Below are 144,179 nucleotides of genomic sequence, written 5' to 3'. Positions count from 1 at the left end.
GGGAAATGTAAGAATAATTGTGATCATAATTATCATACATCTGCTTCCAATAAAGAAATGCTTTGCTCTGCTCTCGATAACGTGGCAGCCTCCTAGCAGGAGATAGCAAGAACAAAAACGTCTAATCATCAGAACTGTTAGAACTGCTACCTATTAAAGAAATGATGACCACACATGTATTCAGCAATCTTCCACACATGCACACGCACATGAACAAACATGTACACCTTGTTTCCAACTGTTTTGCTTGCCGTCTCCTTTTTGTAACATCCATGTAAATAAGGGGCGTCTTAAAACTAAATAAATAGAGGTGCTGAGGAGAGGATAATCAGAGTGCAGTGGTGAATTGTACCAGACAGTTCCTCTCCTCTCTCCTTGCGAGACTTGAACTGGTGTCTTTGCTTCCTTTTTTGTCCTGTTTAATGAATGTCTGATTGGTGAACCTGACATATACATTACAGATGACTCATCCACTAGCAGAGGTGGCGCATTCGACACAGCATGGACCGACCGGTCAGAATCGCCCAGTCATCATCATGTGGAAGAAGAAACACAAATTTGGGCACCTTACAAATGTGACCCACCAAGTTGGCTTGATGGCAAATTAAACAAATATAAATTGAAATATTTGAAACGGACCAACAAAAAGCTGAGGCCACAAAGAAAATGCTGGGTCTGCCTGCGCCATTGCAAGGGTAATGGAGACCACAACTTATTGAAGTGCATGTATTGTGCCCTTGCACAAGAGCACCTGTTTAATTGTATACCACATGAAAAAAAAAAATTGTACACACACCCACGCACACGTGCGCACACCCACACGCACACACTCAACACTTCCAATGCACTGTTCAGTTCCTATTGCAAATTTCAACTCCAAATGTGAAAATGGTACATAGCTTGTGATTTTGCATTTGTAAATCATTTGTTATTTTTATGTCAAAACACCCTTTTTGTGTCATTTATATTGTGGTAAAGTTGTCTAGATGTTTGAACTGTCACAAAAAAAAAAATTAGTGTCAAAGTTATACTTAAAATGCATCTTCACAAAAAGCTAATTTTCTCTGTTTTCGTGTTGCCAGGGATAGATTTTAATCAGATTTACCTATATTCTACCACCAATTATTCCAGAATGGAAAAATGTAGAAATAAACCTTTCCTTTTTGGGAATGCTGGAACTCTAATGTTTCATTTGTTGGGTGCCATGTCTTTTATAGCCATAGAACACAATATTCTGTGTGCCTTGAAACATCAGTCAAAATTGTTGAAAGTGACTGGGAGTGAATTTTCTTTCGAAAAATGCATGGGATTAAAACAAATTGATATAACAACTGTAAACATGACCCTGTCCTACCTTTTGAGGAATATATTGCAGCCTAAAATTCCAAGTTGATGTTTATCACTTTGAGCATTAAATGTCTTTCTACTGTATTCAAATAATATTGGTTGAATGTGATGTGCAAATCATTGTATTGTTAACAATATTCCAACTTCATTGGAATTTGGTTTATGCAAATGATTTCTTAAAGGAGTTGTAATAATACAGGATAACGAAACTAATAAAATATCTAACTTAATGAACGGCATCATGAATGTTTGGGGCTAGTACAGGTTCTGACAGGACCACCACAACTTTGCTCATCAGGCCACCACCTAAAAAGACTAGTACAGACCTCTTAGAAGCATCGGACCCTGTATCTGCCAGACATTCAGGACATATTTTTCTGTCTTTTAAGATCCCAGAAATTCTGATGACTTTATTTTCCTGATTTTTTTAGCTCCTCATCAGGCTGACATTACAATTATGATGACACATGATCCAATGGTCATACAGGGTAAACAATATTCAACTAAAGAAGTAGAAGGCTTAAACACCATGTTCAGTCATCGAGTCCACTGAGCTAGGTGGAGGTGACTTCATGACATAAAGGCAGCAGTGTCTGCATGTACCATAAGCTACAAGATATGACATCACTGTCTGTAGTACAGTGTGGATGACCATTTTTCAATATGATGTAAATGTCAATATGTAGTGTCAAGAAGGCAGGTTAGCCTTTAAAATTATTGGTATCTGAAATTCTTGTACTTTTGAAGTTTTGCCACATGTTAAACATCAAACAAATGTAAATGGACCAAATATAACCCGAGTAAAGCGTTAAATTATTTTATTTATTAAAGGAAAAACCTTCAAAAGTTACTTTGCCTTGTGTAAAAAAATAAAGTCCTCGCTTGCCTCAGCTAAGGTCAGTGTTCAATACACAACAATAAGGAAGAGACTGGGCAAAAATGGCATCCATGGCAGAGTTCCAAGGTCAAAACCACTGCTGACAAAAAGCAAAGCCTTGTCTTAATTTTGGGGGAAAACAAAAACAAAACATCCGATTCTCATTTTTGGGGGAATATTATACAGACTGAGAAGGTGAAAGTTGAGCTTTTAGAAAAGGTGTGTGTCTCAGTACATCTCACCTACAATCACCAGGCCGTGATGTGAATGTCAGCACTAAAAGCAGAAAGTAAATCGGACTGATGCACTCTGCTTAAAATGGGCAGGCTACATTAGCATTTAAATTATTCATGTCTTGAACATGAAACAAGATGACGTTTTGATTACTGAACTTTCGAATAGCAGTTCTACATTTCTACCTATTTTTTCAACCAGAGATGTTGCTAAAAAATGCTTATTATTCCTTTAATGCCATCATTACATTGTGGAAAAAGCTGTGTAACAGCCGACCGCAATGATTGTTTTCACTATAAGGAGGGAGAAGTGAGGTTCAGGTGTTAAAACTTTACACTTTTACGCACGAGCGCTGACCTGACAAACTTATCCAAATCCTCAAACCCACTCATACACAACCTGTCTACGGAGTTTATTGTAAAATAGTTTAATATTGAACTATACCTGACTGTGACTATTTGCTGTTCTATTATGTAAACGTGGGACCTATACAGTAGCTGACCTAAGACTTTTTGTATTCCACAGCGCCTTTACTACCGTACACTTTTTGACTGGCATTACACCTTATATAATCACTGGTAAACAGGCAGTCGGGTGTCAAATGCTGCTTGTTGTCTTAATAGGCTGATCATTCACTACCTGCATATAAACCTGCCGGCTGACGACATGCCGCGCTGCTATCAGCCACTCCAGACAGACGAGACAATTGCGCAGCATCCATTGTTTCAAATACTCATTGTCAAAAGTGACTACTGGTTTTACTACCTACAATGGCCTCGAATGAAATTACATGCTAAAAATGAAAATATAACAGAGACAAGGAGGAGAAAGCTCATGTGAAAGGAGTTCCTGATGGCATTGCTGGTGATAGGGTTCAAGTTGCACAAGAAGCAATCTCGCTGGACTTTGTTGCTAGGCAGAAGACAATACGATAGCTCAGCTCTTCACAATGGCTTCACCTGGATGCCACACCCACACAGTTAAAGCCCCATTTTATTTGCTCAGTAGGTAATCAAAGCATAAACTAGGGCTGTAATCATACACCAAAGTCAATCTTCAATTTGAGCGTCCGTCTCACAGTTCTAGGGACTGGTGTTCAAATCTCAGCCCCGACTGTGTGGAGTTTGCATGTTTTCCCCATGACTGCGTGGGTTTTCTCCAGGCACTCTGGCTTCCTCCTAGATCCCAAAGACATGCATTAACTGGAGACTCTAAATTGCCCCTGGTGTGACTGTGAGTGTGAATGGTTAACTGTCTTTATGTGCACTGCAATTGGCTGTTCAAGGTGTACCCTGCCTCCTGCCCGAAGATAACTGGGATAGGCTCCAGCCTTTCTCTAGTGAGGTTAGGCAGCTCAGAAAATGGATGGATGTGAGTCATTGTCTGATACTCTTGGCCCATTTTTTTATAAATAAAATAACTCACAAATACAAAGCGTGGACACTCATTTAGCCTCCACAAATAAGATTGTGTCACATTTTCCTAAAGGAAGCGGACTAAAAAGTGATGCAGAACTCCTGTCCATCCTTGACTTAAACCCTGAACAATAATGATCTTCCCCTGCCAGGGTGACTGATTTAGCATCTGACTTGACTATATGCAGCTGTGATTGGTCAAACAGCTCATGTGTTATACTTGTCTAAGCAGACACACACACCACTTGCTCCAGTCAAAAAGCACATTGGCATTTTGACACTATGGCTGGCTGTCAGCAGCATGGGGCAGGCTACGATGGACAAGCCCAGTTCGGGCCATGTCTAAGGGGAGCAGACTGCAAGTGTGCTATTATTCGGACACTTCAACTCAGCATAGACAATTCTTCATGTAAACACTGCAGTGAAAAGTCTTATTTTTAAAGAGGTACATCTCAAATAAGAAGAGTCAAAAGCTTTATTTTGTTAGGCAGTAGAAAAAGATAAACATACAGTCGGTGCGATAAGTATTTAACGTCACCATTTTTTTCCACACTAATTATCTTTCCAAACCTGCTACTGACATGAAATCACCAAAATTTGGGGGAAAAAAATAGTAATCCATACAAACAGAGTAGAACAAATGAGATCAGAAAATAATAAAGCTGTGTTATAAAGTGAAATGACGGAAAAAGTATAGAACATGAAGAGATGTGCGAAAAGGCATGGAGAGCCAAGACAACACCTAAAATCTATCAATAATCAAACAGCAATCCAGCCCCTTGTCAGAGCAAATAAATATCTGCTACTTCAGTTTTAAGTGACGGACTACAAAAATGTCTCATTGCCAGTAAGACACATAATGGGTCAGAGAGCTGTCTTAAAACCATCGCAAACTAATTGTTGCACCACACAATGGCATTGGTTACAGGTGCATGTCAACGCTTCTGTTCCAGTGAGCACAAATGGGGCCATAATTTATATGTGGAAAGCCAACCATACCACCATATGTTTGCCTCGATCAGGCGATTCTCACAATAATTCTGACAGAAGAGTGCAGAGAATAATCAGAAGAGTTGTCAAGGAGCCAAGGACTACCATGGAGAGCTTAAAAAAGACCTAACCCTGCTTTGTGGCACTCTCAGTGCCAGCAGTGACGCAAAGCATGCTTGGAGGAGGTAAATAACATTTAAAGTGCGTGTTTTGTGTCAATTATTTTCTGACTCATTCTTTTATTTTATTATTTGCTAGTTATGCTAATCTGTTTTCTGTGGCGTGATAATCTTAGTTTCGATGTGACATCGTGAGTGTGTACAACATCTTCAGTAATGACCTGCCAACACAGGTGGTGTGGAGGGCAATGTAAGCTTCTTCTGCTTAGATATGAAATGCAATTGTTCTTCACTGGCTCGTGAACACCACCAAAACGTGCTGGCATGCATGTTGACAGTGTAACCAGTGTGTATTAATACTGCATCCATAATTCGCAGATTTTCGTTATTTGCGGGGGGTGTAACGAACGTAACCCCCGCGAATAACAGGGCAACACTGTATTTTACTTCTAATGAGGCAGATTTTGTGACACTCATTTAAGATGAAGGCAGGCAATTTACAAAGGACCAAAATCCACAAAAATAACTTAGAGGCACCTAATGTTTTTAAAATAATGCAGGAAACGTCAAGAAAAAAAATTGATTTACAAATATCTCAAAATTTTGTGATTTCCATGCATTGTCTGATAAAGGAAGATGAAGATTTTTTGGAGAAAAGTCCTAGTATCCAAACCCATCTCTATAATCATCAAAATACTTAAAACCTTTTGTCGGGAAAAAATGTTTTGAATAAAATATGAATTTAGCTTGATGATGATAATTTATTCAAAGGAAAAAAAAACACCTTTGGATTTAAAGGAACTATATGATCCAGTGTCACATGACAGAAGACTTGGATGTGACTAATGAGGAAATTATTGAAATACACAAAGTTAGAGCACAGGTATTCAAGTCCCAGGGCCCAGATCCAACACACAGTATCTTTTTATGTGGCCTGCTAAGGGAATTCATGTGCATGAACTTCTATGATTCCTGCTAAAATCCTTACCAAAACTTAAATTTATCATATGTAATAAATGATATGGTTGAGAAAAATCACATTTTAACACTAACTTCAAAAATATTTGAACTATTATCCTTGATTTCTAATTTCAAAATATTTAACCATTAATTTGTTTTTTCTATGTAACGCGCCAAATATGAGGAGGCAATTAAACATTTAGCGTTTCACAGTCAAACTGCCCTCTGAGGGAAACCATAACGACAATGAGCCCTGCAGCACAAATGAGTTCAACACCCCTGCACAATAGACTGCTACATATCCCAGGAACCGGAAGTAAAAAATTAAATGGTATGTGACCGTTGCTATGCCAATTGAGAAAAACGGTATGCAAATTTAAAAGTAAACCAATATATTAAATATTCAGAGTATAAGATAACCTTTATTAGTCCAGCAATGGGGAATTTCCACCATTCTAGCAGCTTATTGGATACAGGAAATACAAAAGCAGCATGTGAAACATTTGGATACAAATGAATCTGCCATGACAATGTTGATGCCTTATTTACACTAAAATAAACATTGAATTCATAATTTAACAATTACAATAATAATCATCTTGTGGAACTGAATAGTATGCAAAGCTAATTTTATCGTACTAAATAACATACTGCAATAACTGTCCCACAATAATGCTCTTGACCAGGGGTGGCACCGTTGCTTGAGTCAGGTGAGCCCAATACATCGATCACGTCATGTCGATTGACTGACAGTCAGTTTGAACAATCCTGGCTTTTTCTGAGATGTATCACTGGACATGTGCAGATCGCGCCACTATAGCAAACTAGCAGGTTGGCCTCCAATTTTTGTCTTCTAAACTTAAGAGTATAAAAATAAGTGGGGGGAGCTAGACCAAGTAAAAAGACTAAAAGGTACCACTTCCAAACAGAATGGAAAACTCAGGTAAACGACAAAAAAAATTTACACTGTTACTGTAATTTCTCGAAAATAATGCACACATTTTTCCAAAAAGTTAATAGAACACATTATATTTAGGTATGGATAAAAATAAAAAAAATACAATCACATTGTATAGTTGAATACAGTTCCATAGAGTGTTAAAAAAGGTATACATATACATTTCGATATGGTATTTGATGTCTAACGTTACACTCGTGCCGATGAGGCCAACAACCGGGAAGTAGTGCGGCAGTCCAAAACAATGATAGCTCGCCTCGATGGCTTCAGGTGGGTATCAAAAAAACGTTGAGCTTAAACTAGGTAATACGAGCGTCATGGGCACATTTAAAAAAAAAAAAAAAAGGGAGACCGCACACAATTGAAATGGTTGTTTTTTTTTTTTTTTTAAATGTGCCCATTACGTTACTACAAAGTTTGAGCTCACGTTGTTTTGATAGCCACCTGAAGCCATAGGAAAGCTGCTACAGATTTTAGCCAAATGGAGGGAGAGAGGCTACGCTGTGGAACCAAAACTCTTGGGATTCAAAAAATGTTTCCTCACAAACGCCATGGATGGCACAGAGGATGGCATGCTGAGGGAGCGAAATAGGATAACTTTTCATGATTCAAGGAACCACCGGGAACTGTACCAAGTCATTGATGAGTTCGACACTGATGCACCAAAGACAGTTTCGATGGCTATTTTTCAGATTGGAGATGAGTAAGATGTTTCTTTTGAAGTCTTGGCCAAATATGTGTAATGTAGAGGATAAACTGCACTATGCACAAATATGTAATGCAAAATGTTTAAGTCAAACAGTTTTAATTTGTTTATGTATTTAAGACTGTAATATGTGTTATCAACAGTATTAATAAAATGTTATGCCATCATTGAGCATTTATTTTAGTTAGTTGAGGGATTCTGTTCTGACAAGTGCAGGAACCAGGACAAGCGTGTCCTGTGGCCTGTCCCGAGATTATAATCCCACTATTTCAGAACATGCACAATGATTATTAATGATTGTTGTACGGACATCTTTTTGAAAAATAATACAAGTACAAACCTAACAAAATATAAATACAGTTAATTCCTAATGTTTTGAGCATATGGATAGCAGCAAATTGATGGTGCACATTGTACTTTGGTAGAAGGGTTTTCTATTTTTAGGTCAACTTTCGGGGTGTACATTATACTTCAGGACCCATTATACTTTAGAAATTACGGTAATTATGCAGTGTTGTTTAAGATTGGCTCATTACAAACTTTTTAGATACGTACAATTTAAAACCATTGAATTCTCATCTCTGTGCTTGACAAACTCCTATTAGCATGTAAACAGCTGGGAAAAGCACGACTGAGCCATACAAAGCATAGAATATAAATTACCCCCCCTCCCCCCAAAAAATAAAAAAATAGATTGCAGGACGTTGGCTGCTTGAAAAAAATTATCTTGGGGCAAAAAAAGTTTGGGCTCTTGACAATTTGAAAAATATGGAGATTCAGACAGATTGTTCTAGTTCACAGCTCTTCCCTCATAAAATAAATGCAATTGTACTAATGATTGTCATAGTTTAATAATTAATAATTGGCAGGTTTCATTCATTTTTAGACAGTAAGTGCTTTGTGTTGCTTTTTTTGTATGAAAACCTCTTACAATTTCAGTTTGAGTGCTAGTTTCTCTGTTTTGGTTTTGGTCAAGAATTTCCACTTCGATCATCAATCACTTTTGTAAAAGTGGCCTCTTAGAAAAGGACTCGCAAAAGGCTACCATTCCATGCATTTTTTTTTTAAAAATGACAATGTAAACACTCATTTAAAAACATAATAAAATGGCTCTTACAAAAGTAGTACTGTAATTGTATTTTTTCTGACCGTTGAACAAGATACATACACACCAACTTTCTCCCATTTGGGGTGCATTTTCTTCTGAAACCCCCAAAAAATCTGTAAGCAAAATATTATTACTGTTAATCTTGTGAAATGAGTTTGTAATTACATTGTTGGGGGGCAGTAAGCGCGAAGAAAGATCACCAGGTGTATACAGGAAATTATCCAGTTTCACGTAAATGCAAAAAACTAGACCAAGCTGTTGAAGAGCTTGTGTGCTTTTCTGAAATTCATTCCTGCCGTGAGTATATTGGCTGTGTGTTCACCAAACGTGTCCATTTCACTCACATCAAGGAAATTTCTTAGTAAACTGAGGCGAGATCATCATTATTTCTATTAAAACAAACTGTGCATTGAAGTAAGTAAAATATATGCCTTGCTTCAATTAACGGGGTATATTTTGGGTTTGAACTATGAACATAAGCAAGTACAAACAATTTTAGGGCTCACGTTTTTTTAAACATTTGCTTCAGTATGAGGTATATTCAGACCAAGATCATCGAAAGGTGTGTTAAATGTGTTGTGTTAAAGTGATTAAAATACACCATATTTTAGTTTGATCGCAAAATTGTTCATATATATATATATATATATATATATATATATATATACGCACACACACACACAATAGCACAGGTAAAACACATGGCCTAGAACTGATCTCATGAACACTGTTAATCCAGTATTTTCAATATCATTGACTTTTCTACAATAAAGTCACCAAAATACTCCAAAGATTGTGTAAAAGAATAAGCGCATTCTAGCGCCAATTAATTTATGTGTGACGTAATCAGACTGCGTTCAATTTACCGGTAACTATATGAAGGACCAACATGCTTGAAAGACGTAACAAAGATGTAAAAAAATATACTAAGTGGAATTTAAATGGACTCGAAAGTAATTTTCTATCAATAAGAGCGTTAAAACCGCGAAAGGCACGTTCGATTCACAAGTAGTTTATATAGATACAGCGTCACGTGACAGCAGACCTGCGTCAAAAAGCAAACGACTCCTCATAGGTCACCCGTTAATATAAATCAATATTATCGCCTTTTCACTTTGTTTTATTTATTTGTTTTGTTTGGGGGAGACCTAATACATCAATTTAACACAAAATACAAGTTATTAAGTGAAGAAGCCGGGGGAACTAAGTGCGACTTAAGCTTTTCATTAAATAAATGTCGAGACCGGTAAAGGCCGGGTAATAGCTTATTGTTTTAGCCACAATCAGACAAAGCACCCCCAACCATTTACAATCGGTTGGCATTCAGAATTGAGCACCCTGCACGTTGTTTAGTGTACATTTGTTTCCAAATGGGCTGTGTGCTAGCCAGCTAAGGTGGCTAACTACCGGGCACAGTGTTGGGAAGCTTTGTTGACTGACAGCTGGTTGGTTAGCCGTGGCTGAGGCTAACTTAGCCGAAAATGGGGCGACATTTAGAAGTGACAAATAGCAGACGTTGTGGACCGAATATCGGATTGTAGACGTTGAATCCGAGTGACAGTTCCCTGGGCGCCGGTTGCCTGGAGGGTCAAGGTTCGGAGCTAACAACGAAAGGCTAACTTACCGTAAAGCTGCGAGACAATTAAAATGGCGTACTGATTTGAGCCCGGGGGCCCCGGCTAATAGGTAAAACAAAAGCCACCGTCCACGATGTCAGACTCACCGAGATGATAACGGTGTCTTCCCCCTGGAATTTGGGAATGTATCGGTCTCCTCTGGTCACCTCGGAGCTGTTGAGAGGCCTAAAACGGCACATCACTTTGATGGTGCACTCCGCCGGATCGGCCATCTTCCACCACCGCGGTGCTTGCCTTCAAACGTCGGGGGGGAGTTGAACACTCAAATTTCGACAAATAATTAAAAAAAAAACAAAAAAAATCTATATTGGGCGAGCAAGCCCCCCCTCCTTGGTTCAGCGGGAAAAGGGTTATAGCGCGTCAGGGCCTTGGAGACAAGCGGGCTTGTTTTTCGCTCTCATTCAGTCCCCCACGACTATTAGGAAGCCATGACGCCGGTGGATGAGTCCTTAGCTGATGGAGTGCTGGCTGCTGCTTGGCCACCACCTCGCCTCCGCCCCCGCCCCACCCTGGTGCGTGGAGCTGGCTATGACATCACACCCTCCTGGCGATGCTTTTACGATTGTTGCTGTTGTCTGCTTGGTTGAATATATTGAACATAATTGTAAGTAAGCTTTGACATATTGTTAAATGAAGATTGTTTAGGGAGAAAGAAATGGGAAAAAATGTTTTTATTAGTCGAAATAAAAAATGTTACAATTGTTATGAATTCATCCATTCATTTTCTTAGCCGCTTATCCTCGCAACGGTCGCTGGGACTGCTGAAGCCTATCCCAGCTGTCAACAGGATAACAACACCCTGAAGTGATTGCTAGCCAATCACAGGGCACATGGAAACAAACAGCCGCACTCACAATCACACCTAGGGGTAAATTAGAGTGTCCAATTAATGTTCCATGTTTTTGGGATGTGGGAGGAAACCAGAGTGCCCGGATGAAACCCACGCAGGCACAAGGAGAACATGCAAACTCCACACAGTAAGGCCAGGGATTGAACCCCGGACCTCAGAACTGTGAGGCCAACGCTTTACGTGCTTACCCACCATGCCACCACAATTGTTATGAATTAAATGCCAAAAATGTTGTAAACACAAACAATTGACCCTTTACGGCATTAACTCATCAGTTTAATTTAAAAAATGTTACAATGACATTATAAATTAAATGGAAAAAAGTATAAAATTATATTAAAATAAATAAACAAATACCAAAACAGGCTGAGGAACAATTAGAAAGCTGGAGGTGTGCACTGGAAAGGAGAGGAATGAAGATTAGCCGAAGTAAAACAGAATATATGTGCGTGAATGAGAGGGTAGGAGGAGGAGGAGTGAAGCTCCAGGGAGAAGAGATAGCGAGGGTGGGCGACTTCAAATATTTAGGGTCAACAATACAGAGCAATGGTGAGTGTGGTAAGGAAGTGAAGAAACGGGTCCAAGCAGGTTGGAACAACTGCTGGAAGGTGTCTGGTGTTCTATGTGACAGAAGAGTCCCTGCTAGGATGAAGGGCAAAGTTTGTAAAACAGTGGTGAGGCCGGCCATGATGTACGGATTAGAGACAGTGGCACTGAAGAAACAACAGGAAGCAGAAATGGAGGTGGCAGAAATTAAGATGTTGAGGTTCTCGCTCGGAGTGACCAGGTTGGATAGGATTAGAAATGAGCTCATTAGAGGGACAGTCAAAGTTGGATGTTTTGGAGACAAGGTTAGAGAGAGCAGACTTTGATGGTTTGGGCATGTTCAGAGGTGAGGGAGTGAATATATTGTTAGAAGGGTGCTGAGAATGAAGCTGCCAGGCAAAAGAGCGAGAGGAAGACCAAAGAAAAGGTTGATGGATGTTGTGAGGGAGGACATGAGGACAGTGGGTGTTACAGAGAAAGATGCACGAGGTAGGCATAGATGGAAAAAGATGACACGCTGTGGTGATCCCTAACGGGACAAGCCGAAAGGAAAAGAAGAAGAAAATAAATGTACAAATAACATTAGTGACAAACAATAAGCACGAAATAATAATAATTTCAAACAAGATGGCATGGAGGCGTGACTGTTTAGAGTGCCAGCCTCACGGTTCTCAGGACCGGGGTTCAAATCCCAGCCCCACCTGTGTGGAGTTTGCATGTTCTCTTTGTTCCCGCATGGATTTTCTCAAAGTATACCAGTTTCCTCCCATCTCCCCAAAAGAACCATTAATTGGAGACTCTAAATAGACCTTAGGTATGATTGTGATTGCAACTGGTTGTATCTATGTGCCTTGTAATTGGCTGGCAACCAGTCCAGGGTGTACCCTGCCTCCTGGCCCTGGATGGCTGGGATAAGCTCCAGCACTCCCGCGACCCTCGTGAGGATGAGCGGCTCAGAAAATGAATTAATATACATATACATATATATACAGTAATAGCCATTATCTGGGCTGCTTATCCTCAAGTGCCTATCCCAGTTGTCTTCAGGCAGGATCTGTGTTTCGCCCTGGTCTGGTTGCCAGCCAACCGCAGGGCACATAGAAACAAATGATCATACATATTCACAATCACACCTAGGGGCAATTTAGAGTCTCTAACTAACCGCATGTTTTTGGAATGTGAGTGGAAACTGGAGTGCCTGGAGAAAACCCACGCAGCCACGGGGGGAACATGCAAACTCCACACAGGCAGTGCCGGGAATTAAACCCGTCCTCAAAACTGTGAGGTAGATCCTTTTACCAGTCTTTCTCTGTGCTCCCTATTATGTTGTCTATTAATATTTATTAAATATTAACATTTTAAAAGAAAGTAATCCAAAATGTACACAGTAAATACATCTCACCTCAGTTATTTCTTAAATTAAACTATATGAGGCTTGTTTGTATCTCTTAAAAACCAATGTTAAATTGTACTACAGATTACAAAAGTGTGTGTGTTCCTTTTGGCTTGTCCCTTTCAGGGTGGCCACAGCACATATATATGTTTGGCACAATTTTTACTCTGGATGCCCTTCCTGACGCAACCCTTCTCAGGGAGTGGAGGCCCAAGTGGGATACAAACCCACAACCTCTGGTTTACCAAATCAGTGATCTAACCACTGAGCTACAGGGCCTGCTACAGATTACAAAAGTGTCAGACACAAAACTGAACCTGACTGATACTTATTTTAGGTAGGAAAAGAAAGAGAATTACCAGGAAAACTAGTGCTATTGTTAAAGAGGACAAGCAGGTCTTTTCCATGTGCTGTGACTCAGCTGTCTTTGGGAGCCACGGCCCAAAAAATGCCAGCGGACGACAGAGCGAGAGAGGCCTCTGAGCAATTTTTTTTTCAAACCACTCCCCGAGAGATCATTTTCCTCTTGGGAAAGACCAGTTCTACCGGGCCTGCTTGTGTGCTTGTTTCAAGGGTGTGTCTGATGCGGCTCCATATGCGTCAGTTGCCAACTTGCAAACACAACCATTGTCGTTGCCGAGTTAAGCAGTTATGCCACCAAATACGAAGTTATTCACTTTAACTCAATTTACTCATGTCTTTTTCAATACTTTTGCTCACTTGAAACATATGTGGCTTTAAACAAAAGGTGCTCTCTCCTGAGTTGTTTAACATATCGAGATGTAAATTCCATGAAATGAAAGATGGAATTCTGAAGTTTTGTCTCATATTCATCTTTTGATCTGAACCCCAAATGTCTTCAGTTTACAACAAAAAAATTAAGAAAATGTTGACAAAGGGGAATTCCAGTGCTATGCATGAACAGTGTACCCAATAGGTCATGTAATATGTACCCTATTTTGACAATGTGACGTTAAATCCTCTCTCAATTAAGTGATTTGAGAAGATTTTTATCGACAATTTATTGAATTTTCAGGGGTGCTGCCATTTTCGCGAGTCACGTGATCTACGTGGGCGTATGTGACGTGTACCGTGCCGTTCCAAATGCTGGTTTACATGGGACATCATTATGCCCAGCGCTGATTTCTTGGATTTATCCTCATCTGATGAAGAAATAGCAGTATCGGATGATCAGGAAGACAGAGGAATACTTCCATACAGATTTTAATCTGTGGCTGTAATTAATGTTGAACATTCGGATGGTTCTTCGGGTAGAATGACGCGGAGTCTGACTACTCCTTGGCCTACGCGACATAAGTACGTAAACAAACGCCCCCTGGAGCTCCGGGCAGGCAGCCGTGGATGGTTCTTCGGACGGGAATGACGCGGAGTCTGACGAGCGAACTCCAGCGGCCGACCGCGAGCCGAGCTTCCAGGCGCCGTCGATAAAAATCTTCTCAAAACACTATTAAATGAGAGAGGATTTAACATCACATTGTCAAAATAGGTACATGTTACATGACCTATTGAATACACTGTTCATGCAAAGCACTTGATTTTCCCATCAACAATTGTAGTTTGGGGGAATCCTTATATATAAACTAAAAATATCCATCCATCCATTTTCTTTGCGGCTTATCCTCACGAGGGTCGTGGAGAGTGCTGGAGCCTATCCCAGTTGTCAACGGGCAGGAGGTGGGGTACACCCTGAACTGGTTGGCTGCCAATTGCAAGTCACATCGAGACAAACAGCCGCACTCACAAACACACCTAGGGGCAATTTCGAGTGTCCAATTAATGTTGCATATTTTTGGAATGTGGGAGGAAACCGGAGTGGCTGGAGGAAACCCACACAGGCACAGGGAAAACATGCAAACTCCACACGGGGGGATCCGGGATTGATCCGGGGACCTCAGAACTGTGAGGTCAACACTTAACAAGCTGCGCCACCGTGCCACCAACTAGAAATATTCTGTCATTAATTGAAATGATTTAATTTTGAAATAATGTAAATTATCAGTGCAAGCAACCTATAAAATGCATTGAACATCAGTACAAATGTTTAAAATTTTCATGAATGTTTATTGACTTTCATCAGTTTTTTTGAAATCACATCTTCTGCAGAGTAATTCCATCATGTCCATCACTTCCTGTGGAAAAATCCCATAATGGAAGCTTGTTTCGTCGCTTTGTTCTCTGTCGTTTTCTTCTGAATCTTCTTATCATTGCTCACCGAGGCTTTCGCTCCGGCGTGATTTTTCACTGCCACTTGCACGGCGGCGGGAGCGGTGCTTTCGTCTTCAGAGTAAGACTCACTCTCATAGCATTTCTCCGTCACTGCAACCACAGAACAGGGTCAAAACCACGAGCAGGATAAAGATGACATTCATGCATTTCTTACCAATGCAACCTTCGTCATCGACGAAAGTTCGAGACTTAAGCACACGTCTGCGCTTGCGTATTTTAGTATTCTCGGAGAGTCCGGGCTATAAAGAGACATACTTTCTTCTTTATCATGATCAGTACATGATATGGGATAAATCTGGTTATATTTACATGTGAAATGGGTTCCTCAGAAGGCGCTGGCGAAAGTTCTTTCCTTGCCGTCAATTGTGGAGAATCTGGAATGACTGCAGACAGTGCAAATAATTAATATTTTTACTGGAATATTTATGGATTTTTAAAGAGAAATATACCTGCCAACAAAGTGAAAAATACCGACAATAGAACCTTATGGAGATCCTCCACAGTGGTTCATTATACAAAAGACGGTTCACATCAGGGTATGTACAAAATTCACAAGTTCAGTAATTACTATCTTACAATTATGAATACAGTGGACTCCCACATTTTTTGGACAAAGTCTTTCATGTATTTTTGCAGAAATCCCTGCTTACATTTTTTTCCTCTATTACACAGGAAAATTAATTACTCACAGATTTTCTTGATTTGAAGTCGGGCTAAGTACCCAACTTGTCCCCGGCACCATGTCATAAAAAAAGCACGCTGAATTTTTAATTCTTATGAATTTTACTAAATGATATTTCATTGTTACATTTAATAAAGCCGAGTAGTATAGCACAGTACGGTCAATAGTCAGGAAACATTTTGGTTTTAATATAAATCATAAAAATAATTTCAACACTACATTTCAACATCTAATGGCCTTTTCATCTATCATGTTTTAATGAAATAATACAGAAATCCATCCATTATCCAAGCTGCTTATCCTCACAAGGGTCATGGGAAAGCCAGAGCCTATCCCAGCAAGCTTCGGGTGAAAGGCGGACTACACCCTGAACTGGTCGACAATACAGAAATTTAATCTGAAAAGAAATTGTCATTTGAAAGTAAATCTCAAAGTCTATTATCCAGTTACAGCGGACGAGTACAGCCCAACCGGACTATCCAGGATAAAAGCACCAAACCCAGAAATCAACAATAAAACAAGCTCTAGAAAGACAAGAAAATCAATTGCAAAAATCCTCAAAACATTTATGAAGCAGCCATCCAATTCTAATACAGATACAGATAAAAGGTACGGAGCCACAGACATGATGACGTGAAAAAAAAAAATAGTTTGTGAGCACGAAGAAGTAGTTTCAGTTGCATGACCTACTAAGTTGTGCGCACAAACAACTAATTCATATGCAAACTACTACGCGTACTGTGTGCACACAATAGTTACAACGTGCACATTATGTAATTTTTTGTGCACATGGAGTAGCTAATGCATGCGCACGAAGAAGCCGTGGCTCCGTACGGGACTGCAGCGCAACCAAATCGAGTGCACCTTTTGTGGACTGTCTGCGAACGATGCATCCAAAACTGCAACAACCTGAGATGCTTTCACGGTCAGTTTATTTTCTCATCAATATCCCACAGTCTCCATTGTGTAGCTTATGAGCTCATTCTTTAGCCTCACCTCGACCTTCAACTTCGAGGTGCGCTTGATTTGCCTATCCTCCTGTCCAATATGGAGCCGTTACTACTTCATGCACACCCTATTTCATAAGCACAAACAACTAATTTGTACATACAAAATAACTATTTCGTGCGGACAAAGAAGCACAGTAGTTTGTGCGCACAATATAATAGTTTGTGGGCAAGAAGTAATGCATTGCAGTAGTTTGTGCACACCAAATAGCAGTTCGTGGGCACAAAGTAGCATTTTGTGTGTACAAAGTACCCCCCCATGTCAATTCTGGGGGTCCATTAAACGACATTTTTAAAGATCTTACAGTCTGCATGCATTGAAGCCGAATTGGGGAAGTGACCTATCAAATCTCATAAAACGAGCTGTGTGGTTTTTGGCATCAAATTTTGTTTAATGCGCATGATGGTTACCTCCAGGACTACAGTGGACCAATACAGCACAACTGGACATATGCGGCAAATATAAAAACTGTAGAGGTCTTTTCACATTGTGCATGCAAAGCCACAAGTAAATGGGGATCAAGCCCAAATTTGCGAGTTCTGACGTCACTGCCAGCCCATACTAATTTCATGACATGATCCATTCATCCATTTTCTTCACCGGTTATCCTCACGAGGGTCGCGGGAAGTGCTGGAGCCTATCCCAGCTGTCAATGGGCGGCAGGCAGGGTACACCCTGAACTAGTTGTCAGTCAATCGCAGGGCACATCGAGACAAACAGTCGCACTCACAATCACACCTAGGGGCAAATTAGAGTCTCTAATTAATGTTGCATGTTTTTAGAATCTGGGAGGAAACTGGAGTGCCCGCAGGAAACCCACAAAGGCGGGTCTGGGATTGAACCCAGGACCTCAGAACTGTGAGGCCAACGCTTTACCGCCTTCATGACATGGTATGATATCGTAGTTTATTTGGTGTAAATGGTAGCTGTAACGTTATTTGGCTGTGTGCACTGGAGCATTCGTTGTGCATTCGAGCACAACAGTTGCAGGCCCAAACAGGAAGTGATGTGGAGAAATGAGGCATGGCGATGTAAACAAATCTATTTTACTCATCATTGTGAATATACTATTCATGCGACTCATCTAAAAATATATATATATTTAATTCTTCTACAATATTTGCTTTAACGTTTCAGTATGTATGTATTCAGTATGACTCAGCCAACTGGGTGGACAGCGACCCCGCTAATGGGTAAGACATTATTTTTACCGTCTTCTTCTTCGCTGCTGTCAGACGCTGGCTTCTTGATCCTTCGACGCTTCTTCTTCTCCATCTTCTCCTCCTCACTGTCAGAACTCTCTTGACGTTTGGTTTTGCTTCAGGAATAACAAAAATAAATAAATAAAACAAAAGCTCATCACCATAAAATAAACCCCATTGGCAGTCGCTTGACTATGTAGACTAATTATTATTGACAGCAGTCACTGTGATTTGACGGGTGGGTACATCCCCGCGCGCCATAACACTCTAATATGCAGTTGAGCATTAAAAATCACGCGCGTAAAATTTGTTCCGAGTACAAATACGTAGATATTGATTGATAGAGATATTGCTTATTTTGTGTAGTCTTGACCAATGTTCCCTCTATGCTGCCACATTGCACAATTTTGCACTTGTCGCACACTCTCAGCGCAGAACCACAGCCTGATGTCTTTTTTTTTTTTTTTTTGTAAACGTAGAAGCGCATGGTCTTTAACAAGAGCTGCTGCTCAGCCTACTTCTACTTCCTAGTTTTCCTGACACTGCCCCCCTCTGCTCTTAAAGGGGTACACTCATAATTACAAACAGAACACACACCTGCAACTTTATATCTGCGGTCATGACTAACAACACCCGTACTTTTTTCAAATGTGGGTAACTGTGACAGTCCTCAAGTCTCCAAAGTGAGACCCCCACAAACCAGTAAACGCATGGACAACATTTTCCCTGTTCTGTACGTCGTACCATGACAACACTGACTGCTGGAGAAAAATTCCTCGTGTGTTTGACACACTTTGCCATTAAAGCTGATTCTGGTGAATGCGTAACTTCATCCCAAAGCCATCACCTCACACCTGTATCTGGCTCTGCATATGCGACTCATGCAGCAAATAAACAAATCTTACAATTGCCAAATAAAAATATCCCCAACAAAAATTTGACTAATGCCCATCGCATGAAAGTGGCTATTAATCTTCACCAAACCTTCGCTGCAAATTTATAGGCAGAGACAGTGCATGAGGGCAGTTATTACCACAAATGCAAAACACAATGTCAGAATTTTTGTGTTGGATCTCATGGATTCATGGAGATGATATACCTAATGTATTATCTAATCATTGTAAAGTGTCACCAACCTAGAGTCTTTCTTGTTGTTCTTTGGTGGTTCCGGCGTGACCTTTTCTTCTTGCTTTTTTTCCGGCTGTTGCAGCTGCGACGAGGAAGACTGCATTGTCTCGTCTTCCGTCTTCTTCACAGGCTTCTCTTGTTTCTCTGATAGAGAATTTGCTTTGTTTCACTAATAATTTCACATTAGCATGTGTGTGTATTGTCCATCACTCCTGCACTTGAGCGTTGGGGTTTTTTTTTGTAAAGAATTTATTATTCACTTACTTGTTTTTTTATTGCCAAAAAAGTTCATCAGGTGATTGGATTTTGCTGATGCTTTACCTTTGGGGACATCCACCTTAAAAAAATAAAATATGTATATGACACACCTGCTGTTTTCTTTTAATAAGATACTCCCAAAAAACAATTTGACTTGGTTAGTCTGAAAATATTTTTTTTTTTTACTAAAAATAACATACTGTATATTTGCTCATCTGTACAGTGTTTCAGAGACATATTTTGACAGGTAGAATAACAGCATGCACTTCCATCTGATGGCACAAGGTACATAATTGACCTGTGCGTCCACCTGTTGTCATTCAAAAAACTGAATAGCCATGCCAGGCACACATTGAGTGATACCCGATGCACACAAAGACAATTGGCTGTTTTTGTGTCAATTTTGTCTTATCAAATGCCAGACAGTCTCATGTTTTCTAAGATTGTTGTATAAGATTATACTTACTATTTTAGGTGTTGTGAATGGTTTTATCACAATTTTAGGATGCGAAACCACTTGACAATCTTAAATAATGAACATGTTCAACATTTCATGTTTTTGGGGAATGCCAGCAGCTCCTGAGTTATAAATCCGTGAACTATGATGTGGGACAGAATACAGCCAATCAAGAAGCGTCCTGACAAAGCAAAAGGAAAACACCTCCCCAATGTCTTTTTTTTTTTTTTTTTTAAATAAAAGTGGGTCGCTGGGTCCCCTTCTCGTGAGATGTGCCTGGAACACTTCACCAGGAAGGCGTCCAGGAGGCATCCGAATCAGAAGCCACCTAATCACCCATTTTCTCAATTCGGAGAAGGGGCTCCACTCTGACACCCTCCGGGATGACAGAGCTTCTCATCGTATGTTCAAATGATAGCCCAGACACCCTGTGGACGAAACTCATTTTGGCCACTTGTATCCAGGATCTTGTTCTTTCAGTCATGCCCCACAGCTCGTGACCAGAGGTGAGAGTAGGAACATAGCTCAACCGGTATATAAAGAGCTTTGCCTTTTGACTTAGCTCCTTCTTTATTACAACGGACTAATACAATTCACCTCCTTCACTTGGGGCAGGATCTCGTCCCCGACCCGGAGAGGGCACACCACCCTTTTCCGACTGAGGACCATGGTCTCAGATTTGGAGATGCTGATTCTCATCCCAGCTGCTTCACACTCAACTGCGAACCACTCCAGTGATAGTTGGAGATCATGGCATGACGAAGCCAACAGAACCATATCATCTGCAAAAAGCAGAGATGCAATTCTGAGACCACCCCCTCTACGCCTTATCTGTGCCAGAAATTCTGTCCATAAAAGTTATGGATAGAATCATTAACAAAGGGCAGCCTTGGTAGAGTCCGACCTTCACTGGAAATGAGATGTGAACAATTCAGGAAGAACTGCATTGTTAGGCCGGGTTCCAATTGGTTCTCAGTTCTCAATGCTCAACTCCATTGGGGAGTTAGTGAGAGTACCGATTTTGATCTCCAAAGCTGGTGGTGGAGTCCAAACTATTTTGTAAGTGTAACAATTATCATTTTTTTGTGTGAATTTAATTAGCAACTGAACATGATTTTTGGGTGGTGTTGTGTTAATGTTGGTGTGCAGTGGTATTTGATCGGAATTCAAGGTATAGTAGCAGCTTAAAATATGTAGTGCGGTGTTTGGGAATGCTGAATAAGATGATGGTTTTTTTTTTATTTCCTGAAAAATAAGCATTTTGAATACGTGAATATCCCACTCAACCATGACATTACTGGCGTCGCCTCAGTAGAGGTTGTATGGTGACAAACCTCGGCTGCTGTTTCCTGAGGATCTGCCTTCACCTCTTTACCACCGTCTTGGCTCTTAACCGCTAGGACTTTACCGGCGAACATTCCCATGATGCCTTTGGTCGGCACGGATTCGGAACCGGCGTCACCATTAATGGAAGGCTTCTTGCTCTGTTGCGGCTCCGGAACAGGAAGAGCCGGAGCTTGCCGAGAGTTGCTTTCCAGTGAGGACATGGGAACGGCACCGGGGCAGTGGATGGCGCTGTACCTGCCATGGATAAATGCGGTCATCACATATGCTGGGGAAAATGTGGAACTTTCAAAGTACCATTGTGTTTGGGCCATGTGAACTGCTGTCAAAATGTAGTTCTGAAAACAAAAACTGATTTAGCGAGAGCAAAAAGTCTGATATTTTATACTTTTTTTCTCAGTTTAAAGGGTTAATAGAGTTACATTCCAGTCAAAAGAAGTTTAAAATTTTAATCCAAAAAGAATGTATTTTTTTTTCTAATTTGTGCCCCCTAGGCAAGTTTATTTGTGTCCCCTTGGCAAGTTTTCAATCCCTCAACTTTCTACACCGCTTATTTTGTTTTCAATAATCTATGAAACATTTTTAATTTTTTTACTTTTTTGGGGGGCAGAACGAGACAGAACTCTACACTGAAACTAACTGTTTGCTTATTTGCCCAAATTTTTGGATTCGTACAGGTGGACAAGTGTCCAGTCATTTGAGGAAGAAAAAAAAACTTGGAGGGCGGACACACGATGGGTTTCCATTGTGGTTTCTAAGCCAATCATAAATAATGAAGAGTCGGTACCTTCTGTCTGTTTGAATCTGTGCGCGTGCGTCAGTTTGGGCTCCCGGGTACACATAGCTAAGTTTTGTGGCAGCAAGCCAATAGCTGCACAATTAATGGAATTACAGTGAAGAAAGTAAGTATTTGAACACCCTGCTATATTGCAATTTCTCCCACTTAGAAATCATGGAGGCGTATAAAATTTTCATCGTAGGTGCATGTCCACTGTGAGAGAGATAATCTAAAAACAAAATCCAGAAATCACAATGTATGATTTTTTTTGTGCGATACAGCTGCAAATAAGTATTTGAACACCTGAGAAAACCAATGTTAATATTTGGTACAGTAGTCTTTCTTTGGAATTACAGAGGTCAAACGTTTCCTGTAGTTGTTCACCAGGTTTGGACACACTGCAGGAGGGATTTTGGCCCACTCCTCCACACAGATCTTCTCTAGATCACACAGTTTCTAGGCTGTCGCTGAGAAACACAGAGTTTCAGCTCCCTCCAAAGATTTTCTATTGGGTTTAGGTCTGGAGACGGGCTAGGCCACGCCAGAATCTTGATGTGCTTCTTACAGAGCCACTACTTGGTTTTCCTGGCTGTGTGCTTCTGGTCGTTGTCATGTTGAAAGACCCAGCCACGACCCATCTTCAATGCTCTGACTGAAGGAAAGAGGTTGTTCCCCAAAATCTCACAATACATGGCCGCGGTCATCCTCTCCTTAATACAGGGCAGTCGTCCTGTCCCATGTGCAGTAAAACACCCCCAAAGCATGATACTACCACCCCCATGCTTCACAGTAAGGATGATGTTCTTGGGATGGAACTCATCATTCTTCTTCCTCCTCCAAACACGGTTAGTGGAATTATGATATTAGCCATGTTACAAGTTTGAGTCTTCCTGATTGTATGGGGTGGACAGGTGTCTTTATGCAGCAAACAACCTCACACAGGCGCATCTGATTCAGGATAATATATGGAGAGGAGGAGGACTTTTAAAGGCGGACTAACAGGTCATTGAGGGTCAGAATTCTAGCGGATAGACAGGTGTTCAAATACTTATTTGCAGTTGTATCACACAAATAAATCATTAAAAAAAATTATATAATGTGATTTCTGGATTTTTCTTTTTAGATTATCTCTCTCACAGTGGACATGCACCTACGATGATAATTTCAGACCCCTCCATGATTTCTTAGTGGAAGAACTTGTAATATACAGTCAGCAGGGTGTTCAAATACTTATTTTCTTCACAGTAGTTCCAAAGCTGAACCCCACTGCAACAATGTGGGAACATTTGGGATTCAAGGCCGATGAACGCAGCCATCTCACTAAGACCAATTACTTGGTCAGTCGAATTTGTATGAAGTCATAACAGAGACAACACAACGTAAATCCTCAACATTGCAAAATTGATTTGAAACACAACCTTCCCGCCCATTTTTTTTTTTTTTAGCTGGGAACAAAAAAACACGGTGGGAGATTTCCCGTCAGCTTGAAATAAAGGAACACATTGCCCAACAATACAAATACAAACAAGACAGCGCATATGGTGCACGTATACTCCCATTATATACAGTATTGCGTTACTATTGTCAGAGACCATGTTGACAAAGCAGTGTTTAAAGAAAGGCCAAAGAGATTTAAAATGTAGTATAAATCTTATGTTACGTTCATCTTGCCACTTAGCACTTTCTTAACCAACTGCAAACATAATAAACAGTAAATTGCCTGTTCATGTTTATATCTTTGTGCCAAATTTGAGTATTTGTAGAATTGGAAGACCGAGTGTTTTATTTATTCATTCTCAATACCGCTTATCCTGATCAGGGTCGCACTCGCATTCACACAGTCACTGAGTGGAAACTGAACCAACTTGCACCAAAGTCAGGTCAGTGGACCACTACACCATCAGTGACTTATTTATTTTATTTTACTAACTGTTCTACATTACAATGTCAGTGTTCATGATTTTTGGAATTTTAATTAAAAGTGAGTTCTTCTGACAAAGGATGTATTTGATTTTTTATGCATTATATCAGTGCCATAAAAGGCATTAATTTTATCGACAGTGTAAAAAAATACAGTAACTTCTGTTATACATATGTGCAATATAGTGGAGCGAAAAGAGAATCCTGATATAGTGGAGGGTTCCTGTATCTCTCTCGTAAAAATACATTGTTGTGACTCAACTGTTTCCATGACGTGTGCCTGGGGACTCACATAGTCTCAAGTGTAAAATGATCTATGATACAGTCATTTTAAAAATTATTTTCATGAGGAAAGACTCTAAAGTGTATAAATGATCTAGGAAACAGTCATTTTTTAAAAAGTTTTGAATGAAGTAATAGCTTAATCAAGAATAACAGGAACTTATTTTCAAAAGATTCCTATCAGATTCGTTCAGTGCTGGGGACACTGTCCCAAATGTTCCTTGACCTTTTAAAGTATTACAACTGTTTCCGAACAGGGTTTTGGCACCTCTATATTCTCCTCGAACGGAATTTAGACAATAGTTCCCTCTTTTCAAAAACACAGTAATTTCTCTTTAAGTCCTAGTTCCAGGAGGATAATGGTCCAGCAGTCAAAATACATTATCAGCGTGTAATCGGATTATTCCCCAAACAACTGACAAATTACTTTTCAAATATCTGGGCATTGCTCAGATATCCACAGAACATGTTGCTTAATGTGGCATTTTATAAACACTTAACAAGGAATTACTTCAGATTAATCGCCAGTTTAAATCTAAATCTAACTTCTTCATTGAATCACATTTTATTCTCTACTGGTACATGTACAATGTATATGTCATACTTGCTACAGTTGAGTAGGTTGTCTTTGACAATATCATAGTCAACGGTGTATAGCGGCCCGCTATCCCTTAGTAGAGCTTTCTGGACGCTGTAAACGTGCATGCTCACAATCAAACTCATCTTGGATTTTAAATCTGCAAAAATGAAACAAACAAACAACAAACAAACAAACACACACACACACACACACAAAATTAGAATGACAGAATATGTAAATGTGGGATAAATAATGAAATGGGGATGAATTCCCACACCTTCCAGTTGTTCCTCGCGCACCAATGACACTTTATGAGTCTGGAAAAGAAACAATACTTTAAATAATTATAAATAATCCAATGTAATCCCCACCCAAAATATGTAACAAGTTTTTTTAAGCACACCGTTTGGCCATTGTCCACAAACTTTCCTGACACCAAGTATGTTGCATGGAGCCTAGCTGAGCTCTCCTTCCTTTTGTGATCCAGGTAGTGATACAGCATTCTGGATAAAAATAAATAAAATATTGAATTTCGTCATTTTTTTGTGTTAATTACTCCTATATGTTTTCATTGAAATGAAACAAAACGACTCACTGTTTAGCTGTGTTGACATGGACTCCTAGTGTGAGGCTCAGCCATTTATATGTCACCTGTTCAATGTTGAACAAATTATTGTTAATAAATATTATCCTCCATGGGAATCTCAGACCGAGTCTCGTTGGCGTTGAGGTCACATTTGAAACTAAAATTATCAACAATCTAAAGCCTACTTCGCATAATTCGGAGTAGTTGTGTCTTTGCGTTTAAAAACAGATGATTGTTGGCGTTTAGAGTCGTTTTGGATTTATTTGACACACTATTTCAGAGATGAAATCAACGCAGAATTAGTCCTAAAAGCATTTCAAACAATATGACGCTGAACATCATACTGTATGTGAGATATAATTGAAAAAGGCTTTGGTCAATACATATGACTTGGAAGTTACAATACAGTGGACGTCGTCATTCGTTTTTTAAACGCCTTTTCCGAAATGAAACTGATGCCGAAGTAATCCAAATAGCATTTAAAACCAATTTTAACTTTTATTTGCCTTGTTATCGGCCCTCAATGTTTAGATTTATTTTAATTCGTCCGTTGTGTCAATAGACATTCGGCAACTACAAACGCCGATGCTGTCGTGGTTGAAAAGTGCACTCAAAAAAGCTAACTGCTAACGTGACAAAAAAGACACAAAATTACTTACTATCCTGTTGTGGTCGTTGACGTACTCGTCGATATTATCCAGGTAAAGCTCGTCCATTTTGTAAAATAATTGCATTTAAGAATCGTTTGAAAAAAACGAAACCGCGCGGGAATACGGCTTATTTACTTCCTGCAAGGCAATTACGTGTGCACGCATGCGCTCATTTCATTTCCAGTAGGTGCTGCCCCCTAAAGGATTTTGCCTGTAGCGAAACATGTCGAGGAAATATCTTCTAAAGTTCAAAGTATACTGTGTATGATAAAAAAAATAATATCCATCCATCCATTTACTGAGCCGCTGATACTCACAAGAGTCGCGTGAGTGCTGGAGCCTATCCCAGCAATCATCGGGCTGGAGGTGGGGTACACTCTGAACCGGTCGCCAGCCAATCCAGATATAACAGTCGCACTCACAATCACAAGGGCAATTTAGAGTCTCCAATTTATGGAGGTCTTTGGAATGTGGGAGGAAACCGGAGGAAGCACGGGGAAAACAAGCAAAGTCCACACAGGCGGGGCCGGGATTTGAACCCCCGTCCTCAGGAATGTGAGGCCAATGCTTTCACTAGTTGCTCCACAATTCCACCATGATTTATTTAAAAAAAAAAAAAAAAAAAAAAAAACTTATAATTGGTATGCATACTAGTAATTATCCGGAAATAGTTGTATATTGGTTGAAAAGGATTTGCAAATATTGTTTTCTGTTTTCATTTACCCAATACACATTTACACAACAACTACAGAGAGATTCAATTCAGTATCTTGAAAAATACTCAAACAAATATCCAAATTTGAACCCACATAAAATAACAAAGGACATTGACAGTTGCTTTGCTTACATTATTAAATATTCACATGGCATCTTTCCTTTTTCCTCATTACTCAATTTGCTCAAAATGTCCACACCGCAAATGAAGCTAATATACTTGGCTAGTAAAAAAAAAAAAAAAAAGATGATAAATCGTTGCTGTTTCCAAATTTTAAAAGCTCACCGAGCAGCTGCTGGCGTCGTTTACAAGATTAACTCTGCCTGTTCATCATTTTCTGCATATGTCTCATGCGTTTAACAAGAAGCTCAACATTTTCTGGACCGTTTGCTCTTTCTATGCTGCTGCATGCAAAAAAGACTTTTCATTCTCATCATCAGCTTATTGCGGAGTTAAACTCAACCCAATTTAAACCACCTAAACTGTTACGACAGGCTTTCAAAGTTAGTACAATCCGATTGGACATTGGAATTTCCCCTGCACTGAAAAAGTTTTTAATTTTGGATTAAAATGTGGTAAAATGTGAAAATAATCAAATGTATTTTAATACAGTTATCACTCTTTATCACGTGCAACCAATCCACATATTTAAATTAAGTAAATTCAAAGGATTTTGGGGGGAGCTAAGAACTTTTGGATGACCAAACCTCTCTTGGAACAGGAGAGGGTCACAGGGATAGTAAAACAGACCAAAATATAAATTCCGGGGAGGGGAGGTAAGGCAAGACTAGTTGCATACAAGGTCTAAATTAACCAAATCCAAGTGTACAAATACGTACAGTATGTCTTAAGTGGAGATTTAAATCTTTCTGCAGTGGGTAGGGCATTCTCTAGTACTGGTACCTGAATAGAGATTGAGCTAGAACCTGCTGACTTTCATTTCAGCACACAGCCACCAAAAGACCAGCATGTTGTGAGCATAAGCCCCAGCATGAAATATATATTTATCCCAGAACTGCAAACTGTGGGAGGACTGTTATATGCTTGGACCTTTGTTACTATTGTCAAAATTTAGTTCCTGTGTAAGTCAATTCAAAACTTTGAATCTCATCATTAGGTTATTCTGGAATTACTGTGGGACAATTTCTTTCTTTAATATTTAACAGAGGCTTTCAGAGAGGTAATTTCATTCTGTGTGATTGTAAATTGCATATGCTAGTGATTACTTCCACGTCACCGCAGTCAGCCGGGCAAAAAAACATGACGGCGGGAAATTAACAAGGCGCGTGAACCTTGAAATGATTCTGTCCCCTACCTCCCCCTGCAAAAAAAAAAAAAAAAAAAAAAAACGATGGGAGCGTGGGGGCTCTTGGTTGTGTTTTTAATTGCAATTTCCATAGCCACTCGTGAATGTACATGACTTACTACTTCGTTTTTCAACAATATTATTGGATGCAAGGAGGAAAATGGCATGAAAGAAGGATGAGGAGATGATTGGATTGCATGGAACAGGAAATGAGGAGCCACCATGGCGGTAATAAAGTCCAGAAAAGCGAAAAAGATCATTGCTGGATAGTGATAGTCATATTAGAAGAGTTGCAATTTAATGAGCCACCCATGCACATTTATTCGTCATTAATCACACCCATGTTTTTCTACATTAGATAAAATTCATTATAACTGAAAATGGAACCTCATTACCAATTATCACAGTTTTTTTCCCACCCAAAATATTAGCACAGATACCTGTTCATTCATTTTCCGAGCCGCTTACCCTCACAAGGGTCGAGGGAGTGCTGGAGCCTATCCCAGCTGTCAACGGGCAGGAGGCGGGGTACACTCTGAACTGGTTGTCAGCCAATCGCAGGGCACATGGAGACAGACAACAGTCGCAGTCACAATCACACCTATGGACAATTTAGAGTCTCCGATTGATGCGTGTAGGTACAAATTCAGATAATGCGGGTCAAAGACAAAAAAGAGGAGCAAAGCAACTTAGTCGGCAGAAGAAGAAGAGGCATGCACAGACCCTACAATTGTGTGTAGGGACTTTGAATGTTGGGACTATGACAGGAAAAGCTCAGGAGTTAGTTGGCATGATAATTAGGAGAAATGTTGATATATTGTAGATCCAAGAGAGCAAATGGAAAGGGACTAAGGCTAGAAGTTTAGGACCAGGGTTTAAATTATTTTACCATGGAGTAGATGGGAAGAGAAATGGAGTAGGGGTTATTTTAAAGGAAGAGCTGGCTAAGAATGTCTTGGAGGTGAAAAGAGTATCAGATCGAGTGATGAGGCTGAAATTTGAAATTGAGGGTATTATGTATAATGTGATTAGTGGCTTTGCCCCACAGGTAGGATGTCACCTCGAGTTGAAAGAGAAATTCTGGAAGGAACTAGACAAAATAGTTCTGAGTATCCCAGACAGAGAGAGTTGTGATTGGTCCAGATTTCAATGGACATGCCGAGGAAGGAAACAGGGGCGATGAAGAAGTGATGGGAAAGTACAGTATCCACAAAGGAACTTTGAGGGACAGATGGTGGTGGTATTTGCAAAAAGGATGGAGATGGCAATGGTGAACACTTATTTCCAAAAGAGCCAGGAACATAGATTGACTTACAAGAGAGGAGGTACAAGCACGCAGGTGGATTATATTTTGTGCAGACGGTGTAATCTGAAGGAGGTTGCTGACTGTAAAGTAGTGGTAGGGGAGAGTGTAGCTCGACAGCATAGGATGGTGGTGTGTAGGATGACTGGTTAGTGGGTAGGAAGATGATTAAGAAGACAAAGGTAGAGCAGAGAATGAGGTGGTGGAAGTTGAGAAAGGAAGAATGTCGTGTGGCCTTTTGGAAAAAGGCAAGACAGGTTCTCGATGGACAGGAAGAGGTCCCAGACGATTACTGCCAAGGTATTCAGAGATCCAGGCAGGAGAGTACTTGGGGTGTGTTCTGGTAGGAAAGGGGAGAAGGGGACTTGGTGGCGGAACCCCAAAATACAGGAAGTCATCCAAGGCAAGAGATTAGCGAGGAAGAAGTGGGACACGGTGAGGACTGAGGAGAGGCAAAAGGAATACATTGAGATGTGGCATAGGGAAAAGGCAGAGGTGGCGAAGGCTAAACACGAGGCATTTGACGACATGTACACCAGGTTGGATATGAAAGAAGGTGAAAAGGATCTCTACAGGTTGGCCAGACAGAGGAATAGAGATGGGAAGGATGTGCAGCAAGTATAGGTGATTGAGGATAGCGATGGAAATATGTTGAGTGGTGCCAGTAGTGTGCTAACTAGATGGAAAGTGTACTTTGAGAAGTTAATGAATGAAGGAATGGGAGAAAAGGAAGAGTTGAAGAAGCAAGTGTGAAGGACCAGGAAGTAGCAATGACTAATAAGGGGGAAGTCAGAAAGGCACTACAGAGGATGAAAAACAGAAAGGCAGTTGGTCCTGATGACATACAGGTGGAGGTATGGAGGCAATTTGGAGAGATGGCTGTGGAGTTTTTGACCAACTTATTCAATAGAATACTAGCAGGAGCGAAGATGCCAGAAGAATGGAGGAAAAGTGTGCTAGTTTCCATTTTTAAGAAGAAAGGCAATCTTCAGAGCTGTGCAAATTCTAGAGGAATAAAGTTGATGAGCCACACAATGAAGTTATGAGAAAGAGTAGTGGAGCTAGACTCAGGACAGAAGTAAGTATCTGCGAGCAACAGTATGGTTTCATGCCTAGAAAGAGGACCACAGATGCATTATTTGCCTTGAGGATGCTCTTGGAAAAGTACAGAGAAGGTAAGAAGGAGCTACATTGTGTCTTTGTGGATCTAGAGAAAGCCTATGACAGAGTACCAAGAGAGGAACTGTGGTACTGCATGCGCAAGTCTGGTGTGGCGGAGAAATATGGTAGAATAGTACAGGACGTGTATGAGGGCAGCAGAACAACGGTGAGTTGTGCCGTAGGTGTGACAGAAGAATTTAAGGTGGAGGTGGGACTGCATCAGGGATCCGCTCTGAGCCCCTTCCTGTTTGCTGTAGTAATGGATAGACTGACAGATGAGGTTAGACTGGAATCCCGTTGGACCATAATGTTCGCAGATGATATTGTGATCTGCAGTGAAAGCAGGGAGCAGGTGGAGGAACAATCAGAAAAATGGAGGCATGCACTGGAAAGGAGAGGAATGAAGATTAGCCGAAGTAAAACAGAATATATGTGCATGAATGTGAGGGGAGGAGGAGGAGGAGTGAAGCTTCAGGGAGAAGAGATAGCGAGGGTGGATTACTTCAAATACTTGGGTCAACAATACAGAGCAATGGTGAGTGTGGTAAGGAAGTGAAGAAACGGGTACAAGCAGGGTGGAACAGCTGGCGGAAGGTGTCTGATGTTCTATGTGACAGAAGAGTCTGAGGATGAAGGGAAAAGTTTACAAAACAGTGGTGAGGCCGGCCATGATGTTCGGATAAGAGACGTGGCACTGAAGAAAGAACAGGAAGCAGAACTGGAGGTAGCAAAAATGAAGATGTTGAGATTCTCACTCGGAGTGAGCAGGTTGGATAGAATTAGAAATGATCTCATTAGAGGGACAGCCAAAGTTGGATGTTTTGGAGACAAGTTTAGAGAGAGTAGACTTCGATGGTTTGGACATCTCGAGAGGCGAGAGAGTGAGTATGTTGGTAGAAGGGTGCTGAGGATGGAGCTGCAAGGCAAAAGAGTGAGAGGAAGACCAAAGAAAAGGTTGATGGATGTTGTGAGGGAGGACATAAGGACAGTGAGTGTTAGAGAGGAGGATGCACGTGATAGCCATAGATGGAAAAAGATGACACGCTGTGGCGACCCCTAACAAGACAAACCGAAAGAAAAATAAGATTAAATGGATAGTTTTTTTAATGTATCACTACTCTAATGTGATGAGTCAAATTAACCTTCCTGGTGTTCGCAGAAGTCGTAGTATTTAAAACATTTTTCAATAAGGGCAGATATTACGAGTCTCTGAAGGTGTCGTGGTACATTCGCCCGACTTTGGTGCAGGCAGTGTGGGATCAATTCCTGCTCAGTGACCGTGTTGATATGTGCCCTGTGACTGACTGGCGACCGGCTCAGGGTGTAGCCTGAAGTCAGTTGGGATAGGCTCTAGCACTCCTGCAACCCTTGTGAGGATAAGTGGCTTGGAAAATGGAGGAATGGATGGATGGGCAGATATTTGTTGAAATCGAACTGTCTTTTTATATACTGTAGCTGGTCACATTGACCCATTTAAAAATGTATGTACTCACAAACGTAGATTTTTTTATAACTCTAATTTTTTTAATTGACTGATATAAACCCATCTGTTTGAAAGTCAAACTGACCCATTTAAAATTGGTGGATGGATATTTTGGTTTTTAAAAGACCAATATTACCTTAAAATTTCAGAAAAAGAAGTAAAACATTCTTCTTTTCGGTTAAATATTTGTTGAAATTGATCCTGTTTTTGTTTAACCACTCAAATCAATGTACATTAAAGTTGAAAACATTTTTAAGATTTATGTATCTGAACAAATTGACCCATATTTAAAGTTTAAAACTTGTAAAAAATAATGTTTCTGAGAATTAAAAAGACTGTTTTAAATTGCCCAATATTACTCATCTTGTGTAATGAGTCGAAATGACCCCAACAGAGAGCTTTATCGTGAACCTGATTTTATTTCGCATCACTTCTGCACTGTGAATGGACGGCTTGCGTTTTGGGGACGTGGCTTGAGCGATAATGTCAAGTGGCGCTGTCAGACGGCGGCGGGTTGGATGTCCACGTCATCGGATATGTGTGTGGAAAAACTAGACACCGTATCTCTGAGGCTCCCATGACTCGATGTTCTTTTCACAGTGAAATGAACTTTAACTCGCAGCCAATCAGGGGCAACGTCATTGATTGCTTTGAAGCGTTCTTTAGGTCTCACAACAACTTTTTGCTATCATTTGTTGCCCGAGTGACGTAACCTCCACTCACTCAGCTCTCTGGAGCGTGAACAAATCAATACCACAGGATCGTAATAACCCACAATCGCAGACTATCACAATTGTGACCTTTCTTAGTGAAGGCGGAGCAAAAAAAAGAAGAGAAGCATTTTGGGGGTTATTCTTTTGAGGGGAGGAAGAAATTCAACATTCTATTTAAGCTTGATCTTGTGGCAAAACCATGCCTACATTCTTAAAACAATGTACTGTATATCTGCTTTATGGACATAGACTGTGGTATGAAAAGCAGGAGCAGGAGTATGACCATGCATAGTCACCTGAAAACAATCCGTGAAGTTTACAATAATTTATATTCACGTGGACGGCACTGTGGATCAGCTGGTAAAGCATTGGCCTCACAGTTCTGAGGACCCTGGTTCAATCCCGGCCCCGGCTGTGTGGAATTTGCATGTTCTCCCCGTGCCTCCGTGGGTTTTCTCTGGGCACTCTGGTTTCCTCCCACATCCCAAAAACATGCAGCATTAATTGGACACTCTAAATTGCCCATAGGTGTGATTGTGAGTGTGGCTGTTTGTCTCCATGTGACCTGCGATTGTCTGGCAACCAGTTCAAGGTGTACCCCGCCTCCTGCACGTTGAGAGCTGGGATAGGCTCCAGCACTCCTCGCGACCCTCATGAGGATAAGCGGAAAAAGAAAATGGATGGATATGTTCACGTGAAAAACACAGGAACATGCACATGATGATCTTGCACTGTCGTCAAAATCCATTTAAGCCCACCTTAAGACATCCCATGTAAACCATGTACCAGGCACTGTTAATTCATTTTGAGATCAGAATCAGAATCATCTTTAATGGCCAAGTGTGTAGAACACACAAGGAATTTTTCTCCGGAGACGGTGCTACCCTGGTATGACATACAGAACAGAAAAACAGAAAACAAGGAACAAAACACTGTAGCAACAAGAACAAGACATTTCTGTTCATAGGAATTATTCCTGATAAGACGTGCAAGATGTGAAATCTAGATAGATAAGTGTAAACAATGTCAATTGTGCACAGGGAGCAGTTTAAGCGATGAATCGTGTGGTCTGCAAAAAAAATAAAGTAAAATAAATAAATATAAAAAATATATGTATTACTCATACTATTACTGATTCGACCAGAAGGGTGTGAGTGAATGTCCTAACATGGCACAAAGCCAAAAAAATAATAGGTTCGCTGATCAAGAATTAATCACTTAATTGCCAGAGGGAAAAACAAATCAAATAACTGCTACTTTTGATTTTCATTGATCTGTATCGCTCTTCCAGCTCCTTCCGTCGGGCACATAAAGCTGGAAGAGCTGTTGGTCCAGGATGTGGAGGGTCCGAGAGGATACTGCCTGGTCTGGACCTAATTCGCGTTATGTGCAATTCTCGATAGTGGGTAGCTTGGTGCTGACAATCCGTTCAGCTGTTTTGATTGTCCGTTTTAGTCTGAGTTTGTCCTTTTTGTGGCAGCTCCAAACCAGACTGTGATGGAGGTACACAGTACTGATTGGATAACCGCTGTGTAGAACTGCCAGCTTATTTGTTGATAACCTATACAGGTCTCCAGTCAGTCGCAGGGGACTTATCGACACCATCCAGTACATGTCCATTTATGACAATGGACATACAAACAAACCGAACATCCTGTATATCCACTTTAAAATATATCCTTTTTATGATCATATCCATATGCATGAAAATCACGTCTACTTTATCATCATTCAGTATTCCTTGGAAACCAGTCAATCCACTTTATGATCATAGATGTCCTATGAAACATGAATTTCAACTTTCTGTCTATATTTTGCTGAACAGGTGAGATAAACAAAAAGTGTCTACAGTGTGAAACTGAAATAATGATGCTTATTTTATCTATAGGATAGTTTTATGGGAGGATATTTCATTTAATCGCACATAATATTCACTTCACTGTGGGTGTACTCACAGCAGTAACTTTTGATCCTGGCAAAGATTCGTCTGTCAGCAGGGCGACTGGCCTCGGCTGTGGCCTTCCACGCTCGCATGCGTTGAATTGGTGTGTGAAATATGGATTTAAGGAGGGTATTAGAATGGCTGCAATCCTGAAACTCATCAGGATGTTGATTTGAGGGATTCCCGCAGTCGAGCACAGGGAAAAAAATATGCCCCACGGTTACATCTGCAGGGGGAATTAACCACATTTTACATATTCATTCTGCTAGTCTGGGAGGCAGATACCTGTTCTGCGGTGACAAACGTGTTATCATCCCAGGCAGAACGATTGTAAATGTTGACACCAGCATTGAAATGTGCAGCATAACGCAAATGTTATTTATTTCCTTTTTTTACTGCCAAACGCCAACACATCTCTCATAAAAGAATCCATCAAGGAGGATTTTAAATGTTAGAGGCAATCAGAATGCATCACCATCTCAACAACATGTCTGAACAACATGTGCTGTAGCTACAATTACCGAAGCATGAAATAAAACTTTTATAGCTACATCTTTTATGCAAATAAAAAAGAAATCATACTATATTGATGTGGAATGTTTAATGTTGCAAACGATTCGTTTTGTATACTGAACCATTTTATAACAGGAATTAAAACCTTTATTCATTGTGCTGTATGTGATATTTTTCATGTGATGGGATGATTTGGCTTCTCCTTGTTCTGTCATTTAAAAATCATATATCTCCATTTTATGAAAACCAGAGATATGTGCACTTGCACATGAAAACCAACGATTTTACATCCATTTTCTGACCATCCACTGTCACATCAGCTGTCTTTTTAGCACCTCTTGTGTCCCATCTGTCACTTTCAAAAAGCCAAAAGCTTACACTAAAGTTTAGGAATGACACAAAACTTGTTCCTTTGGGGTAAGTTAAGCCAACTAACACCTCGCGTTGCTCACAAATGCAAATTTATGAAGAAGCAAGAAGGAAGGAGACAATGTCCTTTTGTTTGGTGAGCAGCACAGAGTGGTGAACGATGCCATCTCACTGCGAACAGACTGTGTTCCCAAATGAAAATGGCTTCACGCCATCCCAGAACACGCTTAGACTTGAACGCGTGTTCATGTCATTAAGCACTCTCCTGCATCATTAAAAAACCTTTTTACACACACACACACACACACACAGAAATGACTGGGCAGCTCACACAAGATGCAATTCAATAGCAGTTCACTCAGTTAGATGCTTCATGGAGGCTGGGAAGGATTCTTGTGCATGCCCATGCTCGCTTTGCTTGTAGCAGCAAAGCATTGTGGGACGAGACCTGAGTGTCCTTTTTTTATTATTAGCAAGCAGCTAAGGAATCCTCCGGTAATGACATTTTTGTAGCATCCAAACACAAAATCAAGGATGGCCTTGAGTAAGATGGATCCATAATTAGTTTGCTTCTGTTTTTTAAATCTAGATGTGTATGGGAAAGGACATTTTAACAAAATGTCTGTGGAAACCACAGAGGAATAAAGATGATGAGCTACACAATGAAGTTATGGGAAATAGTAGTGGAGGCTAGACTCAGGACAGAAGTAAGTACCTGCAAGCAATAGTATGATTTCATGCCCAGAAAGAGTACCACAGATGCTTTGCCTTGAGGATACTCGTGGAAAAGTACAGAGAAGGTATAAGAAGGAGCTACATTGTGTCTTTGTAGACCTAGAGAAAGCCTATGACAGTACCAAGAGAGGAACTGTGGTACTGAATGAGCAAGTCTGGTGTGGCGGAGAAATATGGTAGAATAGTACAGGACATGCATGAGGGCAGCATAACAATGGTGAGATGTGCCGTAGGTGTGACAGAAGAATTTAAGGTGGAGGTGGGACTGCATCAGGGTTCCGCGCTGAGCCCCTTCCTGTTTGCGGTAGTAATGGATAGACTGACAGACGAGGTGAGACTGGAATCCCCTTGGACCATAATGTTCGCAGATGATATTGTGATCTGCAGTGAAAGCAGGGAACAGGCGGAGTAACAATAAGAAAGATGGAGGTACGCACTGGAAAGGAGAGGAATGAAGATTAGCCAAAGTAAAACAGAATATATGTGCGTGAATGAGAGGGGTGGAGGAGGAAGAGTGACGCTCCAGGGAGAATAGATAGCGAGGGTGGACGACTTCAAATACTTGGGGTCAACAATACAGAGCAATGGTGAGTGTGGTAAGGAAGTGAAGAAACGGGTACAAGCAGGGTGGAACAGCTGGCGGAAGGTGTCTGATGTTCTATGTGACAGAAGAATCCCCACTAGGATGAAGGGAAAAGTTTACAAAACAGTGGTGAGGACGGTCATGATGTACGGATTAGAGATGGTGGCACTGAAGAAACAACAGGAAGCAGAACTTGAGGTAGCAGAAATGAAGATGCTAAGGTTCTCATTTGGTGTGAACAGGTTGGATAGGATTAGAAATTAGCTCATTAGAGGGACATCCAAAGTTGGATGTTTTGGAGACAAGGTTAGAGAGAGCAGACTTTGATGGTTTGGGCATGTTCAGAGGTGAGAGAGTGAATATGTTGGTAGAAGGGTGCTGAGAAAGAAGCTGACGGGCAAAAGAGCGAGAGGAAGACGAAAGAAAAGGTTGATGAACGTTGTGAGGGAGGAAATGAGGACAGTGGGTGTTAGAGAGGAAGATGCACGAGATAGGCTTGGATGGAAAAAGATGGCACGCTGTGGCGACCCCTAATCGGGACAAGCCGAAAGGAAAAGAAGAAGAAGAAGTCTGGATGAAAAGACAAAGGAGACAGCGGGACTGAGTGAGCGAGTACATTTTGGGAATGGGTTTTAGTTAAAATTCTGACAAAATTTGAACTCCACCTCTCGATGAGACATTTAAAACAAAAGTTGAATGTCACCTCAAGGATTTTTATATCAATAAAGACATTTAATGCATGAACACCCCTCTGCACTTTCACTTTTTGCCACTCAGTTAATGCCAGGTGGCTTGTAACATGATCAAAGATGAGAACACATTTCATGCAATATGTTTAAGTAGATGTTTTAGCTCATGTCGTACGTACTGCACTCATACAACTGATGCAAGTGTTCCCGTCTACAGAATTGCATTGAATTGCGCTTCAGGCAGCGTGAGGCTCCTGGCAGCAGGATTAGCGAAAGCTAAACTCATCCCGAGACTCTGAAATGAATGATTCTTATTTTAATACCAAATTACCATCCGCTGTTAGCGTGAAATTTAGGGCAGCTATAGTCACCGAGGCTCAATGTCAAAGGTATAAGTCCTTTGCACTGACTTGAGCATCTAAGGACTGACTGTGCTAACTCCATGTTCTTTTCGGGTTTAGTGCAGAAATGAATCGAGAAAAAAGCACTTCCTGATTCATCAGTGCAACACTGGTGCAACTCCCATGAAACCAGGCTTCAACTTTGACAAAAACATATTAGAAAATGGGGGCAAGGTGCCGTGACTGGTTAGAGCGTCTGCCTCCCAGTTATGAGTACCAGGGTTGAAATCTCACCCCCACCTTTGTGACGTTTGGATGTTCTCCCCGTGCCTACATGGGTTTTCTCCGGGCAGTCCCACTATCCCAAAATATGCAGACAGACTTGTCACCGTCTTTGATGAGGTTGATGACTGTGGTGTCATCTGCGAACTTCAAGAGTTTGACAGCCTGGTGCAGTCATTCGTGTAGAGAGAGAAGAGCAGCAGGGAAAGGACACAACCTTGGGGTTCCCTGGTTCTAATGCTGCGTGTCCACTGGCCTCACCTGCTGTGACCTGCCCACCAGGAAGCTATAAATCTACTGGCAGCCGACAAGTGAGACACTGACCTGGACAAGTTTGGAGGAGAGGAGTTTGGGGATGATGGTGGAGGGCTGAGGTCTATGAACAGGATGCCTTACTGTCGAGGTTTTCTTGGATGAAGTCCAGTCCCAGGTTGACTGCATCATCTGTGCACCTGTTTTCATGGTAGACAAACTGTCGAGGGTCCAGCAGGGGACATGTGACACATGTGAGGTGGTCCAGTACAAGGTGTTCAAAGGATTTCATGACAACTGATGTCAAGGTGACATGCCTGTAGGTATTCAGAGCTGAGATTGAAGATTTCTTGGGAACCAGTATGATGGTGGAGCCTTTGAAGCAGGATCCTGCTTTGCACAGTTCCTCAGATCTGTTGAAGATCTCTGTGAAGATTGGAGCGAGCTGGTCCCTGGTCATAAGATCTGGGCCCACCGCTTTGTTAATCTCTTGTTGTTTGAAGATGTGTCTCACATCCTTTTTCGTGAATGGTTGAGAGGAGTGTTAATTAGTGATGCTTCCCATAACCGTTGAATACCCGAATGTATTGTGCAACCATGGTTATATAAGTTGTTTTTCACACTCACTTGTTTTTCTGGTCAAGACGTCTTGACCGTTTCACTATCTTGTTTTTCACTCACTTGTTTTTCGCATATAAGTTGTTTTTCACTCACTTGTTTTTCTGGTAAAGACGTCTTGACTATCTTGTTCGCATGCATACCAAAGACAAACATTGTTGTGGGATGTCTTGACAGTTATGGCTGCGTAAGATGTTTTTCAGAGCCTGAAGGACACACTGAAGTGTCAATAGTAAATCAGGAAACAAACGTTAAGGGCGCCAAGGGGGGACGGGTAGGCCAACTGCCCTTCCTCTCGCACGCAACTGAAAAGTATAATAGAGAGATGCAGAGTACAAACAGGTAGAGTCTGCTGCGGGTTTCGTACGGACGCCCAGCTGGTTGACAAGCGGAGCTCTACCTGGGTGTTAGGCTCTCCACCTTCTCGGCATAGGTAAGGTGCTCATATGATTGATTTCACGCAATGTCAACTGTGTTTTGAGAACTTGCATTTGGTCGAAATAAATATGACAGTTATTGAGGCTAAATAGCATTTGGGAACGTTGGTCTTTTTTTGAGTGTCGTCTTTGTCTCCTGAGCGCCGACCAGCACCGATCCTTTCAATAAAACAATGGTCAACACAGAAGTCAAAGGTGTTGAGGTGGTCGCTGGTGCGACTTGAGTGTGGGGTATGAAAGTGTCCTTTTCAAATCTGCATTAAAAGCTGTTCAAGTTGTTTGCAAGCCTACTGTTCTTCTCAACTTGACGGATCGTCGCTTGTATTTGTTTACAATTGTCATGGATACTATTTTTCCAACTTTACTGCATAGTTTCTCTTTGCAATGTGAGATGTATTTTTTTTTATTTTTTGAAAAAAATGAGTAAAAATCTAATTTCTTTGAGGGTTAAAACAAAATTGGGGTGAAAAAATATTTTTTTTGTGGGATTTGTTTTTCCCCTAATATTACTTGGTACACATGAGTACATGAATTTAATCCAACTTTGATTGCGAGTAATTTATTCTATGTCATGTATTATATTTTGGAAGTAGTTTGCGCCACGCTAGCAAATCTTCACGTGCACGAAAAACCCATGCGGCATCTGAATGGGTGACATTAAGGACAGCGCGTACCTGTCAGTCAGTGCTCTAAAGTAATCTAGCCATCACTCACATATTGTACCTAAAGCAATTATTAGCCATCTTTGATTGTCAGCTAATTAACAATGCACGGAACAAAGCCACTTAAAGCACTCAGTCTTCTACCAAAACCGACACAATCTAAACGTAGGTGAAGGGAAGTTTCCTGTTGTCACGGTTCTTAAAGATCCTGTAATGTGAATCCAGGGATTTGTTTGTAAATACATTATCCATGATTGAAAACAATTTCTGAAAATGTACAGTGAGAATGACGTAGTATGCCAATGTGGAAAATAACTTTTTTTTTTCATCAATTCAGTTTTCCTGATTCATTTGAGAGTGCTTAAAATGGTGCCCAGTGGTGCACTTGACATGAGTTAACCATCCCGAACTACATAAGAACTTCATCCATTTGTTCATGTCAGCTACCTAGCCATGCCTACACTCAAAAAACCCATCCTATCTTGGGATAGTCAGCTAGCATGGTTGCTATAGAGTGCGTCGTCATCTGCCGTGGGTGCGCCCACGTCACATAGAAAAAGACAGAAGAGCAGGTGTAGTCTGCGTTTCTCCAGAAGTTAGCTGGGATAGGCTCCAGCAGTCCCCGCGACCTTTGTGAGGATAAGCGGCTTGGAAAATGGATGAATAGATTCCTTTATCATATGCAGTGTCTCCAGTCATGGTCTTTTTTTGCTATAAAGATGACATTTTGCCGAGGAAAAGAGAATTATTTAAAAGTTGCTTCCAAATGCTTTGCGATTAATGTAAATGACTTTCAGTTTCATTTTCTTGTTAAAAAAATATATACCAATCTACTTGTCAGCGAAATATGGACCCTTAAGACCACATACATCCAATAAGTGCAACTTGACACCCAGTCTGTGCTTAAGATGACCTTGTTGTCCCTGTACGGAAAAGCCAGTCCTGCAATGACCAAGATGCTTTAAGCGGATATATTTTCACCTTTCAAATATGATACATACTTACCATGTTTAAAGGGCCACTGTTATGCATATAAACATTCAAAAATAGATGTAATGAAAAATACATATAACATTATTCACTTCAATGTCTATACGAAAAATAAATATGAGCGGAGAGCGTGTCGTACACGTGGAACTCTCACTCGACATCTACGTGGTAGGAATGTTGCCTGCAACATCATCAGCAGACGTCACGCTGGGACATTCGCCATTGAAAACAAGTAGTGGCACCTGCTACGGGAGAGGAACAACAGGGATTTTCAGATTTTTCCGTTGCTCCTTCTGAGACGGAAGCTCTTTTCGAAGAAGAGAACATCTCACAATCGAGTGAAGCGACCAGGGCAATATTACCCTGTCGTTTTGAGTCACATTTAGATGATATGCGGAACACTTCTGACAAGCAGCAAACTCCCTGACAGTATGCATGACAGTATGTAACGTAGTCAGCCGCGAGCGACAATGTGGCCCGACTCGGCGCCGCGATGAGCCACCCTGGCCGAAGATGTGATCGGCGGACATGGCCCTGACACGCACAGCAACACATTTAGCACCCTTGACTGATGGATTACGCCCCACCCCCGACTTTTATTTATTTTTTTAGTAGCTCTATACACATCTACATGTCATTTGGAACCCATGAAGCTTTTGTCCTTTGTCCCGTGCAATCCAATTTTTACAACGAACCGGGTCTTTTGGAAAAGTATGAAGAGCGAATCAGTCCTCCCAAGTGTTCCAACAATATCCAGCAATACAACGAGCCGGCATTTTGGCTAATACGAAGGAACAAAGAGCTACCTTCCTGCAGATAAAACTGGTATAAACACACGAGGAAGCCCGAGTGGGCGTCTGCTGATAACATCACTTCCTGCTTCTTCTCCAAAACAAATCCTTCGAGAGGATTTTTATGGCGGGAGTTCCAAAAAGCCATATACGTCAAAATCATGTTGTGTGGTGAAAAAATGGATGGGTCTATTCCGGCTGCCTTTTTTAAAATAAAAACGTACTAAAAATTATGCCGTGCCTGCGTGGGTTTCCTCCGGGCCCTCTGTTTTCCTCCCACATTCCAAAAACATGCAACAGAAATTGGACACTCTAAATTGCCCCTAGGTGTGATTGTAAGTACGTCTGTTTGTCTCTATGTGCCCTGGGATTGGCTGGCAACCAGTTCAGGGTGTACCCCGCCTCCTGCCCATTGACACTTGGGATATTCTCCAGCACTCCCGTTACCCTCATGATGATAAGCGGCTAAGAAAATGGATGGATGGGTGGATGGATGGATAAAAATCATGCTTTTCCCGTCAGTGGGTCTTTAAGTCCATTTGATGCTGTCCAATAAAGCTGTTTTTTGGCTCTCTCTTTAATCCTCACTTATGTAGTTAAGATCGTGTTTCTGTGTTTCTTTGTGGCATCGTCTTTCCACTTTGGCTCCCTTCATCTCTTTTATTTTACTTTCAGACTGTTTCACTTATTTGATTTGATCATTTGTCATTTATGTTTCTAAGCCTTGCTTTGTTTGTGTTCTGGGCTTGAATATATTTGTGTATTTTTTGTAGAAGTTTTTGTTCGTAATTGTTCAGTGTATGTTCATGTGGGGGAGAAGAAGAATGGTAAATGAATTGCACTTGCGTTGCGCTTCTTCTACACTGTTACAGTGCACAAAGTGATCCAAAGTATGTGAGGTAAAAGGGATAGCAGCATTTTCATAGAATAACTGAAAATAAGAATAACTCAAAAGCTGCTATGAATCATTTTTCATGGGGGAATATGTCAAGTCTACTTGAGATAAAAACACGGTCTGCTTGACCCATGGAAGCCTTCACTCAGTATATGTTCTTCAGGTGGTAAAAGGCAGTTTTAGTAATTGATCTGATATGACGGTCAGATTGGAATCTATCAGAACACCAAGGTTTCGGACTTGGTCTTTGCTTTAAGGAAAAGGTTTTTTTTCTTTCCAAAAGCAACTTTTTTATTTTAGAAATTGTTTTACCCCCATCAAAATATATTGTATTGATTTTCAATGTTTTTTTTTAAGAAAAAGTTCTATTTTTCAAGGAAAAAGAATGAAGGCCTAACTCGACCTGTCTTTTTTTCTTTTTAAATATTTTTTTGAGAAAATGTCCAACGCCCCCCAAAAAACATGCTGTTTTAGGAAGAGCAAAACAAAAACAAAAACTAAGTCACTTCTTTGTGTAATTTATAAAAAAAAATTCAATTATTTTTTAAAGTTTATTTTAGTCGTGCTTTTTAAGTATTAAAAATAAAAATATCCATTATAAAAAACAGTTGCATATTTCAAGGGAACTGGATAAAGATGAAAACCATTGCGAAACCAAAATTAAATTTCTCAAGAACAGTTTTTAAGCAAGGTCCATTTTTTTTTTTTACAGCAAAACAACAAATGTAAAGTACATTTTGAAAAAAGTTTTTAAAAGTCCTTTTTTAAGGAAAAATTTTTGAATCATAGGAGAAAAACATTTTTCGTGAGAAATCTAATCAAACTAAAGCAAAGTTATATCGAAAATAAAAAAAACAACATTTGCCAAAGAAAGAAAGTCATGGTTTAAGAAAAAAAAAAGAAAGAATGAAACATGATTGTCAAGAAGTGTGGTTTCTCAAATCATCTTTCAGGTATTTGGTCCTAAAAGGAGAAGCAATTAACTTTTGTGTCAGAGGGCATCTGATGTGTGACACCAAACTTCCTCACCATTCTGAAGAAAAGAAGAAATTTTCCTTTTGTGAGTGTTTTAAATGTTACACACAGAGAACACATGTTGCGTATTGCACGCTTTCGTCCAAACCTTCTTTCGTCACTCATTCCAAATTAAAGGGACAATGTCTCGGGGGAGCTCTGATGTGAAAATGAGCTGATAAATGTGAGAGAGCTCGGAAAGGGAAATTGCCGCTCCACATAAAAAATCACCTGTACGGGTTCAATCCCGGCTCCACCTGTGTGGAGTTTGCAAGTTCTCCCCGTGCCTGCCTAGGTTTTCTCCGGGCACTCCGGTTTCCTCCCACATCCCCAAAACATGGAACATTAAAGGGCCACTGTCATGAAATGCATGATTTATTAATGAAAAAACTGCAGCCGACATGGACCCATGCGTTTTTTCACCACAAAACATGATTTTGACGTATACAGCTTTTTGAAACTCCCGTCATGAAAATCCTCTAGAGGGATTTTTTCGAGAATAAGCTCGTTGCATTGCTGGACATTGCTTGAACACTGGGGAGGACATATTTACCCTTCATAAGTTTGCAAGAGACCTGGTTTGTCATGAAAAATGGATTACACGGATGCAGAGGACGAGAGCTTCGTGGGTTGCAAATGACAGGTAGGTGTGTATACAGGTACTAAAATAAAATAATAGTTTGGGGAGGACCACGTAATAGGTCTCTCATAATGTAACAAAAGTTCCGCGTACGTATGACAGCCGTGCTAAATGTGTCGATGTGCGCGTCGGACGGCAAAGGCTGCTGCGTCGCCTTGCCAGCGAAGGAAGAACTCTGCAGACAATGCCGCACTCAGCCGGGTGCAACGACAACCCTGTAAAGCGCCCCGGCTCGACGGTGTTGTTCATCGCGTACTGCAGCGACTATGAACAACCCCCTAAAGCAGCACGGCTCGGCTCCGTGATAAACCACCTTGGCACCGAAAATGAGCCACACCGGCCAGCTGAGATGGGCCGCGATGGCTCATCTCCGCCACGGAAGTGGATTGGACGGGGAGGCGATTTGGCCGTGATCGCATATCATCTGAATATTGCTTGTAACAATAGGTAATATTGTCTCGGTCTCTTCACTCAATTGTGTGATGTTCTCTTCTTCAAAAAGAGCTGTCAGAAGAGGCGTGTTCGTCTCCCATAGTTGGGTCCACAGTGTGTTTTCATTGGCAAATGTCCGGGTGACATCACGGACAGGGGATGCAGCAATATGGCGACCACTTGATGGTTGTAAAATGACACTTCTGCAACTTTGCACATGGATGATGCGCTGTCCGTTCATATTTATTTTTTGTATAGACATTGAAATAATAATGTTATATGTATTTTTCATTTCAATATTGATTTTAGAATGTTTATAGGGATGACACTGGACCTTTAATTGGACACTCTAAATTGCCCCTAGGCATTTATGTATGAGTGCGACTGTTGTCCATGTCTATGTGCCCAGCGATTGGCTGGCAACCAGTCCGGGGTGTACCCCGCCTCCTGCCCGTTGACTGCTGAGATGGGCTCCAGCACTCCCGCGACCCTCGTGAGGATAAGCGGCAAAGAAAATGGATGGATGGACATCTGATTCTGAGTCCCATGGAGGACTGGGACCAGGTGATTTATGTTGTCCTTTTATCTATCTATCTGTCCATTCATTTATTTATTTTCAATTAAACCATTGCTACACACACCATTATTGTGTGAAAGAATGGTCAATTTCTCTACCAAAGCATGACCAACAGGGTGTTAGCTGTTTGTGGTTGGAGGATGCATTGACCTAATAAGTTTACCTAACTTCTTGGACTAGCTTTCCACTTTGATCAAGATTCTCAACAAAATAAGGTATTTCATGCATTTTTTCCATCTTTTTAAATAAATATATCACATATATATGAACAGTTTTAAAGCTACTGAATGGAGAAATGAGCAAATTAGCTAGCTAGGTAACCAAGTAACTGATTGCTAACTAATTAACGAACTCCTGACACTTGTTTCTGTACTTGGTCCAGATCTGCACCTTCATCTTTACAATATTAGTTTTTGTTAACTTCAATGAAATTCAGACACACGGTTTTAGCATTATCCTGCTAACTAACACACATCAAAGCACAACAAAAGACAACTCTCATCTTGTACCTTTAAGACATGAACTGGACCTGCCCCTTTAACTAGGGTCTCACCAGATACTCACTAAATTGCAAAGACTCATCCATCCATCCATCCATCCATCCATCCATCCATCCATCCATCCATCCATTTTCTGAGCCAGTTATCCTCACAAGGTTCACAGGACTAGTGGAGCCTATCCCAGCTATCTTCAGGCAGGAGGCGGCATACACCCTGAACTGGTTGCAAGCCAATCGCAGGGAACACAGAAGCTAACAACCATCCGCACTCACAAGCCCACCTAGGCGCAAGTTAGAGTTTCCAATTAATGCATGCGTTGGGATATGGGAAGAAACCACAGTACACGGAGAAAACCCATGCAGGCACAGGAAGATCATGCAAACTCCAAGCAGTGGGGCTGGGATTTGGACTGCGGTCCTCAGAACTGTGAGGCCAATGCTCCAACCAGTTTCTCGACTGTGCCGCCTTGCTAAGACTGTTCTTATCGAATTTAAGCCAAATTCTTGGAAATTTTGTCAAAAGCGGTTTGAAACCAACTTTCTGATCACTGTTTTCACACTTGGACTGGTCCTGAACCTTGACCCAGATTCTCACAAAATGGAAGAGCTCTTCCTTTTCTTTTGCTCTGCAATCCCAAAAATCAAAGAGAGAAAGCTGAAAACCTCACTGGAAGAGGCAACAAAGAAGAATCAGATTAGTGTTGGACTACATACATCTCTAATCTGTTTCCTGGCTGGTGGTTGATGTCTTTTTTCCCCCGTTGTGTTTATAATGGAAGCAGGGACGTTCCAGGTATGCCGCTAGATTGAGGTCAAACCGTCAGTCTTTGTTGCCGCTGTCTGAAAGACATCAACACCTTGTCTTCGTCCTTCCTCCTCTTCCTCACAGATGGATGTTTGTACAGTAGATGGCGAAGGGGATGAGGTGCTTGTCAGCTGTGACAGGAAGTAACCCAACCGGGAGAAATGTGACAGGAGCAAAGGGACACGAAGGAAACGACTGGCTGACGGGAGATGGACGCACAGACAAAAAAACAGATAGATAGGCAGACAGCTGGAGGGGCGTATGAGGAAAAAATAGGTCGGGCAATGAAAATGCAAATAAATCATTATGCACCAGTCTTGGTATAAATCAAGTGAAAGGATCTTGAAGACAAAGGCAAATAAGACAAAACACAATCACAAAACAAAGCAAAAATGGCAAAAATAATTGAAAAGAAATTGAAATGGAATATTTACAAGCTACTTAACAGCAAAGTGGAGAATTAGAATAGCTAATCTGCTACATGAAACTGTAAGAGCTCAATCAGTGACAGGCTTCTTCAGGCCTCCCCCGTTGCGCGAGACAGAGGCATCAAATGTCCTCCTTCCCCTCTGTTGTCAGACTCCGCAAGCCGCCCTGCTCCCAGTAGAGTGGACCGACAACATGTGCAATCGCTTGTCAAACGTGCAAGACCCAGAAATTACACACACACACACACACACACACACACACACATTTATATATATATATATATATATATATATATATATATATATATATTATATATATATATATATATATCCATCATTCATTTTCTTCACCACCTATCCTCACGAGGGTCGCGGGGAGTGCTGGAGCCTATCCCGGCTGTCAACGGGCAGGAGGTGGGATACACTCTGAACTGGTTGCCAGCCAATCGCAGGGCACATTGAGACAAACAGCCACACTCACAATCAACCTAGAGAAATTTCGAGTGTCCAATTAATGTTGCATGTTTTTGGGATGTGGGAGGAAAATCGGAGTGCCCGGAGAAAACCCATGCAGGCATGGGGAGAACATGCAAACTCCAAACAGGCAGGCCTGGGATTGAACCCAGGACCTCAGAACTGTGAGGCCAATGCTTTACCAGCTGATCCATCATGCCGCCTATCCTTCTACACTGAATAAAAATATAAGCCCAACACTTTTTGTTTCTGCTCCTGTTTTCCATGATCTGGACTCCAAAATTTAAAAGGTTTTCTCCATACACAAAAGGCCATTTGTCTCAAATATTGTCTACAAATCTTTCTAAATCTTTGTGAGTGAGCTTTTCGCCTTGAACGAATAATGCAGACCTCGCAGGTGTGGTATATCAAGGTGGTGATTAGCAGCATGATTAGTGCACAGGTGCGCCATAGGCTGGCCACATTAAAATGCCATTCTGAAACGTGCAGTTTTATCACACGGTACTATGCAACAGATGTCGCAAGTTCTGAGGAAACGTGCTATTGGCATGGTGACTACAGGAACGTGCACTAGAGCAGTTGCCTGTGAATTGAATGTTAATTTCTCTACCATAAGCCAAAGGAGTTTCAGACAATGGACCTTTCCAACCTGTCAATCACTCGTACAATAATAGCCAAAGAGCCGCATTGTCTTAACCCCTGGCTTGACCCGACCCTCTTGTCATCATGTCCCACAACCAGTGCTGGTTATCGGTCGCATGCACTTTGCAAAGTTAATGTTACGAACAAAATGGTCCTCAGATGCGCTTGGGGAACGTGCAATTTTGATGAAAGATATCCTGCTATGTTACAAGTGGCCCGGTTGATTCATTTTCCAAAGCCTAAAACACAGTTGAGGAAGTGTCTACGATGAATTAAGGCTCGCGGAAGAGCGCGCGTACAACTAAGCGAGGACAAATAAAACAAACACAAGGGTGTATGTTCAAAGGTAAGTGAGGGAGAAGTATATTAAGTATGTTCTATGCCGACGAGTCGGGTTCGTAATACGTAAATGCGCGATGTCATGCAAAAGATATGTCTATTTGCCTATTTGTATCGCATCAGACTTTTAAGACAGGGCACTGGGTTTGATTACGAGGCAAGTCAAATGAATACACCCACTCACTTATAAAGACTACAATGATCTTATTCGGGATCTTTCCAAATAAAAAGTACTCACCCTGCTTTACATGCGCAGTACAATTCCACTATTTTATCCTGTTAGATTTCAATATGAAGTTTGTGAGGCGTCAAACTTTTTTGGATCACCAACGTTTCGCTGAAACTCTGACATTGTGTCCTGCTTAGTCCAAAATCTTAATTCTGTGTACATATCCTGGCGTGAAATAGTTCAAACCTCTCTGCAGAACTCTCTTGGAGAGATCTGATGCATTTGGGGAAAAAAACATACCCCAATATTATCTGGAATACACGATAGAGAATCAAGTTCAAACCTCTTGTGTTCAGTCGCACTTTTGGAAGATTGTGGTGTATGGCAACTGTCACTAAGGGTGGCGAAGCTGAAGATCGCCGGTTGGAAAGGTCCATTTGACATTATGGCCCCGTCACACCATGATGTTCTGGTCAGCGTTCTATAGCGTTTGAGGAAACGTTGGTAGTCGCCCATGGTCGCCGGGATAGCGCCAGAAGAGCGTTGTTTGAACGCTAGTGAACGTCAATGATCGCTGGGAATCGGCGGAGAACGCCGGTCCGGAAAAAAAGTTTTGAACATGCACAAAAGTTCTCACCGAGACCAAACGCTATTCTGTCGTTATTCACCTGTTTAGTCACATGCTCAACACACTCGTCTTCTTCTTCTTCTTCTTTTCCTTTCGGCTTGTCCCGTTAGGGGTCGCCACAGCGTGTCATCTTTTGCCATCTTAGCCTATCTCCTGCATCTTCCTCTCTAACCCCAACTGCCCTCATGTCTTCCCTCACCACATCCATAAACCTTCTCTTTGGTCTTCCTCTCGCTCTTTTGCCTGGGAGCTCCATCCTCAGCATCCTTCTACCAATATACTCACTCTCTCGCCTCTGAACATGTCCAAACCATCGAAGTCTGCTCTCTCGAATCTTGTCTCCAAAACATCCAGCTTTGGCTGTCCCTCGAATGAGCTCATTTCTAATCCTATCCAACCTGGTCACTCCGAGCGAGAACCTCAACATCTTCATTTCTGCCACCTCCAGTTCAGCTTCCTGTTGTTTCTTCAGTGCCACTGTCTCTAATCCGTACATCATGGCCGGCCTCACCACTGTTTTGTAAACTTTGCCCTTCATCCTAGCAGACACTCTTCTGTCACATAACACACCAGACACCTTTCGCCAGCTGTTCCAACCTGCTTGGACCCGTTTCTTCACTTCCTGACCACACTCTCCATTGCTCTGTATTGTTGACCCCAAGTATTTTTAAGTCGTCCACCCTCGCTATCTCTTTTCCCTGTAGCCTCACTCTTCCCCCTCTACTTTTCTCATTCACGCACATATATTCTGTTTGACTTCGGCTAATCTTCATTCCTCTCCTTTCCAGTGCATGTCTCCATCTTTCCAATTGTTCCTCTGCGTGCTCCCTGCTTTCACTGCATATGACAATATCATCTGCGAACATCATGGTCCAAGGGGATTCCAGTCTAACCTCATCTGTCAGCCTATCCATTACCACTGCAAACAGGAAGGGGCTCAGAGCTGATCCCTGATGCAGTCCCACCTCCACCTTAAATTCCTCTGTCACACCTAAGGCACACCTCACCATTGTTCTGCTGCCATCATACATGTCCTGTACTATTTTAACATACTTCTCCGCCACACCAGACTTACGCATGCAGTACCACAGTTCCTCTCTTGGTACTCTGTCATAGGCTTTCTCTAGATCCACAAAGACACAATGTAGCTCCTTCTGACCTTCTCTGTACTTTTCCACGAGCATCCTCAAGGCAAATAATGCATCTGTGGTACTCTTTCTAGGCATGAAACCATACTGTTGCTCGCAGATACTTACTTCTGTCCTGAGTCTAGCCTCCACTACTCTTTCCCATAACTTCATTGTGTGGCTCATCAACTTTATTCCTCTATAGTTCCCACAGCTCTGAACATCCCCTTTGTTCTTAAAAATGGGAACTAGAACACTTTTCCTCCATTCTTCAGGCATCTTTTCGCCCGCTAGTATTCTGTTGAATAAGTTGGTCAAAAACTCCACAGCCATCTCTCCAAATTGCTTCCATACCTCTACCGGTATGTCATCAGGACCAACTGCCTTCCCATTTTTCATCCTTTGTAATGCCTTTCTGACTTCCCCCTTAGTAATCATTTCCACTTCCTGGTCCTTCACTCTTGCCTCTTCAACTCTTCCTTCTCTCTCATTTTCTTCATTCATCAACTTCTCAAAGTATTCTTTCCATCTATTTAGCACACTACCGGCACCAGTCAACACATTTCCATCTCTATCCTTAATCACCCTAACCTTCTGCAGATCCTTCCCATCTCTATCCCTCTGTCTGGCCAACCTGTAGAGATCCTTTTCTCCTTCTTTCGTGTCCAACCTGGTGTACATGTCTTCATATGCCTCTTGTTTAGCCTTTGCCACCTCTACCTTTGCCCTACGTCGCATCTCGATGTACTCCTTTCGCCTCTCCTCAGTCCTCTCAGTGTCCCACTTCTTCTTCGCTAATCTCTTTCCTTGTATGAGTCCCTGTATTTTGGAGTTCCACCACCAAGTCTCCTTCTCCCCTTTCCTACCAGATGACACACCAAGTACTCTCCTGCCTGTCTCTCTGATCACCTTGGCTGTCGTCGTCCAGTCTTCCGGGAGCTTCGGTTGTCCATCGAGAGCCTGTCTCACCTCTTTCCGGAAGGCCGCACAACATTCTTCCTTTCTCAGCTTCCACCACCTGGTTCTCTGCTCTACCTTGGTCTTCTTAATCTTCCTACCCACTACCAGAATCATCCTACATACTACCATCCTATGCTGTCGAGCTACACTCTCCCCTACCACTACTTTACAGTCAGTAACCTCCTTCAGATTACATCGTCTGCACAAAATATAATCTACCTGCGTGGTTCTACCTCCGCTCTTGTAGGTCACTATATGTTCCTCCCTCTTCTGGAAATAAGTGTTCACTACAGCCATCTCCATCCTTTTTGCAAAGTCCACCACCATCTGCCCTTCAAAGTTCCTTTCATGGATGCCGTACTTACCCATCACTTCTTCATCGCCCCTGTTTCCTTTACCAATATGTCCATTACAATCTGCACCAATCACAACTCTCTCGCTGTCTGGGATGCTCAGAACTACTTCATCTAGTTCCTTCCAGAATTTCTCTTTCAACTCTAGGTCACATCCTACCTGTGGTGCATAGCCGCTAACCACATTATACATAACACCCTCAATTTCAAATTTTAGTCTCATCACTCGATCTGATACTCTTTTCACCTCCAAGACATTCTTAGCCAGCTCTTCCTTTAAAATAACCCCTACTCCATTTCTCCTCAACACACTCGTCTAACATTGACAAATCGCTCGTCGCGCGCCAGTGACATGTTAGTACACGATAATGTTTTTCAGGGGTATCTTATTTGGTCGCTGTTTACACGCTTCTCGTGCGTTAGACACATCTTAGTTATGCGTTAGACACACGTTAATCACACGCCAGATGTGTCATCCTCATTTGAGAACGCTGAAAAATAGAACGATTGAAATTTTCAGAGAATGTTGACCAGAACGTCATGGTGTGACAGGGCTATTACATCCAACCGGCTTCACAACCCCAGACCACACGTAACCACACCAGCCCAGGACCTCAACATGCAGCACATTCACCTCCAAGATCATCTCGGACCAGCCACTCGGACAACTATTGCAATAGTCAATTAGCATAACTAAAGAATTCCTGCACAAAATTGTTAGGGATTGTTGCAGGGAAACTCATTTTCATGCTCGTCATCCTCATCAGCATCTTGAACTGATTGCAGTCTGTACACAATTCCTGCAAGGTGAAAACATCCCAGTTCTTAATCAGCATCTTGATATGACACACTTGTAAAATGGGATGGATTATCTCAACAAAGGAGAAAATGCTCTCTAACACATATTTAGACAATATTTGAGGAAAATGGCATTGTGTGTATGTAAAAAAAAGTTTTGGATCTTGGGAGTCCAGATCACAGAAAATGGGAGCAAAACAAAATTGTTGCATTTCTATTTCTGTTCAGTATATCTTATTTTTAGGGTTAGAGCATTAGCCTCACATTTTTGAGGAAAAGGGTTTAAATCCCAGCTCCACCTGTGTGGAGTTTGCATGTTCTCCACGTGCCCGCATGGGTTTTCTCCATGCACTGCGGTTTCCTCCCACATCCCAAAAATGTGCATTAATTGGAAATTTTACATTCCCCTTAGGTGTGATTGTGAATCTTCATTTTTATGTGCTCTACGATTAGCTAGCAACAATTTGAGGGTGTACCGTGCCTCCTCCCCGAAGATATCTGGGATAGGCTCCAGCACTCTTGCAACCCTTGTGAGGATAAGCATATTATTTGTATTCTGTTAGCTTGCAATATCTTTTTTAATTTTTTTTTTTTATTATTGCTAGTCCTTTTACTATATGTGCACTATTTGTTTGTGGAGTGTATGTGTGTGTGTGTGTGTGTGTTATTTGTTTGTGGAGTGTATGTGTGTGTGTGTGTGGTGTGTGTGTGTGTGTGTGTGTGTGTGTGTGTACTGCTGCTGTCAATGTGAATTTCCCCATTCTGGGATAAATAAAGGCATATCTTATTTGTTGTCACTCTTGTGGTCACTGGTAGACAGGTAGCGTTTTTACAGGAACAGGAAGTCTGATGTTGGAATATTTTTTCACTAACATGAAATAATTCAAAAAGGAATCATCCATTTTGGTTTTGTCCAGATTAAAACATGAATACCTTCAAGAAATGTAGTTCAATTATAACCACATTTGAACCAAGCGTATGGTAGGGGCATAATAAAATACAAATAAACATGAAATTCACCATTCTTGACACATACCATTTATTAAAATGCAGACAATATAGGAAACAAGAAAAAAATCAATTAAAGAATCCTATAATAAGAATAAAATTTACAGATATTCTTTCAGTTGAAACAATTTCATTTAGAGCTATGAAAATGAATCATTCTTGGCATGAACCATAAATAAAAACGCACTCTCCACCCAAAGCACATCCATCCATCCATCCATCCATCCATTTTCTTAGTTGCTTATCCTCACAAGGGTCATCGGAGTGCAGGAGGCTGTCCCAGCTGTCATTGGGCAAGAGGCGGGGTACACCCTGAACTGGTTGTCAGCCATTCGCAGGGCACATCGAGACAAACGGTCACACTCAAAATCACACCTGGGGACAATTTAAAATGTCCAATTAATGTATGTTTTGGGATGTGGGAGGAAAAAAGGAGTGCCTGGAAAAAACCCACGCAGGCACAGGGAGAACATGCAAATTCCACACAGGTAGTAGCCGGGATTGAACCCTGGTCCTGAGAACTGTGAGGCCACCGCTTTACAGCTGATCCACCGTGCCCTGCAAAAAACAAGCAAACAAAAAAAAAAAAAACCATTTATTTATTTTTTTAAAGTTAGCTATTTAATAGCCATTTTCAAAAGCAAACTCCTGATAGTGGGTGGATGATTTGTTTCTATGTGCACTGTGAATGTCCAGCAACCAGTTCAGGGTGTACCCCGTCTCTCACCCGCAGTCACCTGGGATAGGCTCCAGCACACCCTTGACAAAACAAGACAGATGACCAATCCTAAATTATGTAACATTTGTGTTCAGTTAATTGCGTGCACCTTTTTAAAAAGCTTGACAACTGAACAAGAAGATTGTGTTTCAAGCAACGTCTTCCCCAATAAAGCAAAGGAACTCCCTTGTTACTGACTAACTCATCCTCTGAATCATCGCAAGCAAAAACTATTCATTGCGGTTCTTCCAATCCCATAATAGGACGAATCTCCATACGGTGGGATTTTTGGATCCACAAAAAATGGTTTTAGTGACGTCTGATCCCAGATAAACTGCGAAGAGCGTGGCGTGGATAAGACATCGGCAGCTTATCACGCCGCAGACGCTTGGCCACTTTAGAGGCTGCTGAGGCGTCAGCTCAGAAAAACCCGAGCATCTTCATCGCACCCCTCGGACATATTTGCACTCTGACCGACTGAAATGATCCCTTTTTGCAATCAGACAGCGAGTGCAGAAAGAGTCCTCAGATGTGGGAGAAAATAATTGTCTCCCCCCCATTACACAAACAAAAGTTTGCGGATTGACCTGCACTTGTTTCTTCTCGTACTGCAGTGATTCCAAAACAGAAGGTACCTGAAATCGAGGATTTCACCCAGCAGATGCTAAAGAAAATAACATGAAAGCTTGAAAATGTCCTGAAATGTTCACCATCATAGTCATTACCGTTTGTTTGCTGTTAATTGTTTGTGAAGAAGGGTTAATAGTCTGACTTTATTCTCATTTGATTTTTCTTTTTTTACCTTGAATATAACAATTCAAGTGAAGTCACCACTAAATTTCAAGCAAGATGAAAGGAATCCCCCCCCAAATCACAATACTAAAAAAATAATTCACAGCCTATAAAATTAAATGAGATTATTAATGATTGACTTAATTGGGGCGGCACGGTGACTCAGCTGGAAAGGGTTGACCTCACAGTTCTGAGGTCCTGGGTTCTATCCCGGACCCGCCTCTGTGAAGTTTGCATGTTCTCCCCATGCCTGGGTGGGTTTTCTCCAGTCACTCCAGTTTTCTCCCACATCCCAAAAACATGCAACATTAATTGGACACTCTAAATCACCTCTACGTGTGATTGTGAGGGTGGCTGTTTGTCTCTATGTGCCCTGCGATTGGCTGGCAACCAGTTCAGGGTGTACCCTGCCTCCTGCCCGTTGACTGCTGGGATAGGCTCCGGCACTCCCGCGACCCTCGTGAGGATAAGCGGCTAAGAAAATGGATGGATGTTTTCAAGTTGTATTTCAAACTCAATTTACCTGACCTTTATTTCCAGACAAACTATGCCATGTACTTTGCAATGACAGCCTTCTCCCTCCTTCATTAGATTAAAGGTTATGCTTTATATGCTGTGCTCTCAATTTTAAAAATAGTGCAAAAACTGTGATCACAGGGCAAACACAACAGATGGTGTTTTTATGGTGAAACATCAATAAACACATTCAGTACTGTGAAAGTTATATTCTCAGATACCTACTCACAATTTACATTTTACTTACTAGTAGTGGAACACACTATTGAGCTCGTGCACCTACGTCATCAAATCAGGTCTATGGTGGGAAGTGCCGGTCTAGCAAAGCATTCTTCAATACTAAGTCAGGTGGAGAAGACGCGAAAATACGTCTTATAGCACGACACCCAGTGTTTTGTGTGATACCGCTAAGCATTTAGAAGGTGATAATAAACAAAGGTACGTAGAAAAATGAGACACTTGGTAAAGAGGACCCATATTTAATGCCGAAGTCAATGTTTTCGCCGTTAAGAAATTGGACTGTTAACCTGCTCCCGCTTGTCTTGGACACATGTATCTCGTGAGTAAGTCGTTGAGATTTACGTGGAAGTGTGAAAGCGTAGAAATGTCTGGACGCACACAAATACTTTGTTGCTGGATCTGTTCTCAATCAAGAATAAATCTCACATAGTGATGGAGCCACTCAGACTTTTTCAATACAAATACCAATATTTAAATAAATGACCACATTCATTAACTATGATTGAAAAAAAAAAAAAAAAAAGAAAGACAGTGAGTCAGCTCCTCGTACATGAAAGTGCGTTGCGGCCACATGTTGAACGTCGGTAAATCTCTCTGTAACAGACGTTTTTTTAAATTAAAATATGCATTGTTATCAAATGAGTCAAATGCTTATTTAAAAAAATAAAATAAACCTCTGGGATGGGCTTCAGGCCCCGTAGACGGAAGCGCATTGTGGCTACACGTTAACCTCCACAAACCTCTGTGTGACTGACGGTTTAATTTGAACTCATTTGAGAACAATGCATATTAAAAAAAAAGTCTGTCAGGGAGAGGTTTACCAAAGATTAACGTGTGGTCATGTTTAATTGCCGAAATGCATCGATATTTTCTGGTCTTTTGGTCTTTTCAGCTGGTATTCTATAGATGACCTCTTTGAATATCTGTCTCGTCTGTTTTAACAACCAACAGCACAACAAGTTGTGAATGTTCTGCTCCGGTTCATGTCCCCCACACTGTCAAGCAGCTCTTTTTGACTGGCAATATGGCGCTGTGAAAATGATGACGTCGCGTCCACAAGCTGTATTGTCAGAGTGCTTGAGAAAGGGGGTGAGGTTTATGTTAACCAAAAAAGAAAAGTTTTGGTCAATTATCATAACCCCTCCCCTGGAGTTATTTAATTAAACTCTCCCCACTAGTTACATTATTTACCTATACTGTGTGTTTTCTTTCAGCTTGTCCCTTTATGCCATTCCTGACACAACCCTTCTAAGGGAGTGGAGGCCCCAGTGGGATTCAAACCCGCAATCCCTGGTTTAACAAACCAGTGCTCTAACCACTGAGCTACAGGGCCTCCATTATCTAGCTATACTAAATTGTTCAAAATCATTTTGTATTTTAATCACCCCACTCCAGTTTATCGAAACTGAAAGTTTGACTAGCTAGCTAAACTCTTAATTGTTTTGGGGAGCTTTGTAGAACATAAGAAGTATGTCCTTGTTATTGAGTCTTTAATGTGCGAGTTGCAGTTTGCCGTCCTCTCTTTGCAGACTTCACGGACAACATAAAATCCTTGAATCCAAACTGTATTAACTTTGGAGCTCCTTTCATCATCGTTCATACAGGTGGCTACTTCACACTGTCAAGTGCGCAACAATGCAGACTGCGTTGCCAGGTTGTTGCCAATGACGTCCCAAAACATTTCTTACTTAAAAAAAAAAACAGAAACAAATGGTCTTAATCATAACTAAGATTTCCCACTCTGAATGAGATGATTTGTCATGTAATTCAAGTCAAAGTCAAGTCAAGTTTCTTGGCTAACAAGTCGAAAGCTAAGCCAAGTCTTTCTGCAATATTTGGGAAGCAGGTCGGAAGTCATAAAACTGATAACTCCAGTCAAATCATTTGCCTTTTGCTGGTCTTTCACCTGGTTAAATAAAGTTTAAATAAAATAAATCTGGTTACAGGAGGATGCACTCTTTCTTATGACTGGCACGTGGCTGTGTTCAGAAGCAACGGATCACATTCTAACTTGTGTTCAATAGCAGTCCACAAACAATTGTTAACGTTTGTTCAATTTTTAAGTGGAAAAAGACATTAACCCATGTAAAGGGGCTAACATAAACATTAGCGTGAGAGAGAGAAATAGAGAGAGAGAAAACGTAACCCAGAAGATGTATATTTCAAAATGACTCGTGACCATAAATAGTGACTGTAGTGAGTGACGTAGATTTTTTCCACTGAGTAAAAATACCGTTTCCGCTTAAAATAAATATTTAAGTACAGGTAAAAAGTATGCTTCATTGTAGTGCAATGTAGTGTTATCCTACCTACCTTTACATGACTACTGCAAGTTAACCTGGTGTTGGGGCTGAATTTTGAAGAAATAAAAGATCATAAGCTATGGCTTAAAAAATAATCATTTCCCAGAAAGACCTTTTGAAATTTACAAATAAATGCTACAAAAGCTGCTTTGAGGCAAAATGCCAGACTTCCTGTGTCTTTTCGACCACGTCTTGTTGAGACTTTATGGTCTGAAGGACATGCAAAGCAAATTTCATCTTGCAACAGCCGCTAACTGCTCTTGGGGGGAGTAATTTTCAAAATCTCTCAGCCAAATTAATGTTTGACGTGAATGCCTGATATGACCAAAAATGGCTGCTCCAAAACTCTGCTCAAGTTCAAGGCCCATGCAAAATATCACATGAATATTATGTGCAATTCAAGCCCCTGGCATTTGTATTTTCACTGCTTGCTAATCCTTCCTGCATCTTTGCACACATTCCCAACTCCAAAGAAGTATTTTTACCTTTTCTCTGTTGTTGTCTTAGTGTACTGTATATTATTTTATTATACTATGCATATTTTGCACATTTTGAGATTAATTGGCCTAATCTGGGACTTTGGGCATCAAAATTCCTGCCATATCGTCTCTCAGTGTGTTGCTATGGCAATTAAGCTCTTTGAATCTTTGAAAATGGCAGACTTCTTGGGCCTTTTCAGACATTTGGCTCGAGACTACTTTTTTTTTTTTTTTGCGGCTTTACCCATAATTGACATGACTAACAAAATGTAATGTTGCTAATTAGTGGCTCCAGGACCCGAATTTTTGAAAATCTCTTGAACAGGTTCACCTTTGAAATACTCTAAAAAGGCACATTTTACCCAAAATGGCTGCTTTCAAGCAAAATAGCAAATTTCATGTATCTTTTTGAGCACGGCTTCTTGGGGATTTACTCATGATAGACAAATCAATTTCATGTTGCTAATTGAAATTGGCCTCGGGGACTTGAGTTTTTCAAATTTCTGGGACAAGTTTAGATTTGAAGTGAAAGGCTATTATTACCCAAAATGGCTGCTTCAAAGCCAGACTGCAGACCTCTTGTCTCCTTATGGGCACGGCCTCTTCAGATGATTTTGTGGGTTGCCAAGATCTACCGATGTGAGTGTCAGACACCAAACTCACATTTTATTGGACAATGCGTCACTGTGATGTCCAGAAGCAAACTTCCTTTAAATACTGTAGCTAATCCTGCCGAAAAAAAGATGGAGAAGATGGCGAAAAGAAAGAAAGATGACGTCAGCACAATTTGACAGAAAAACTCGGTTTTGTGGCGAGGGCAGGTTCTGCGGTGTGTATGCAAAAATATGCAACAATAGCATTTCATTGATGAAAACGGTCAAATAGAAAAGAAATGCCTCCATCAGCAAGAACTGTTCACAATTGCACGATGATGATGGATAACAAGTGGAGGAGACGCAAATGTAGGACATACATAAAAGGCAGCACCGTACTTGTACAGTACAAGTTGACATTTATGGCAGTTCTGCGTGATTGCAAGGTATGAAACACAACAAAGCGTCTTTCAGTCTCTCAGTGAGTTCGCGAAATAAAAGACAAATTTACTTATTTAAATTCAGTTTGTGTCATAAGGCAGCGGCACGGGGGCGGACCCAAATGCAGGACTCCGAGGCCAGGGCATGATCTTAGAGTGGTTTTATTCCGGAAAAAGGTCAAACACGAAAAGGCAATCCAAAACAGGTGGAAGCACAAAAACGCTAGGCGGAAGGCAAGATCCAAAAATGTGCACAAGGTCCGATGACTATGAGGCAACCTGAGAAAGATGGACAAGACATGGTGAAACTAAAGAGACACAGTCTCGCTGTGACAAAGGGGTTGCTCGACACTAAACTTGTGACTTACGCATAGAAGCGTAGTATCTCAGGATGCAGTAAAGCATATGCAACGAACTGGCAAATGCCGATGACACCTTCACCACTTAAGTGCTTGGTCCATTAGTGTTCACAATGCAACACAGCTGTAACAGCTGTCAGAGGTGGCACCGCCCAGGGCAGTGGCCTGGCCACGCTCCTCACAGGAAGCAGCGCCTATGGCAGTGGCCAGGGAGGGCAGAAGAGGGCCCCGGGGACGGCAAAAGCCCCCATCACCACCCCAGTCTGTCTGGTGGCCACCCAAAGCGAGGTGTCCGGCCGAGCAGGTCAGGAGGTTGGGCAGGACGCCAAGCACCAGGGTCCCCACAGGGCGACTCCGGTGGACGTCCTGAAGGAGGAACCCAAAGGCATAGCAGGAACAAGACGGGAGCAAGTGACGGCTCCGGACCAAGGCCTCTCAGGACGTGGTCGTGAGGCAGTGGCTGCCGACGCAGGTAGAGGACCGCCAAGGCTTGAGCGAAAGGCTGACGCGGGTCAGTCAACACTGAGACATGGACGTGAGGCGGCCGTAGATAGGTCTCCGCTGAGGCATGGTCATCCGGCGACCGAGGAACGGTTGCCGCCGAGGCGTGGTCGCGAGGCGGCCATGAATCTGTCACCATTGAGACATGGTCATCAGGCAGCCGAGGATTGGTCGCCATTGAGGTGTCGTCATCTGCTGGCCAGGGATCGGTCGCTGCCGAGGCTTGGTCAAGAGGCATCCATGGATCGGTCACCGCCAAGGCGTGGTCATTTTGATGGTTTACTGGTGATGGACATCCATCCATCCATCCATTCATACATCCATTTTCTTTGCCGCTTATCCTCACGAGGGTGCTGGAGCCTATCCCAGCAGTCAATGGGCAGGAGGCGGGGTACACCCTGAACTGGTTGCTACCCAATCGGAGGGCACATCGAGATACCTCGGGTCAATTTCGAGTGTCCAATTAATGTTGCATGGTTTTGGGATGTGGGAGGAAACCAGAGTGCCTGGAAAAAACTCTCGCAGGCACAGGGTGAACATACAAACTCCACACAGGTGGGGCCGGGATCGAACCCGGGTCCTCAGAACTGTGAGGCCTACGCTTTACCAGGTGATCCACCGTGCCACCTGGTGATGGACATAGTTACTCAATTTAATGTTGGTGCTGTAATCTGCAGCGGCACAGTCGATGACTGGTTAGAGTATCTGCCTCACAGTTTTGAGGACTGGGGTTCAAATCCCAGCCCGCACGTTTTCCCAGTGCTAGAGTGGGTTTACTCCCACATCCCAAAAACATTTATTAATTGGAGACTCAAAATTGGCCCTTGGAGTAATTGTGAGTGTGATTGGTGGTTTGTCTCCATGTGCCCAGCGATTGGCTAGCAACCATTTCAGTATGTAACCTGCCTCCCTCCCGAAGATACATAGCTTGGATTGGATCCAGCACTCCCGCGCCCTTGTCAGAATAAGCGGCTCAGATAATGGTTGTGTTGATGGCTGCTGCAAAAAGGTGTTGGCCTTTCCTGAACCCCTCGTTTCCTTCTTTATCACATCAAACTTCCTTTCTTCCCTCTCTACATCTCCTTCTTTTGTGTCTTCCTTTTCTCACCTTTTTCTCTCTTTGTCCCACCTTCTTTCCTCCCATCATTTCTTACCTCAATCGTACTTTCCTTCTGCCTTCCCTCACTATCTCTTCCACCTTCCTTCCATCACCTCACCTTCCTTCCTTCTTCTCTCAGTCTCTCTCTCAATCTGCCCCTCGCCCAACTTCCTCCTCTGTCACTTTCTCCCCTATCTTCACTGCTTTTTGCTGTTCTCCCCCCCCATTCACCTTCTCTTTAGGCCTCTCGCTCTCTCTCTCTCTCTCTCTCTCTTTCCATCTCTTTCGTGACTCTCCTCTCTTTATCGCACCCCGCTCTCGCTCTATCTCTCCTCTCCCCTCCCTCCTTCTCCCTCTCTCTCCGGCTGTCCCTCACATCTCCTCCTTCAATGCACACTTGCAACACCAGTCGAGAAGAGGAAGAGAAGAAGGGAAGGACCCGCAGACCCGCAGTACCCTCCTCACCCCTCATCACTATGGATGCCCCTCGAAGCAAAACCGTGTGGATTTGTTTCCTTGCGCTCTCGCTCCTGTTGTACAGAACTCCAGCTGAAGGTGAGCAGGCTCGCTGCTTTCATCTGGGCACTTTTCTTTCTCTTTCTTGGCCAGCGGAGGAGGAGAAGAGAGACGCAGCGTGCGCGACCGGCCGCGCAGCCCTCTCGGCCGGCTTGCGACAACTAAGAGACTCGGTCCACGTTGCGGTTCTCGTTCAGTTTGGCCAAGTTGTGCATGCAAATATGCAGGAAAGTGCACAAAAAAATTAGCGCCAGTGGGAAAAGTTGCAATCAAAATACTCTTTTCTTCAATGTTTGATATGCAAATGAGAACCTTGGAGCTCCTTTCTTGGATCTTTTATGTGGAGAAAATAGATCTGTAAAGTGTGTTGAGTATGAGGATGGTGAGGGTGGATTTTATCTACTATCATCATCTTCATACATGCAATGAGTCATCCTCAGGAGGGTCAGAAGGTAGCTCATCAAGATGCAAAAAAAAAAAAAAGTTGAAGGCATCTAGGACGTCATTTGTTCTCTTCTTCCTTTTCTTCTTCTCCCCCTGAGGACACATTTGATGTCTACTCTTCCTCCTCCTGAGTGTGCAAATGTGTCGTCAGCCTGCCGCTCTTCCTCCTTCTCCATCTGTTTCATCTTCTTGTTCATCATTTCGGTGTGTGCCCGCTTAAAAGGAACACAAGACACGTACAGGCTTTTTTTTTTAGGCCATGTGCTGGTTTGTTGGCCGCTAGAGGGCAGCAAAGACAGCAAAAACTTGACTTCGCAACGTGTGCTTCAGGTGACAAATTCGAGCAAAAAGTTGGGATTCTGTCTGCCTCCAGGCTGATAGATGAACCAAAATGATACTTTAGAAGATATATAGGGAATAAAATAGTTTTACTTACTCATTTGATATCAAGTAAAACTGAGAATGGTTTGTTTGAGACTTAGATTTAATGCAGATTTGACTTCTGGATTCCAGGACCGGAAATATAAATAGCAGAATCAATATTTTAATATTGATATTTTTTTCTGGGAATGTATTAGGAAGGTTATGGTAATAAGCTGTTGTCAATTCTAGTTCTAGGAAGGCCGGTATTAGGCGAATCAATATTCCTGTATCAGTGCCAGATCTAAGCCTTGGGAAGCCTGGGAATGGAGTACTAGTGTCATTTTCTCCTAGAAAATCAGTTCCACTTCAGAAGTGGGAAAGCCGGTGTAATAGTGTTGATAGGTTGGTATCGATATTTTATCCTCGGGATCAATTCCAGGATCTAGAAGGCTAGTATCAACATATCGATATTTTCTCCTGGGAATCAATTTCAATGTTGTTAAGGCGAGTATCTCAGGACTAATATTCCCACTTGAGAATAGCACATTTGCATCAGAGTTCCGAAGACTTTGTTCAAATCCACCTTCGTCTGTGTGGAGTTTGCACGTTCTCCCCGTGACAGCTTGGGTTTTCTCCAAGGACTCCAGTTTCCTCCCACATCCCCAAAACATGCATGGTGGGCTCACTGAAGACAGTAAATTAATCCTTTTTTTTTGGGGGGGGGGGGGGATATATGTACTGTGATTGGGTGGCGACTAGTTCAGGGTAAACTGTACTTGTTGTCCAGACTCAGCTGGAATGGACTCGAGCACACCGGCAACCCCAGTGAAGATAAGCCGCATGGAAAATGAATGAATGAAGGAAGGAAGGACCGTATCAAAGTATCGTTTTGTCTTCTTCTGGACATCAATGTCTGTATCGTGAATGCCTGGATCACAGTATCAATATACAGTGTGTGTGTGTGTGTGTGTGTGTGTGTGTGTGTGTGTGTGTGTGTGTATATATCGGAAATTGATTCTGGCATCGAGAAAGCTGGCATGAGAGTAAAACAGGTGTTAAGATCAAGACCCGGGGGTCGACCGCACCATTTTATAGCGCCTGCGAAAGCAAATGAAGGGTGTCAACTTCCAAAATTCTTGCTAAAATCTGTACTAAAATTTCAAATTATCATATGCAATAAAAAGTTAGATATTTGCAAGTATTTTTTAATTTGTTGCCAAACTCCTTAAAGATTGTCTTGAATTGGAATTGAATGGACTATTGTATTATCCTTTGACTCTGTTTTTAAAAAGTCGTTATCCATCATGTTTTATGTAAATGTAATAAGATGAGTCGATTAAACATTTATAATGGTCTCGCAGTCATAACGGCCCTCTAAAGGGAAACAGTAGCGATAATTTGGCCTGAAACAAAAATGAGTTTGACACCCCTGCTCGAGGTTTTAGTCAAAGATGATCTTGATGTTGTCACCTGAGAATTCAATTCTAGTATTTGAAAACTAAGGCTGCTATGGGGATATTGTCCAGTCCTTGAGTCGATCGACGTATTGGCCACACCTGACTCAAGCGACGAGATGGATGATAGGCTGATGTTTTTTTTTGGGTTGTTTTTTTTTTTTTGCTATGCGTTCCTGTGATCGACCATAACTGTCTCAGTGCTTGACCAGTCGCTCAAAATCAACACATTGGGCACCCCTGATTTATGGGCAACCATGATTGAGCCCTGAAAATCTGCCAAGCAACAATTAACTTCAATACTTATTCACATAATAGTATAGATTTACAGTCATTCAAACGGATTTTATATTTCACACAGAAACACCACAGATTAGATGTTTGTTTCTGGAGTAATTTTTTTTGTGACTGGCTTTCTGTTAAGCATTTGCATTTAACAGCTGTGTTTGTCAACAGCCTAGTGGGCTAGTGCCAATATTTTCCTAGCAGCAACTGACAGCTACCATTTTGAAATTATGTTGTCACCTAGGAATGAATTCTAGTATTTGAAAACTAAGGCTGCTATGGGGATATTGTCCAGTCCTTGTACCAGGAAAGTCAATATCCTAATTATAGACATTTCAGTGTTAATAAATTCTTCCAGTAGTTGATTCCAAGATTGTAGAAACTGGTATTAAATCAGAATATCTACAGCAGATGCTTCCATGACCACGGCCTTCCGCACAAGATGCTCAAAATCCTGCTTGTTCCAACATATTGTGATCTATGTATGAATAGCAAGTATTTTGGATGTATAATACAGTAAATTAGAGGGCAATGATGATGAAGATAAAAACGATTTGACATGTTCATTTATTCGCCTGTTCCTAGTAGTCAATTTTTTATCAGAAAGCTACAAAAATAACCTCTTATGGAGGCGGGAAGCTAATGCACAAAATTGTGACCTCGGGCCTCGTGATGATAAATAAGTCAAAAGGAGCCTGACAATATTAATGTTGGAACACTAACAACAACAACACCACCACCACCAGAATAAAGTAACGACAATGTATAGTGCTTTCACTGCCAACATGCCGTAACTCTTTGAGTTTCTTCTTCTCAATTGCAGTATCAAAAATGATTGATTTTCCCCTGGGAATTTATGCTAGTATTGGAGCGTTGATATTTTCATCTGAAAACCTGTTACTGTATTGGGAAAACTTGTATCCAAGTATTAATATTTCATACAGTGGACTGAACACACCTTGTTGTGAGTAATTGACGCCTCAGCAAAAGGTTTATTGTTGACAATAAATGCCACAAGATGGCGGCAAAGCCCAACGTGAAGCGCTTCAATTCACCTCAATGTAGAGCCACGTACCAAAATACCACAGGATGGGGCCGAATTTATTATAGTTAGCTTTGGCCTTTGCACAAAAGTGGCAAATTGTATTTTTTTTTCCAAGTTAACAACAGAGGATAGGTTCCACACCCCAAAACGATTAGCAAATAAGTGAAATCAGCTAGTTGCAAATCACTGATATGAAAGCGAAGACTGTATCAATAATTTCCCCCGAGAATTGAATCCACTCTTGAAACAGCTGGTAGTGGAGTAGCAACATTTTCTCCTGGGAATTGATACTAGAATCAGAAAGGCTATTATCACAGTCTGGATATTTGAACACTGACATTTTGTCATGGGAGTCGATTCCAGCACTGGGAATGTTGGTATGTATGGTATGCTATTTATGTATCGTTAAACACAAACACTGATACCCCACATTAATGAAAAGTAAAGAAAATACACAGTTCTGAGCATATATTTCAGTACTTAACTCATATTTTCTCCTGGGAATCGATTGCAGCATCAGGTAGGCCTCAACTGATAAATCGGTATTTTCTCCTGCAGGGAAAACTGCGACAAATTTCCATCCAGAATTTATTTCAGTGGACGCTTGAATAAGAGATCATAGAAAATCATCAGGGTTCTTGTTCTGGACAAAACGCCAAGGGCCGAGAGCATGACATGAGGTATCATTTGTACCTGTGCTGAGTTCAGAACCAAAAGCTTTTGATCCACTAGGTCATTCCTATAGACACACGCATACACACATCACATACGAAGGTATCCACAAGCATATACAAACATGCATAGACATCTGCACGCACGTGCACAAAAAGAGACACTTTCACAGACACACACACTCACTGTCACCTGTCATCATCATCCTGTATTTTCTCTCTGCATTTCATCTCCACACCACGGTGCTGACAGATCGCCCCGACAAGAGCAAACGACTTTAATCCCAGCCTAATGACAGTTAATGGCGCCGCACGCTGCGCTCATTTGCATGCCGACGGTCACTAGCTTGCTCGCGCTCTCCTTCCTTCGGATTTCCCCGCTTGCTTCCATTTGGGTTTTTAATGGCAGAACTTGGTGGCGTTCCCTTGTCGCCTGAGGTGACGAGTGATGGCGAATGACTGCCGCCCGCAGTAAAGGTTAAAAGCTGTTTGCTTGTTGAAGCCAAAGTCAAAGCGATAATCGCCCTTGCAGGGAAGGCATAGAGCTAACAATGGAAGTGGTGCTAACGCTGTGCTTTAACCAGACCTGATCTACGACCTGTACCCTTACATTTCAAATTGTTACAGACTGTCAAAACCGGTCAAGAAGATGATGTTAATCAGAACAAAGCATTATGTTGAAAACGTCAATGTTAGTTGTTGGGCTGCTGTGTTCTGTGTACAAGGCTAACGAATCCTGGCTTTTCTTCAATGTCTCAGTCTTTTCAAACAAAAATGGCAGACATCAGGAGTCTTTTCGGGCATGGCTTCTTTAGAGTGTTTTGTGGGTCTACTTGTGATTGAAATGTTCATCAAAATTCGTATTGCTACGTGAAAATAGCTTTGGGGCTAAATTTTCAAAAAGATTCTGAGCACCCTGGACATAACCAAAATGATGCTAAAATGATCACTTGAACCAAAATGGGAGACTTCCTCTTTCTCTTTTGTCATGAGTTATTTTGGCTTTTTTGACGGAATGATCGATTTTCTCTTTTAAATCCAGGTGACACAACCCAATCAATTTTGTAAGTCACTTAAATGTATGGCCAAGTCCTTGAAACTGTAATTTGACTGGTTGCTTGCGTCCTAAAGACCAATGACCTCGTCGCTTTGAAGACACCACTAATGTTAGTACCAGCACCTCTTTCGGGACAGTGGAAGAATGACGGCGTCCTGGAACCACGTTTTTCGCCTTGCACTCGAGAGTAATTGCTGGCACACTCAAGGCAGAAAGTCAAGCTCCTCTTAAAAAGGAGTTGCTTGTTTAAAATGAGGGAGCTTGAGGGGAACATTAGCTTCCCTCCATTAAACCTCGCAGCTCATCATCAAGCACCCTTCAGCTGAACAAAAAACAGCGTCGTGGCACCGCAGCCTGTTTTCTTTGTGATTATATTCCCTCTTCAAAGTCACTTATGGAAATAAGTGTGGCCATGAAAGGCGGAAGTCAAGGTCGAGTGGGATGAATATGGATTTATTAAGTCAGAGAAGACTGAAATTTTATTATCAGTCGGGTCGGGATGTCGGTGGAGACGTTCAATGGGACTAGGACATGATCCAGATAAGAGGAATGACCTCCATGACTTTGACGCTGGCTATTCATCACATTTTCATCGGGAAAAACACCCCTCTATTTTTTTTCCCATATGAAATCCATGTTTGTTTCACCAAAATTGACCCACAGTAAATCTATTACCTAGTACCTATAAATTTTGACTAGCAACAACTAAGTACAACTATGTAATGTGACGTTGTTGATTTGAATTCTTGTTTGGGACAAACATTTTGAGTCTAGCAAGTCCGTGAGTTTGACAACTGACTAGCTAACGCCAATTACTGTAATTCATTGGCCCTTGCAATGGCGTACAGCGTGATACTTACAAAATTGATTTCTGTTTTGGGATAATGTACCCACACACCTGTCACTTCCTGTTTTAGTCAACTGTCTGTCTTGGGGTCGTCAATCAAACTGACTAGTGGGTGTAGCTTGTTTACGGCAGGGGTGGGTGCCTACTCTTTTTTGCCCCGAGATCTACTTTGCAAGCAGGGTGTTGCTGAGTGCAAGAGACAGACGGTAAATAGGAGGCCAGCTTCCTCGGATGCTCCTTTATGTGCACATGCACAGTGATACGTGGTTGCTCAAACCGACTGCCAGTCAATCGACGCACACGATCGACGTATTGGCCACACCCGAGTCAAGCGAAGAGATGGATGATAGGCTGATGTTTTTTTTTGGTTTTGTTTTTTTTTAACCATCCGTTCCTGTGATCGACCATAACTGTCTGAGCGATTGACCAGTTGCTCGAAATCAACACATTGGGCACGCCTGATTTATGGGCAACCATGATTGAGCCCTTAAAATCTGCCAAGCAACAATTAACTTCAATACTTATTCACATAATAGATTTACAGTCATTCAAACGGATTTTATATTTCACACAGAAACACCACAGCTTCGATGTTTGTTTCTGGAGTAATTTTCTTAGTGACTGGCTTTCTGTTAGGCATCTGCATTTAACAGCTGTGTTTGTCAACAGCCTAGTGGGCTAATCCCAATATTTCCTAGCAGCAACTGACAGCTACCATTCTGAAATATTGTTTATTTTAGCCAGTAAAATACCGACAATTTTGCTATTTTATCTGACCTTGGTAGAGGTCCATTTATTGACTCAAGTGGCGTGTGTCCCAAAACTTTTATCCACATTTTTTTGCCTGTTGGCATTTCTGCTGTTGTTCCTCACAACCTGAGTGACAGCTTCTATTATTTTTTCCATTTTATCCCTCGCTGACTTACTCTGGTGTGTGTGTGTGTGTGTGTGTGTATGTGTGTGTGTGTGTGTGTGTGTGTGTGTGTGAGTGTGTGTGTGCATGTGGGTGGGTGTGTGTGTCTGCGAGCCACCATCTGCTCACTGAATTTGTTCTCTTGAGGAAGAGGAAGCCACTAGTGTATTAGAGGCGAAGCAAATCCAGCAGTTGTCACTGTATTTTGATTTTTAAAGCAGTCATGATTCCGATTTCAATAACTCAGTATCAATATTTTCAAAACCTAGTATTTGGAGTATTGATATATCAGTCTCAACATTTTCCCCTTGGTGTTGAGTCCCTTGCTGAGACGGGGTCAGATTGAATCATATGTATGGATTTTGGTATCAACATTTTCTCATGGCACTTGATTCTGATATTGTGGAGGCCTGTGTAAGATCATTGATATTTTCTCCAATAAATTGATTCAAGTAGCTGTTATCCGGGTATATCAGCATTGTTATGGGTGTGAGTGAACTAACTTACTTTTAAGCAAAACGATAAACACCATCATTGTTTAAAGAAAGACAATCAAAGCCTGTTTAATTTGTGCCTGTCTGAGTGGTTAAAATATGTAAATTCTGTTAGTCATATAAAGATCAAGTCTATGCAGTGAACTTTATAAATAAGCCGAGCTCTTTCAGTTGATCAGAAGACCTTTGTTGAGCCAAGGTATTTGAACACCCTGCTATATTGCAAGTTCTCCCACTCTCCCATTCGTTAGCTGCATAAACACACCCGTCCACCCCATACAATCAGTAAGACTCAAACTTGTAACATGGCCAAGACCAAAGAGCTGTCCAAAGACACCAGAGACAAAATTGTACGACTCCACACGGCTGGAAAGGGCTATGGAGAAATTTCCACTTGGTGAAAAAAGGTCCACTGTTGGAGCAATCATTAGAAAACTGAAGAAGCTAAACATGATGGTCAATCTCAATTGGAGAGGAGCCCCATGCAAGATATCACCTCATGGGGTCTCAATGATCCTTAGAAAGGTGAGGAACCAGCCCAGGACTACACGACAGGACTTGGTCAATGACCTGAAAAGAGCTGGGACCACCGTTTCCAAGGTGACGTCACGGTTTGAAATCATGCATGGCATGGAAGGCTCCCCTGTTTAAACCAGCACATGTCAAGGCCCGTCTTAAGGTTGCCAATGACCATTTGGATGATACAGAGCAGTCATGAGAGAAGGTTTTGTGGTCAGAGGAGACCAAAATGTTACACTAACCATGTTTTGAGGAAGATGAATGATGAGTTCCATCCCAAGAACACCATCCCTACTGTGAAGCATGGGGGTGGTAGCATTATGCTTTGGGGGTGTTTTTCTGCACACTGGATAGGACGACAGCACTGTATTGGGAAGAGGATGACCGCGGCCATGTATTGTGAGATTTTGGGGAACAACCTCTTTCCCTCAGTCAGAGGATTGAAAATGGGTCGTGGCTGGATCTTTCAACATGGCAATGAGTGTCTGCAAACCTAGTGAACAAATCCAGGTGTTCAAATACTTATTTGCAGCTATATCACACAAATAAATAGTTAACAAATCATACATTCTGATTTCTGGACTTTTCTTTTTAGATGATCTCTCTCACAGTGGACATGCACCTGCGATGAAAATTTCAGACCCCTCCATGATTTCTAAGTGGGAGAACTTGCAATATAGTAGAGTGTTCAAATACTTATTTTCTTCCCTGTACTTTTCTTTTAAAAAAAAAAATCTTGCAGTCAACCACCAAAGAAAAATATTGTAAAATGTATGGATACTGCAATCTTGTATAGTTTTGGCACAAATGTATTGTGAAATCTGGGCTTGTAGTCAGACAAGTTTGCAAGACAGCTTATTCTGTCCTTTCAATAAGAACAGATGGATACACAATTTATTGTACCTTTGACAATCAGATGGAAGAGCTTGTAATTGTTCTACCTGTTGCTAAATGCCGCTGGGATACAAACACAAAGAGATATTATATTATTATTATCCTTGTCAATCAATTTTAAATTAAAAAGGAAAACCTTTTCCGAGGGGCAGATGACAAACCATAAAAAGCGTACTCTTTTACAGTTTAAAGCTAGTTTTCAAATCATCAACTTGGACTTTTTAATTTATTGGACTCTTATTTTAAATCGTAAAAGTGCTAACAATTTGATTCTGAAGTCATTTAGTTCCCGTCGAAACAATCCCAGTAGCTAGGTAGGCTAGTCTGCAGCCATTTGATCATACAGTTAGAAAGAAATGTCCATCCATCAATTTTCTTTGCGGCTTATCCTAACAAGGGTCGCGGGGATTTCTGGAGCGTATCCCAGTTGCCAACGGGCAGGAGGCGGGGTGCACCCTGCACTGGTTGCCAGCCAATCTCGATAGAAATTTCTTTTTTCTAATTTTGTTGTTATTCTGCCACCACATTAGTTAATTGGATGACATCCCAAAATTTTTTTGCAGTATCAGGACCAAAAAATATTCATCTCATGGCAGGCTAATTTTCTTGTACAGTCTATACAATGTGAAAGTTGCATATTTTCCTTTTAAAAAAAATTGACGATTAATATAATCCATTTACCTACAGTAATGAGGATTATTTTTGTTTTTGTGTTAGATGAATCCCATCATTCTCAATGCGCAATCTGTTATTTCTGTATAATGATGATGGATGACAGTCATCACATGACAAAATATAAATGTGTTATTTTTCCTCATTAAGGTTTTAAAAATGTAGGGCTGTGTGTGACTGAGACAGTAAGATGGAGGATGAATTACATTTGAGAAATGCAAAAAATGGTATACGAATAGGCAAAAAAATTAAATACTAATGGTGAAATATATGGATTACTAATAGAAAAATGCAGTGAGTCAGCGACCACTCATTTCTAATGTTTATTTCAAGTGCGGTATCATCAGTCCTCATTTTGGATACTGGAAGGTGGTAACATGTTCAAGTAATTAATTGAAATAACTACCTAAAGTGCATTTTAAAACGGTAGTAACTAGTTGAAGGAATGTACTTGTTCAAATGGGTACAGATGATTAGAGTACAGCTTACAACCAGAAGTATCATGCCCAACTGTATGTCATTGCTGTATTCGTGGGGAAGAAACGAAACCCACATTAGCCATGAATAAATGTGGGTGCATGTCCAATGGTGGCTAGAGTGGCTGTAGGCACAGAATGGCAGCCAGGGCAGCTGTGCATACACGTGTAGTTTACTACTTGTAGGTGTGACTGTGAAGTGAATATACTGTATGGTGTATCCCATTGTAATTCAGTGTGTACAAATACATTTTTTAAGTACACATTAATATTATGAGTTGTTAGTGTTTTTGGTGAACAGAATCAGTTTCTGAAATGACTCTTTCTTTTTGCTCGGCCACTGCCCCCCGCAATGAGGCGAGCAAGTTGCCTGGAAGCAGAAAGAAAACTGGTGACGTGTTCTGTCACTTCTGAATCTTCGGTGAATGACCCATGAGCAGTGTGCAGGTGGGGGCGATAATTCATTAACCTTACTACCATGTTCTTTTAGTTATTCGCCAATGATGTCACTCACTTCGGCGAATGAGCAATGAGGAGCAAGTGTCAGGCAGTGCCGTGCAGGCGGGGGAAGGTCTGAAGGGAACTGTCATGACCCAGGCTGGACCACGGCCAAGAGGGGCGTGGCCACCACCCTTGCCGGTGACACCTGTCGCCGCTCATATCTGTTTCACATTGGGACTGTAATTGGATGGTGTATTGAAGTTGGAGTTTTTGTCACTGGCATTGGCCAGTTCGTTGTGCCCTGAGTTAGTGAGTTGCATTCACTGACCGTTGGAATCTCAACCACTGAAAATAGTGTAGCGTTGAGCTATCCTCATCACTGTGTTTCTGTGCCACCTCAGTTTACTCCTGTCTTGGTTTATGTTCCATAGTCAAGTCCTAGTTCGTAGTCATCAGACCTGGCTTCACGTTTTTGGATCCTACCTTTGCTTAGCGTTTCTATACCTCTGCTTACCCCATGTATGACCTCAGCTTTGAATAAAACTACGCCTAACATCATGTCCTTGTCTTGGAGTCCTGCATTTGGGTCCAGCCCCGCTCTGGAGGGTCGTGACAGGAACTGAGTGACTCGTTCAGTGAACTGGCGTGTTGATGTGCTGAGGAACTGAAGAAGAAAAGAGTGATTTGTTCTAGTTTTTATCTGCTAAAGAGCGATGTACCAGTACAAAGAGTGATTGATTAATTTGCCCAAGGAACGGCACACTATGCAGTGAACATACTCATGAATGATTTTAACCGGATCTCCTAACGTCCTCATGGGGATAGCTTTCACTAGCGACCGTTTCGTCAAGCAAATGGCTAATTTTGAGTCTGTCAAGCACATCAAAACCACTACACATATTTTAAAGATATATTAGTTAATATTAATCTGTATAGGGCGGCACGGGGAATCAGGCGTTGGCCTCACAGTTCTGAGGTCCCTGGTTCAATCCCGGACCCCCTTGTGTAGAGTTTGCATGTTCTCTCCTTGCCCATGTTCTCTGGGCACTCCGGTTTCCTCCCACATCCCAAAAACATGCAACATTATTTGGAGACTCTAAATTGCCCGAAGTTGTGATTGTGAGTGCTGCTGTATGTGTCGATGTGCCATGCGATTGTCTGCCAACCAGTTCAGGGTGTACCACAGCTCCTGCCTGTTGACAGCTGGGATAGGCTCCAGCATTCCCCGCGACCCTTGTGAGGATAAGTGGCTATGAAAATGGATGGATGGAAGTTAATATTAATGTGTATATGTATACATACATATTTTATCTCTCTAAAGCAATTCTTAAAGCTTTTTCTTTTGTAATAATAATAAATAAAACGTTTATAGGATTTCAATCTTTTATAGCATTACAATCAAAGACACTTTCCACTAATCAGACGACAATAACTGTAAGGGGAGTGAGCAGGAAGCTCGTGGCAGATGCCGCTGTCAGCGATGCAGTCCACCGGTGGAATGCAGAAAACTCACGCCGGCTGGCGAGAGCCGAGCTGCGCATCGGGGGACTGCAAGGATGTTCAGTAGCTGAGCTCGCAGCACGTGTGTTCAACGAGTCACGACTGAAGCGGTGTGTTTGAGAACTTTCTGAGACAGACAGAGACAGAGAAATAGACAGAGACAGAGACAGAGAGAGATGATCATTTAGCCAAAGTTTTTTTTTTTTTTTTACCCCCCGGCTTTCCTACTTTACAATACATGACAACAACAATGGATATAGCGCTTCGGTGAACGTGAACGTCAGGGATGGATCGTTAACAGAATGAGGAAGGATTTCAATGACTTTATGAAAAAGAACTCAACAATTTGGAGAACGAATCTTTTTAAAGAACCAATTCACGTGATTCAGTACACTCAAAAGAACTGCCGTACTCATCACTAGTAGCAATAGTGGTATTGAGTCAATGACTGCTTGTAAGTAAGTAGTTGAGTAAGTCAATAATTGAAAGTAACTACTTGAAGTAAATAACTCATTTAAGTAAGAAGTCGAACTAAGTAGTTTGTTTACAGTAGTTAAAAAAATACTTGTAACTACAGTACTTGAGTTACTTGTGGAAGTAGGTACTACTTTAAAAATGGGAACTTGTTAGTCAGCATTTTACTGAATCCATCCATCCATCATCCATCCATCCATCCATCCATCCATCCATCCATCCATTTTCTTAGCCGCTTATCCTCACAAGGATCACGGTGAGTGCTGGAGCCTATCCCAGCTGTCAACGGGTAGGCGGCGGGGTACACCCTGAACTTGGTTGCCAGCTAATCACATAGAGACAAACAGCCACACTCACAGTCACACCTAGGGTCAATTTAGAGTGTCCAATTAATGTTGCATGTTTTTGGGATGCGGGAGGAAACCGGAGTGCCCGGAGGAAACCCACGCAGGCATGGCGAGAACATTCAAACTCCACACAGTCGGGTCCGGGATTGAACGCGGGACCTCAGAACTGTGAGCCCAACGCTTTACCAGCTGCGTCACCGTGCCGCTGCTAAGTAACTATTTAAATTAATTAACTTCTAGAAGTACAAGTATGTACTTGAAGTAAGAGCAATAATAGTACAAAGTACTTGACTTAAGTGACTAGTTGAAAAAAGTAGCATGTTGACGGAGGCTGGTTAAGGGTTGTACTGTGAGAAGTTTGTGGATGCTCGTAGCTTTTTGGCGTAAGATATTGAAGTAAATAGCTTGTTGAAAGAAGTCACTAGTAAAGATAACGTTTTTTTTAAGTGAGTGAGTAGTTGAAGTAAGTAACTAGGTAAAAGAAGTAACTCCTCTAGGTAAGCAGTTTGTTCAAAGAAACTACTTCAAAAAGTATGAAGGTTGTTGAAGTCACCAAATGGGTCAAATGAGTTGAAATAAGTAGCTCATTAGGCTACTAAGTAGTGTCTCAGTAGTAGACGATAGTAGCTTGTGGAAGTAATTATTTTAAAGTAAATACAGTAGCTCATTGTAGTAACCTCTTTAACGGAGTGACTATGTGAAGTGACAAGTTGAAAAAAGTAAGTAGCTTTTCGGCATGAGTAAATTGCTCAAGTAAGTAACTAGTTAAAGGAAATAACTCATTGGAGTGAAGTTACTACCTTAGCTTGTTCAAGTAAGATCATTAATGGGAAGAACTGGTTGAAAAAGTTATGAGCTTGTTCAAGTAAGTAGTGCAATGTAAGTTAAGTACGTGTTAGAAGTGAGTAGCTTGTTGCTGCCATTGCAGATTTCTTCTCTGGCTCGCTTTCTCTTGCTGCCTCTCTGGTTGCTAATTCTGCGCTAACATGGCGCTAATGAAACGAGGAGGCGAGCATTCCAGCGCCGTGTCTTCACCTTCGGGCTGTTTGTTAGTGCTTCTGCATTTCAATTAATCAATTAACGCCTTGGCCACACACACACACACACACACACACGCACGCACAGATGCACACACACTCGCACACAGACGCCGTGCTCCTGTTGAATAATGCAAGAGTCTTAATCAGCTTGTTCCATCCACACTCAGGGAATGTAAATGATGTGAGGAAGTACCCGACGCTAAGAGCGAGATTAGCTCTGAGCGCTAAAGGCAATCTGAGCTGCTTCACGCGGCGTCTATGATGCATTAACCCTTCTTGAGCGCATTCACGTGACACTTCATTAGGTACACATCGAATGAGAGCCAATGAGGAAGTTGAATGAGATTCTAATGAGATTGCAACAATTATATATTTTTTTAAATCGAGGATAAGCGCGCGGACGATGAAATGAATGAATGAATCAATCAATCCTATTGTATGTGCCTGTGATTGCGACTTTTTGCTTTGTTTAATGACATTACAATTTTTGTCTTGAAAAATAACTTTGACATCATTATTTTACACCATTTCCAACCGTGCAAAACACAATAATGTGAAACCACTCCCTTTTCCCAACCCCAATCTAATTCACGTAAGATAACATTTTTTTTCTCCCAAATTTATTCCATATTTTTTCACAAAATGCAGTTACATTTCTTTCAAAAACTGGTGCTTTGTTTTTCTTATTATAACGGAATTATTGAATGCAAAATATGACTATTTCTTGTGAGATGACAACCTAAAAAAAACTGCAAATGTATTCAATGACATTAATATTTTTCTTTACTATATGATTTCAGAACAGTTTTCTTTCTTAAAAAAAACTTGTTCTCCTAAGAAAATGTTATTTTCATGAAAAAAAATACTATTTAATCTTTTTCTTTTTCACAAAAGTTTACTTAATGATCATGAGTGTGACTTTGTCCATAGAAAATTCCATCTTTTTTTACTTCTCACAATCAAGACTTTACTCATGGAAGGTTATGACATGATTCTCATTGTAGAAATATTTGATATTTATTTACATTAAGATTAAAGAGTGTTTCAAGCAGGGTCTGAAGTGGAAGCTGTGTATTGATATTTTCTGCCTGAGTGAGATCACCAAAACAACATTCCAACGTGATCGGAATGAAGACAAAAAAGGAGTGAAGCACTCTGGGGCTTTTTTTTTTAATGTGTAAAAGCGGTCCAAAGTGTGTGTTCGTGTGTGTGTGTGTGTGTGTGTGTGTGTGTGTTGGAGCTGATGGATGGAGCTCATCTGTATTCAGGGTCCCCACCGCTGTCCTGGACCCTCCGGGCTCTTTGTTATTCAAAAAAGGAAAAAGTGGACAATGAGCTGTGGGTTCTCACTCTTTCTTGGCCGGATAGACGGGTTAGGAGGGGGAAGGGGGAGGGGCTTGTTTAATTTTACTTGGAGAAACCTCAGACGCTGGGCAGATTAATTTTGAATCTCGGGACTGACACATTTAAATGTTGATTTTTTTTTTTTTTCTATTTCCCCACTCAACTTTACTGGCACTCTCCGTGACTTTAGCCAACTTTTAAGTGTTAAGCCAAGAAAAAAAAAAAAAAAACTCAGAACTAAAATGTTGAATTCTGCACAGCTTGGATGTGATAGAGACACCCGTTGCCAAGAGCGGGTCATTGGGGGTAATACCGACAGAGCTAACATGCCCCCCCCCCCTCACACACACACACAAAAACACACTTGAGAAAAATCTCTAAAAATGTTATTTGAGAGAAATCTTATCATAACCAGGACAGTGTAATGCTGGTTAGTACATCTGTCTTCACAGTTCTGAGGACCCGACCTCTCCTGTGTGGCGTTTGCATGCTCCCCCCGTACCTGCGTGGCTTTTTTCTGGGCACGCTGGTTTCCTTCCCAAAAACATGCATGCTAGGTTGGTTGAAGACTCTAAATTGCCCATAGGTCTGAATGTTCGTGTGAATACTTCTTTCTATGTGTCCTGTGATTGGCTGGCGACCAGTTCAGGGTGTTCCCTGCCTCGAACCTGAAGATAGCTGAGATAGGCTCCAGCATGCCCGCGAACCATGTCAGGATAAGTGGTACAGAAAATAGATGGGTGAATGTAAAATAGTGTTGAATAGTTATCCTTTTCACTTAAATAGTTAAATTAATCATTTAACATAATAGTAATTAACGTGTGATTTAACAGCATTACCAGCATTTTTAATGAATTCCTCAAAATTTATTGTGGCTTGCAACAGTATCTGACAGTTTTTCTTATAATAATTACAATAATAATTCTAAGATATGCTTGCTTCTATGCTTATACCTTGCTGGTAAATGAATAGTGAATGCTCCATTCACACGCGCAAACTAATTCAAGAGTATAATGTTAAATAAAAATTTCCCTTGTTCTATCAGCTAATTACGAATGGTTTCTCATTTACAATGCCAAATGAGTAGCAATTTAAGGTTCAATGTCTCATAACTGCACAAAGCTAGCCCTGGGACTTCAACAACTAACTCCTTGATCAGTGGTTCTACCAATTGAGCCACAGTCACTGTATTTTCATCTGATTGAAGGAAGTAGGCACTATCATTCCTTCAGATAGCCAGCAGCTGATTATTGAGGTCTTATGGATCCCAATTTTGATGGCAACACTTTGTAATTAGTCAGACACCTTACAGTACTCATTTGAAGTGTCTTTTTTTTTTTTTTAACTTTGGACAACAAAGCCTCCTCGTCACTCCCAACAACAACAGTCAACAGTTTCGTTGTTAACTGGCTGTCGTGATGAGTTCCAGACTGCTATGCCATTCAGTTGTGAATGAGACTCTGTGGTGTTAATACATGGGATTTATAGCAATTTAAAGAAAAAAAAAAACATTAAATACAACAGAGCAATATGATAGAGGAGTAGGCTTTTAGTTACAATAGGAGGCAAATTGATTTTTTTTACCGTGGACGAGTTGTATCGCCAGTGTGGCCTTTGCATAGAAGAATGTATCAAAAAGCAACAGCTGGCGCAGAACCGAGATTTAATTTCTACATCCTTCATTTTGATTACACACAAAGTGGGTGACCTTTACAAAAATGCATGTATTATATATATATATTTATCCATTATTCTTACCATATATTTTTTTAAATGTCATGATTGAGGCGGTGGTGAACTATTATTCATTCCTGGTCTCAGTTATAAATGAGAGCGTCTCAGAATGTGGACTATTTTTTAGCTAATCATGAACCTGATAAAAGACTCGATAAGCATACAAATTCAGAGAAATGAAGAGTGAATTTGGGCAACCTTAAATGTTAAATCCAACCCCTGGCTCGGCATCCTTATTTCAAACACAAAACCTCATTACAAACACTGCCCTGGTCTTGAAACCCCATATTGAAAACTCAGCACTTATTTGAAACCAACACCACCTAGAAACTGTCAGGTTTTCGCAGTGTTTGCCTTCGTCAGGGCCAGCTTCTTCAGGGACATGGTCAGTGACGTGTCCGGTGATGTAGCATCCGGTGATAGCCAGGCTCACACAACCCAGGACAATTAAAGTACAATTTCTCAAGGAAGGAAGACAATAGGAACTTCTTGCTCCCTTGGAGAACATAGGCTGTGTCTCTTTCACAATCTCCAACCCGTTCTGCCCACATCTCCATGAATCCTCCTTTTTATTCCTTAACGCGGTCCACATCACAACAAAGCAAATATGACAAACAAAGCAACTGTGACCAAAAAAAAAAAAAAAAAAATGCCAATGTGAGTCTTTGCGACGTCTTCACCATCCTCTCGAGCTCATCAGTCTTTATGTTGTCTGCTGCATCACTCTGTGATGGTTCCGCGGCAAATCACAGCAAAAGTTTCCTTGGCACCCAATGGGCCTCTTGATTGCGTCACATTAAGCAAAGAAGCATTAAAAACAACCTAGAGAGCAAATATGAGACACCTTTATATCCAATTAATCCAAAAGAAACTCCAAATTCTACACCTGAACTCATATTTAAATAACTAACTCTGTCTTGAAACCATAATTTGACCCCAGGCTCGAAACTCTGATGTGAAACCTCAACCTTAGCTTGAAACCCACATTTAAAACCCTCACCCTCCCTTGAAGCCACAACCGTTATTTGAAACCCTACCTCAAGCGAGAAACTCAAAATCTGAATTTAGTCTTGAAACCACCATTTCAAATCTCACCCCAGGTTGAAAGCATATTTTGAATTCCTGACTCTGGCTTGAATCCCATTTTGAACCCTTAACCCTCTCTCAAAACCCCAATTTAAAACATGAACTCTACCTTGAAACCTCTACTTGAACCCCTAACCCAAAATTGAACCTTAACCCCATCATGAAATCCTAACTTTGAAACCTTAGTTTCCCCTCACTGAGTGTTTAAAAAAAATTTAAAATTCTATTTCCTAGAGGTGTTATCGTGTAACGTCCTGAATGTTAAACATGAGGGAAAGGGATGAGTTTTTCTCCAGCGTCTTGTACAAGTGCAGCTGTACAAGTGCTGTGACGAGCAGCAAAGTTCACTCGCTTTACATTCCAGGAAAGCGCCGAGGTCACGTCCGTGTTCCCAGTCTGAACATTTCGGTGAGTATTTAGATCCGTTTTTCCTCCAGTGCTTCGGAGACTCTTCAAAGGAGGCAGGGGTGGGGAGTGGGGGGTAACTCCCTACATTCCCTACACTCCATTTCCTCTTCTTCTTCCTCCTCTCAAGTGTTTCCTCAGTGGACCTGCACACTAGACACACACCTGGTCCTCAGGGGGAGTTAGGACAAAAGTACAGTAATGTGAAGTGGGAAAAGTGAAGCAGATGTTGATAAGAGTGTTGGGGTATCAAACTGAAGAATATGTGGTGCTAGGATAAAAGGATTACAGGAAGCAGAAATATCAAGAAAATTACAACAATATTGGAACACCTACAGAAAGTCATGACAGGGGAAAGACAAAAATGATGAAAGTGTAGAATTCTAACAAAAGTTATGGGAGACCCATAATGGGAGACTCATAATTTTTGGTCAAAAGTACAATGACACATACAGGAAGAGGAAGTGAACAATTTTGGGGTGGACATATGAAATGGAAAGAAGGTTGGTCTAAAGTATTGAGACACCTGCAGGAAATAAAAATATGACACAAATTCAGAGTTTAGGTAAAAGCACGCACACTCTGATCTACATGAAGTCAAACTGTGGTCAAAGGTGGTGGTTGGTTCGCTCATGGGAAGAAAGGGTATGGGTCGGACAAAAGTATTTGGACACTTACGGAACTCAAAAGGTACAGAAAGTTATGTCCAGTAAATATTGGGATGGTCCCCACACATTGTCCAGAATGTCTTAAGATGCGCAAATATGATTCAATAACAACTTGTGACTCTGGTTGGTTAAATGATAGCTCATTATTATTTATGAATGCTTGCACTGTTTTGCAGACTCGTGCGACAGCGCTCTGGTGTCCAACCTGCCGCCTTCGGCCTTCAGAAGCTCCTCCCAGCTCTCGGATAGTCACGCTCCAGTCTTTGCCAAGCTCAACAGACGAGATGGTGAGTAGGGAATATGACCTTGTTCATGGGCATACAGATGCATTGCCTTTCTGCTGTGTTATGGAAATACAATTTTCCCATTGATCTCCTCTCAGGCCCAAAAGCATTGTCTTTCATTTATCATTGGTCCACCTTTGTTTTCTCAGTGTAAAAGCAATATATGTTATGGTGTATTGGTGAGCATCTAATGCCACTTACATTGGGCATTTTGAGGCTAATATGCCAAGAATCCTTGAACTATAGTTTTGAGATCGTGCGCTGTTGTCATAAAATTACATAATTTTTGTTTACGTCACCATACTGCCGGTCAAACAAAGCAATGATGAAACTTAATTCCGTTGAGACGAAGCAAAAATATGTCTGATAACATGACGCCCAGAGTTTTGTCTGATACCATTAATCATTTAGAAGGTGATAATAAACGAAGGTACGTGGAAAAATGGGAGACACTTGGCATGGAGGATCCACATTTAACGCTGAAGTCGATGTTTTCGCTGATAAGAAATTTGACCGTTAATTTGTTTCTGCTTGTCTTGGACAACTGGATCTACACATGTATCTGGTGAGTAAGTCGTCGAGATTTATACGGAAGAGTTTGAAAGCGTCTAAAAGGACGCATTCAAATACTTTGTTGCCGGACCAGTTCTCAATCAGGAATAAATCCCGCATAGTGATGGACCCACTCAGATTTTTTTCAACACAAATACCAAAAATTAAATGAATGACACCTGGTTTTACACAAACTTGCATTCATTAACTCAGTTTGGAAAAAAAAATAGGACAGGGAGTCATCTCTTCCGTAGACTGAGGCGTATTGCTGCCACACGCTTTCCTCCATAAACGTCTCTGTGACAGTGTATTACATTTTTTAAATACGCATTGTTCTCAAATGAGTCATCTTGGACCTATAAATACTACTTGATAATTTGAGATTGAGAAGAATAATTCCTTCCTGAAATGAAATGATCGCTACTCAGGCGTGTGTATTTCTTTAGGCACCATCCATCCCGTTTAATTCCTGAAATCCATCAATCTTTTTTCATCTTTTCAGATGGTATTCCATAGAATGATCTATTTGAAGAAGTGTCTCGTCTATTGTGACAACCAACAGCACAACAGGTCTCGGGCATTGTGAAAAATCTGCTCAGGTCTAACGACCCCAGCACTGCCAAGCAGCTTTGTTTGACTGGCAATATGGTGCCGTTAAAATGGTGATGTCACGTGCAGGATCACCTTACCCTAGGGATTACCAAAAGCTATCTGGTTTCCAATTCATGTATTATTGATATGTGCTATATTATATGCTATTATGTATTGGGAAACAAGTGACCTTTCTCAAGTTGACTGTTTTAGGACTAGTACACAGAATCCTTGACGTATGGTGTACCACAGGGTTCACTACAAGACCCCTATCATACCTTTGAAAAAGCTTGTTATTTGTGAAATCTATTAATGTTATTTTAGCCCCTGATGCCTCTTAAAAAGATATTCTTGGGGTAAGACGCTGGAGATCCTTGAGTTATGGTGCACACTAAGGGTCACTACAGAACCCCTATAATACCACGGAGAAAGATCCTTCATTGTGAAAGTTCAAGGAAACACAGTATGCTTTGAAATTGTGACATTATGTGAGGAAATTTTAAAACGACTCATTCACAGATACCTTTTCAGAATCAGGCAGGTAGCAATATTGTATAATTCCACACTTATGCGGGGAGACGCTGCAAACACATAACTATTGGTATTAAAAAAATATATCAAAAGTACATTTTCAGTGAAGAAAAATCACCAGGACATTCGTAGACCCTATCCCAGCTATGTTTGGGCGAGAGGCAGGGTACAAATTGAATTTGTTGCTAGCCAATCCCAGGGCACATATAAAAGACAAAAACAAAAAAATATTTGTACTCACATTCACACCTATGGGCAATTTGAAGTCTTCAATTAACCTACCATTTATGGTTCTGGGATGCAGGAGGAAACTGGAGTACCTGGGAAAAATCTCACACAGGCATTAACAGAGCATTCAAACTCAACACAGAGAGGCCGGATTTGAAACTGGGTCCTCGGAACTGTGAGACAGATGTACTAAACCAGTCGTCCACGTTATTAAGACACCTGGAAACTCTTTTAAATTGTGAAACACTTCCTTCCTCAGTCTCCTTTAAGCATGATCTTCTAAATTTGCCAAAGTTATATTTGGAGTAAGGACTTTGTGACAATTGGTGTCAATATGAAACCGCCCGGGGATGTGGAACACAAACTTTCCAGTGTGTTCTGGCACTCAAAATGGTGGAGTTGTTGCAAGACTGATAAAGGAAATTAAGGTGAAGTGCTGGATCTGGAGGGTGGGCATTGATTTTTGTCAAAGTGAGGCAAGCTAAACAAGCAGAAAAAGGAAGAAAAAAAAATCAAGCCTGCTTTTGCCCAATGGAGCGAATGCACTGGCAGAGCGACGTTAGCAGGAGCATCGATCTGACGTTTGTGGCCTCCCACTGCCGATAAAAGCTCTCTTGTAAAAATATATCTGTCTCTTTACCTAAGAAAAGTTTCTCCTCAGCAGGCTGTTAATGCGCTCCAGATGCTTCTTGGTCCATTAGATTGTTAAGAGCCAAATAGTGCAGATGTAGCCCAATAGAAAAACGGCCAGATTACTGTATGTCATTCTGGGTAGTTTGCCATGTAGCGTCACAAAGTCGCCCGCTGGGCTAGTAACACTCCATGATGTCATACAAGTGTACAAAACGTACGGAACACTGTTAACAGGTAAATATGTATATTTACTATTACATATAATATAAACAAGAAAGCACATTTATGCCGTTTAATACATTTTGCTATTAACATTGCTTTGAAAATCTTAGCTGTAAGTGTACAAACATGTCATGCCCGATCAATGGTAATGCATAAAATCATGAAATAACTACATGAATTGAACAAATAAACAATAACAAATTACGCAACTCACTACTATAACAAAGATAAGCGACAAACTAGAGTAAAAAACAGACAGCAACAAAATGCAGTAACAAACTATGCCATTAAATAAATATCTCACGCAGGGGTGGCCAACCTGTGACTCTTTGCCTTCTTCCATGAGGCCTTCTTGAAGGCTTCAAAGCTTAAAGTATTGATTAAGTGCGTGCAGTTGTGCGCATGCGTTTTGCTTGAGTTCATTACTGTAGTTGCGATCAAACGTTGCTTAAGTTTATTCCAGTATTTGTGTGGGTGCTACGCTTGAGTTTCTTATGGTTGTTACGGGTATTGTGACAAGCGAGACTGTTCAGCGCGTGCAGGGGGAGAGTGAGAAGTAAAAAAAAATTGCAATGGCGACCAGGGAAGAGTGGCTTCACTGTTCCCGCCACCCAGCTCAGCTGTGCAACGACAGAGGGAAGATTTAACCCCGAGCAGGACGACCTCAGCACGGAGAATACATCTCCCCTGAGTTTCACGACCACGGTCATCTGACCACTTCAGGAAAGGTTAGCACGGTATTTTCACAAAACTGGGTTTCGTGTTGAAAGAAAATAGCTGGTAGTTTCCCTGTTGGATGATGATCTTTGGAGAAAATAATTTCTCAATTTTGATTTCAAAATGCTAGGGAAAAATGCAGTTAAACAAAAACTGAACACTGATGAACACTGGACATTTTTACCAGTGCGGGAGAGCTCATTATATATATTTTTCTCGTTGAGCGTGACAGCAAGCCACTCTCTGCCTTTTGTGTCAGTCGTCTATCGCATTTCACAGTATTAAATCTTCACTTCACCTCATTCCAAGCTAACATCAACCTGGAATTTCCAAAAGGGACTAAAATTCCCAGTCACAAGTTAGTCACTTAGAAAATTCACACAAAATGTAGATGCATTAAAAAAAAATAATAATAATGACGCATCCAGAGACGAATGGTTGCATCATATCAAGTGGTTTGGAAGATTGGAAGGCCCAAAAAGCTATTTATTGTTTTTTTTTTTTTTTTAATGCCCCAGTGATGTCATTGAAATCTTGTGTCCTGAAAACAAAAATCTTAAATAAATGGTATCAGACCTTCAACTGTCCCGCCACACTATTGAACAGATTAACATTAGCAAGGCTACTGATTCATAATTGCACTCAGACCTCCAATTGTGAGTATTTTTGTGTTGCATTAGATGAGAGTCGTGACATACAAGACCAGACATGGTTGAACTGGTAGTTTGTGTGAGAGCACACAATTTGAATTTTCCTCAATTACTGGCTTATGGTCTTGGTACTCTGTATGACTTGAATTTTCTTGTTGTCAAGGTTGGTTTGTGATATTTACAACAAAACTGGGTAAGCAAAAATACATGTGTGTGAGGACGGAATGAAACCCATATGTGTGATATGGCTCTTTGACATGTATGATGTGCCTCTTTGCTATACCACAATAAAAAATGTAGCTCTTCATCTTTGACTGGTTGACCACCCCTGAACAGAAAAACTGTACAAAACTATATGGTGTAATTGAATAACTGCTGGTACAGTAATGAAAAAAAATGTAGTCAACTAAGTCACAAACTAATTGCAGTTACAAACAACTACACTAACAATGTTACTACAATGAACTATGCAATTGAATAACTCTAACTAATGATATGAAACCCCATATAGCTTAATAACTACAATAACTAACTATTGTAATAAACTACAGTAAGATAGAGCGACTAAATAACTCCAATAACAAGCAACGAGGTGACTGCTGTAACGAATCAACTATGTGATGAATTAACTGCAGTTAAAAACTATATTACGTACTCCAGTAACACATACAAGAACAAAGCACAGTTACAAACTACATGGATATAGTGGCTACTGTATAGTGTGGGCGGCACGGTGGATCAGCTGGAAAATTCTTGACCTCACTGTCCTGAGAACCCGCGTTTGATCCCCTGTGTGGAGTTTGCATGTTCTTCCATTGCCTGTGTGGGTTTTCTCCGGGACCCCGGTTTCCTCCCACATCCCAAAAACATGGAACATTAATTGGATACTCTAAATTGCCGCTAGGTGTGATTGTGCGTGCGGCTATTTGCCACTATATGTGTGCGATTGGCTGGCAACCGTTTCAGGGGATAGGCTCCAGCACTCCCCGCGACCCTCGTGAGGATAAGCAGCAAAGAAAATGGATGGATAGATGTATAGTGTGCAACTACTACAATTAGCCTACTCCAGTATAAAAAAAAAAATAACTAACCACAGTAACAGTTAAACCGTCTTTAGAACTTACAACAGGAACTAACTACAGGTTCCAAGTAACAAAACAAATAACACACACACACACAAAAATCTCTCTCACACACACACACACACTCACGAGAGCACTCACAGTTTGTGTGTGTGTGTGTATTAAGCGGGCGAATGAATCAATAGATGTAGCGTTCCGATTGAGTGTGTGTGTGTGTGTGCAGTGAGGAGCATCTCGGCGTCCTTGTAAATGAACATGGATTATGTGAGCGACACCCGAGTGATTGTGGGACTCTTAAACGTGCAATTTATCAACATAGACTCTCTCGCCACGCTAAATGGGCTTTTTTCTGTCAGCCATATTTCACTCGCAGCTGACTTTGCCACCACACATCCTCTCACTTGCCTCACTTTTAATCATGTCGGACCACTACAACTAAGAAAGAGCGTTCTTGGGCGAGCATGGGCCTTCGCCAAGCCATAAGTGACATGTAGGGGGCACTAGTAACAGACACCCTCAGTGGAGGCAGCTTTCTTGTGACAGATTTAGATTTAGATTATTTGTGATGTGAGATGAAAATAAAGACTTGAGGAGACCAACGAAAATTTATGGACAAACTAGTGACGATAGCAACTAACAAACTAAATTTAGTGAGAAACTATATCATCTAACCAATGAATAAACAAAATAACCACAGTAACGAGGTATTTGCTTACTTTAACATAATTACTACTATCAACAAACTTTAGCAAGTGACTACAGAAACTAACCTAAGTACAGTAAAGTTAGTTAGTCAATTACCAGCAAAGTAACAAACTATGTAACTAACTCGAGAAAAAATAATACAAGTAACACACTGACTACTGTAACTAACAAACCATCCATATTCTGAACAGAAGTTATCCAACTATAATAACAAATTAATGACTGTAGCGAACTAAGTAACAAAAGTAACGAACTTAGAACAACTTAAAACAGTGACTTACTAACTTAACCAGCCTGTCTTAAGTTTGCCAATGACCATTTGGATGATACAAAGGAGTCATGGGAGAAAGTTTTGTGGTCAGATGAGACTAAAATGGAACTTTTTGGTCATAACTCCACTAACCGTGTTTGGAGGAAAACAAATGATAAGTTCCATCCCAAGAACACCATCCCTACTGTGAAGCATGGGGGTGGTAGCATCATGCTTTTGGGGTGATTTTCCGCACATGGGACAGGACCACTGCACTCTATTAAGGAGAGGATGACCACTGCCATGTATTCTGAGATTTTGGGGAACCACCTCTTTCCCTCGGTTAGAGCATTGGGTCGTGGCTGGGTCTTTCAACATGACAATGACCCGAAGCACACAGCCAGGAAAACCATAGAGTGGCTCCGTAAGAAGCATATCAAGGTTCTGGCGTGGTATAGCCAGTCTCCAGACCTAAATCCAATAGAAAATGTTTGGAGGGAGCTGAAACTCCGTGTCTCTCAGCGACAGCCCAGAAACGTCTTTGATCTAGAGAATATCTTTGTGGAGGAGTGGGCCAAAATCCCTCCTGCAGTGTGTGCAAACCTGGTGAACAACTACAGGAAACGTTTGAGCTCTGTAATTGCAAACAAAGGCTACTATACCAAATATTAACATTGGTTTTCTCAGGTGTCATATATGTATTTGGAGCTGTATCACACAAATAAATCGTAAAAAAAAAAAAAAAACCACTGATTTCTGGATTTTTCTCTGTCTCACAGTGGACATGCTCCTACAATGAAAATTACTTGTAAAGTCATATTTCTTAACTCATTTGTTTGGCAGAGTTTCCTTAGGATCTCTTTTCCATTTGAAATGAAAGACCCCCACCCCCTTTTGGATTTTTCTTTGTGTAATTGATCGCCACTGCAAGGGTTAGCATGTTGCCACCGTAGTAATCCGGCTTCAGCGCCGCATGCCAAATATTAATAGCGCCCTTTATGTCTGAGCGCTTCCTGACGCTCCCACGCCACGCCGAGGCAATTACGCAGACTTCAAGAAAATAATTGGGCTGCTGTAATCACTTTTTTTTTCCAAAGGACTTGGATTGAACAGTATAATTAAAGTTTAATTACAAGCCGATACGAGGCAGCGTGGAGAGACGACGAATCAAGTAGCAGCTGACTAACTGACTGTATGCTACTCACTGCATGACTGAACTGAATAACTGTGTGGCAAACACTAACTAACTCAGTAATTGATCGTCTTGCTACAAGAAAGCTTTGTAGCAACTGTCTCATGTAACTTTTTAACGGGATAACTGCAATTTCCAAGTTACAATAACGTACAACCCGAAGCGATAAACCCATTACATACTACAATAATTTAATGATGTAACAAAGAGTAAACAACAAAAAAATAATCCAACTACCTTAACTGTAAATTTTAATAACGACTGTAACTATACACCTGTACATAACTGTAGTATTAACATATATGAAAAAATAACTGGTCAAGAGGTGGGGTCCACCCTGCCAGACAATATACTCGAAATTATAGTATACAACTACAATAAGAAATACCTTTCGTTAAAAAAAAAATGTAACAATATATAATATAATAACTTACTATAGTAACAAACCCACTACAGTAACTAAGTCTGTAGAAAAGAAATTAATTCAAGTAACAAACTCACTAGAGGAATTAATGGTGTACTTAATGAAGTAGCAAGGTAAATAATTTAAGCGTCTAAAAAAATCATCTACTGTAACTAAAGATACAACTTAGTATCCACAGTAACTAACTACAGCAACAACAACAAAAACCCCAGCAAAACTATCCATCCAACAACCAAGCCGCTTATCCTCATGAGGGTCACGAGAGTGTTGGAGTCTAGTAATTAACTACATAACGGGGGGGAAAAACTACAGTAAAAACACAGTAACAGACTTTACAACCAGATACTGAAACAAACTAACTACAATACAACGCTAAGTACAGTAACTATCGAACCAAGTGACAAACTAATTAGAGTGACTCACCAAATCCACCAAGAATTTAGTTAACTAAATAACAGGCAAGGCAAAAAAAAACCCCACAGTAACTTATGTACTAAGAACAGTTACTCACTTCAGTATCGCGATAACTCCAGTAACTAAAGCACTAACTACAGTACTTATAGAAATTACCTCAGTAACACACTCAGGTTTTCCTTTCACTTTCCCGGTCATCTTTTGTGGTAGCAGGTGGAAAGTCTTTGCATTATTAAGCCACCCGCTCGCCCGGCGTGCACTTTGAGCCTCACGCCGAGAAGTGTGTCGTCTCGACGGTTGTCTCATTCCTCATCGTCGGCGTCCATCCGCAACGGCGTCCTTGTTTCTCGCCGGGAGTGCCTCGCTCCGCTAGGCCGAGACAGACAAATTGGGACGTGTCAGGTGTCAGGTGACGACGGGAATGAAGTGACAGTGTAATACACTCACAATACACGCTTGAAGGAGAGCAGACGGCCAGAGGTTCAACGCCGTCTGCTCCACGAGGACTTTTCCACTTTGAATCTATTTGGAGTTCAAAGAAACCTGGGAAGGAAAACATTGCTCACTTGAATTTAAGGCAGAGTAATTAAAAAAAAAACACTTACCGGTACATTAAATACAATTATATTAAAATAAAAACCATCGACATTTCATTTAGGTAACACCATTAACATTATAGGAAATTAAAATAATACTACAAAATAAACACAATTACAATGTATTCGAATCCAACACTGTATAAGCAGTTGCTTTTAATGTAATTAAAACAAACGTTCATGTTAAATTCACAATTTTACAATTACATTAAATGAAAATTACATTAGATTAAAATAAAAATATACATTAAAATAAATATTATATTCAGATAAAGACTACATTAAAATTAAATTAGAATGATAATGACATTAGGTGGCACATTCCATGCCATGGCTGGTTAGCACAGCTGCCTTACAGTTCTGAGGACCAGGGTCCAAACACAACCTCACCCGATGTGAAGTTTGCGTGTTCTCCCCTGGGCTGCTCGGGTTTTCTCTGGATACTCTGGATTCCATACATGATAGGTGAATTGAAGACTCTAAATTTCCCCCAAGTGTGATTGGAAGTGAGACTGTTGTCTTTCTCCATGTGTCATGAACCAACGGTACGGGGGCGGACCCAAATGCAGGACTTTGAGGCAGACGCATAATGTTCAATGTGGTTTGTTCCGGAAACTGCGTCATAGGAGCAGTAGTAGCAGTCCGACAAGGCAGAGGTACAGTAACGCGAGGCTAGGCGGGATCCAAAAGACATACAGCAATGTCCGATGACTCTGGGGCAAACCAACAAACTCAACAGGACAGGATCAAACTAAAGGGCACAGAATTGCTGCGACTAGGGTCACTCTAATTTAGGTGTAGAAACGGAGAGTCCCACAGACAGTGAATGCAACTCACTAACACAAAGCAACGAACTGGCAAATGCAAGTGACAAAACACCAACTTAAATACTTGGTCTAATCACAGTGCCTAATGTGAAACAAATCTGACCGGCGACAGGTGTCAGATATGAGACCGCTTGGAGCGGTGCCCAGGCCATGCCCCTCTTGGTCGTGGTCAAGCCTTGCTCATGACACCATGTGCCCTGCGATTGGCTGGCGACCAGTTCAGGGTGTACCCCGCCTCCTGCATGCCTGCAGTTATCTGGGATAGGTATGAACATACTCGCAATTCTAGTGAGTATAAGAAGAAAATTGATTGATTGGTGTAAAGGTACACACACCTGACTTTGGTGTGGTCAGTGTGGCCTCGATTCCTGCTCAGTGATCGTACTGATATCTGCCCTGTGACTGACTGGCGACCAGTTCAGGGTGTAGTCTGATTTTCGCCCAAAGCTAGCTGGGATAGCTCCGGCTCTCATGTGACCCTTGTGAGGATAAGCAGCGTGGATAATGGATGGCTAATTCAATATATTTAATACACGAAATTTTAATAAATCAACCAAATGTGATACAATTACAATACAGTGTAACCGTGCTAGTCGCAGGATGTTGGGACCAGGCACGACAGTTAATCGCAAAAATCCACTAATAATTGATGCCCATTATACAGTATTTGTGTTGAATATATGCATGTGTGTGTGTGTGTGTGGTGTGTGTGTGTGTGTGTGTGTGTGTGTGGGCTCATGCGTGCGTGTGCGCGCACGTGTGTGTGTGTGTTTACTGACTTCTGCCTGAAATTAATCTTCTCTTCTTCAACTTCCGCTTTTTGTTAAAATGCACGCCTCCAACAACAGTCCAAAAGGCAAGGTCAAAAAAACAGGCAGGCTGAGTCTAGCTTACTACGAGTCAACGCCCTGGAACAAGAAACCTTTGAAGGTGACCATAAGGTACAACGAACTGGCAACGGCCAGAATGAGACACAAGGTTTATATACATGGTGTAATTAGTGAGGACAAGGCACAGGTGGGGAGGCTGCTGCCACGAGCAGGGGGGCGTGAAGCCGGGAAATGACCACGCCCATGACATAGACACACTACACGGTATATCTTCATCCATCTATTTTCTGTACCGCTTATCCTCACGAGGGTAACGGGAAATCCGGAGCCTATCCAGGCTATCTTTGAGTGAGAGGTGGGGTAATTACTATCGTCATTATTGTTATTATTACCGTTATTGTAAGTAGTAGTAATAATTCGTCCATCCATTTTCTTCGCTGCTTATGCTCACGAGGGTCGCGGGGAGTGCTGAAGCCTATCCCAGCTGTCAACGGGCAGGAACCCTGAACTGGTTGCCATCCAATCGCAGGGCACATGGAGACAAACAGCCGCACTCACAATCACACCTAGGGGCAATTTAGTGTTCAATTAATGTTGCATGTTTTTGGAACGTGGGGGGAAACCGGACTGTCCGGAGGAAACCCACGCAGGCACGGGTTAGAACATGCAAACTCCACACAGGCGGCTCCGGAATTGAACCCCGGACCTCAGAACTGTGAGGCCAACGCTTTACCAGCTGAGCTACCATGCCGCCCACTTCTAATAATGATTATGATAAATTGACAAATGGGGTCACTGATGGTGTAGTGGTACACGCGTCTCCCTTTGGTGCGGGCAGCGTGGGATCGATTCCCGCTCAGTGATGGTGTCAATATCTGCCCTGTACCTGAGTGGTGACCAGTTCAGGGTATAGTCTGCCTTTCGCCCGAAGCTTGCGGGGATAGGCTCTCGCTCTCCTGCAACCCTTGTGAGGGTAAGTGGCTTTGATAATGACATGACAAATTGGTAAATGTCGCTCATGTGCCTGAATATGCAAACACAATGTTTATTATATCCACATCAGTGAAATTAACACGCCGCACTCAGGATTTCCAAGGTGTCCCACGGCATAGATTTCCTTTCCCAGATTTTCTCTAATCTGGCCATATTCCAAAAAAGGTTAAAGCGTTCGCTCCTCCAATTTGTCGTCCGGAGCTCATTAGCGTTTGGCTTTTTGGATCACGTGTCAGAATTCATGTTTTCTGAGGCCTAATTAATGAAGATATGGTCGCAAATGCAGCCTTTAGCAGCTGACGCAAAGTCAGTGTGGACCTAATGATAAAATCAACTAACTGTTCAAAATAAGTCAGTTGACTAATGAACAAGAACCTGGGAAAAAAAAGAGGAAAAAAATTACATTTGTTCAATTCATCCACATCCTTTTTTGTGAAATTCTTGGATCCCTACTTCCAACACCAAAATGATTCATTTTTCCTGTTCACAAACTGAGTAGTTATTTTTGATTCAATTTAAAGTTTATTAATCGCCATACGGTGTTTAGACCAGTGGGAACACAAACAACTTATTCTTGCAGCAAATTTTTGTTTGCATTTGCTTCGGCTTTAATAGCTTCCGCTAATACATCACAGAGTAGAGAGCTGACCTTTGCCATGTTCCTTATGTTAGCAAATGATTAAAAAATAATTCTTGATCTCACACCACAATTCCTTGTTTCCATAATCAGTTCAGTAGATTTTTTCTGTTGGGACACACATTTAAAAGTAAAATTTTATTTTCATTATTTTTTTTTACCACAGATCTCTCCCAAGACAATTAACAGAGGTAAAAAAAAAAAAAAAAAAAAAAAAAAACATGGATCCCATTTCTAACACCAAAATTCCTTCTTCTCCACAACATTTACAGTTATTCCATTAAATCATTTATCAGAATGCATGCACATCTGCATTAAGGCTAAAATGTTAACAAATGTGGTTAAAAAAAAAAAACTACAACCTTAGTATTTTTTTTTTCCTAGCGCGTCACCTAATAGGTCACAGACCTGCACCAAGATTGTTTGTAAATACTATACTGCTTAAAATTGGGAGACCAATTTCTCACACCAAATTTTGTAGTCGTTATTACTGTTTTTACCTGGAACCCACATACAGTATAAAAGTAGAATGTAATTCAGTCAAGCACAGATGCCTTGCCAAGGCCAAACACTTAACAGAGAAAATGAAAATGGAGCATCTCAACTTCTGATACACGAAGTCCTTCTTCTTCCCCTCATTAACCTCAATTGTTTATTGTAGTGCATCAGTAACTTTGGCAAAGACCCGCACTAGGCCAAACTATTTGTAAATGTTAAAAAAAATACATACAGTATATTGTTTTCTCTTTCAAGAAAATTGGTTCATGTTTTTTTCTTTTTCAACCAAATTCTTCCAAGACACACGTACACAAATTTGTCACTCAACAGCGAACAGATTTTCACCAAAGCCAAACTGTTACTAAATTCTGGATACCCAACGTCTCACACCAAACTCTTTTTTTTTGGTCGTATAGATTTTTTTTTGCGTGCATAATCCTGCTGCCACTCAAACTAATCCTTTTGTGCTCGGCGGCGGTGATTTAGTAGAGCAGAGCTCTGTCAAGGCCGATCAGTTTGCCGAAGTGAAGCGGTGGAGAACGTAGCTTCTCTCCATCAGGACATTCCGCTGTCGGGCGATAGAAAAACAAAGAACATAATCTCGCCGGCCGGCCATGCAGCCGGGGCGTTAAAATCCATACGACAACATTTAGTTGGCCGAGTGATAAAACGAGACTGTCAGGCGTGACAACTGCACGCAGATGAGGAACGAGAATTAAAAGGTGCGTCAGTGGTACCTTTAACGTGGGGGCCTTGTTGGGGATTTGCCAGAGTTCCGCTATCTGTTGACGTTATGAAGACGAATGGAAATGTGATGCGCTGCATTCCAAGCAACTCCAGCGGCCTTTCAAAATGAAAACTATGAATGAAGGCATTCACAGGTGTCATGAAAGGCGACTTTATATGCCCCTTTCACACGGCTTTCCTGGCAAAATGGCATATCAGAGGCATAAGCGTATTGATCCATTTTCAACAGGGTTTATGACAATACCTTTAATCACAAAGGGGTGCAGTCTGTAAGTGTCGGCTGTTAAACTAAACACATTTTTCAAGGCCCCTCACACACAGGCGACAAATTTGGATAGTGGAAATTTCACATCGGTACCTTCCACACAGCTTGTGTTTTGGCTTGGATGTTCCATCAAACTGTAATTAGACAGGCATTTAAGTTGGAGTTTTTGTCACTGGCATTTGCCAGTTCGTTGCTTTGTGTTAGTGAGTTGCATTCATTTCCTGTGGAACTCTCCAGTCTACGCGTAAGTTAGAGTAACCCTCGTCACAGCGATTTTGTGCCCTTTTGTTTGATCCTGTCCTGTTGAGTTGCTAGTTTGCCCTGTAGTCATCGGACCTTGCTGCATGTCTTTTGGATACCGCCTAGCCTAGCATTTCTGTACCTCTGCCTTGTCGGACTGCTACACTCAGTTTCTGGAATAAACTACATTGAACAGTATGCCTATGGCTCGAAGTCCTGCATTTGGGTCCGCCACCCGTACCGGAGGTTCGTGACACCTTCATCTCCATCAGTACGTTATACAAAGTGGCATTAAGGCCAAGATGCAATGGGTTTGGGGGTCAAATTCAAGCCTCCATCGTGCTATGGTTCCCTACACACACAGGTGATGTTCCTTCTCTGTTGGCTTCATTTTACCCCCCAAATTCAAGTCATTTTACACCCTCATCCCGACTGGTACATTCCACAAAGGTGGTGTTGCACCTCGTATACTACATCGGAAATCGCAAAATTTACAGGCCGATTTCAACCCCCCGTTACTCCTTGCGTGCAGCTGTTTGTATCGATGTGCCCTGCATTTGGCTGACAACCAGTTCAGGGTGTACCCCGCCTCCTGCCCGTTGACAGCTGGGATAGGCTCCAGCACTCACCGTGACCCTTGTGAGGATAAGCAGGTAAGAAAATGGATGAATTCTTAGCGTCATTTTGATTATTGATTTTGTGGAACTTTTAATTTAGTATTTGTTTTTTTCCATGAACCTTGTTTTCCTTTTTCGGTGTTGTGAATACATTTTGAGACCCCTGCATACCTGCATTGCTTCCCCGCTTTCTTGCATTTGGGTCCTCCACCTTTTTGACTCAGCACCACAAAAACCGGAAACTGTAACAATCATGGGTTGATTACGAGCCCCCCCTCCCCAATCCTGTCACGGTACTTTACACATAGGTGTGGGTGGACCCCCCCCTCCCTCCCACACACACACACACACACACACACGCATACACACACCTTACACACAGATGGTATTCAGCCTCTGGTACTAGAATGAAAGATGTCAAATGCGGGTCAAATTTAATTCCCCATTACAAATTAGTACCTTACATACAGATGCATTCCAGCTTTGATCCAAAATAAGAAGGGGAATAATTCTTGGGTCACCTTTAATCCACTGAACCAGCATCAGTACTTGTGCACACAGATGGTGTTCTGCCCCTGATCGTACCTCGGAAGACAGAAAACTTGCAGATTGAGTTAAAACATGGGTTCCACAATCGGTACCTTACACACAGGGAGCATTCCACCTCTTATACTATTCTACAGTGAAGAAAATAAGTATTTGAACAACCTGCTATATTGCAAGTTCTCCCGCTTAGAAATCATGGAGGGGTCTGAAATTTTAATCGTAGGTGCATGTCCACTGTGAGAGAGATAAAATCCAGAAATCACATTGTATGATTTCTTTAACGATTTATTTGTGTGAGACAGCTGCAAATAAGTATTTGAACACCTCTATCAGCCTGAATTCTGACCCTCAAAGACCTTTTAGTCCGCCTTTAAAAGTCCACCTCCACTCCACGTATTATAGAGAATCAGATGCACCTGTGTGAAGTCATTAGCTCCATTAAGGCACCTGTCCACTCCATAGAATCAGTAAGACTCCAACTTGTAATATGGCCAAGACCAAAGAGCTGTTCAGAGACACCAGAGACAAAATTGTACAACTCCAGCACGACTGGAAAGGGCGATGGAGAAATTGGCAAGCAGCTTGGTGAAAAAAGGTCCACTGTTGGAGCAATCATGAGAAAATGGAAGAAGGTTAACATGACGGTCAATCTCAATCGGAGTGGAGCCCCATGCAAGATATCATATCGTGGGGTCTTATTGATCCTTGGAAAGGTGAGGAATCAGCCCAGGACTACACGACAGGACTTGGTCGATGACCTGAAAAGAGCTGGGACCACCGTTTCCAAGGTGACTGTTGGTAATACACTAAGACGTCATGGTTTGAAATCATGCATGGCACGGAAGATTCCCCTGTTTAAACAAGCACATGTCAAGGCCCATCTTAAGTTTGCCAATGATCATTTGGCTGATACAGAAGAGTCATGGGAGAAGGTTTTGTGGTCAGATGAGATCAAAATTGAACTTTTTGGTCATAATTCCACTAACCGTGTTTGGAGGAAGACAAATGATGAGTTCCATCCCAAGAACACCATCCCTACTGTGAATCCTGGGGGTAGTAGCATCATGCTTTGGGGGTGTTTATGTGCACATGGGACAGGACGACTGCACTGTATTAAGGAGAGGATGACCGTGGCCATGTATTGTGAAATTTGGGTAACAACCTCTTTCCCTCAGACAGAGGACTGAAGATGGGTCATGTCTGGGTCTTTCAACATGACAATGACCCGAAGCACACCTCCAGGAAAACCATAAACCATAGGAAGCATGTCAAGGTTCTGGCATGGCCTAGCCAGTCTCCAGACCGAAACCCAATAGAAAATATTTGAAGGGAACTAAAACTGCGTGTTTCTCAGCAACAGCCCAGAAACGTCTTTGATCTCTCAGGGTGGACATGCACTTAGAATGAAAATTTCAGACCCTTCTGTGATTTCTAAGTGGGAGAACTCACAATATACCAGGGTGTTCAAATACTTATTTTTTTAACTGTACGCCACACCTGGATAATTTGTGTCAACTCCGCTCCCTATTCTCCATTGGTACCTAACACTCAGCTGGCTTTCCGATTCTTCTTCTTACAAACAGATGCTGTTATGCCTTTGCTACACCACTAGCCTGATCACGTTTTGGGTGTCCTCAAGCCCCCTATCCCACACTTTAACTCGAGACACTGGACAAGAATCCAGGAAGATGCTGGTTCATATTGTCGATGTGAAAAGGACTTTTGTTTTGATTTTTTTTTTGTTACCTCATTCTGTTTTCAGGAGCAGGAGGTTGGTCTCCGTTGACCTCCGACTCATCTCAGTGGTTGGAGGTTGACCTCGGGGAACGGACCACCATCACGGCGGTGTCCACGCAGGGACGCTACGGCAGCTCTGATTGGCTGACCTCTTACATGCTCATGTTCAGTGACACCGGTCACAACTGGAGGCAGCACCGGCTGGAGGACAGCATCGGTGTACATGTACAATTTCTAGTGATTCCTTCTTCCTCTGCACAAGCTCTTGGGGAAATTGATTTAGTATTTTTCTTAAAATGTAATTCCGCTCACACACATAATTATAATACTAGAACCACTCCTCCATCAAGGCCAAAGTGTGAATAAACAAAAGGTTCCTTAGAATTCCCGCAGTTGGGTCTGTGTTCGACTCATTAGCTGAAATGCTCACGTAACTCCCAATACTGTTGCTTGTAATCTTTGCCTGCTGAGCTAACAAGGCTGTCCAGATCAAAATGTAATAAACTCATATATTGAGACTGAAATACACTTTACCGCAGTCATACTTCAGGCTGTAAAACTAGCTGTAACTAGCGTCATTAGTGGCTGATTTCCTTTTTAAACAGTATACTATAGTGACCTGCAGGGATCTGTCCATCCTGCCCAGGTAATCACATTTATCATGATCGTTTTGAGCCCTCGTTAATAATGCACGCAGAACAGAGGATGAGCTGCTGCTGACGTGGACAACCTGTTGCCATTTCTGAGCCATGCGCCACCATTTAACTGCCCGGGAACACGCCTCCGCAGACCACAGCACAGCCGAAGGCTAATTTAATACGTCCAGCGTGCTGCCGGATTAAAAATGCAGCCAAGACAGATGCAAGAGATGACGACGATAAGTAGACAGAAATATTAGGACACATACTGCAAGTACAGAAAATATGAATATGTTGGGACACACATTTTAAGAAAATGTGGAGCTTTAGACAAACATTTGTGTACATGTACATGTACAGGAACAGAAAAAAACTGAAAAAAATTGAGACAGAAGCATTGGTTAACCTTAGTCGAAAAAATGTGGATAAAAGTTTTGGTATATACAACAAGAGAGGATAATATGAGCAAGAGTATATGCAGAAAGTGAAAAGGAAAGAAAATGTGGCCAAAAATATCTGCGACAGTAAGAGGTTGTGTCAGTGCGCAAGGCATAGATAACTTCAATAATCTGTGAAGGCACCATTTATGCTGAAAGGTACATACAGGTTATGGCGCAACACATGCTGCCATCCAAGCAACATCGTTGTGTGACAAATGGGGAAAACTGGATTGGGACAGTTCAAGAAAGTGAAAATTGAACAAAAACATGGCGAGACTAAATTGAGGAAAATATGGAGTTTGCTCAAAAGTATTGGGACACACCCCGAAAATTAAAATTGCAAAAACAAAGTATATCCAAGTATTGGTCTCCACCCTAACCACTCATTTGATTTATTTATTGAGGATATATAGTTAACATGATTGTGTTCCGTAGTACAGTGTTGTTTTTTTGTTCTCAGTCTTTTTCAGGTAACATCAACGCGGACAGTGTGGTCCAGCACAAGCTGCAGCGGTCGGCCATCGCTCGCTTCCTGCGTCTGCTTCCCGTGGGTCGGAACCCCGATGGACGCATCGGACTGCGGCTGGAGGTCTACGGCTGCCCTTACAGTGAGTCGCCCACTTCTGCTCGTTAGAACAGGCGCTAGTGGACCATCAGACTTTAATGAAGGAACATAAAAACATAACATCACACCTCTTCTTCCTCCAATTTGAATTTAGTTTGGTTCTCCTGACACTTCGGCAGCGACAGACACGCAGTCTGGCCTTTATGACTCACCTCTCTCTTATCACATCGCACGTCGTCATATTTTATTGAAGGCAAGCAGCAAATAACAAATTAGTGTTTGAAGTCAGGGTTAAGTTTCAAAGCCACAGGGAATAAAAAAAAGGCTTACAGTTTCAAATTGAGTCTCAGGCCAACGTTAAGGGTTTGAGGTCAGTGGGGTTTCAATTTAGGTTCAGAGTTTGAAGCCATGGTTAGGGCTTCAAAAAAGATTTGGAATTTCAAATTACAGTTTTAATTTATTTTTAGTTATATTATTCCATTTATATTTCACAAGTCTTGTTTCTTACTGGGCTAATCTGGAAACTTGGATATCTAATTTTGTGCCACATCATGTAAATGTGTGTCAGTGTGACACTTAAACTCCTTGAAATTAGGGTTTTAAATACATTTCAACATATGGTTGGAGTTTGAAAAAAGCCTGGGCTTAGGTTTCAAACTAGGGTTACACACCAAGACTGGGGTTTAAAACAAAGGCTAGGTTTTCAAATTAGGGTTTAAAACAGAGGTGGGGTTTTAGAACAAGTTTTTCAACCACAGCTAGAGTTTCAAAGTAGGAGTTCAAGCCTGGAGAATGGTTTCAAATAAGAGTTGGGGTTTCAATATCAAGTTTTTAGCCTGGGGCTAGGTTTCTAAAAAGGCTTTGAAACCTGAAAAAGCTTGTATTTAGGGTTTTAAGATGTGCTTAGGGTTTCAAGACTCAGTTAGGGTTTCAAAGTTAGGCTTCATGTCTGGGGTAATGTTAAATTTCAAGTTTCAAGTCAGGTTTAAGGTTCGAAACTGAGTTTAGGGTCTCAAATTAGGCTTTTAAGGCAGTTAGTGTTTCAAAGGAGCATTTCAAGCCAAGGGTTGGGTTTCAAATAAGGCTTGAAAAAAGTGTTTCGAGGCAATTTCTGGGTTTCAAACAAGTGTTCGGATTTCAAATTAGAGTTTCAAATCATAGTTAGGGTTTCAGGACATTGTAAGGTTTTAAGGGTTGGTTTTCCTATTTGTCTCGTTGTGGTTCTTCATGTACTTCTCTAAAGCAAACTGCGCTCAGTGCTCTTTGAGATTTTCCCTCTAAAAATGATCAAATAAGTCCTAAGTAAGCACACTTGTAACCAGCCTGCTCTTGAAGGTCTTCTCATTGGTGGACATGGTCGTGACTCATGCTCCTCAGCTTCTGACGTGATGTCGTTGGATGGCGAGGGCAGCATTGTGGCGTACTGGTGGAGCGGCGTGTCAAGGAGCTCATCCAGTGAAGAGGAGAAGGATAATGAGGAGGGGGTCTCGCTGAAGTTCAAGAGCCTGAAGAATTGTGGTACGCTGCTGCATGCTAAAGGAGCCTCGGGACTCGGACTCAGTGTGGAGCTGAAGGCGGGAAAAGTCATCATGGTGACCACAGGAGAACAGCAACAAGGTAACAACGTACAGTACTAACCAAACACAGCAAAGGGGTTTGAAACAAGGGAGAGGCCTTTAAGCCTGGGTTGAGGTTTCAAGTATGGCTTCAAGCCAAGGTTAGGGTTTCGCAAGTGTTTGGAGTTCAAAGCAGAGGTAAGGCTATAAAGTAGGGCTTTAAGTCAGATTTCAAGGTCGAGTTTTATTGTTTGCGGGTGCAGAGTGGGGCAAATGGTTTGATCTTAGGCCACACAGTTCTGAGGACCGGAGTTTAAATCCCAGCCCAGTTTGCATGTTCTCCTCGTGCCTGCGTGGGTTTTCTCCGGGCACTCTGGTTTCCTCCCACATCCCAAAACATGCAACATTAATTGGACACTCTAAATGGCCCATAGGTGTGATTGTGAGTGATCTGTCTGTGCCCTACGATTGACTGGCAACCAGTTCAGGGTGTACCCTGCCTCCTGCCCGTTAACAACTGCGATAGGCTCCACCACTCCCTGCGACTCTTGTGAGGGTAAGCGATACTAAAGATGGATGCATGGAGTTTCTCCAAAGTAGATGTAATATCCTTTGTGTGTCCTGCTTCAATTGTTAAAAGCCATACGATGAGCCACTGACTTACTTGTGAGTCCTGCTTTCACTTCAGACGTTTGTCATTAGCTTGGTGCGCTCGAGTGAAACTTGAAAATCAGATTTGCTATTCACTGCTCATATGCAATATTGTTTATGCAATAATGTTTTCTTTGACTGCTTTTGCCTGGAACGAATGTTTCATCTTCACACTTCTCCTGTTTATCAAAAACATTTGCATTTCATTGGAAAAATGCACACTTTAAAACTTTCCTATGACTAATACTATTCCCAATATCACTACTAGGAATTCCACTTCCAATTCCACATCTTCTACTACTTTCACTATGATGAATACAGTATCTAATACAAATCATCCTAATGAGATTTCTCATTGAACTATTCATTTGCTAAAACTAGTATGTTGACTCTGAGCAGTACTCCTCCTTCTCCTTCTTCTATAATCCTACTTGTACTAATACTCTTCTGGTATACTTCTACCAATGCTTAATGCTCCTGCTCATAGTGATACGACTGCAGGTACTATCATTACTGCTTCAATTGCTAATAGTACTACTCCAACAACAACTACTACTTCTACTCCTATTAGTAGTATTAGTTCCACTTTTGCTCATACTATTTCTACTAGTACAACTACTAGTTCCTCTTCCACTACCACTGCAACAACTACTGCTATCACTACTTCCATTTCAATGACTATAACTACTATTTCTACTCTCACTTCTTCTCATAATCATGCCCAGTCCAGGGACAAAATAAGATATTTATTCTTTGGATTGTAAATAAGTTGTTGACTTGAAGGCAAACACCCGCCTCCTCATTTTGAGACGAAGATGTTTTGTCCATCATCTTCTTTCTCGGTTTCCCCCCCGACACCAATGGATACATTTTTAATGACTGCGTTGGGTTTCTTCTGGAGCTTTTCCTTCCTTCGATCTCCCCACAGAGCCGGACCTGAGGGAACCTGGCCTTGCTAATTTGGAGCCGCCGACGCTCATCAAAGATTTATAGCGTCTCACGTTTGGCGTGAACGCCGGAATATTTGGCTTTGCATCTCCACTTTTTCTTCCTGTGATGATGAAGATGACGATGAGATACGACAACCCGACTTTCAACCTCCTGCTGGGAGACAACATTGTCTCCGGAATAAACAAAACTTTTTCTTGCAACTTTGTTTGATGTCTTGTTCGAAAGTTATTCTTCAGTTTTGTCTATTGTAGTTCTCAAATAACAAACAGCTCATATGATAAAAAAGTGTGTGAGACTTCTCACGCATTTTTTTAGGTGCCATGTACCGCACTTTGTGCTGAATTTAGCACCACTTATTTGAAACAATACCTGTAAGAAAAGGACACTGAATTCTGAACTAATCAAAGATGGAACACCCTACGGGATGGACTGTTTACAAATTTCAAGGATCACATTTTTTTAGGGATCCTGGTGAGGCACTTCTTCTAATGCAAGATCAACCTTGACAGCCTCTGTTTTTTTTCCCCTCCTAGCATGGACTTCCAGTCCCAGGCGTCTATATGTGGCTTCGTTGGGCAGCCTCTTGGATGACCAACAGTGGCACCTGCTGGCTATAGAATGTCACGCTGGTCGGTGCAACCTCACCGTGGACCAGCACAGGGAGACAGTGGACCTGCCGCCTAGTTTCCACCACTGGCGCATTCAGCAGGTTCTCCAAAAACCATTGCCGCCATCGGGCTTCTTGTCGGTCTGTCATGCTTCAGGTTCTCCATCTTGGTGTCTTCCAGCTGAACGTGGGCGGACTTCCCGGTATTCCCGACAGTTGGTTCCGAGGCTGCCTTGAGAATTTGGCGTACAACCAGCATAACCTGATCGCGATGGCCAGACGTGGCGACCGCCGAGCCACTGTGATGGTCAGTCCATGACGGCTTTCCTAATAAGGTCAAACGTCAAACGGAGAGACAGTGATGACCTTCCCATTTGTGCTAATTGGCTTCACATTTTGTGAGCAACATTTCAATAAATCTTGGCATTCCATGCAAACATTATAGATGGAATCCAAGCAATATTGTTTTACCTTTGTTGTGTTGAAAGTGGATGTGGTATGGGGACTGCAGTACTGGCCCCATCATGCAAATCCCTACTCGTCTTGACACAGGGAACTGGTTTCTCTCTCCTTTGATTAAAAATAAGACTTCCAATGATCATGTGTTAAAAATTCATCATAAAACGTCATGGCTGAAATAAATCTAGCAAGCAGGTGCACAGAAACATACAGTAGATACTTACTCTGGTTATTTTACCTCATCGCATCAGTTGTAGCATGGCAGAATAGGGGCATTATATTTTTTGCCTTACAGGTGCGCAGTTTATAAAGTAATTTTTACCCAAGTCATTATTAGAGGACACAAAGCAGATTAACATTAAAATTTGCGCTCACTGTACATTCACACCTACGGTGCACGGGCAATTATCATACCATGTTTTTGGAATGTGGGAGGAAACCTGGAGAACACCCATGGCGCCACAGGGAGAACGTGGACTTTCAGCAATGGCGAGGCCAAAATTTGAACAGGTCTAAGAACTGTGAAGCAGATGCGTTAACTGGTCATCCACTGTGGCGCCACTTTACAGCGAGAGAGCAGTAAAGTTTGGCTAGTTTATGGATAATTAGCTACGATGATAAAGTACTTTATCTATATAGCTATGAAATTAAGTTAGTACCTATCTATGACATAGGATTTTAAAACTGGTTACAAGCAATACAATTAAGATCATTCAGAAGTAAAATTAGGCTACTTTATGAAGATAGATGGATTGATATCCACAGAGCTATGAAATCAATGTAGTTCAAGGGTAGCTATAGCTTTGAAATAGATTAGATTTTTAAACTGGTAACAAGCTACGAAATTAAAGTAGCTCACCAGTAGCCGAGCGTAAAATGTAACATGCTGGGCTCTCTTTTGGTGAGCGATGTAAATCCAGCCCGGCGCGTGGCTTAGTTTTTCCATCCAGGTTGGCCCCAGTGTTGGTAAGTCCATGGACCAGTTCAAGCGGCACATTTACAAGAGGGATGTCTGGATTGCTGAGGTCGTGATCACAGCCGACTTCATTCATGTCCATCGAAGCGGCTCCTCTCATCCTCTTTAAATGCGGCTCACAAGTGCACACCATGACAGTTTTTGACATGACAAAAGAATAAACGGGTCCGGGAGGATGACGCAAAGTACGTTTTATACGGAAATGCGAGCAGACCACCACGGGCGGATGATGTAAAATTGGCATTGCAGGAGATCACAGATCAATGCTGTAAAGTTGGCACTTGGAGACCGCCCTCACCACTCCCTGCCGTGATTGTTTGTATGCCCAACCCCCGTAAGTGTGCCTGGCAGTTGCAGTACATAAAAATGATGATGATTTTCATAAAATTCAATAATGATTGAGAGTTTGAGAGCTCCCACGCCGGAGATACACTGTTTGCAAAAATGGAGCCCTTTATTCCAACTCCAAGGCTAGTTAGATGCTAATCTTCCTAGCTATGAAATGATAACATTGTCTATAATTCTAATAGAAGCATGATTATTCATGGTGTCATTTAATGATGACATTTGAAAAATTAGTTTTTCCATCTTAGCATTAATTAATAAATGGGATCTTGCCATCTGACGGCCCTGATACATAGATTATGTTTACAACTTATTGACTTTTTATGATAGCGATGGGGAAAGGAGTCTCTCAGCATAACATCTCCATATTGGCCATTTGGACCTCAGCAGCTTTTGAAAATTCATACTCACCGGGGAGCATTGCCACGGGAAAAAAAGTTCACACAAAAATGATGAATACTGGGGGAAGAAAGTGGAGCTATTCGCATGCTCCGTTAACGATCCAATGGAGGCTCTTCGAGGGATGATTTCTCTAAACGACAGGCAGTGTATATGTGCATATGGAGACGGGGCAGGAGCTTGTTTTTCTCTCCAATTCTTTGTATGGCCCTCCTGAACCTGAATTTATGTAAATTGACCCACAAACATACTTTAAGTGACATCATCAGGGCAATGGAACTTTTGAGGACTGGTAGCATGAAGTTTGAGAGGCGGCAGAGAGGAAAAAAAAAGACAACAAAAAGCATTTACTGCCTTTGTTACATAACAGTTGAATGTGCATCTATTCTGTATTACGACTAAACTTAACTTCACCCCACCATAAACAACCTGTCTATGACCCCCCCCCCCCCCCCAACACCACCAGTTTTGTGTTGCTAATGCAATTGGCTGCTCATGGTTATGCTAATGTTGCTAATGTCACATTTAAGGAGACTCACTGATGAGGAGCGCAGTGACCCACGGTCACAAAGACACGCCCCCACCCCACCCAACGCCCCACAGTTGATTAATATTCATCCTTATGCTGCTTTGATTTTTTTTTTTTTTGTCTCCCAGGGCAATGTCACCTTCACGTGTGCCCAGCAGACTCTGGCTGTGGCTGCCACCTTCCCCGGGCCCCAAGGCTTCCTCCAGTTGCCAGGAGCAAGGGTGGCAGACTCGGCACCCGCTGCAGGAGTGTCCGTGGGGTTTCAGTTCCGCACGTGGAACCGGGAGGGCCTCCTGTTCACCTTCCAGCTTCCTCGGCTGGGTGTCGTCATCTGGGTGTACCTGAGCGACAGCCGGCTCAGGCTGCGGGTACAGAAGGCTGGCAAGGTGGTGCTGGAGCTCAAGGCAGGTCAGTACGAAGCATGAAATATATGTTCTCCCCGTGCACGCCCACATTCCAGAAACATGCACGATGTGGGTTAGGGTTCAGTTGGCGTTATTGTTATCTTAGAATTAAATTTGAGTAAGGTCCGGTATCTCTATCTGCTGTGGCTCTCTGTGACTTTAGAATATAGATCATGAGGATGTAATTGAAATAATCAGTTAGTTATTTTGTTTTTGAAATGTACAGTAATTATAAATTTGAATATCACATTGCTCTTGTAAAAAAAAAAATCTTTTCAATATGTGTGTCACATGGTGCCATTATTTGTGGAGCAGTTTCACCTCCTGTAGGCAAACTGGAAAAATCCACAAGAAAAAAAAGAGTAGAATATTTAATGTTCTGTGGTATATGAGCATTATTAAAAAGAAACATTGTTCACGCCTCTTATATGACAAGTTACAATGTGTGGGTGTGTGGGGGGGGGTAGTGGGGTTATATCAGCATCCCTAATGTGCTGACGCTGTATGCTGAGGCTCAGGAGCAAAATCACATTAACAAGACAAAATAAACATTTTAATTGGCTATTACTTTCCAAATCTATAGTTTGTATTTTCCAGTGAAGTAGTCCTCTTGGATTCAAGTTGACTGTTATCGACACTCCACCCAAGATAAAATGATGACGGAACACAGAAGCACTTGGTATTTATGGTTCGCTCCAGGCGGATTGTTGAAGTTTGGCTTTATTTAATGACTTTGCTGACATTAAAATTTGGAGTTCTCCATAGCTATTCATTGATTTCATAAATGCGACACACTAGAGCTTTTTTTTTTTTTTATACAGGTAGAAAAACTCACTTTAGATGTCAAAAGGGTTTTGTTGCTCCTGGTGTTCTTTTCTGTGAGAGAATGGTTCTTGAGGATTTAAGGTTGTCAATTCTGAGTTAGCGCTAACTTTGAGTTCTTATTAGATATTGATAAAACCAGGATCAAAGTCAGTGTTGTGGTTATGTTCTGTGCCTTCACAATTTAAATGTAAAGAAAGAAAATGCTTACAATACTTGATTGGGAGTCTGTGTGGACCGGTTGTCAGGTTCTGGTCTGGACGACGGTCAGTGGCATTCGGTGGATTTGAAGTCCAGACAAGGACACCTGAGCGTCAGCGTGGACAAAGATGACACGGCTCAATCCAGCCCTTCCTTCACCGTCGCGATGGAGAAGGACCTCTTCTTCGGTGGTAGGCGTACATCTGACAAGCTTCTCCGACATCATATGCAGTCAAATTTCAAAGGTTATGTTCTGTTGAGGATGTCCTGTGGAGGATGAGAGGAGGGAGGACTGCAGGAACCCTTTTACCGCTTTCCAGGGTTGCCTCCGCCAACTGACTGTGGACCAGCAACAAGTAGACCTCATCTTGGTGCAGCAAAGGATGCTGGGAAACTACAGTGGCCTCCTGATTGACACCTGTGGGATCATTGACAGGTCGGTTTTTAATGCGGAATTCAGTCCGTGCTAGTCTAAGTTTTTAGGTTGCTAGCTAAATAACATGTTGACTGGAATGAATATCCTACACGATTATAATACATCATATTTGCATCATAGGTAATATTGTATACATTTGACTGTTGTAACATCTCCGTCATATTTAATATTTCTCCACCTTTAATGGACTTTATATATATATATGATATTTAATTTTCCATATACGGGGCTTGACATTAATGCACACCAACGGGTGAAGCTGATACTAAGGCAATATTGAATCATAAAAATGAGAGAGATACGCCGACTATGATAAAGAACCGCTTTATTTTCGGGAAAAGTAGCAAACACTGGCGAGTAGTACAAATGAGTGACAAGGATGAAAGTGCCTAACAATGACACGGCACTTGCTCATGGTTTTTGAATAAATAATGTAACAGTTAGTTAACAACAAAATAAAAATGGTGGATGAGCACACAGTCTGTTGACACTACTACTAGTGAATAATTAACATAAATAAATCATTGTTAGCAATGATTTAAAAAAAATGCCACTTGACATGCTGGGGATTGCAGTGTCTTTATCTTTCGGCTTGTCCCGTTAGGGGTCGCCACAGCGTGTCATACTGCAATATGTGAATTTCATTTTTGTAAAAATGCCAAGAAAGCCTACTAGAGCGCACCTGGTTATGAGCCTCACCCAGTACATTTGTAAAGGAAATACCATTTGCTACATACATACGCCACAGCTGTGTAAAAGCCGCAAGTGCCCATATTGAAACCCACATTGAAACACCAGATATACAAGAAAGACGGCACACAGAGAATTTAACGCTTGCGCCACCCCAACACTAGCGATGCGCTAACATGGCCGGTTAAAAAAAAACATACCGGTAACAATCACTGAGACACGGCAGTAACACGATAGTGCAGCACTAACAGGATCAGAGTGGTAAAAGTCACTTCCTCGGCACATATATTCCACCGGTCTCACTCTTACCTTTTCCGCCCGAGTGCCCCCTTGCGGCCGTTAGAAAAAATGCACAAATTAGCCGCATCACTGCATAAACCGCAGGGTTGAAAGCGTGTGAAAAATGTTGCAGCTCATAGGCCGGAAAACACGGTACAAAGTTCTCAAATGTTACGTAACGTCTGTATTTTGTCACGGAAATCACTGAACACTGACTCGTCGCGGCCGTAACGCAGACTGTTCTTGATATTCGGGTAAAACAAATCCAGCGTCCGGGATGACCGACAAGGATGTAAAAAAAAAATCATAAAATGAACTTGAAATACATATTTAATAATATTATGATATTTTATATTATGCCTGTGGCTGCCACGCCGTGGAGGTGACCGTTCACTTTGCATCCATTGTCAAACAGTGTAAGTCACTAATTATCACCCTCACGTCGGCAAATAAATTCCATATCTTTATCACAAAGGGAGGCCGAGGAGTGGGAAGGCATGATGCTAATTGCTACGCTATTGTGTCATGAAGTTGCAAAACAGTAATTAATATTCTTAATTTAATATTTTATACAACTATCATTTACCATAATGATATTTTATATAATGTTCTGTCGCCTCCAATGCAGCAAGTTGTTGTTCTTGCTGTTTTTACGTGTCACTTGAACCACATGGTGTCAATCCGGCCACAGACTCTCAGTCAGAGCGCTAACATCACATGGCGTGATACCGCCGAAGCAGAACTAATTGTTGAGCTTGGTCTGGCTGACGAACCGGCTCGCAATTAATGCAACGCTCACAACAATTAGCAAACTGTCTGATGTAAAAAAAGGACAACAACAAAAAAACATGCGGCTGGAAACGTGTGGGGAATAAAACGAGCTAACGCTTTAACGAAGCAAGCTGATGTCCTTGCCTAGGTCACAATTCCTCCATTTTGCATCAATTGTGTTGTTAGTGGTTAGCGCGTAACAGCCATATGCTTCGTGGACGCATTGATTGAAGTGAACGCAAGTCAGGTGGAAAATGTCGTTTTTCAACGGCGGGCCAGTGTGGTAGTCTGACTCCATGGGAGCTTATTATTACGCCTCCACTCCAATATCCTTACTGTTGCGTGTCAGGAAAAGAAACGCCACCCAAGTTTTCAGTCGGGTCAAATGAAGTAAAAGTCAAATTGAACCTCTCAAGATTTGTACTTTGTTCTTTCTTTTTTTTCTCCTATAATATACAGTATACCACTGTGTGATTGGCTGGCAACCAGTTCATGGTGTACTCTGCCTCCTGTCCGTAGTTAGCTGGGTAGGGTTCAGCACTGCCGTGACCCTTATGAGGATAAGTGGGTCAGATAATGGATGGTTGGATACTCTGTACTACTATACTATACTCTATACCAGGGATGGGCAACTTACAGCTTGCGGGCCATATCTGGCCCATTGACCAATTCAATATGGCCCGCCAATGATTGATACAGAATTGCCTGAACCATCCCAAAATCATGACTACACTCACTTGTCTGTAATGCTGACTGGTCCCCCTCGGTTGTGCTGTAATGCCCTTTAGTTCCACCAGTTGGAAAGTCCGGTGATACTTTCAATTGACGTTGGCCGTTCTGTTTTGAATTTGCTTCCACTTTGAACTCTTCCACCACCTACAGTGGACCAAAGAAAAATACTCTAATGTCAAAAGTGAATACACAGGAGTATTTCTGCATCTTCAGAAACAAGAGAAGCAATGCAGCCATTTCCCCAACAGGGTAACGAGTTTGTTTCTCAGCAAAGCACAGTAGTATGCTGATGATTCATTTCCCCAACGTTTGCAAGCAGTTTAGATCACACCCAATTTGCAGGTCTGTGTATTGTGGCGAGAAGGGGATTGCTGACTCTTGACTCTACAATGCACAGTGATGGTAAAAAACACATAAAAGTGAAAAGAAATGCACAATGTCACTATCATCATACTTTTTGTCTTCATTTGTAAGAAGTGTATTTTTCATTTTTACTTTTTAAATTTACATATAAACAATACCGTTTTATTCGTGCGCTAACTTTGCAGTACATTGTGCGTTAGCCCGACGTGGGCTGTCATAAATTGGTCATGGAAGTTAAGGACTGTCTAACTGAAGGATTTACAATACTGTGAAAAAGTGAGAACTTTCAACTTCATTGTAGTCCATACTGTGAGCAGGTTTAACTCGCTGCACAGGTTATGTCACCTAATTGCGTGCTTCTCGCGCCCGATCACCCAGAATTTTACTAACTAAACAGCTGCATAATCTTGTCACCTATCTATCTATCTATCTATCTATCTATCTATCTATCTATCTATCTATCTATCTATCTATCTATCTATCTATCTATCTATCTATCTATCTATCTATCTATCTATCTATCTATCTATCTATCTATCTATCTATCTATCTATCTATCTATCTATCCATCTATCTATCTATCTATCTATCTATCTATCTATCTATCTATCAGTTAAGAGTCTTTCGAGAAATATACCGGGGATAATGTACTGTTCTGTGTTGTCACGTCACTTCTGTACTAAGAGGTATCTAAATTATTGGTTTATGTTTCAATTCATGTTTCAATCTCACCGATGTGGAAGCAGGTTATAATAAACATTCTTTTAGGATATGTATGTACATATGGGTGGCACGGTGGATCAGCTGGAAAGCGTTGGCCTCACAGTTCTGAGAACCTGGGTTCAATCCCAGCCCTCCTTGTGTAGAGTTTGCTTGTTCTCCCTGTGCCTCCGTGGGTTTTCTCTGGGCACACAAGTTTCCTCCTACATCCCAAAAACATGGAACATTAATTGAACATTCTAAAATTGCCCCTAGATTGTGAGTGTGGCTGTTTGTCTCCATGTGCCCTGTGATTGGCTGGCAACCAGTTCAGGGTGTACCTTGCTCGTTGACAGCTGGAATAGGCTCCAACACTCCCTGCAACCCTTGTGAGGATAAGCGGCTAAGAAAATGAATGGATGCATATACATGAACACATAAAAAAAGATGAAATCAGACACCAAACCTGTATGAAAAGCTGCAGGAATATTATAAATAAAATCCTTTTTTGGGGTGGGGGGTTAATGATGTCAAATTTAAATCAGTTTGAAATATTCCCTTGCAGGCTTATTAGTGCAAAAAAAAAAAACATTGGAAAAAGCAGAGAAATAATTGAAGCAGTCCTTTAAAATGTAAAACATTGAATATGTTAATTTTTGTTTATATCATGGCTTTTGCTTAATTCATTTTGTCAATTTATATGCTTTGGTATAATTACTTGTGTAGGATCATGTTTAGTTTCCAAGTGCAAGTTATCTGCACTGGTGTCAAAATACACACACCTGAAAACATAAAACCATTTTTTTTGGGGGGGGTGTTAATTTTATAGTTTTTTATACTTAATTACAAAGGATGCAAATGAGATCAGGCTTGTCATATGCTTTTCATGTTATATCCGAAACAGATCAATAGAAAAAAACGTACTCAAAACAGATGGTGCTTAGATGAGCGCCACTCATATCTTTCTCATAGAATGTCTGATGTTATTTGATTTTGTTTGATTGTCACGTCACTTTTAAGTCTGACTGCCCTTAGCCAAGGTTGTTACCATACAATAACAATCAACCACTAAAAACAAAAAAGGACTACAGAGATTTCATCATCTACTTGTGCTCTGACGATTACAACATTTTTATCCGATATAAGTTGCTCAGCACTTTTTTTGGGCATCATATAAAATAACTAAAATAATGAGAAACTCTGAAATAGAACAGAACAGAAATCCGAATTAAAAAAATAAACTGTACTTTATTTAGTAAAATCATTAACATCCGAGATAGTCATTATTTCATACGTCCTAACTCTCCAAACTTTTTCAATATTCGACCATCAACATTTCCCCATGAGTAATATTTCATCTGTATTTATGTTATTATTATTTTTTCTTCATATTTTCAGGTGTTCTCCGAGTCGCTGCGAGCACGGCGGGCGCTGCACTCAATCCTGGACGCACTTCCACTGCAACTGCAGCGACAGCGGCTATGGTGGCGCCACCTGCCACAGCTGTGAGTCACTGCGCTGCCAGGGTCATAAGTAAAAATAGTGGAAAATACGTAAAAAAAAAAAAAAAGAAAAAAGAAAAGAAAAAGAAAGAGGCCCTGCAAGGTCAAGCCAAGTCAGCACACTGCAATATTTCATTTGGATCAGCTGCTGCATTTATTTCGAAGTCACGTGTTGATGAAGACCCTAAAATGTCTTTCGTTTTTGTAAAAAACCTTGAGTTGACGAATGTCTTTCATGTTTTCAATAGCCCCCAAATATTATGACCCAAAACATGTTCTGCATGAACAAAATGTCACGTGCTACCTTCACAGAAGACACTAAATTGTCCTGAACTTTTATGAAAAGAATAAAATAATTTAAAGGCCAAAAAAGTGTCCTTTACAAAAATGTATGTTCAGCTTGTTGGATGCTCTAACAATAAAAACCCTGTATGTTCATGAAAGACGTCAAAAGAGAAAACATTTACCAAAATGCATATGTTAACTCAGTGTTTCCACAGGTACTTATGCAGCTTTTTGGAGATGAAATTTTCGCACACACACACACACACACATACACACACACACACACACACACACATGCACACGCACATGCAGCACCCCCCCCCCCCAACAGTAGAACAACAGCTGGGTGTAACTTAATAATTGAAAGTCTTCATGGTAATTCATTTTGTGCCGCCCCCCATCATAACACCACACTACGGGACGCACCCCCCAGTTTGAAAACCACTTGACTAAAGTTTACTAAAAATTTAGGTTCGTTGAAGGCCCTAAATGTTATGAAATAATACCCAGTATGTTTGTTGAAGCCCCAAAATGTGTTCAACATTTTTGAAAATGAGTGTTCACATTCATATGAACACAAACCTTTGCTGTCACGTAGGGGGCCACAAAATGTCGTTCCTTAGGCGTCGATTGGCCCGCAGGCCTTGGCTTTTACACCCCTGTTCTAAAGAGTCCAGGCAAAAAAGTAATTCCTGAGGTTTATTGAACTGAACCTTGCGGGATGCCATTCAGTAAACCTTTCTACTTCTTTTGCTGCTAGCGGTGTATGAACAATCCTGCGAGGCATACAAACACAATGGCAACACATCGGGATATTTCTATATTGACGTGGATGGCAGCGGACCCATCAAACCTCAACTGGTTTACTGCAACATGACAGGTGTGGCACACACTGTTTAAAAATAAATAAATAAATAAATAATGCATTTATGCATTTGTTTTTCTTTATCCTCCATTTTATCTGCCAGAGGAGAACACCTGGATGGAGATCCGACACAACAACACCGAGCTGACCACAGTGAATCCATCAAGCGGTGACCATCAGTACCTGGTTCAGCTGGACTATTCTGCCAGCGAGGAGCAGCTGTTGGCCGTTATCAGCCAATCAGATCACTGCGAACAGGAAATGGCCTACCATTGCAGGAAGTCCCGCCTCCTCGACACTCCGGGTGAGGCTCTATTTGGTTTACCAGGCACAGTCTGTAAAGAAGCGTGACAGTAGAAGAGTCTTTAAAGATAAGTTCAGAAATAAGAGTTTGGACCCTGGAGAGTTGGGAAAGGAGAGACCTGAAAGATAAGCTGGGAAAATAAAAGTATGAAAAAGTATATTCTGGAAAAGAGGAACCCAACAGTTAAGAGTGGAAAAATTTCAAATCAGAAACAAGGATTCCTAGATGAGTCAGTACAGAATCCCCCAAAAATTCTGAACAGAATAGTCCGAATAAGATCCAATCATATGACCGGTAATATCAGAAGAGAAGCTGTTTTATGACTTCTTCATGTTTGTGGTCAATTCAAGATGGGTCCCCCTTGAGCTGGTGGATCGGCGGCGCTGTCCCGGGTGGACGTCAGAATTATTGGGCCGGAGCTCAGCCGGGCAGCCGGCAGTGTGCTTGCGGCCTGCAGGGAGACTGCTTGGATCCCAAACGCTACTGCAACTGCGATGCTGACAGCGCAGAATGGTACCTATATCGAATAGTCCGCCAATCCCTTTTCCGTACCGCTTTTCCTCAGGAGGGTCGCGGGCTTGCTGGCGCCAATCCCATCTGTGTCGGGGCGAGAAGTGGGGGACACCCTGAACTGGAACATTCGCACTCACATAATTCGTGTTTTTGCGACGTTGGAGAAAACCCAAGCACCCAAAGAAAACTCTAACCAATCAGCCACTGTGCCCACCGGGTAGTCAAGAATGGAATGATTAAAGTCCCCGTAAAGTGAAAGTTATGAACATGAAAGTATGAACAAAATTTGATGATGAACGATTTTAAAAAAATTGCTTATAAAATTACACTTCAAATTCAATTTGTTGTTTTTGTCTGAGGTTATGCTGTGGGTCTTCCCGCTGAAAAGCACGCAACCCTCCGCTTGTCAATCGAACACCAGACATCATTCCTATGCTTACACAGTCCAAAATGTTTGAACAGCGAAAATATACACTCTTATGAAAGGTAGAATATGAGGCCCCGTAGCTCAGTGGTTAGAACACTGGCTTGGTAAACCAGCGATTGTGGATTCATATCCCACTGGGGCCTCCGCTCCCTGCGAAGGGTTGCAGTTGCTTGAGGAAGAGCTTGACACGCTGTGGTGACCCCGAAAGGGACAAGCTGAAAGAAACTTACTTAATGATAGATAGAATATATTCTGCCACCTCATTGTGGGGATTTTACATGCTGCGACAAGGTAGCTATCGGGTAAGACCTTTCCCCCCACTTTTCTGCCTTTCTCTGTGTGACGTGTCCACACTCACAGCCAGCAATAAGGCACTCTAACGTGGCCACGCCATCAGACTGTTTAAAGGAAAGATACATTTTTGGGGTGTAAATATAAGCTAGCGTTCAGTTTTCATGATTACTTCTCATTAGTTGTGGAGTGGAGAGACGATCGGACCGGTTATGATCCGATATGTTTTGTTTAGGTCTACATCTATTCTGTGGGAACGGCACAATCTAGCCCACATGAGGCCACAGTATTCAGCGGAGGATTGACACAGTGCCAGGGTTGTTTGTCTCATTGTTTTGGGGTCAGCACCCCAACTGGTGGCGGTAGTGGTAAGTTTACTCTGAGCTTTTTCCGTGATGCGTCTTGAGACATGCTCTTTGTCTTCTATGGAGGGTTACTCGTAGATAAATAGGGAACAAGTGGTCTCTCAGATTGTTATTGCTCTTTATTTTTAATTTTCTGTTGGCTTGATGATTGTTCAGGTGGCTCTTGCTTGGTTTTGTGTTCAGGTATCGTTTCTTGTAGCATTCTCAAAGTGTGGTTAGCATTTGAGTGTCTTTCTCCCGTAGTTGTTCCAGTACTCTGGCTGATGGTTTGTGTGGACATTAGACAAAATTGGATCTAATACAGAGCCCTGCGGAAGTCCATTGTTTTGTGTGTCCCATCTATTCCTTTTGCCGTTCATCTCAACATAAAGGTGTCGATTTTTAAGCAAAGATTCAATTATGCAAACCAAGGTGGAATATGTTTCATTTGGGTGACTTGAAATATTTTTGTACTGCCTGCGTATCTTATACACAGACATATTGACAAGAACAGTATAACCACTGATGCAAACAAACTCACTTCCAGTAAATTGTTTTATTGTCGAGGAGGGAACACTCATGCGTGCAGAGTGCATTACTTAGAACTGCTTTCGTGCCCCCCACCAAATGAGGATAACGGTTATGGTTTCATGCATTCAAGGTTTATATACATTAAATATGACGTTATGCGACATTAAATATGTAAATGCCTGCGATTGGCTGGAGACCAGTTTAGCGTGTACCCCGCCTCTTGCCCAAGGATAGCTTGTGACCCTTGTGAGGATTAGCTGTACAGAAAAGGACGAATATGTAAAAGCGAAATGAGTTGTGTAGCACATAAAATATGTATAGCCAATAAATATGTTTGTGCTGTATAAAACAAATATTATGTAAATCTTATATGAGAAGTGTTTGTAGAAGTGTATGTATCTAGTGTAAAACTAACATAGGGTCTTTAATAAACTTGCAAGTTTTTCCTGTAAATATTAAAGATATATTTTAGTCTTTGAGAACGTAACAAATGCTATTCCATAAACAATGAACACTTTTTGCTTTCAGCATTCAGTTTGCAAGGTGTTTTTTCATAACAATGTAAAACTTTTACCGTCTTCAACTAACCGAACATCCATTTTTTATGACTAGACCGTAAATTACTGCCTTCTGCGCCTTTGCTCTTTGCAACCTCCTCGTATGTTTTATTCACACTGTTAGCGCCTGGCCTTTGCATTTTATTTCTCAGTTCCAGCATCTACTTCTAGTGGCTAAACATTGAAGTATTTATGACAAGATGCTACATTTTGGTCCTGGATTGAATTAACACAGACGTGTATGAAATGATACACGTCAATAACAAACTGGTGAACGTGGTTTATAAAACCGTATACTGTATATATTTTCCTTTCTGCAGGGCTGAGGACACAGGCCTGCTGATCCACAAGGAGAGCCTCCCTGTTCGCTCCCTGATACTAGGCGACGTGAGGCGGACCGGCTCAGAGGCTGCCTACCGGGTGGGGCCACTGCGTTGCCATGGCGACAGTAAGTCCAGTCACCTATGTATGTAAATAAATAAATCATGCATACAGTAGAGAACCCCAGGAGAAACATTCATACGTGTTAGTCAAGTAAAGTCAGATTGGGGGAGGGGAGAAGCAGGGGTGACTGTAGAGCAGTTAAGCCGTCGGACTGTGACCAAAGGGCTCGAGGTTTGATTCCCACATATGCATTTGATCTTTAATCTGAAAAAGAACCGTCAGAAATGAGGATTCCAAATGGAATAGTCAGAGTTGAAGAATTCGACAAAAAGAGTCTGAAAACAAAAACTATGATTTGAAGAGTCAGAGTGGAAGAGTTTGAAAACAAGAGTCTGACTGCAAGAGTGAGTCAGACAAAAAATGGGCATAAAAGAACAATCTTGAATGTTTGACAATTAAGAGTCTGGAAAAAAGGAATGAGAAAACAAAAATTTGTATCAGAGAGTCCAAGAAGAGTCTGATTTAATGATGTGGACCAAAAAAAAAAAATCAAAAAGTTGAAGAAGAATCTGGAAAAGAAACGTCCAAATCGAAGAGTGAGCCAAAGAGTCAGAAAAGAAGAATATGAATGATGAGTAAAAGTCAAAGTGTCTGAAAATAAGTCTAATCAAAGCAAAAATAATAAAAAAAAGAGTGAATGAAAGAGTTTGAGAAGAAAGAGTTTGAAAGAGTTTGAATTAAAGAGTCCAAGAAGAAAAACTAAGTGGGAGAAGAAGAGTCTTAACCTAAGAGTCTGTGTTGCATACTTTGAATTGAAGAGTCCAAATTAAGGAGGCTGAATTGAAAAAATCGGCGGGAGTCTTCACAAGAGTCAGAGAAGAAGGGTCCAAATAAATAAAAAAATAAAATAAGAAAAAGAATTCGTAAAGTCCAAGTCAAAGATTCAGAGAAGAAGAGTCAGACAAAAAAACTAAACAAAAACAATAGCTTGGGTCATGGGTGTGCTGGAGCCTAGCCTAACCTAGCAATACACCCCAAACTGAGCTTGTATTGCAGGGTCATGTGCACCAAAAAAAAAAAAAAAAATCCAAGCGTTAGTAAAGAAGTCCATGTGTGTATTTTTTTCTCTCAGTCTTGACGGGAAAAAAAAATCTGTATTTTGTCACTTCATTCATACCCTATAAATCTAGTGCTGTATCATGAAAAGAGCATCAATTCATGATTCAACTCATTTTCTCCCCAAAGAGAATTTCTGGAACGCAGCCTTCTTTGCCACAGAGACGTCCTACCTCCACTTCCCGACGTTCCACAGCAAACTGAGTGCCGACATCTCCTTCCTGTTCAAGACCGGTGCTCCCTCCGGGGTCTTCTTGGAGAACCTGGGCATCAGGGACTTCATACGCATTGAGCTTAGCTGTGAGTTAGCGCCCCAGGTTTTGCTCCATATACTATGATATGTAATAATAGCCAACAGCTTTTTCTTGATTAAACTTGCTGTGCCGTTATTAGTCTCTTTCACGCTGAGATCCTGCAAAAGGGCCTCATTAGAGCCATAACAGGATCGCAGTGTGTCTTTCACATCGTCGATACAGAATACTGGATACTGTACTTACTTAGTTTTTCACTGTGAATTGAGAGCAAACATGAGATATGAGCACTGTATGGTGGTAATAAACTCAACTCACCTCTCAACAAGCAGAGATTGAAAAATAAAAAAAAGAGGCTTCAAGCTCTTTATTGCCACCCCCAGTGCAGGTTTACTGTCAAACTAAACATGAAACAAAGGCAATTACATGTGTATTTGAATCAACATAACTTTGCCTTAAATTAGCTTAATTCCTTCATGCTAGCACATAATGGTACATGCTAAAGATGGACTAATGGATAGCATCTGTGTAGTTGTGTTATAAGATTTTCAGCAATGGTTGCATGAAAATCACTAGTGCAGCAACACATGGAGAGACAAGATAACAATACCTATATTTTCTGTGATAAACTACAATTATAACAGCTTACTGGGTGAATGACAGTTGTTGTGAATCTGTATGAATGAATCGATTGCATTGAACTGCAATGAATTTATCATGGTGGCAAAGAGCGAGTGTGAGTGTTTCGAGTTATATGTGTGGTCACGGGACGAATTAAAAGAAGTACGGGTCCTAACGTTCCATATTTCACTGTCAAGTTGATTTCAAACTGGCAGTCATTTCTGAGAAGTGGAGACCAAATTTGTGGCAGTCGCTGTGGACAAAGGAATGTACTATACAGTGAAGAAAATGAGTATTTGAACACCCTGCTATATTGCATGTTCTCCACCTTAGAAATCGTGGAGGGGTCTGAAATTTTCATCATAGGTGCATGTCCACTGTGAGAGAGATAAAAGATAAAAGAACAATTCAGAAATCACAATGTATGATTTTTTTAAACGATTTGTGTGATACAGCTGCAAATAAGTATTTGAACAGTTGTCTATCAGCTAGAATTCTGACGCTCAAAGACTCATGACTCATTTTCGGCGCCGAGGTGCCTTATCACGGAGCCGAGCCGGGCTGCTTTACGGTGTTATCGTCGCATGCGGCAGAGTGCACCATTGTCGGCAGCGCTGATATTTGTTTGGCACAGTTTTTACGTCGGATGCCCTTCCTGACGCAACCCTCTGCATTTATCCGGGCTTGGGACCGGCCTACAGATTGCACTGGTTTGTGCCCCCATAGGGCTGCATTTTCTACAAACCTGGTGAACAACTACAGGAAACTTTTGACCTCTGTAATTGCAAAAAAGGCTATTGTACCAAATTTTAACATTGTTTTTTTTTTTTTTGTGTTCAAATACTTATTTGCAGCTGTATCGCACAAAAAAATCGTTTAAAAAAAATCATACATTGTGATTTCTGGATTTTTCTTTTTAGATTCTCTCTCTCACAGTGGACATGCACCAACGATGAGAATTTCAGACCCCTCCATGATTTCTATGTGGGAGAACTTGCAATATAGCAGGGTGTTCAAATACCTTTTTTCTTCACTGTATTATGAAGTTGCAATATCAACTCATATTTTATATATTGTTGTCGGGTGGAATCCCCACACCTCCGAAATGATAGCCTTTCTATACCTTATATTACTGTCATATATCATTCCACTATCATATAAATAAGGGTTATCTCACAAGAACAACAGCTAACGCCCCAAAATTATGTTCAATCACTAATTGACTGTGCTGAAAAATTTGTGATTTATTAGGGCGTCATCAATTCAAATGATACAAACACGGCAAGACCCTCGGCACGGGTCATCGGATGTTATGACAGCTATCTGTGTCCATGACCCTGTAGGCCTTTGTGGTGCATTCAATACAAAATTGACCAGACAAAACCCAACCATATATGCGGAAATGAAGCTGCACAGCATGAACCCATGTGGCCATTATGTGGCTGATGTGGCAAACGTTTTGGTCCATAAAATCATAAATACCAGGCCTATTGTCCAGATATTTTCAGAGGTGCAAGTTAGGATGTCCACCTAAACTTTGCTGATAACTGGCCACAGTTTTAGGATATTCATAAACGTAGGCCTTTTTGTCGGGATACCGTTATGACAGCCAGCAGAAAACGTCAAAGTCCACATTTGTCACGCAAGGCCACCATGCACCCTACAGAAACACCTTTGTCCTCCACAGAAACTCTATGGAAATTAATCTGCAAGAATAACTCCATACGGGATGATGCGGGTTTTTCATTTTTAATGATCGATTTTTTTTTCAAACAAGATTTCCAACATTTTCAGTATTTCATCATTATTGTCGAAAAAAAAAAAAACACCCTTACTTTTAATATAAGAAAAACTTACAACATAGAATACAGAAAAGTTCTGGGAATTTTTTGTTCACACCTGTGGCTGATATATCCAAAATGTGATTGGGCCAAAATATGTCCGCAAATCAAATATCCCCATTAGAAAATGCATAAAATTACTCCTTTGAGTGTTTTTTCAGGGGATTTTTTTCTGCAGCCATCATTTTGAAGTCCAGAACTATGGAATAAGTTTGAATGTTGTCATTATTAATTTCTTCCTTCAAACTCAGATCTCAAAGCATCTCAGCTGGCAAGGGGCAGGAGGCGGGGTACTCCCTGAACTGGTTGCCAGCCAATCACAGGGCGCATGGAGACAGACAACAGTCGCACCCACAATCACACCTATGGGCGATTTAGAGTGTCCAATGAATGTTGAATGTTTTTGGGATGTTGGAGGAAACCAGAGTGCCCAGAGGAAACCCACGCAGGCAGGTCCGGGATTGAACCCTGGACCTCAGAACTTTGAGGCCAATGCTTGCAGCTGACCACCGTGCCCCCTTTACATTATAATATTACAATATAATATTCCTTCTTAATTTTAACAAAGTAACTCCCACTCCGCTTTCTTCGCCAATATATTGTAAAGAATGACAAGACGAGAAAAAGACCGATTTGACGAGTGTTGTGAAAGGGACTTCTGGGTGTCATTTCCATGTGATTTAGTTTGCATGAGAATGAGACGGTTGTTTACGACGTGAAATTTTGACGAGCCCACACGCTTTTGTTTGTTGCGCCACGACGGTCGACATGGGAGTTGAGGGGACACAAACAGCAGCTAATGCAGGGACGCCCAAGGGAAATCACCAGGTTCCAGCTCAGAATATTGCCGCTCTGCTACCATCGGGGGGTAACTTTGTCACCAGGCACCAATTCGGAGAAACAAAGGGAGTTGGAATATTGTTTCATCTTCTCCTCCCGCTCGCCACGGGCATTCTGCTTGGCCAGTTCTCTACTAAATCTTTCAGTAGGCCGACATGCTCCAGCGGCACTCCGGCATGCGGCGATCCATAACGGGCCCGAGGCAATTATATCAATAGCGCAAATGAAAGTGGTCACACAATATCGAATAGCTTTTTCTTCTTCTTAATCCCTGGAGGCTTGGGCTAGAGCACAGATACCAGTCAATGCTTGCAGAAAAAGACTTCAGTGTCTGGAACAAAATTGAAGTAGTCCTAGGAGTGAACCCTGAGGGACACCGTAGTAATCGGGGGCACAAACATTGGAGAGAGATGAGCTTTCCTTGACTCTTGTTGAAATGTTTACAAAATCACGTACATACTGTGCATTAAAGAAGACAGTCATAATGAAGAAAAATTGCTTGTTAAAAAAAAAATTGTTTATGAAAACTTCTTTAGTTCTTCTATGGTCCAACTCGCTTTTCCTCATAAGGGTCAGAGAGTGCTCGAGCCTAGCTCACCTGACTTTAGCCGAAAGGCAGACTAAAACATGAACTGGTCACCAGTCAGTCACAGAGCCATTGACAGCTGGGATAGGCTTCAGCACTCCCGCAACCCTTGTGAGGATAAGCGGCAAAGAAAATGAATGGGTGGATGGATGGTATGTATGTTAAGTCCATTAGATTTGAATAACATGAGGGGTCTTTGGCGAACATAAAGTAAGACATTTTAGACTAACAAATCAGGACTAACAATGTGTGTTAAGGTTCCAAATAGTTGATTGAAAAAAAATGGTCTCCATGTTGCCCCCGACCAGCTCCCACCCGCGTTCTGTTCTCCTTCGATGTGGGTAACGGTCCTCTGGAGGTTGACGTGAACTCCAGCTCCCCGCTGAACGACGAGCGCTGGCATCGGGTTCGCGTGGAGCGCAACGTGAAAGAAGCCACCCTGCGTTTGGACGCCATGCCCACTGCGAGTCGCCAGGCGCCCACTAATGGACACGTCCACCTGCAGCTCAACAGCCAGCTCTTCATTGGTGAGCCAATCAAAATGTGTGCTCTCCTCACTAAATGGAAATTTTTGGTTCATATCTTTGTTGCGAGCCTTTAGTGTTTAGTAGGTAGTTTAGTGTTTATCATTCACCAGTGTAGCTTTATTAGTTCCTAAAAACATTCACCTTCACAACAAAAATGCTTAAAAAACGCGCAGCATGCTGAACTGAACCAAATCCCGAGGTGGAAATGCAGCATTAGATTTTAGCCCCCTTTGTTGGTCATCTTAGCTTCATTATCTCCCTAACCACAGAACAAATAAGAAAAATGCTCCAGTCAGCATGGCGTGCTAATAAACTTCCCAATGTGATTCATTCTTGTGAGGCTCTTAAAATAATCGTTAATTGAACCACCTAAACCACGGGGCGTCATTAATCAATCCGTCATGTAATTAGCCATTAACGAGCTCCAACAAAATTCCACCAATACAGCCAGCCGTCTGATCGTCTTAGCTGACGCTGTTTGTCCATAACTAGCGCTACAAATCCATTGTTTAGGTTTTATTGTTGTGTAAATCTCTGCATGGATTTTACTCCATCTCCATCGACAAGCCAGCAAACAACAAGTGAGCAGATTGGACCCGAAAGCAGCATGAAATATTGATTTTAGCCACTAATGTGCTAAACGTGTTTACCTGAGCACACTGCTGGATTTGTTTTCTGGAGAGGAAATGAAGTGTAATTATTCACTGCAACCCAGTTTATGTGAGAGTGGGGAAGGTTTAATGTAACAGGAGTCATTTCCTACTGTAAATGCCCCTTAGGTAATTAACCCCCCCCCCAAAAAAAAAATCCACACATCCACCATCCTCATACAGATGTGATTGAAAATACTGTGTTATTCCGTGGCGGACTAATATGCCAGTACATCGGCCTGGAGTAAAGAGAGGAGGATGCTTTTCATGCGGCACAGCTTGAAGCAGGCACTGTATGGAAGTGGAAATTAAAAAGCAATGAAATGAGGGAAATTTAATTTTCATCCTACATTTGTACTCGAGCGGTGTAAGTAAGTTTTACTGTGAAAAGTTATTATTTATTTTTGCCTTATTGTACTCTTCAGTCTTTTAGATATGCTCAATTTATGTTTAAAAACAAAAGAAATTCTCTGTGGGGTGCCGCCGATTCCCTTTAGCCCCCTTACAATGTTTTTTTGGGGTCACCTTTTTCATGCCTTTGGTGTTTGAATGTCTGATCAAATCAATCATAAAAACTGCCTCCTACCAGCTTAAAAACATGCTTTTATCTCAAGTAGACTGTAATGGTCTTCTGACTGGACCCCCCCCCCCCCCCCACAAAAAAAAGAGTGTTAAACAGCTGCAGCTCATTCAGAGTGCTGCAGCTCACGTTCTGACCAAAAGAAAGCGGTCAGAGCATATAACGCCAATCCTAAAGTCCTTGCACTCGCTTCCAGTCAGCTTTAGAATAGATTTGAAAGTTCTGTTACTGGTCTACAAATCACTAAAGGATTTAAGTCCTGAATTCATGAAAGAAATGCTTACGGAATACAAACCCAGTAGAGCTCTGAGATCGACTGACTCAGTTCGATCGCAGAGTCCAAAGCAAAACATGGAGAAGCAGCATTTAGCTAATATGCTGCACACAAATAGAATAAGTTGCCAACAGAGATGAGGTCAGCCCCAAGTGTGAATGTTTTTAAATCCTGGTTGAAAACTCTCCTTTTTTCTCATGCTTTTTAGAACATATCCAATTTTTGATCATATTACTTGCGCTGTATGTGGTTTTAATTGTCTTTTTTTAATATTGTGTTTGTCATTTTTATTGTTTTAGCCCGTTTTAAATGCTTTATCTCTTTGTTTTCAAATGCCTTTAATCATGTAAAGCACAGTGAGTTACCTTGTGTATGAATGCGCTATACAAATAAATTTGCTTTGCTTTGATAAAAAAAATTGCTAATATTCATTTACAGGGGGTACAGCATCTCGCCAGAAAGGTTTTCGCGGTTGCATCCGCTCCCTGCAACTCAACGGCGCCACCCTAGACCTGGAGGAGAGGGCACGCATCACACCCGGCGTCCGACCTGGCTGCCCGGGTCACTGCGATACCTACGGAGTGCTATGCCAGAACCACGGTCGCTGCATGGAGAGGGACAACGGGTTCCACTGCGACTGCAATGAGTCGGCTTACGACGGAGTCTTCTGTCAGACAGGTGAACCTCCTGCGATTGACCCCTCGATTGCAAAGGTAGTGTTTGTCGATCGCGTGACCACGGGACAAAAAATATATATACCAAGTAAGAAGACAAAAACTCATCCACTTTCATACGGAATGCGAGGAGGAGTATTTCAATACTGCGTGTAGGTTGAGCGTGGCTGGGAATTTTGACAATTTGTCAGAAACATGAAACTCTAGTATTAATTAACCTCGTATTTTTGGGGAGAAATTCTGCCCTCTATCCAGTTCTTCTCAGCAACGTAATTTGGTATTGATGTCAATAATGGGGAGACTTTAAAAAAAAAAAGGCTGAAAACGAATACAACACCTGTCATTTTGGTTTGAAATATGGTAACCATTTTAGGATATTTTAGATCATTTCCCACGTTCCTTCAATGATGAACTTTTCCCATATTTGCTACTAAATTTGAAGCATACAGTGGACTGTATATCCTCTCTCCAGATGTGTCGGCCATCTTCAAGCCGACAACATCCATCCGCTACGCCTTCCAGATGGAAGCCACCGAGCGGAGCGGCGGCAACGCCATTGCGAAGCCACCCTCGTCTTCCTCCATCTTGTCCGACGTGAGCCTGAGAGCTGAGAATGTGTCGCTGAGCTTCCAAACCAGCCGGAGTCCTGCACTGCTGCTCTATGTATCTTCGTACCAACGAGAGTACCTGGCACTGCTCATCAACAAGCATGGTGACGAATGTTTTTTTTTTTTTTTGTATTTAAGGGGTAACCCACATGACCTCTAAGTATTCAGTCAACCAGTTGCATGGTGTCCAAGTTTGATGATTTGTAGCTTTTTTTTTTTTTTTAAAGAACCTCAGTTCTTCACCTTTCATTTTCCTCCCAGATGCTTGCCTTAGGGTTAGCCAACCCACCCCAACTTGTCTTATCTTGTCAGCTATGCCCACCGTCTTCACCTGGTAGTGACCCCCCCACAGCACTTCCTCCTACTCTTCCTTTGCTTTGGCAATCCCATCAAGCTCTGTCAGTCACTTGATCCTCCAGCCGCAGTCATTCTGTCAGCCTCTGTTACCTTTTTAATCGCTCCACCTGCGCACGTTATTAGCTTTTTAACCCGGTCCTGGAGGAGAGAAAGTCCACTGGTGTTATTAGCGAGACGTGACCACCGCTTCTCAACAGAAAGGTCACAAAGAAATTCATGTAACTTTGTCACCGTTTTTGCTATATGCACACATTAGGATTGACCGTAAAGGTCTCCTGCCATCTCCTATTTTGTGTCCTGGGATGCTCCTGCGCAGTAGCATAAATACATTTACGACAAAAGCTAACGGGAAAAATACAGATGTCGGTTGATATGTGAGCGGAGCATGTTTGCAAAGTTTGATGACAAGCAACAAACTGCTCATGTTTCCATCATGGCAAAAAACCTTCGCTCTACTAGGTACAATTCCAGTTTGTCTTTTTTAGACCATTGTGTCATAAAATGTTACTGAAATAGCAGTAAACGCTAACATCGGATGCTAAATAGGTTATTAAAATCTTGGTGTGGTTTGTTCAGTGGTGTATTGTTTCATCCATTTGCAGTTTTAAAAATGCCCTCCCATCTCAGCATTGTTCTTTACAAGATCAATTAGCATATTTGAAAGCGGCTTTAAATCGTCGGTGTGAAGGACAAAGAGTTTTTTGTCCACACTATCTTAAACACCTCTGAATGTCTCCCCTCAACGCTGGGATAATATTAGCAAAATTAATTAGCGTTATTGCTCAGCAATGAGTCCTAATCCTCTTAATAAGCAAAGCTTCTTATTGAGATTCAACTTTAGGATAAAAGATGTAACTTTGCAATAATGATAACAGACGCTTGGCAAGATAAAAAATGAGAAAAGCTCTGAATCGAGTGTATGTGTGTGTGTGTGTGTGTGTGTGTGTGTGTGTGTGTGTGTGTGTGTGTGTGTGTGGTGTGTGTGTGTGTGTGTGTGTGTGTGCAGATAAGCTGGAAGTCCGCTACAAGCTCCACAGCAGCAAGGAAGCTGAAGTGTTGAGGAGTCAAGCCAAGGGTTTGGCTGACGGTCGTTTGCATACGGTGGTCGTCAGTAGAGTGATGGATGCTGTGTCTCTGCAGGTAACATAAAACACAACTAAGAGAAAATACAAACATATTTGCTGTGCCCAAAATCCAAATGGTAGCATGTTGATCTCACCAATCGACATAAAATTTGGGGCATACTGTACATCAATCATAACAGGAGGGAAGAAAAAGTCAGAAGAATCCCACGGTTGAAAGTGGGGATGTTTGCCATTTTGGCTCAAAGCAGCATTTTCACACTCAGTTGCACCCCCTGGAAAGTTAACGTCTTTTCACACTGCACTTGGCAAAGCATGTGACGCCCTCGACCTTCCCGCTGATTCTGCCGTGACAGCGAGCGCCGCGTCAATGGAGGCCACGTCTGACACTCAGTCTCACGTCATTGGGTAGAAAAAGGAGCTTTGACACAGTGACGTCCAAAAGCTACTTCAATGACTGAGAGGCTGGCGGAGTGAATTCTGAGTGCTATTGCAACCAAATTGGACTGTAAACGGGGAGGGAGAACTGGAGGAAGGCATAATAATTGCGGTATCTAACTATATCGAGCTTTGGGCCAAACCATCGAAGTCTACTCTCTCTAAACTTGTCTCCAAAACATCCAACTTTGGCTGTCCCTCTAATGAGCTCATTTCTAATTTTATCCAACCTGCTCACTCCGAGCGAGAACCTCAACATCTTCATTTCTGCCACCTCCAGTTCTGCTTCCTGTTGTTTCTTCAGTGCTACCGTCTAATCCGTACATCATGGCCAGCCTCACCACTGTTTTGTAAACTTTGCCCTTCATCCTAGCAAAGACTCTTCTGTCACATAAGACACCAGACACCTTTCGCCAGCTGTTCCAACCTGCTTGGACCCGTTTCTTCACTTCCTTACCACACTCACCATTGCTCTGGATTGTTGACCCTAAATATTTGAAGTCGTCCACCCTCGCTATCTCTTCTCCCTGTAGCCTCACTCTTCCCCCATCCACCTCTCTCATTCACGCACATATATTCTGTTTTACTTTGGCTAATCTTCATTCCTCTCCTTTCCAGTGCATGTCTCCATCTTTCTAATTGTTCCTCTGCATGCTCCCTGCTTTCACTGCATATCACAATATCATGTGTGAACATCATGCTCCAGGGCGATTCCAGTCTAACCTCATCTGTCAGCTTATCCATTACCACTGCAAACAGGAAGGGGCTCAGAGCTGATCCCTGATGCAGTCCCACGTCCACCTTAAATTCCTCTGTCACACCTAAGGCACACCTCACCATTGTTCTGCTGCCATCATACATGTCCTGTACTATTTTAACATACTTCTCTGCCACACCAGACTTCCGCATGCAGTACCACAGTTCCTCTCTTGGTACTCTGTCATAGGTTCCTCTAGATCCACAAAGACACAATGTAGCTCCTTCTGACCTTCTCTGTACTTTTCCACTCGCATCCTCAAGGCAAATAATGCATCTGTGATACTCTTTCTAGGCATGAAACCATACTGTTGCTCGCAGATACTTACTTCTCTCCTGAGTCTAGCCTCCACTACTCTTTCCCATAACTTCATTGTGTGGCTCATCAACTTTATTCCTCTATAGTTCCCACAGCTCTGAACATCGCCTTTGTTCTTAAAAATGGGAACTACAACACTTTTCCTCCATTCTTCAGCCATCTTTTCACCCGCTAGTATTCTGTTGAATAAGTTGGTCAAAAACTCCACAGCCATCTCTCCAAATTGCTTCCATACCTCTACCGGTATGTCATCAGGACCAACTGCCTTTCCATTTTTCATCCTTTGTAGTGCCTTTCTGACTTCCCCCTTTACTAATCATTGCGACTTCCTGGTCCTTCACACTTGCCTCTTCAACTCTTCCCTCTCTCTCATTTTCTTCATTCATCAACTTCTCAAAGTATTCTTTCCATCCATTTAGTACACTACTGGCACCAGTCAACACATTTCCGTCTCTATCCTTAATCACCCTTACCTGCTGCACATCCTTCCCATCTCTGTCCCTCTGTCTGGCCAACCTGTAGAGATCCTTTTCTCCTTCTTTCGTGTCCAACCTGGTGTACATGTCTTCATATGCCTCTTGTTTAGCCGTTGCCACCTCTACCTATCAGAAGACACACCAAGTAGTTCCTTCCAGAATTTCTCTTTCAACTCGAGGTCACATCCTACCTGTGGGGGATAGGCGCTAACCACATTATACATACCACCCTCAATTTCAAATTTTAGTCTCATCACTCGATCTGATACTCTTTCCACCTCCAAGACATTCTTAGCCAGCTCTTCCTTTAAAATAACCCCTACTCCTTTTCTCTTCCCATCTACTCCGTGATAGAATAATTTAAACCCTGCTCCGAAACCTCTAGCCTTACTACCTTTCCACCTGCTCTCTTGGATACACAGTACATCAACCTTTCTCCTAATCATCATGTCAACCAACTCCTGGGCTTTTCCTGTCATAGTTCCAACATTCAAAGTCCCTACACTCAGTTGTAGGCTCTGTGCATTCCTCTTTTTCTTCTGACGTCAGATCCGGTTTTCTCCTCTTCTTTGTCTTCGACCCACAGTAGCTGAATTTCCACCGACGCCCTGCAGGTTAGCAGTGCTGGGGGCGGGCGTTGTTAACCCGGGCCACGACCGATCCGGTATGGGAATCTTTAGATGAACGCTGATATTTGTTTGGCACAGTTTTTACGCCTGATGCCCTTCCTGACGCAACCCTCTGCATTTATCCGGGCTTGGGACCGGCCTACAGATTGCACTGGTTTGTGCCCCCATAGGGCTGCATTACAACCTGAAAATGCACATGGAAGGGATATTCCCATTCCTCTTCTTTTAAATGAGGAAAGGCAGGGCTTTGGTTACCAACAGTGACAAATACAGATTGCAGAGTTGAGGTCCACCGAACGGGGTAGAACCTCCCAACTTGCTTCCAAGCTGTTACGTCACCATTTCCAAAAATGGGACTGCGGCACCCCCCGTTGCCTTCATTGTTGTGCTTTGACACGGGGGGCCATTCCACGCTGAGCAAGTGCAGTGTGAAAAGGCCTTTAGAAAAAAAAAACGTTTCTCAGATTGAAAGGAAATTAGGTCTACATGCTTTTCATTGTAGGACGCTTGAAAAGATTTCAAGCACCTGTGGCTCAAATTGAACAGAAAATCTGTCATTTTGTTTTGGTTCAGCCATTTCGCACTCGGTGACCTCCCTAGAAAATTGGGGGGGGAATGCCCCTGAAACCAGTCAGCCATTTTGGTTTGAAGCAGCACTTGACAGCACACCTGGAAAGTTCAAAAGAAATTCGTCTCTTGACACCAGTTTGGACACAAAACTGAGTGGAAATGTTGATCGAAACGGGAAGAAAAAGTTGACCGTTTTTGTTTGAATTTCATACTCGCTTACAAGAGACTGTATGAATTAAAAAGAAGAAAAAAAGGAAAATCATTCATTACGTCCTCCAAAGAGCCAATTTATCATACCTGCTCTACTTTGTGGCCAAGTTGGCAAACTTGGCTTTATCAACATCCAAGTCTTCTTACATCATTATTAAAATTTCTGCATACCATTTTTCTAGAGTTATGACCTGTAGAAACGACAACCGATCATCATCCAGATGACAAAATTGTATCAGGAGCATGCAAAGAGCCTCTCATGAAATATTCATCCTCTTTTCCGCAACGGATGATGTATTAAGTCATCTCACTGCCTAATTGGCAAAAGATGAAGCCCAACGTGACCTTTTCTCACTCCGGGAGTGTCTTTCCAATGATGTATGCTAGGACATCGGCCATGTCCATGATTATTATTATTATTATTATTATTATTATTATTATTGTAGTTCATGAGTTAAAACAGACACCACTTTAGCATCAGTCCAGTTACAAAATTACAAGTTGGTGTAATTCGGACAGATATTACAGGTCTCCTGATAATGTGCAAATGCTTCTTTGGCCCAGTCTTGACTCCTCTTGTGTTGGGTTAGCTTTAGCCTGGAAGTGTTGAATTATCTTCAGCATAAGCGATGTTACAAGCCCAATTGTTTCGCGTGTTTGCACACACTTCCAAATGGTCCAAAAGTGCTGATCTCAAGACATTGAGCTATGAGTAAAGTTCCAGAAGGAAAAGGTTGCTAAGGCCAGCAGTTTATTTCCATTATTTCCCCCGTTCAGGGCATCTTTTTCTAGGAAACACTTGAACCGTCTGCCTGTCATGAAAGAAGCTCTTGCGGCCGACTCGCCGGCTGGCTGGCTCGCCCGTTTGAAGTAGGAACTTAAAAGATTTCTGACAGGATTTAAGGCTTTAACCCAACAAACGACGTCGGACTTCTGAACAGACAGAGTCTGCGCCGGGCTGCCGGGGGTCATGGAAGTTAAAGCTTCACCGTCTGTCTGATGAGCTTTAACACAGACACGGTTCACTTGGTAAAGTTTTAGTGCAAGATTTCCAAAACAAGAGCTGGAGAAGCTTGTTTTTTGACGTGACGAACAGACTCTCATGTCAAAGTTGAATGCTAAGGAGATGTCGGATGTGTAGATTAGCTTCTGATTACTGGAACGCAAATCTGTTTGGGTTGAGTTTACTACCCACATCAGAAATGGCAACGAATGGCTGCTAATTTTGATTAGTCGCCATAAAACAGGAAACTAATACATCACCCTGAAATTGTCAGAACTAGACCAAAATTAGATGCGCCCACCTGACAGAACGCTAACAAAAGCCAGTTACGGACGCAGAGTCAGGTGACACTTGACGGGCAAATCAAAAGTGCGTAAAATATCAGATTAAGAGCACCTCAGGCCTGAGCAGCCACATGGCCATAAAATGGCAAACGTTTTGCCAGGGGAAACTTTTTTTTTCTCTCCTCCATGGTCCTCATTAAAATCACCTCCAGTGGAGAGGTTTACCGCACTTGATTGAATGCTTTCCATCTGAGCTTCTAATTCCACCGAGGGGCGTTCTCCCGCTCCCACGGCCACCTGCCGGGAGCAATGTATTACTAATCTCTTTCTGAACGTGGCGAGGCCTACAAGTCGTTCTCCTGCCGCTAAATGTTCATGTTTTAATCGTTTCCTTGCTATCAGAAGGCCATATCGTGATCCTCTTTTCCAGGTTGACCAAAGTACCGGAGAAGTCTTCAACTTGTCATCAGATGGCGAATTCGGCGGCATCAGGTCACTTTTGCTGGGCAAAGTGCAAGGTAAGTACAACAAATGGCTGTTAAAAATTCAGGCCCTGAAGTTTAACAAAGCAGGATATGGTAGACATGTCCAGTGTGTCATGGTTAGGGCCCCCACAAAAATGTATCAAGAGCCCATACTGTAAAATGAACAGTAAATCTGGCATTTTGGCTTGAAGTGGCCATTTTGGGCTCATTCTGACAATCTCCAATTTTTTGTTGTTTAAGTTGAGCCCGTTGACGCCAGTTTTGCTTTGCAAATGGTAACTTGGCAGATGTACAACATCTATTAGGAAAAGACCCTCAAAAAGTCTCGAGAACCCATGCCTGAATACAGACAGGAGGGCTGCCATTTTGGTTTGAAGTAGCCATTTTCAGGTTTGGTCATTTCCAGTCTTCTTTTGAGAAACAAATTCCTGAAAATGAAATAATATCACATTACTTTTTTTTTTTAATGGAGCCCCTGAAATTTTTTCACTTGTCAAAGCGGAACACTTTTTGGGCACTTCTATCATGACTAGACTCATAAAAAATTCTCAGGAACCCCAAAACCCATATTGAAGCAAATTTCTGCCATTTTCCATTTGTTCTTTCAAAGACAAACTTGTCTTACATACATTGTCTAATTATGACCAAATTTGAATCCCATATACTAGTCAGATGGATGAGACTAAATTGCCAAATTGTCGTGCTATTTATCCAAGTGTGAGACGCTGCAACGCCTGTGGAGACACTTCAGACAAGGTGATGTCTGGCTTTTTGAGTTGTGTCTTGAAGGGATGGACTGGTTTAACAGGAACCCAGTGAGAAAATCTTTCTGTCAAACAACTCACCTGTTCTGGTCTAATCATCAACATTTACTAGACTCATAGGGCTACAGGGTGCTTTCTGCTTGTGTTTTAACCGATCGTGTCAAATCGACCTTGAGGAAAAGCAACGGGGAAGTGGATTTTCTGTCGTTTCCCGCTGACCCTGTCATCCATCAGAGCCACAAATGGAAGCAGAAATATGGTGGGTGGCTGGGTCGTGGTGGAGGGTTTGGGCCGAGAGCGGCTTTTGCGCCACGTTGTGTCGCTTACGCACAAGAATGATGACAAATGGGGTCTTGTCAACCCCTGCCGTTTGGCAAACCATCATTCGTTAAATAATATGTAGAAAGTAACTAAACGCAAATTTAGAAGAATGAAACAAAAAGCTTTAGTACAGGAAATAACACAATAATGAGAGAAAAGAATAACAAAAATGCAAAAAAAAAAAAAAGTCCTGAAGATACCGGAAATTAGTAAGAATACAAGACAGTAGTTGTAATAATCTTTTTTTTTAAATATGCAAAGTGGAAAAAAAGGACAAAGAAATAAGAACAAATGAAACCAATTATAAGAATATTAGAAAGATGAGGGGGAACTGTGGTGCAGCTGTGAAGCTTTGGCCTCACAGTTCTGAGGTCCAGATTCAATCCTCCCTGTGTGGAGTTCCTCCCCGTGCCTGGGTGGGTTTCCTCTGGGCACCCCTGGTTTTCTCCCACATCCCAAAAACATGCAACATGAAAACAAAGTAGCAAGAATATTCAAAAATTTAAGAATTAGGAATAATTCTTCAGAATAAGAGTAAAAATATGTAGCAATACTACAAGAAGAAAAATTGTAAGAAACCAGAAAGTGTTACATGAATAATTTGTAAATTTGCAAGAATAGGAGACCAAAAAAAAATCAACAAAATATGAGAAAAAAGTGATGTTACAAGAAAAACATCACAAGAACAGAAGAAAAACTTACAAGAATTTGTGAAACATTTAGAAGGCTAGGAGAAAAAAAGTCAGAAGAAGAGTAGAAAATAGAAGGTAGAATACGAGAGGAGGAGAAAAAAGTTGAAAAAATAAGTCGTATGAACGCAGGACAAATTCACAATAGTGTATTTCAAAAATGTCTTATGAATAGGATAAAAAAAAGGTCAATAAATTAGGGGCAAAAAAGTTTTGGGATTTTTTTCATTTTTTATATTATCACATCTACTTAACTGTTCGCTAATATGAATCAAGAATTGGTGGAGATTTTCTGACTCGATTCTCACCTCGGTTGTCTTCTCATTCCCTTCAGAGTCCGACGATGTGGATCCTGATCTAGCGAGCTTGTCCACACTGGGATTCAGTGGCTGTCTGGCGGGGGTTCGCTTCAATTCCATCAGCCCCCTCAAGGAGGCGCTGCTCCGGCCGCACGATGGAGGAGTGGACGTGATCGGGCCGCTGGTGCGCTCTAACTGTGGCTCACCTGGGGCGTCCAATGGCGACATCACGCACAACACGCCACACCTGTCAGGTAGCGAACCAATATTGCCCACGTTTGCCATGTTGGCGGATTAAAATTGAAAACTCAAAAAAGCTTCCTCAAAAAAGTGTTAATAGTTTAGTTTTCTCCTCAATTTTTGAAATGTAAGCAAATCTTTTATTGTAATTGACTGCTTTTATACTCACATCTTGCTGATGAAAAAGTGCTTAGAATGATAATTCGAGAAGGGGGCCAAATAGTTTTTTCACGGAGCTGTAGACAAAAATACAATAGGAGGATAGATGGATGGTTGGAGGGTCGGATGACTAGATATCACCTAATTATTTCCGCTGCTCTGAGTGTTCCGCCCGTGTCCCTGTTATCTGTCTAATTAATCTGTTTATTTTCCACCTGGTGGTGTCGTGCCTCATCAGACATCTGTGTTACGTCGCCTGCTTTGCCCTAACTTTTGCTTCTTCTTTTCTTTCCTCCTTTTCCCGTCTTCCTTGGCTGCATGTAGACCCGTCCGGTTCTGGCCAGCCTTTAGTCAATGCCATGCGGACAGACTCTGCACTCATTGGAGGTACCTAACTTATTCATTGCTTCTCTTTATTATATATAAAAGTATTTTTGTTTACATTAGTCTTATACTTTAGCATTTTTAAATGGTGAGCCAAAAACATTGTAGAGTGTCTGTATGTTGCTATAGAGAATTGATGGGGCTCCATCATATCTGCCCCATAGCTGGGAAAAAAAAATCACTGTATGAAATGCGTAAAAATAAAAGCTTCCTCATGCAGTGGGCCACTGCCCCAAATCCAGTCACAACCAGAAGCGTCTAGTAATTCCACACATTTATGTATGCTACAGCTTTTCACACTTTGTTTTCTTTACACCTGGTTTCATCCTAATACTCCTTCATGCCCACTTGTTGCTAGGCAAAATATGTAAATGGGGCTTGATCATAACTGCCCCTCAAGCCAATGAAAAAATGTGACTTTTTATTCACTTGTCTCTGTTAATAAATAAATAATGGTAATAATCGGGTATCGGATGAGAATGAGCACCTCCAAATCTGAGACCATGGTCCTCAGTCAGAAAAGGGTGGCGTGCCCTGTACAGGTCAGGGATGACATCCTGCCCCAAGTGGCTGAGTTCAAGTATCTTGGGGTCTTGTTCACGAGTGAGGGAAGAATGGAGCGGGACATCGACAGATGGATCGGTGGAGCGTCTGCAGTGATGCAGACTTTGTATTGGTCCGTTGTGGTAAAGAGGGGGCTAAGTCGAAAGGCAAAGCTCTTAATTTACCAGTCGGTCTACCTTCCTACCCTCATCTATGGGGATGAGCTGTGGGTCGTCGTACGAACAAGATCCCGGATACAAGTGGCCGAAATGAGTTTCCTCCGCAGGGTGTCTAGTCTCCCTTAGAGATGGGATGAGAAGCTCGGTCATCAGGAAGGGGCTCAGTGTCAAGCCGCTGCTCTTCCGCGTTGAGAGGAGACAGGTGAGGTGGCTGGGCCATCTGATGCTGCTGCCTTCCGGACGCCTCCCTGGTGAGGTGTTTCGGGGATGTCCCACCGGAAAGATACCCGGAGGATGACCCAGGACACGCTGGAGACTATTTCTCTCGGCTGGCTTGGGAGCACCTCAGGATTCCCCCGGAAGAGCTGGAAGAAGTGGCTTGGGAAAGGGAACTCTGGGTAGCCCTGCTGAAGCTACTTCCCCTGCGACCCAACACGGAAAAGCGGTAGATAATGGATGGATGGATGGATGGATGGATCTGGTGTTTCTCAAAACAGCCTCTTGATATGCTTATTTTATGTAAGGATGTTAAAAGATTTTTTTAAAAATGTTTTCTGGTGTTTACGCCAAGCATATTTGTCGCTCTTCTTGGCAGGCTTGATCGCGGTGATTATCTTCGTGACGTTGGCCGGCCTGGCTGTGGTCGCCAAATTCGTGTACCGGCGGAAGGAAACATACCAGAACCAGGAAGTGAAAGGCAGCCAGCAGGATGCAAGCCAAGACTTAGCCTTCGAATGCCAGACGGACTCCCACAATGCTTTGGGGCAGAGCCCAAAGGAGTATTTCATCTGAGAGCGAGGGAAGCCCGTCGGATGTGCTTGGTCACACGTATAAATAGTTGTACATGTGTAAATATTCAACAATGTCAACAGTGGCTGTGTGTCTTTGTACAATTTTCTGGACAATTTTGAAATGATCTTTCAGTTTTTCAAATGGAGAATGCTGACAAAACATCACGAGCCAGAAGAGTCCAGCATGTCCACAAGTTACATGGGTATCGCAGGGTTAAGGTACGTGCCAAAGCGACCGCTTGCAGGTTGGGTTAGGTTCGGTTCGGCCATTTTAAGGCCATTTTAAAGCCATTTTAGTCAATCAAACCCGAAAAAAGTCGCATGGAAAACGTAGAAATGGATGAAGGATCTGGATAAAGGTGCGCAAGTAGAAATGTATTTTCTCGATTATGGTGATGAATAGCAACGATACCGCTAGAAAAAAAATGCCAACGCTTTAATAAAATGCACATTTCAGCCTGGGGGTGTCCGCGATTAGTCTTAAATGTGAGCTTTTTCACAAAACTTATTTTTGCTCGAGATCAAATGTCAGATCGTGTCATCTGTGGAAAAGAGAATCTGTATAAAGCCCCACGTATACAAATGTACAATAACAATACGATGCAGTATTGTATAAGCATTTATTTTTACTCTTGGTGAGTTTTCTCACTTCAAATTTTTCTTTTAAACTGCTACCAAATGTCAGCTCATGTTGTACTCTGTGTGGAAAAGACAATCACAGCCATGTTGTGTGGGAGAAAATGCGATTTTCACATATCAGCTGGTAGTGAATTAAAATCAGTTGACCCAAATCCAACACGGAATGTGATCTTTACAAAACAGTAAAAAAAAAAAAAAAAAAAAAAAAAACGCATCAAGCCACCTTTCAAACACCACCTTCAGTTTTTGAACAATTGTCCGTTGGCTTTATGTCAGGATCTCAATGAAGGTGCACATACAGAAATTGATTTGATCCTTGAGTCCACAAAATAGAAAGTGCTGAGAACAGAAAATTAAAAAAAAAAAATATTCGGGGTTTATATGCTATTATTTTATGAAACAGGGGAGTTTTTTTTCAAAAACCTTCTTGTGAGTGAAATCCAAATGAAATGAGTGAAAAACAGCAGTGGCATCAAAGAAAGATCAAATTACGATCCGAATGCTGCGTTGCAGTCGTCACCAACACTGACATCTAGAGGGGTGGCAGAATCATTTGTATTTTTGTATTAGTATGTATTAAAGTGTGCATACAGGAACGTATTCGAGGTGTTCAAACACAAAAGCCGACAACTGCCGTGGAGACAAAAACACAGCCACGCCTTCAAGCAGACTCTTTCTCATGGCATTGTTCTATGTTGTATTTCTTCACACTGCAAAACCAGACGACTCCCAATGTATGTAAAACTCACTGAAAACAAAGCTTTTAGAAAAGAAACTAAGTGGCATTTCATAACAGTTCGCATCATCTCATTCATATCAGTCATGAGCCTGAGCGTACAGTACCAACGTCACCCCGTTCGTTCTTCAACGGCCACGGCCATAAATTCTCGTTAACTCACTGCGAAGATGACTTTGGTTGCGCTTGAACGTGAGCTTAAAATCAAACTTTCGACTTTGTTTCCTAATTGTATGAATTGGCGCGAGATAAGTGATGTCATGAAACTCATTAGTCAGTTTGTGATCAGGTCTGCAGATTCTCCCAGGAAGCCTTCGCCAATCCTGGCCGCAATCATCTGGTTGGGCAGGATCTTGAGGGTAGCAGCAATGAAGAAGTTTAGAATTAAAAAAAAAAATCCAAGTGCTTTGACACAAAGAATCATGCATGTACGTGAAACAATAAGAACCAATTATCATGTCATATCATGATGCTAACGAGAAACAAAAATGATGACATTGGCACGATCAGTAATCAATGTGATGTCTTCCCCTTTGAAGAGTTAGGGTTAAAGGTCAATTCAAGGGAGGGTTTAGCAGGGGTTAGGGTTCATTCAAGAAACTAATTCTTGTACCCTGACCTATTTTCCATCTTCATTCATAAAGCAGAATACCATTTCATGTGTCATTTTATAGTCAGTGGAACATTTTTGAAGAAAATTATTTTGTTGGAGTTGTTGGGTTTTGCAATGATATTACATTTGAAATCTGTTTGAAAGACTAAGAATAGTAAGTTTCTTTCGGCTTGTCCCTTTCGGGGTCGCCACAGCGTGTCATCTCAGATGAACGCACATATTTGTTTGGCACAATTTTTACGGCGGATGCCCTTCCTGACCCAACCCTTCTCAGGGAGTGGAGGCCCCACTGGAATACGAACCCACAACCCCTGGTTAATACGTTAAATAAAAATTATCTTCAACCAGGATCCAGGAATTAAAATTTTTTTTTTTTTTAATAAAGTCACAGAACTTGGAGAGATCTGCTTTTGCATTTGAACTCTTCATATTTTCGTTTCATTGCAACTACTCAGTGGATTCCGACAATTAAAAAGTAGAAGTGTGTTTCCATCCGGGTGCGCATGTTATTATTTTTCTCAAACTTTTAAGCATTTTTTTTTGATCCAGATGAAATGAATATCAAATAACATACTGTAACTCCCTTCCCCCCCAAAAAAAAAGATCAAAATCCCAACCCACTTCCAACCTCCACGAATCTAGAAGTACTCTGCAAGATAACAAAGAAAAACAAGAGACTGCAGTTTTTTTCATCCATTCTTGTAGCTTCGTCGGAGTTCTGCGCTCAACTGTGTGACATTCAAGCTACGCTGCCGAAAGACATCCAAATGTGGACTGAAGACGGGTGATGACTCACTTTGTTCTTGTGGGCCTACTGAATTATTAATCCCATCAAGGTTTCCAATGGCAGGCAGGAAATCCAAAGCACGTCTGTGAAAGAAACATCTTCATTTCCTCAAAAGAGGGCTTTTTGCTTTTTTTTGTACTTTTTATTTCATGTTTCTCCCGCCTGCTGCGAACGCGTGGCAGCTCGCTAAAAGTCCTCGGAGAGCTTTGGAAGCTTTGAAGCATCTCCAAAGGAGGCCGGCGGCGGCGCTTGTTTTCGAAGCGCCCCTTTTGGCGGCGACGGGAGCGACGTCTCAGTCGCTCATGGATGTAATGAAGACACGTCGCAATGGAGCGAAGCCATCCTGATAGATGGCGCGGCAGCTGTTTGTCAAACAGACGGCAGCAATTTTAATGAGGAAACCATCAACAACTTCAAGGTGCGTCTCTGCATTTCTTCTCGGTGGAGAACTTTTCCCCCTTTTGCTGTGGTTGTGAGTTCTCTTTCTTCCTGCACCTCCATAAGCAAAAACGTACAAAAGAGTCAAAAGTGCTCACCTGGCAGAAGGTCGGCTCAGGCGAGGGAAATTAAAGGAAATGGACAAATGTATTGGGACACTGATCTTGTCTACCAAGTCGTCTTTTTTTCGTCACTTTGCTCAACTTTTAGGTATCCCCAAACTGTCATCCAAACTCTTGCTATTATTTTACCTGGTTTAAGGTGTTGACTTTTTCACTTCCAAAACTGTTGTCCTCATTTTCCTTGACTTCCTGCAGATGCCCCATTCCATTGATCCTGAAGGTTTTCCCCCAACTTTTTTCATCATTTCACATTTTCTCAACTTTTTCCACTTCTTGCAGGTGCCCCAATACTTTTGTCCAATTTCCTCTAAGTGTTCCAATACACATCCACATTTTCTCCACTTTGTCATTTTTCATAGCTGTCTGTAATAACGTCCCAAAATATTCAAAGCATTTTTTCCCTTTTGTGTTTGTTGACACACTGTTTGATGACATTAAAAGATGTTTTATAAATATCCAGGTAATGTCTTTTCCTTTATTGCGACTTAGTTATGGCATTCGCGTAAACTTAACTTTAGATTCCAACACAATCAAACAACAAAATGTGTGTTTGATTCTGTCTGTGTGTGGAATTAATTTAAAAAAATATGTTTTCAAGATTAAAAATAATCACGGCATCACCAAAGGATCAAATTTCTCTTGATGTCGTGAATAATATTGGCATTCATGCATGATGAATTCAAACACTATCAAGAACAAAATGTCCATATTATTCTGCTGACGTGAACACCTTTGCTCACAAAATTAAAGCAGTGCTACCTACTATTCAACACATGTAAATGCATCTGAGGAATAAAATGTGCATCTGGTCCTCGGAGCTTGTGCTAGTTCTCTCAATTGAATATTTAAAATGAAATTGTATAATAATAAACCAAAATATATGTCCTAGGGCAGCACAGTGGTTCAGCTGGAAAGCGTTGGCCTCACAGTTCTGAGGACTTGGGTTCGATCCTGGCCCGCCTGTGTGGAGTTTGCATGTTCTCCTCGTGCTTGCGTGGGTTTCCTCCCACATCCTAAAAACATGCAACATTAATTGGATACTACATTGCCCCGAGGTGTGTTTGTGAGTGTGGCTGTTTCTCTCCATGTGCCTTGCGTTTGGCTGGCAACCAGTTCAAGGTGTACCCCGCCTCCTGCCCGTTGACAGCTGGGATTGGCTCCAGCACTCCCGTGATAATAAGCGGCTAAGAAAATTGATGGATGGATATGTCAAGGTGTCACCTAATATGTGGCATTATTTCTCTAAACACAATTTAATTTTATCAGTTCACATTTAACTATTCTTTTGACACCACTCAATACAATGTTCAGCTTTCACAATCTTTGCCATTGTGAAAATCTCATTTGGTTACCGTGTTTAATAGTTGCACTACCTTACGATGAAATCAATGCAGTCAAAGAATCCATTCATCCATCCCTTTTTTTAGCCGCTTATCCTCACGAGAGTCACGGGAGTGCTGGACCCAATCCCAGCTGTCAACGGGCAGGAGGCAGGTACACCCTCACCTGGTTGCCAGCCAATCGCAGGGCACACAGAGACAGACAGCAGTCCCACTCTGCGAGTTCATTTTTCAAAACATGATTTGGGGAAAATGTGAAAAGTTCTGTCCTGGTGTCACTCCAAAACAAAACAAAACATCTAAAAAAGCTTTCACCATTCACCCTAATGCAAAGATGAGCTCGTTATCCTTTATGGCTATTTATATCGTCGCTACCGTTTAACCGATTCCAATGCAATCATAGCACATCACCACTTTTAAAGCATCTCGCCACTAGGGGGCATATTGGCATTGTATCAAGGGGGATCATCTTTCAGCATTCCTGTATAATTTCATGTTTTTTCTGCCACGTAAACGGTTGGTGCATTGATGCTACAGAAGCGGCAGCGCTGTGAACAGAACGAGATGCCCCCGCGGGCCTGCTGAGTGCCGCTCTCGTCTTGCGTGTCGCCTTCAATCCCACGCTGCCATTTGCACAGTGGGTGGGTGCAGATAGGAGGAGGAGGTGGGCGGACCCTTTCCTCAGCTCCGTGAGGGTTCAAAGCGGAACGAGAGAGAGCGAGGCTCGGGGAAAGATAGCATCTGTTATTACAGCAGGAGAGACATTTTACTAAATATTTATTGATTGTCCTGGAATGACAAATGGGTAATGGACTGAGTCGGGACTACTTTGAAAACTAGCGTCACCTCTTTTTGACTGGAACCAGGCAATCTCAAATGACTGTGTTGTAGTAAGGTTGATCAAGAAGATCATTTGGTTAAGGTCAGGATTTGCTTCAGGAACGCTGCCCAGTTTCAAAGACAAAAACTTGCGCAAGTGACTAGTAGAAGTAGTGTTCAACTATTTGTTTGGGTATTTGCTTTCCAATCATCTGTCCATATCCCGTAACATACCTATGGGCAATTTAGTGTAGATAGTCAATCTCCCGTGCATGTTTTCAGCATGTGGGAGGAAACCGGAATACAGGTTTTGGGAGAACATGCAAACTCCACACAAGCAAGGCCAGGTTTGAACATGGGTGCTCAAAACTGTGAGGCAGATGTGGTAACCACTCATTCATCGTTACCCGTTCTCGATCGAGATAAATCACTTTTTCCTTAAAAGTGAGTTGAAGGTCATGTTAACGGAGGGATGAGGGTTTGGTTTATGGCCTTTGCAGGTTTGGGGTTAAGGTTTAGGTGAGGGTTCAGTTAGAGTGGCTGTCATGGTTTGGTTAAGTTTGCATTTGAGGAACAGAAATGTTGGGGTTTGGAGTACAAATCATCCTAGTGTTATGGTTTGAGGTAAGGATTAGAATTAGGGTTTTGTCACGATTAAAGTAATGGTGGAGTTATTCTGGGTTAGAGTTTAGAGTAATGCTAGGGTTTAAATGAGGACTGGAGTTAGGATTAGAATCATTTATGTTTTGGGTCATGGTTGTGTAAGGATATGTTAAATCATTGGTAAGGTTGTAGCACTGATTGGGTTAGAGTACAAGTAATGGTAGGAATGAAGATTAGCCAAAGTAAAACAGAATATATGTACATGAATGTGAGGGGTGGGAGAGGAGGAGTGAAACTCCAGGGAGAAGAGATAGCAAGGGTGGATGACTTCAAATACTTGGGGTCTAC

At 41.7% G+C, this 144,179-nt stretch overlaps 3 protein-coding genes and 1 non-coding gene across 8 annotated transcripts in view; 1 reads left to right on the top strand and 3 right to left on the bottom strand.

Moving 5' to 3' along the window:
• LOC133511223 (kinesin-1 heavy chain) overlaps positions 1 to 10,895 on the bottom strand; it is a 49,060-nt gene extending 38,165 nt beyond the window's left edge. The window contains exon 1 of one of the 2 annotated variants that reach the window (XM_061839949.1): positions 10,438 to 10,895. In XM_061839949.1, the coding sequence (XP_061695933.1) occupies positions 10,438 to 10,563 (126 nt within the window). In that variant the 5' untranslated portion in view covers positions 10,564 to 10,895. The remainder of the gene's footprint in view (positions 1 to 10,437) is intronic. The other variant, XM_061839948.1, reaches the window with a different exon arrangement.
• Positions 10,896 to 15,201: 4,306 nt separating this feature from the next.
• pold3 (polymerase (DNA-directed), delta 3, accessory subunit) lies at positions 15,202 to 27,233 on the bottom strand. Of its 4 annotated transcripts, none has more exons than XM_061839995.1 (12): positions 27,110 to 27,233; positions 25,622 to 25,677; positions 25,430 to 25,529; positions 25,304 to 25,343; positions 25,051 to 25,183; positions 21,457 to 21,703; positions 19,672 to 19,744; positions 19,416 to 19,551; positions 18,289 to 18,395; positions 15,697 to 15,770; positions 15,542 to 15,626; positions 15,202 to 15,477 (listed from the first exon to the last, which is right to left on the bottom strand). In XM_061839995.1, the coding sequence occupies exons 3-12, from the start codon at positions 25,526 to 25,528 to the stop codon at positions 15,284 to 15,286; spliced, it is 1,188 nt and encodes a 395-aa protein (XP_061695979.1). In that variant the 5' UTR covers position 25,529; positions 25,622 to 25,677; positions 27,110 to 27,233; the 3' UTR covers positions 15,202 to 15,283. The 4 variants fall into 4 exon arrangements, with proteins under 4 accessions (XP_061695979.1, XP_061695978.1, XP_061695977.1 ...); XM_061839994.1 differs by lacking the exon at positions 27,110 to 27,233 and adding an exon at positions 26,580 to 26,824; XM_061839993.1 differs by lacking the exon at positions 27,110 to 27,233 and adding an exon at positions 26,272 to 26,473.
• A 30,228-nt stretch (positions 27,234 to 57,461) lies between these two features.
• On the bottom strand, positions 57,462 to 57,534 carry trnan-guu (transfer RNA asparagine (anticodon GUU)). The gene has a single exon. It is a non-coding gene; the product is annotated as a tRNA-Asn (tRNA).
• A 4,917-nt stretch (positions 57,535 to 62,451) lies between these two features.
• LOC133511036 (contactin-associated protein-like 4) lies at positions 62,452 to 139,098 on the top strand. The gene is made up of 24 exons (XM_061839621.1): positions 62,452 to 62,530; positions 81,841 to 81,951; positions 98,698 to 98,891; positions 100,211 to 100,358; positions 101,693 to 101,932; positions 104,007 to 104,182; positions 104,262 to 104,387; positions 106,917 to 107,196; positions 108,263 to 108,406; positions 108,477 to 108,651; positions 113,584 to 113,690; positions 114,733 to 114,852; positions 114,941 to 115,141; positions 115,492 to 115,654; positions 118,125 to 118,252; positions 119,434 to 119,604; positions 123,752 to 123,970; positions 125,913 to 126,152; positions 126,621 to 126,860; positions 128,120 to 128,253; positions 133,311 to 133,398; positions 135,474 to 135,692; positions 136,162 to 136,224; positions 137,539 to 139,098. The coding sequence occupies exons 1-24, from the start codon at positions 62,452 to 62,454 to the stop codon at positions 137,733 to 137,735; spliced, it is 3,963 nt and encodes a 1,320-aa protein (XP_061695605.1). The 3' UTR covers positions 137,736 to 139,098.
• Positions 139,099 to 144,179: the final 5,081 nt, after the last annotated feature.

The sequence above is a fragment of the Syngnathoides biaculeatus genome, chromosome 13 (genome assembly GCF_019802595.1).
Source record: "Syngnathoides biaculeatus isolate LvHL_M chromosome 13, ASM1980259v1, whole genome shotgun sequence".
Taxonomy (NCBI): domain Eukaryota; kingdom Metazoa; phylum Chordata; class Actinopteri; order Syngnathiformes; family Syngnathidae; genus Syngnathoides; species Syngnathoides biaculeatus.
This window is presented reverse-complemented; position numbering and strand designations above follow the sequence as displayed.

Excerpts from the sequence above, each read along its gene's own strand:
- pold3 (XM_061839993.1), bottom strand. The coding sequence starts at position 26,346 with ATGCAATTATTTTACAAAATGGACGAGCTTTACCTGGATAATATCGAC. Across the intron at positions 25,184-25,303 it reads GCGCGAGGAACAACTGGAAG|ATTTAAAATCCAAGATGAGT; the intron begins GTGTGGGAATTC and ends TCATTTTTGCAG. Across the intron at positions 19,745-21,456 it reads CTCAGGAAACAGCAGCCGAG|GTGGATGTCCCCAAAGGTAA; the intron begins GTTTGTCACCAT and ends TATTTTTTTAAG.
- LOC133511036 (XM_061839621.1), top strand. The coding sequence starts at position 62,452 with ATGGATGCCCCTCGAAGCAAAACCGTGTGGATTTGTTTCCTTGCGCTC. Across the intron at positions 107,197-108,262 it reads GGTGCTGGAGCTCAAGGCAG|GTTCTGGTCTGGACGACGGT; the intron begins GTCAGTACGAAG and ends ACCGGTTGTCAG. Across the intron at positions 126,153-126,620 it reads CGGAGTCTTCTGTCAGACAG|ATGTGTCGGCCATCTTCAAG; the intron begins GTGAACCTCCTG and ends TCCTCTCTCCAG.